General features: G+C 43.2%; 1 protein-coding gene, 1 non-coding gene and 1 pseudogene across 3 annotated transcripts; 1 reads left to right on the top strand and 2 right to left on the bottom strand.

Moving 5' to 3' along the window:
* Nucleotides 1-63,564: 63,564 nt before the first annotated feature.
* On the bottom strand, nt 63,565-140,820 carry LPAR3 (lysophosphatidic acid receptor 3). 2 transcript variants are annotated; one of them, XM_072754721.1, is made up of 3 exons: nt 140,652-140,820; nt 115,730-116,486; nt 63,565-65,352 (listed from the first exon to the last, which is right to left on the bottom strand). In XM_072754721.1, exons 2-3 carry the CDS (start codon nt 116,463-116,465, stop codon nt 65,027-65,029), a joined length of 1,062 nt encoding a protein of 353 aa, XP_072610822.1. In that variant the 5' UTR covers nt 116,466-116,486; nt 140,652-140,820; the 3' UTR covers nt 63,565-65,026. The 2 variants fall into 2 exon arrangements, with proteins under 2 accessions (XP_072610822.1, XP_025860586.2); XM_026004801.2 differs by lacking the exon at nt 140,652-140,820 and adding an exon at nt 121,458-122,409.
* LOC112924486 (mitochondrial carrier homolog 2-like) lies at nt 101,908-102,911 on the top strand (annotated as a pseudogene).
* LOC112924523 (U6 spliceosomal RNA) lies at nt 111,890-111,992 on the bottom strand. Its single transcript, XR_003235905.1, has one exon. It is a non-coding gene; the product is annotated as a U6 spliceosomal RNA (small nuclear RNA).
* Nucleotides 140,821-144,179: the final 3,359 nt, after the last annotated feature.

Below are 144,179 nucleotides of genomic sequence, written 5' to 3'. Positions count from 1 at the left end.
GCTTCAGCGATGCTCCCAGAGGAATCACAGCTCCATCTATTAACCTCCTCATGACCCCGCTCCCAGCAAACTTGTAACACCATAAACCAAATGGTTCTGTGAGGGCTCCCAATGAATGTTCAGGGCCTTGTGGCTGTCTAAGCATGCCTCTCAATTGTCAGGGTATTATTACGTTAACAGGAACATTGTAATTACTTTTACATTATTACAATACACAAAGTGGTTTAAGCAGTAAAAAGGCTTTGATGAATTAGTAGTTCTTTTGATTCTTGCAGCTTTGCGGCTCATGTTCAAAGATATCTTTTAAAAGTTTCAGATCTATGGAAAAACCGCCATAGACTTTACCCTGATTTTCTTTCTTTCTGACTCCAAACCCGTGTAAGATACTACTAAAATAGTAAGATACTACTTTCTAGACCCTCCACCCAGAATTCCCCCATCACCTCCAGCTCAACTCATTCAAAACTGAAGCCCATCACCTGGCACCCCCAGCTTGTTCCTCCTCCTGTATTTTGTCTGGGTGAGTGGCCCTTCCGCTCATCTGGCCATCTCAGCCCAGCACTCTGTTATCTTTAGCCTTCTCTGTCAGCCACTGCCACATTTTACAACCATATAACAACATCCATCACCACCATAACAATAATAATAGTGGTGGCCATTTCTGAGCACCTATATTGTATTTTAGGCACCACAAACGCATTATTGTGAGTCTTACGAATTCTGCAAATTTTATACTATTATCTTCACTTAATAGTCAAAGATCCTAGTATCTAGAGACAATATTTTAGCAAAGTCTACCCGCTTGTAGGTGGCAGCTGGGGTCAGGACTTGAACTCACATCTGATTCTAAAACATACATTTTCCACTGCCCAGAGCTGCATCCAGTAGATCGCCAATGGTTCTGCCAAAATTCCCTGTTAAATATGCCAAAAATCCACCTATCTCCATGTGCAGAGCTGTTCGCTGGGTTAGTTTACATGTTCCTTAGTTCTCACTGAACTGATAGCACAGGCTCCTCACTGATCTCTCACCTCCAGTCTTGCTGTATTCTCAACCAACTTCTCTAGCCGTGTACTGGTAAGTTGACTGGTCATAAATAAGTTCCTGCATGTTCACCCTGGACCTCCTAAATGAGCATCTCCAAGCCTGCACAATAGTCTTACTAACAAGCATCCCCCTCCCTCCAATGATTCCAATGATCAGCCAGTACAGCCAAAGAGATCTCTAAGAGGGAAGTCCCTTACTTACAACCTTCAGTGGCTCTTGGTCCCCCAAAGGATAAACTGAATACTCTGTAAACTGACATATATGGGCCCTTTATGACTTGGCTCCAACTTATCCTTTCTAATCAATCATGCTAGCCCATCAAAGTCACTTGGTAAACTGATGCACGATATGGGAGGCAGAATTATGGCCCCCCAGAGATGTGCACGCCCTAACCCCCAGAACTTGTGATTATGTTACCTAAGGGGATTTAGCAAATGTGACTGGAGTTATGGACCTTGAGGTGGGGAGATGGTCCTAGATTATTCAGGTAGGCTGAAGCTAACTGCTTGAGTCATTAAAACTAGAGAATCTTTCCCAGCTGTCGTCAGAGAGAGACATGATGATGAGAAAAGACGACACGTGAAGGACTTGAACTGTCATTTTGGCTTTGTAGATAAAGAGGCCATGAGCTAAGGAACATGGCGGTGACTAGAAGCTGCAAAAGGCAAAGAAACAGACCCTCCCCTAGAGCTTCCAGAAAGGAATGCAACACATTGATTTTATTAGCTCATTTTGGACTACTGACCTTAGGAATCATACACTAATAAATCTGTGTTGTTTTATGCTAAGTTCATGGTAATTTTAAAAAGCAGGAATAGAAACAAATGCACATAGTTTTCCAAAGGTGACCTGCTCATCTACACTTCTTACATCTCTCATTTCTGTTTCAGGTGCCCGGTCAGGTCCACTTGGGAAATTCCTACTCACCCTTCAAAACTGAGCTCAAATTGGCCAATTCAGACAGGCTCCTTCACCTCTAATAGCACCCAATGTTTTCATCAGTGCTAATGTCACCTTTTTATTTGTTTACTTATCTGCATGCCCCATTCTCCTTATGGCTGAGATCTGTCTTGCTGATTTTGTACTTGTAGCCTGGCATAGAGCCTGGTATTTAGTCGAAATTAGCTCAGAAAATATTTTCTGAGTAGTAACTATGGAGATATTGAAGAAACTGTATTATAATAGCACTTCACAAAAGCCATTTGCTGTTGAATTCTGTGAATCTTAATAGAATTTCAGGTTGAGTTGTTGTTTTTTTTAAGATTTTATTTATTTTTTCATGAGAGACACAGAGACATAGGCAGAGGGAGAAGCAGACATCCCACAGAGGGCCTGATGCAGGACTCGATTCTGATCCCGGGACTCCGGGATCACCACCAGAGCCAAAGGCAGACACTCAACTGCTGAGTGTCCCATGTGCCTTGAATTTCAGGATTTTAAATGTCAATGGTCATAATGATTCCAAGGGTGAGTCTCTTTAAGATCGGGAGTTTTTGTTTACCACTTGCATTACTTTCTTTTGAAATCCATTATTAAAATTTTCCTTATGTGGAAAGTATTTCTTTCTAATATTTTACTCTAGATCGAAAAGACAGAAGAAAAACATTACCTTGATTAAAAGCAACTTCTTTACCCCCATGTCATTATTAAAATTAACTGTGCACGTCTCCTCAGGAAACTGATTCTCACTGGTCCTCTTGTTCTGCAGCCATGCCCAGAAGTTAGGACCCTTGCCAAATTTCCTCCATAATGTGAGAAACCCTTTGGTAGCTAAGGCAGCCCTACAGGGACTCCAAGGAAGAAACCAGCCGCTCCCAGAAGGAATCCTGTGGTTTTGGTCCGCCATCCCTGACTTGACCCCACTTGTGTCCAAAGAAGCCCAGGGTCCTGTCCCCCACTCGCCTCAGGGCACAGGAGAGGAACCAGGACAGGGACTTACTCCCCTAACATAACCTGGAGAACTGTCATGATTTGTTTTCAGGAGTTGCTAGGTCCTCAACCCTGTCTGCAAATTAAAATCACCTGGAATGCTACTGGCAAATTCCTATGGAATTCTTATCGATTGGTGCGTGGAAGGATCTGGGAACTGGTGTTTTTCAAAGATCCCTGGGGTATTCTGATGTGCAGCCAGGGTCCTGGTTCACAGTAGGCTATAGTTTCCAAATTTTAGTTAGAATAAGAATTACAGGTGGTACGTGAGAGGCACACAGCATGGGCTCCCAGGATCTCACCCTGGAGCCCGCCTTGCTCCCAGATTCCCAGCTAGTAGATCTCAGGAGGAGTCCGGGAAGCTCCTGGGTTAACCTACAGCTCCAGCAAGTCTGAGGCAACCCCTGCAACCCACTCTGGGGGTGCAGGCACTCAGTACCCGCCATCTGGAAGTGTCTGGCATCCATTGCCCAGCTGCTGAGGCCAGGACATTGTCCTAACAGCAGAAACACTGGGAAGAGACACTTGGTGAGGGCCCCTCAAACAAAGGCCCCAGCTGTCTGCAAGCACCAATTTGTCGTAGCACGCTGACAATGTGAAGGGGGGAGGAAAAAGCATGACTGTACCCTGATGACCATATACAGAGCACAGCCCTCCTTTCCCACCATGGGATAAAAGCCCATCAGCCTTTAGGAAACACCCCATCCCCACCTCATCCCATTACACTGAATCCTGCTATGAAATATGAGCATCTTAAATTTCAATTGTAGATTTCAAAGACTTACATGAGAATCCACACTTGAATTCCCACCACACACTGCAAACACAGTTTTCGATTCATTCAGCTTTAGTTCGTCTGGTTTTTATTCACTCAGCTTAAATTTTGTTAACAAAAATGTTTTGACTTGGAGGCGCCTGGCTGGCTCAGTTGGTAGAAGTGTGGGACTCTAGATCTCGGAGTTGTGAGTTCAAGCCCCACGTTGGATGGAGAAATTACTTAACATCTTTTTAATTCTTGGGATCCCTGGGTGGCGCAGCAGTTTGGCGCCTGCCTTTGGCCCAGGGCAGCGATGCTGGAGACCCAGGATCGAGTCCCACGTTGGGCTCCCGGTGCATGGAGCCTGCTTCTCCCTCTGCCTGTGTCTCTGCCTCTCTCTCTCTCTGTGTGTGACTATCATAAAAAAATAAAAAAATCTTTTTAATTCTTTTTAAATTTTACTTATTTATTTATTCATGAAAGACAGAAAGAGAGAGAGAGAGAGAAGCAGGCTCCATGAGGGGAGCCTGATGAGGGACCTGATCCCAGGTCTCCAGATCACGCCCCAGACCAAAGGCAGCGCTAAACTGCTGAGCCACCCAGGCTGCCAGAGAAATTACTTAAAATCTTAAACAAATGTTTTGGCTTGACTGACACAGTACACCGGAAATGGGTGTTTGTCACAATCCTGGACCGCAATCCTGGCAGGCAGGTCGGCGCTGCTCAGGTACCCATGGTTTCATTTCAGAATACTTCCATAGGCAATCCTACTCATGAAGGACAAGCAAGTATTTCCTTATGTGAGGTAGGAGCGAGAACACAGCCTTCCCCACTGCCCTCACTCACTTTTCAAGGCTCTTGGATACCAGACAATCTAGAATGAGTCAGGTTGCCATATCTACTGAGACCAGAGGGCTTCCTACACCCTCCATGAATAGATCCACATGGAGACTTGAAGCATGGCACAAGAGTGGGTTATCTCTATGTCAACTGAATGTTCCTGAGAAGTTGGGGGATGGTGAGCAGTAATCAGGTGAGCCAGGGGTCCTCTATGATGAAGCCAAGTGGTGCTGGAGTTTGATAAGATCCAAGGGTTTGGACTAAACTATTCCCTGAATCTACTACAGAAAGTCTCAGGAATCTTGGAACCGAGGTGGCCTGGGCTGCTGGTGGAGGACATAGTCTTCAAGATGGGTTGGCAGGGCCTAACAGCTATGGCTTTTTCCATGCCTCCAGCCCTGACCTGACCCACAGTGAGAAGTTCTAACCTAATTCTTGTCGTCACTGTACCTACAGCTACATGACGTCACACTGTCCCCCTTCTGTAGGACAGGCTGCTAAACTGGGGCTGCAGTGTCTGAAAGTAAGTGCTGCTATATCTGGAATTAATGACATTTCTAGGAAATCTGAACATGTGAAGAAATGACTAAATGTTCATTAGAATCCACTTCACCAGCTTGTTAGCTGCTGTCACTGACAGCCAGCACTAATAGCAACAAGACAAATCTCTACCGTGTCCCTTTGGAATCTCACTGGCTGCAAGTTGTCTGCAATTTGTGGAAACAGTGTCAGAACTATAGGGAGAGGGAGGACTGGCCACATCTGCACACACTTGCCCGGGGTCACCTACATTCCACATGCTCTACTGTGTTTCACACAAGCTTATAATGTGTTTTGCTTAATTCTTGAGGCTGGCTCAGAGCTTAGATAAAGGAGGGGCAACCACTTTCAATCGGCCACCTGATGTGACCTGCCCTGCTGATACTGTGACGCCATGACTAAACTGCCTTCATTTGGTTAGGAAAGGATGTGTTTCGTTCTTTGTTCTCAACGTGTTATTCTCCACAGTCCCATCCTAAAAAGGAAAAGTGTGTCTTGGCAGCCTGGTGGCTCAGCGGTTTAGCGCTGCCTTCAGCCCCGGGGCATGATCCTGGAGACCCGGGATCCAGTCAGTCAGACTCCCTGCATGGAGCCTGCTTCTCCCTCTGCCTCTCGCTCTCTTGCTCTCTCACACTCTCTCTCTCTATCTCTCATGAATAAATAAAATATTTTTTTAAAAGTGTGTTTTGCCGAATTCCCAGTGCAAGTTGAGCTCCAAATGACAAGCTACCTTTTATTTGATTCTATCCACATGGAATTGTACTTCCATGGTTTCAAAATCTGCATTTCAAGACTTCTATGAGCCATTAATAAGGTAGAAGACGGAACCTGACTAAATCACAGGTTTGTAAACAATTATAACAAAACAGAGGTACTTTAAAAGGACCTATGGCTTTGTGAAGCTCTGGGCTGGCTCCTCGGCTCAAACATTTTGTGGTACTTTGACTTGTATTTGCCTACCTGATGAGGGACATTGCTCAGAGAGTTGACAGGAAGTTTCTTCTTCCAGTCCTGGGAAGATGTGTTGTGTGTACACACACAGGATGGAGAACTGAGAATATTTAGTGGGTAACTGAGCAGCGCTGACCTGCCTGCCAAAAAGGCATCTATTTTCAAAAAATATTTATGTTTCACACAAAAGTATTCAGATTCTACTAGGTTATGGCATGAATGTACACACCCTAGAGTAGGTCTAAATTTAAACTGGGAGCTCTCTCCTCAATCCTGTAAAGGTTGAAAGCAACATGTGAGTGGGGTACTGATACTGACAAGGAAGTCTATCCCCTGGAACCTCTAAGAAAATGGTCACCTAGCAGAGCTGCCACCATTCACACATGACATTTAATGGAAAAAAGATTTCACAAAAGGATACTTTCCTTACTATGCAATGTACCCTGGTAATTCTCACTTTGTTCTTTCCCATTAAAAAAAAAAAATTTGTTTTCAAGTAAACCTTACACTCAATGTGGGGCTCAAGCTCACAACCCCAAGATAAAGAGCCACATGTTCTACTGACTGAGCCAGCCCGGCACCCCTCAATCCCATTTTTGAAAATGCTGGTCACATCATATGTTGATTAGCATTATACTAACTACCTGACACACTAATGGACTGTGATCTACCGTTGGAAAGATGCTACAATAGAAAAAGTGTCCTCAAGCTAAAGACTCTAACAGAAAGCCATAAAGAGTGTTTAGGAGTTTGGGACTATTGTGGTCCAGAACATTCCCCCAGAATATACTCCTCAGTGGTGGCCTACAGCTTGTGGTCTGGGAAGCAGGGCTATCTAGATGCACTGGGATGGCAGCACCCTGGGCTCACAAAATGGGGAGGAGGGGAGGAGAAGGCCTTGCATTCTTTTCCTCTTAGGCACAGCCTGTTTAGGAACAAGCCGCCACGCCTAGCTCATAGTGGAGGCTCAGAGCTCTGTAGTCCAGAAGGAGAGCTCCCATCCTCGAGGTGAAACTCAAATGTTACTTTCGTGAAAGTTTTCCTCTTTTCCTCTTCTCAACACCTACTGCAGTTGCTCCACACCTTGTTTTGTGTTGCATAACACCTTATAAACTGTGGACCAGTTACGCTTTGGCTTTATGTCCTTTATTGACTGTAAGTAGCTTGAGGACTGTTACAATGTCTTACTCATGTCTGTATCCCTGACCCAGCACAGTGTCTTGTACATAATGGGTGCTCAACTGATGTTTGGTACATATCCAAGCAGGCCAGAGAAATGTTTTGTCTTATACCTGGAAGTGGAAACCGATCTATCTTCGAGAAAATGTCACTAAAATTCTGCAGTCTCACTTATCCAGCGTTGGCACTTCTTACCCTCTGTCTGTGCATCCATTCCTCCATCCGTCCATCCATCCACCCAACTTTGAGTCTACCGTATTCCTATGCTAATCATTGGTTACTAAGATGGGCGAGAGAGTCCCTGTCTCTAAAGTGTGTCTAGTTGCCTCACACCCAGTCTAGTGGGGCAGAAGACAAGGTAGAGAGTGATGACAACACAATATGAGAAGTGCTAGGAGGAGGGGTGGCTAAATTCAGTTTCCTGGCTTATCGAAATCCGCTCTCTTGCCATTTATTTTGTCTGCTTCTCTCCAACTTCCTAAGCTCTTCCTCACCAACAAAGATCTTAAGCTTTATATCCTATAGTTTATAATTATAAAAAAACAATAGCTGTGTAAAAAATGTGAAATTGTTCCACTACTGAATATGTTTTTCTCCAAGCGTTCATGGAGATCTAAAGTTAAGGTGATAAAATGGGAATTACCACACAGTGTGAACAGCAAACACTTTAAGTTGAATAACTTCACTTTACAGCTGAGGTCGTCCCATGATTACAAGTTTGGACATGCTCTGGCCCTACCTGCTTATCCTTCTCTACACTCCTCTTTTCCCTGCTGTGCTCCAGCCACGGTGACCTACCCTCCCTCTGCTTGGTACTCTCCCTCTGTCCCTTTCCGTGTGGGAGAGGGTGGAGCACAGCCTAAAATCTCAGCAGAAACGTCTTCCTGACCAGTCTGTTTAAAGGCAGTTGCCCACCATTATTTTCTCTGAGAAGCCTGATCTGACCACAGTGTGTAATTATTTCATTTGATTACTTGTCTCTCTCACTCTATGAGCTCTGCCGACTGTTCTGTTCACCAGTTTAGCTGAGAAACCCACATGGTACTGGCACCTGGTAGATACTTCATAGATATATATTTTTGAATACATGAATGTTAGGGCAGCTCACAGAAGGGCACCTGCTTGGGAAGGGAGGACGCCCTCCTCTAGCTGGGGAAAGGCCCTGAAGCACCCAGCAGTGGAACAACAGTGCCACCAAGCGAGGAGACGTCATTACTGGAGACATCTGTTCGTTTCCTGAAATCTGCATCAGAGGGCTGTTCCTGGCATTTAAAGGTGAATTGTAATCCACTAAGCTTGTTTCTTTATTTCCTTTAAAAAGAAAAAAAAGAAAGAAAGAAAAAAAAGACGAAACACGGAACTGTCCTCAAACATGTCCCACTTCACCCCCTGCACGGGGTGGGGCATTTGAAGGCTTGTGGAGACTAGCTAGGAGGACTTTGGGAGTTGCTATGGTAACTTTCCCCTTTTTTTGGCTAATCATTTGGAAACCTTACATTTTCAAATCTGCATGCTTTGAAAAGATCTGCTTGCATCCACTTTGTTTTTCAAGCTTTGCTTTGATTTACTGTATTTAATTTGCTTCACCTTCTAATTTGTTAAATGACATGTTATTAAAATTCCCCAAGGAGTCAGCAGAAATCTGCCCTGCTGAGAGACATAACTGCATTCTGGAAGCATCAGTGATTCACATCTGAGCACGGTTTGGAAAACCCATTAGGTTATCAGTGCTGAGATGTTGTGGGCAGAACCAGCACTGGCCAGGAAGCTGCAGCAGGCAGCTCAAGTTTGGGGGTGATCCTGGACAAGGCTGCTTCACCTCTTCATTCCCTATACCCAGCAGCGCCTCTGCTGCTGTGCCCTCTGCTATTGCTGGCCTCTGCGCGAGGAAAGTGACCCTGATTGCTCATTGCACCTGCTTGTTTTCTCTCATTAGTCACCCCGACAAGGCAGGAAAACAGAATGTTCCATGCTCAATTAGAATGACGCGAAAATGCATCCCCGAGGTCTGTCCATCACAGATATGAGACAAACATAAGCAACAGAACATGCCATTAGGCAGTAATGGCCAGAGCGGCGCCTCAGTCTCAGGACTGGGGGAAATGAGGCTGATTTACGGAGGCCACGCAGCACAGGATGGCATGTGAAGTGCTCAGTAAAGGAAATGGAGGCAAACAATAGCCACAAAAAGGCTCCTAGTATTGCCGGAGGTATAAGAGCCTCTAGGAGAAAGGCAAAGGTAAAAAAAAAAATATATATATATATATATATATATATATATATATATATATTTTTTTTTTTGCATTGTGAGAAAAATAAATCCCAGCACCCTCTTAAACATTATGAAACAGCTTTAGGGTCCATCTTGTCCTTCAAGTAAAAAGGGAGGCAATTTCTCTCTGCAAACACCAAAGTCCCAGTGTCCTTTCCGTCAAGTGGTGAATGTGCTTCTACTACCTTCCCATTTTATTTTTTAACATAATATGTGGTAGTCATTTTATCTGATTGCATGTTCCTTATAAAAAGCAAGAAATCAAATAACACAGAACTGTAAATGGAAAAAGTGAAGGCTCTCTCTACTTTTCCTCTTTCCACTCACCTCTCCATAGGGGGTTCCTCTTGGGTTAGTTTGTGAGTACTTTTCCATACGTATAAATGTGTCAGTACATGGGGATATTCTAGGTGTACAATTTGGCTTTAGGGACTCAATGATCCCCTGTGCCATTTCTGGAGCGCAGCTTTTCTTGTTGCTCTTACTGGGGTCCAGTCTGAGTCTCAGGCACAGGCCTCCTTCTTTGGGTGCTGCTTTGGTCCACCCCCTAGAATCTGGCTCTCCCAACGCCCTGTCACTTCATGCCAATCTCCCTGCACATCATGCTGGATCTGTGCATCCTGGACATGCTGTCTGGAGTTTAGTGCATGCCTTTCTGCTACCTTCCAGGTTTTTTTTGTTTGTTTGTTTTTTAAAAAAAAGCCCAGCTCTGTTACTGACCACTATGCTCCCCAGAATCACCTGGACAAAGTTCCCCTGCCTTCTTTATTTTCAGAGTCACAAGAATCTCACCGCAGCTTCCATGGTGTCTGCCTATCTTCCGGTGTGACACAAAATTCCAGCCATCTTCCCTAGGGTGTTTATATGGACCCTGCACCACCTGATCTCTCTTTCTGCCTTAACATCTTTCAACACTAGGGTTTCCCAGATTTGGATAAACAGAGTGCACATCCCTCCCGCACACTACTTAACCTGGTTAGCATTTTGCATAACAGTCACTTTGCTTAATAATAAAATGACAGGGGTGGGGGATGTATCTTCATTATAAAGCTTGTCCCAGTGGCTTCACAATCAAATCATTTTGCCATTTGCTGCTAAGTAGAATTGTGATCTCAGATGGCTTTTACACCTGCCTCCCCATCCCCCATGTACCCTTTGCAGCCTCCCCACCTTTTACCTATAATTCCTTTGACATTGATTGAGAAAGTATTCATTCAGGGCATAACCCTGTGATAGGCACTGTGAAGGATATGAAAAAGCCATGGGGCCAACTCTTTTAAAAAGGTGTTAATTGGATTTTTCCCATATAAAACCCCCCATAGCATTTTATTTCCTAACTCTGCTTTGCACAGTCAACTTCATTTGCCCACTTAATGCAATTTGCTTCTCATGATAAGATTCTATTAAGTGATTATTAAGACATTCTGAGTTACTTCAGCCAAGCACATCTATAATCATTACCTACCTCCTGGGGGTGATGCGGGGTATAATTAGTTAAAGCTCACAGTTACCTCCCAGAATCTGGAGCTGCAAACAGAGACCATGTCCACACAGACAAGCCTGGAGCCCTGAACGTAGTCTAGTAGCAGGACCAACACAGCCTGTTCACATTTGCATAAATCACATAGATCCAGGTTATGTGACAGTCAATGACTGATCTGTGGAAACAGCATACTAGATGTCAGCTATCTCTGTTACATCCCTAAGGCTTGATGTATTTTGGTTACTAAGATATTATAAATAAGTCCTAAAGTTACTACTAATAAAGCACTGGACCAGAATCTAAGGCTAAGATGTTAAGAAAGTCACTGCCCTTGAGGAATTCGTAATTAGTAAACGACACAAATGGTAATCAACACTTCTGGCAAACCTTCACATTTACTCAGAAGCCTAGCTGGTTTTCCAAGGGAGTAAGAGGCGAGGAAAGAGGGAGGAAGAGGAAGAATTTGCCTCTGAGTGGTTTAAATACATCACTGATGAAAGTACTTGAGTCAAATACCAAAGGCTCCAGGGCTCCTGGGGTCTGTTCTCTCTTGGCATCTAGGTTTTCAGTCCAGAAGATTATAAGTATTTAATTCTGATGTGTGTGTGTGTATGTGTGTGTGCGCGCGTGTGTGTGTGTGTGTGTGGACTGCTTCAGTAGGCAAGCAGACCACGATGGGAATGGACATGGGTGACATTCCTATAATAAGGGACCTGCTCTGAAAGCGGCAGCACGAATTCATGGAGCAATGCATCGCAGGGATGTTCTGTGTGAGGGCAAAGAGCTCCACAAACTCCAGCAGCTCCTCACTGTTTCTTTGCCTCACAGCACAACACAATCATTGATTTCTAGGATGACCTCAACACACTAAGCGAAGGTTACAATTTGGCTGCGCAGGAAGGGAATAAGCCACACAGGGGGATCTTCACCAAAACATGTTTCTAGAAACTTAAATCAGTTCTGAAAATGATTAAAACCAGTTTTTGAATTAATTCTTCTGTAATAAGATGCAGGAGGGCAAACTGGAGTTCGACATAAAGGAGTGTTCTCTCCAAATTTTTTAGCTGCCTTTAAAATGGATTTGGGGACTCGGAGAAGTGAGGAGCATCCTAGGGCTTAGAGGCTGAAGCTAAGTGGGGACCGCAGCTTACGGGAGGCTGCCATGCTGTCGGCGCACGTTGGCCTGCTGCACCTTTCATACAGCCTGACAGCTATAAATGGTTTTTCCATTTTAACATGTAATTTGTAAAAGGTCCAAAGGTCTGTTAGCTTGCCAGTGAGAACCGTTGCTAAATTTTGCTTCTTGACTTGACAAGCCGAAAATGCTTCCTAGCTGGTCCTCTACAGGCAAAGCGTGTGGACCCTGCCCTGCCCGGAGGGACTGACGCTTCCCCGGTGCTGAGGTGCTGGGATCTGTAGCATACCTGTTTTCTGAGGAGGCCTCAATACAAGCGGCCCATAGCAAAAGTCTCTCACTGTGGAGTAGAGGGTCTCTGCAGGAGACACAGACTGTTGCCAGGACCAACCATGGATCTGGTACCAAAGAATGTGTGTCAGGATATGCCAATACTCCATTTCCTCCTCCTGCTCTCCTCTTTCTGGCAACAGATACTTTCAGATTTTGTTTGTTGGCTGGGTAGAATAGCAACTCAACAAGCTCCAGAGCTCCTGAGGCAAACCTCAGGAAATCGGATGCATCAGAAATAACAGTAACGGATCCTAGACTTCCCCTGACCTCAGCACCAATGGGATATTCCCCAGGGCATCCCACATACAAGGGCTGAGGGTCCCTGGACCACCCTGAGGGGTTCCCCCAGGGAAGGATGGAGAAGCCAAAACCAGCGAACATGTTATTTTTACTCTAGAAGAGAAATACCCTTTAGAAAATGGAAGTGTTCAAATTCCTCTTATTTTTTTCCTTAAAAAAAAAAAAAAACTTAGAGACATGCCATCTCCACCTGCTCTGTCTTTGCTGAGGGATTAGCAGCCCTTGAAAGGCTCTGGTCTCCAAGCATGCTGGGGGCAAGAAGAAAAGGGCTCATCTTGTGACTATTGCAGGTGTGAGGTGGCAGCTTCAGTAAGTTGGTAAGATCCCTGGCTCCCAGGAGGAGGAGAAACAAAGGGGAAGAACACCTGACACAATCCAGCTAATCTTAGCTTAAGGTAAGAAATTCCACTGCTCACAGTTTACGCCAAGAAAACATCAGTCTTCAGGGGATTTTATCACCTCCAGGGACAAATACGTGTTTCAAGTCAGCTTTTAAAATGTGCCTGCATCTATGTACGTTCCTTAGCATCAGTGTGCCTAGACAATGGCAGGTCACTCGGGCCCTATAGCATGCAGTCTGTGACATTTAAAATCACACATCGTAAGTATTTTTAATTGCTTCAAGCAGCTGCACATGCGCACACGCATGCGTACACACACACTCACACACACACCCCAGCTCAGTGCTCTGTGATTTCGACCACTGCCACCTCCTCCTCTGCTGTATGTCAGATTACAGGGGCACAGATGCAAACTTTATTGTACAAAAAGGGCGACACTAATGTCACCAGCCCTGCATGGATTTTCCAGGTCTTTCATTTCAGAAGCCCTAAGTGCAAAAGAGTCATTGTTATGCCGCACTGAACTATACATTAATTTTGTGGCCCAAGTCACTCCTGGAAATACAGTTTTCACCCACTGTGGGTGGTTCCATTGTGACTATTTTCATAAGCATCTGCGAGAGAGGCTAGAAATACTAAAAGATCTTTGAGAGAAATTGTGGTCGGGAACCTACAAATAGCTTCACTCGAGTGTCTAAGCTTTCCTGGTCCCTGCTCCCCCTTCTCTTCTTTGTCTTCTTTTCTCTCTCACAATCTCACGCCCTCCCCCCACCCCACCCCGAGAATGGACTTGGACCATATATGTGATGAGAGGCAATCTGGATGAGCACATTTCCTCTGTCACAAAATCATGTCTTCTACCAAGCCACTCTCCTCCATTCCCCTCCTTCCTGAGGTCCTGCTTCCCGATTAGAATTCAGCTCAGAGGCAAGAGGTGGCACGCAGCAGATGGCTGCAGGCAGTACCTTCACGCGGCCTGGACGCCCACTCCTCAGCAGAAAGAGCCAGGGAGCACCATATGCTGGAGCTGCTAACATTGCCAGCAGAAGGGAAGCTTTGTTCTTTTGTTGGGTTTGTTTTGAAAGGGGAACATAAATAATACACACCCACTACTCCTTCCCCTGCGATCTGGGCAGAGCTTATTGGCAGTCCTTGCTGTGGCTGTGGCTCCGAGTGCCTAAATGGCTCCCTGAACACGGCTGGGCACAAGTGCTGGCCTTGACCACCAGATGGATTAAGTCTGATTAATTGCCAACAGTAAATAGTACTTCTATTGCTTTTCTTATATTTAATCGGTGAATCAGCTTTTTGCTGAGACAGTCATGTTCCCCTATAAAAACTAAGATCTTTGTTTTCACACAACCCAAAAAGCTTCTCACAAAGTCAGTTGGAACAATGGCCATCCCCACCACCTTGACCAATGTGTGTGTGGGGAGAGGGGAGAATGAGGTGTGAAGGCATGAGGGGGTGGGAAAGAGGGGAGGGCTGACATAAGAGGGTAGGGAGGGATGGAGGAAGGGGAGGTCTTGAATGACTGCTTTGGGGCTAAATTCTTGATAGCTTAAAATGTTTTGGAAATGAGGGGTTTGGGGGTTTTTCTGAAAATTTATTTTTTTTAGTAATCTCTATCCCCAATGTGGGGCTCAAACCCACAACCTGAGATCAAGAGTCAAATGCTCTTCCAACTGAGCCAGCCAGGTACCCCTGGAAATACGTTTTATATGTATTTATGTGTACTTGCATTTATGTGCATACATATACAAAAAGGATCTAAAATAGTCTAGCCAAGGTATTAAAAGTGTTTAATATGATTTATTGCTAGTCTCCATTTTATGTTTTTCTTGTGTTACTTTTGTTATTAGAAAAAACAATTAGCTTCACGTTGAAAAGGAAAGACAACATGTAATGTTAAACAAACCCAAACAATATCAACCACCATCATTAGAGTAACTACTATTTAAAAAGAAACTTCAAGTTGGTGCCATGTGTCAGACACTGTTCTGATTATCTTATATATATTACTTCATGTAATTCTCATGACCATGTTCTTAAGTAGGAACTATTGCTAACCCCTTTTATGGAAAGAAAACCCACCAATGCAAATTATTTATGTTCTAAAACAGCATGCATAATGCAAAGATAAACAAATGAACACAATGCACAATTTATAACACTTTCTTGACAGTAGCATGTAGCTGACAACTAGGCCCTGAAGGTACCAGCACCGTAATGAAGTCCACCTGAGTCATAGACAATGCCAGCCTCACTGGGTTTGAAAGGAATAAATGAGATATGGAAGCCAGTACAGTCCTGGCTCTGAGCTGGGACTTAATAAGTGGAAGTCAACCATCAGTCCCATCTTCCCTACCACAGATATGTCCTGGGTCCTTTGGGGTGAATGGGACATCTTAGGCCTGAGCTGCAGCATCTGGAAACAGGAAGAAACTCCATCAACAGTAACGACAAAGTGACCAGTCTGAGACCCAAGTCCAGGCCAGGCCCACGGTGGGTGTTTTATCATGGTTACCTCATTCTGGTGCTCTGTCTACTGCAGTGCTAATTTGTATTGACCCCATTGCCAATACAGTGACAGGAACCGGGATTTATGCAAACACTGTGAGACAAGACTGTCAAGTGCCTTCTGAAGCACAATCGCCCCCTAAAAATCATGTTCCATGCCACTGTAGTGTAAAATGGATTTTATTTGGGAAAAAAAATGTTTCTTTCAAAGTCAGTAATCTATATATGGTTGTCACCTCCATTAACAACTATTTGCAGAAAGTTCATGGATCATGTACTCAGTGAATAGGAGAGACAGCTCCAAGTTTTTATAGATGATAGAGAGGTCAGGAGACCAAGTTAATCCTGACTCTGCCACTCACCAACTGGGTCAAATAGGGCTTCAGTCCCTCCATCATACCACGGCAGAGGTGGCTGTGTATGGCTGCTTCTGGTTCTAACATTTTGTGAGCCTGAGCTAACAAAGCCTTGGAAACAAAGGGGCAGCAGAGCTTTCCCTGGAGGCAGGGGCGTGTAAGGAGTGTACACCCCATGGATTGATAAAGCCCAAGCTCTGGAATGCTGTCTGCATGTTATTCAGAATAGACTTCTTAGAAGGGATGAGTATGATGAACTGGGTATGGGGGAATGAAGGAAAGACAACATCTGTCCAGGTAGAAGGTGGTTAGAGAGAGGAGCTTGAGAACAGGCTTTCCTGCTTGTAAGAGAGTGAGATCTGCTCAACTGGGGCAGAATGTGCAGTATGGGTGTGTAACAAGAGGAATAGCCTACAGTGAATTAGTTCAACAAACATCTGTGGGGCATCTGCTGTAGGAGGGGAATAGGCTGGTACTGGGAGGACAGAGGGCTTCTCCCTGTCCCTGCCCTCAGGGAGATTCCAGTCTAGTGGGTGAGCCTAGAGTAGAACAGGTCACTAGAGGCCTCCAGACTTGTGGGAGAATGAGAGCAGGAGAGGCTCTCCCATGACTCAGGAAGAGGCATCTAGTATTAATATCATCAATCCAGAAATGAGCTGACCATAAGGCTTTGTACTGTCAGCAGAGAAGAAGGGAGCTGAAGGGATTACATCCTTTCCTTTAAGATATTTGATTCCCGGGATGCCTGGGTGGTTCAGTGGTTGAGCATCTGCCTTTGGCTCAGGGCGTGATCCTGAAGTCCCTGGATCAAGTCCCACATCAAGTTCTCCCTCAGCCTGTGTCTCTGCCTTTCTGTCTCTCATGAATAAATAAAATATTTTTAAAAAAAGATATTTGATTCCCTGATTTCCTTGTCTGGGTCCACCCTATACAACGCTTCCTGCATGCTTCCAGAAGAGTTACCTTTCTAAAACATAGGTAGCTTTGGGTGACTCTTCACAAACATCATCAGTTCTCCACTTGCTATAGCAAACTCCTAGTATGGCATTCAACACTCTTCCCAGAAGGACTTCAGCCAGTTTTCTTAGTCATAATCCTACCCTATTCTTATGTGACTTGGAATGTGCTAGGAGCATTTTTATCATCTTGGCTGTTCATGCTCTTGCCCGTTTCTTATGGTCTCTATAACCTCTTTCCCCTTAAAGGGAAAACTGAATTCTCTTTCCTGGGAGAGGGGACACCCCGGTGGCTCAGCGGTTGAGCATCTGCCTTCAGCTCTTTCCTGGGAGGATTTCCCCTTAGGAATTCGTTAGCTCCACAAAACATCCCTTATATTCCTTTTGTCCCAGTGCCCAGCACACTGCTCTAGACATGTAGGCATTCTACTGAGCTAAATCCTCAGACTCTAAAGGAATTTTGAATGAACTTCCTGGGACTAATCTGCAGACTAAAGTTTCATCTTGCATGGCAAACCTTGCCTCCTGACCCTGCAGAGAAGGATTTTGATGCAACATTTTGGTCTAGTAGGAAAAGTTTGGTGGTTGATTACTGATGTCTGCCACTGTCACAGGAAGGGAGTGTCAGCATGCATGCCATTTAAAAAAATTATTTCACTAGAAGCTTCCAAAAGGCACATACTTCTTATTCTTGTTAATATAACATAATCCTGGTAGTTTATAATTTTTTTGGTCAATATAATAGGTTCTTGGTTGTTATGAGCCAGCTTTTCAGCTGTTGCCCTTCCAACGGACTTTGTCTACATTTGGCCCATAGATTTGTGGAGGCTTCCACTTGCATAAAAGTTCAATTATCCATAGCTCTGGCTAAATAATGAGAAAAAGGATCTTAAAAACAAAGTGTAGCTGGATTAAATATCTTCCACTGGTATTTGGAATTATGAAGGCATTATTATTATTTGAAATCTTAGTTTTCAATGTTCTAGGCCTCAAATGCTGCTGGTTATCTGCATAGCTAATCCTGCCTAATGCTGTCTTCTACATTCAATTAATAATGTGTTCTGGATGCTTAACAATGAAGCACAGTCTGATTTTCATCTAGCAATTCAGAGAGCTAAATGCTCTTGCCATAAAGCAGGTATACTTCCCATCCTTATCTTACTGGGTGCCCACAGCAGGGGAATTTGTGCCAGAAGCTGGAGAAAAGTCCCCGGTCTTTGTTCAGACACTTTCTAATGAGGCATCTAACCTGAGCAATGTGGTGCCCTGTGATCACAGTCAACTCAGGTAAAACAAGGAAAACTTCAGAATTAAGGCTGAAAGCAGGTTTTATGCACCTTGGGTATTTTTCCCCTCACTTTCTCCACAGGCTCTGAAAGTGATTATATTCCCAAGCAGGGAACAATCACTGCAAAGGAATGCAATCCTTGTAAAGCCCAAGGGCACACAGCTTTCTCTAGCCACAAACAGGTCTCACAACACAGAGAGGCCACCTGGGATGTCTCCACTGCCAAGGGACAGGGGAGGGAACCAGAACACAACCAGGATGCTAACACACGCTGGAGGGGAGGCGGCTGCCATTTGAACTAATGCTTTTGAAAATCTACTGCTGGTGAGAAACAGGGAAGTGCTAATGGATGTAATGAACCAAGACTCCCAGGAAGCCAGAGTGAGAGAGAGCAAGCAGTCCCATCAGCTGAGTCCTTTAAAACTAGAGCAACAAAAACACTCTGGAAGAGAAACACACTGGGGCACTTCAGTGTGACCCTGGAAATGGGCAGGAGCCCCCAAATCAAGGGGCTAGTCATCAGCCCTTTAGCTCTAAAAGAAGTTATTTTGTGTATTTATAGCACAAAGACTCCAAACGGGAGTCTCCCACATGCTTTGGGAAAGGGTCTGGGATGTGGAGCAGAGTTTACAAATGTAGATGGCAGTGGAGGGGAGCACAGAGGGCACAGGGCAGCTGAGGCTGTGTCCTCACACAAACCCCCCACCCCCGCCCTGCCTATGTCCACTGCACTTTGACCATCCCATCCTTGTCTACAGGCATTCACCTGGCCCCCTGCTTCCACCTTTGCCCCTGTATTGGTTTCCTATGGCTGCTGCAACAAACTACACAAACCGAGTGGCTTAAGACAAAACACATTTGTTCTCTTACAGTTCTGGAGATCCGAAGTCCAAAACAGGTCTTATTTGGCTAAAATCAAGATGTCAGCAAGGCTGTGTCTCTAAGGGAGAATCCATTTCCATGTCTTGCAGCTCCTGGAAGCTGCTTCTGTTCCGTGACTCATGGCCCCTTCTTCCATCTTCAAAGACAGCAGTACAGCATCTTGAAATCTCTGAGCCTCCTTCCCTCCCCCGCCAGCTTTTTCCTTATAAGGACCCTGGAGATTATATTGAACCCACCTGAATAATCCAAGCTATCTCCCTATCTTTAAGTCCTTACCATAATCACATCACTGAGTCCTTTTGTCAGTTAAGGTAATATGGACACAGGTTCCCGGACTTGGGACTGGGTATGTCTGGGGGACCATTCTTCTGTCTACCACATTCCCCTCCAGTCTCACTTCAGCAGTCAGGACAGAACAAGCACCAGGGTGAGGGTGAGCCAGATGGGACTGGGGGATGGCATAGCTGGCCTTTACCAGTTGGACTGTGTGGTTAGCAGCTCTTTATGCCAGCACTTTTCCCACTGGTCCCATCTAGCTCACGTCCCCCCTGACTCCTGAGCTGCAGTTCCTGGAATGGCCTGGCACCTCTGCCACATTCTGAGTGGAGAATTCACAAGGAACTTGGACCCCCTGCCTATACCCTTGAGCCCAGACCTCCTGAGGCTCTTCTCTGTTAACATGCTTCAAGCTTGGCTCCTCACCTGGGGCTTGGCAGATATAGAGTTAATACATTCTTTTTCCCACCCACTCTCCCTTACCCACTTGCTAGAAGAAGCCCTTGAATCACCATGACACTGAAGGGGCATTTGAGTGCCGGCATACCTTGTTGGAAATTAAAATGCATTTTCCAATGAGAGCATTAAAAATCCTGGGGGGATGTCGCTAAAATTGTACGATGCTTAAGGTACACTACATACTAAACTAGTTTGCTGGGTGGCGGAGATCTGCCCTTCACCTTAAACTTCATTTCAGGGGCAAAACTTCTGCTGAATGGCAGACATTTATCAGCCCTCCCTGCCTGCCTGATGTTTTTCCAGCAGCTGCGCTGGATTTGCTGTGTCACTGCGCTGCCTGGTCCACACACATGCCTCCACCATAGCTCTGTTTGGTGGCTCCCTTCTCGGGGTTTTTATTATTTCAACAGTCACTTCTGTTCCATCACTATGCTGGTGAGACCCTGCACATGCCTCTCCCCTTATAGAAAGAATTTACAACATCCAACCTCCGTGGAAGGCTAACGGGAAGTAGGGAAATACAATTAGCGGGCAAAGTTGTTAAACTTGATGCAGTCTTGTAGAGCAGGTGAGGGAAATATCCAGTGGTGACTGAGTCTGGGCTCCAGAGGAGACCTTCCTGAATTTTAATCCCAATTCTGACACTTCCAACTGTGTGGCTTCCAACTGTTTCCAAGGATAAGCAAAAACTCCCCACGTCTCCGCTTCTTTGTCTGTACAAGGGAGATGATAGCACACGTCCGGCCCCATCTTCCTTGTCTGTCTCTCACCAGAAGCAGAGTATAATGGATTCGTGTTTTCTCATCCCTCTTTGTAGCTGGAGATGACACACTTCTCGCCAATGGGCTGAGAGTGGAAGTCTCTTGGGGAAATACTTTTCTCTATAATAAAAGATGGGAGAAGATTCCTCTTTCTCTTATTTTCCTCTTTCTGCTTTGGATGCTGTCATATGAGCACGTGATGTTTAGGGCTGCCATAACCACATCACCAGGGAAAGCCAGGAGAACAGAGAGATGCTCACCTGTCACCCTGGCACCACTGAGCTGCTCAGCTCCTCTGAAACTTCTCTCCTCTGCTGATGAAATGATTAAATGATTCTAAGATTTAGGACAGTGATAGCTGAGTATTAGGATTCTTGTGACTTAAGACATTCTGATACAAATGTCTGTCTCAGGAGAATCACTGCAAGGATTAACTGAAATAGTGCATGTCAAGTGCCTAGCACAAAGCTATCATTCCATAAATAGTAACCTATAATAATCAATACATGGGGCAAATAAGGATCTACAGTTATTTGCTTTTTAACTTCCTATTTTCAAGATTACTAACTCACCAGTTTATGCCTGTGCTGAGAAATAAAGCAAAGTTTCAAAGGCTCTCCCACATTTGTCCTGTGGCTTATATTCTTATTTGGGCTTCTGGAATAGATGTTCCTCAAGGACAGGGAATGTGTCTTATTCATCTGTAAGCTCCATGCCTGGCACATAGAATGCCCTAAGTGGATGTTCTTGGGCAGAAGGATGGATGGATGGATGGATGGATAGACAGACAGACAAATGGCAATGCCAGAGTCTTTGCAGAACACCCTCTTATCCATCATCAGGCCTGGTAGCCTTTTTGTCTGTATAACACCAAAACCTGAGCATCAGAATCAGACACTTATGGGAATCCGGCATTTTTAATTTTAAAACTCTAACCAATGATGTTTTACAGTCTAACCAGAGAGGTTTCTTTCTACCTGAGCTAAGAATACAATTGAGTATTCTCCTGGCCCAGCATGAGCCAACCTGTCTTTTGCTTTGATGGAACATCTAAATATGCCATAAGTCCCTTATATAATATGGCGCTTTTTTTTTTCCCAAGAGGGAAGAGATGACTTGTGCAGAAGAGTTTAAGAAATTTGCTTCCTGCAAAGAAGAAAATGATCATTTTTATTATACCCACAATACCCCCCCCAAAAAAACTGTTCATAATAATGGACTTCTGTTGGGGCTTCTAGCCAAGATTATCTGATGTCTGTGGCTGTAGTGATTGCCTCATTTGCTCAACAGATTGCTAAATTTGGGAATAGATGTTGAAGCAAGGATTGAGGAACAATGCAAGATACTCATACCATGCTTCTGATCATTAGCCCAGAAAATATCACATGTTCTCCAGGATAGCCTGAAATCCCTCATCTATGCAAATGGTTCAGGATATGTGTGCATGTGTGTATGTGTGCGTGTGTGTGTGCATGCACGCACACGTGGAAGCGTGCTTCTAGTCCATTATTACCTGCAAGCTTTCTTCCTTACGTGTTGAAATTCTGCAGATGAAGATTACCAAAGTGATTACATTCTCTTGCCATTACATTATGATAGCCAGCATCAATCACCAGTTTTACTCTAGCTCATGTCTTTCCAGTTAGGGATTTCTATTGGCTGCTAATAACAGACCAGAAATAATGTTTAATAAATGTGCTGTTTGGAGATAGGTGGTCTAGGCCTCGTTTGGGGGTTCTGCAGTGTCAGCAGGAACTAAAGCTCTTATATCTTTCTGTTTTAGCATGTCATTTCCACTCTGAGGCTGCCTTGTATTTCAAGATTGATCACAATGACTCTAGCCTTTCCTGATAAGCAGAAAGAAGCAAAGAAGAGAAAAAAGAGCACATTTCAATTTTTCCTCTTCAAGACATCTTCCTGGAAGTTCCACCTAATAGCATCCATTTATATTTTATTGGCCAGAAGTTAGTCATTTGGGTATAACTCTCTGCAAGGGAAGCTGGGAAATGTAGTCTTTTGGCTGGTATGTTGCCACCATGCCTACAACTTGAGCTCTTTACTAGGAAAGTAGGGGAGGATGTATGTAGAATAGAAACGGTTAAGTATATGCCTTACCCCATCTTTACTCTGCTTGTGCTCTTTCACTCCCAAGATCTACCTGAGTTCTCACCTTTGATCTGTTTTGGGTTTTGGTCATCCCTTAAATCAGTGTTTACTTTTTAATGTTTATTATCTATTCCCTGTGTAGATAGGCCACTTGTGGTGTTATTAGTGATGTATTTTAACCAGAACACACTGAGCTACTCCATCTAGCTGGTACTCTCGTTTTACACAGAAACCTATTGCTTCCAGGGTAACCTGCTATTATTGCCAACACCACCAAAGATACAGGTACAGAAAGAGGCAAACAACCAATTAATTGAGGCTTTACCATGTCCTGTTCGACCCTTCCAATTAATTGCCCTAAGAGGGAAGTGAAATTATTAATTTTCATTTTATAGATGAGGAAATCAAGGATCAGAGAGGTTAAGTAAGTTACACAAGATCACACAGCTGTGAGAATTTAAACACAGATCATCAATTTTTTCTTTCCTGCTGTATATTTAAGTAACTTCTGTACTGTCTCCCCAAAATGAAACTGGGCCCAAAGTAGAGCCCACAGATGTGAGGGCTCTGCCCCAGAACACTCCAACCCTAGCTTGGCTAAGGTCACTGGTTTCAGAGGCTGCTCGTGGCCCCTGACCAATCTGCACGATGGAAGCAGAAGGAGCAATGGAAAGATTGACTACTGGTCTGGTCCTCAACCTCAGTGCCAACTTCTTTGCCATAGTGGCACATGTAGAAAAAAATAATAATATTTGTACAGCACAGGGTAACAGAGGCTGATCCAGGCCCATTCCTACCAGAGGTTGAGGGGTCCATGTTTTGTCCGCCCCCCCCCCCCCCCCACAGGCCTTTTCTCATGCTGTTCTCTCTGCCAGGAGCATGAATATCCTTTTTCTGTTCCGGGCTCTAATCTAAGATCCACATAGCATTTAGTTGGCCTGACTCTCCAGTCTCCTCCTGTCTGTGACAGCTCCTCTAGTCTCTCATGACCTTGATATTTTGGGAAGGACCAGTCAGTTATTTTTGCAGAGTGTCTCTCAAATTGGGCTTGTTTGATATTTTCTTATTAGTTTGAGGTTACGCATTTTTATCAAGAATGCTTTAGAAGTGATGTGTCCTCAGTCAATCATATCAGGAGGTACATGATGCTGGTGTGTTGTCATTACTAGTGATGCTGATCACGATCCTTTGGTGATGGTGATGTTGGCTGGATTTCCCCACTGTATTTTTTTTTAAATTTTTATTTATTTATGATAGTCACAGAGAGAGAGAGAGAGATAGGCAGAGACACAGGCAGAGGGAGAAGCAGGCTCCATGCACCGGGAGCCCGACATGGGATTCGATCCCGGGTCTCCAGAACCGCGCCCTGGGCCAAAGGCAGGCGCCAAACCGCTGCGCCACCCAGGGATCCCAATTTCCCCACTGTAAAGTTATTGTTTTCCCTTTGTAATTGATAAGCATCTTGGCCTAGATACTTTGAGACTATTTAAATAATATATTTCCCTCCAAACTTCTGCACATAATCTCAGCATCCATCTGGGCATCTTGCCTGTGGTGTTTTGAGGTGATTTTATATGTCCCTCACTCCCTCACTTATTAGTTGTAATTCTTCTGCAAAGAAGATTTGTCCCTTCCCCATTTGTTTATTCAACTATTTATTTATATCTGTGTTGACTTATGGATAGTTATTTCATTCAATGAGTTATAACCCAATCCTATTATTAATTTATTTTGCTGCTCAAACTGTTCCAGCTCCGGCTATTGGAACCTCTTTCATGTTAACTCTTATGCCCTTCTGACATGCTATTGTCTGTTCGTGGGTACTTCCTTAATTTCTGGGACCACCAAAATGCTCCAGATTCATCCTGGGTTTTCTCTACTTCACTCCTACCATCAACTACTCTTACAAAGGAGCCCTGGATCCTTTTATTGGAGAATGGTTTTTAGAAAACAAGATCTGGATGCTAGGTGGCACTCTCTATCATTATAAGATAATTTAGAATCAAATTATGATTCCAATTTTAGAGATGAGAAGTATAGGGATGAGTAAGATTACATGATTCACAATGTTACACAAGACAGAAGTGACAGAGAAGTTCAAACCAGGGCAGATCCTGCATTCTGAGCCTCTCCACTAGTGCAAATGCCTAATTTATTATAAAGATGAATTACTATTTAGAAGAAAAAGTACAGATGTGCCAGATAAATGTGATTTCTGGTTGATGGAATGCATACAAAATAGATTTACATATAAAAACAAGCGTGGCATCCATTAAGTATTTTTGGATTGATCTTGCTGAATGAATCATCATGATCATCAAATTTTTCTTCATCTCTATAAAATATCTTATTGTTTTATGCTTTAATTATAATATGCTTTAATTCCTCTCTGGAACATGGTAGGGCATATGTAAAGTAATAAAGAACATAGAAAATACAATGGCAGCTTCACTTTTTGGATTCCCAGAGTCTTGGATGGAAACCTGATGGTGGGGTTTACCCCTGACCCCTCTTTGTCATTTTGCTTAGTAAGTCAGGAAACCAAGGCTTAGGAACAGTGACCTGAGTTTGGCAAGTGGTGAGCAAAATGAAGCTAGAATGGAGGTCTCCAGGCTGGTACCCACTTGCCTTTAACACTCATGGATCTAACCAGGGCAGGATGACAACATCCTCAGACAGTGAGCCTGAGTGGGCAGGACCAAAGAATTCTCTGTACCTTGTATCCAGGCTCTTGGGTCATCTGAGAGGCCTGTTCACACCACTCCACTCCCTTCCTGCTCCTCCTGTGTTGAATCCTAAATACTGAAACTGCTCCCTGCTTCAGTAATGGCTAAGAATCCAAGACAACATAAGTAGAGAACAGAAACATGGTGGTTGACTGAATGAGATTGATCCAGAGGTAGGGGATCTGATGTCTAATCGCAGATTTGCACTAACTGGTTGTTTACACCAAGCAAGATATTTTATCTCTCTGAGCTCCTCTTACCTGGCCTTAAAATTATAGGGTTGGATTAGATGACCTCTAAGGCACCATCCTGCTTTGAAATTCTCTGAAGCTATAAATTCCTTTCAGAATTTCCCTAAGTAGGCGCTAGGCCATCCGCGGTCTCATTGGTAGAACTCTTGCGCCATCTCGTGGTCAATCCAGAGGACTCTTTTTCCTCAAATGCCTTTTTACTCTCAGGCCTCGCCTCAATTGAAGCAAGAGAACAAAGCAGGTTCAACCCTTTGCAGGAGTGCGGCAAAGTGCCAGACCTGGGAGAAACCCATTTAATTCATGTCCTAGGAAGATATTTTGTGCAAACGCACTGCTTCCTATGGCAAAGGCTTCGGTGTGTGGTTACAAAGCCAGGCTCCTGATGTCAGGAACACCCAGTGAGGTGCCCTGATAAATGCAATCAGGAGGAGATGTGTTTGGGTTACTCCCCGTGTGATAATCTGTTACACGCTGGTCCTTATGCTTTCAGCTGCTCCCCAGTTAACACTCATTAAGCATGCATGTAGTGCTTCATCCTGAGCCCTAGCCCTGCAGTCAGAGCCCTCCTCCAGACAGCTGCAGCAGAAAGAGGAGGGAAGGAACCCTTGGGTCTCCTGCTGACCTGGAAAAATCCTTTGTTATTTAGTACACCCCTCTGGGTTTTCCCTTTTCCTGAGATTCTCATGGAAATAAGGATCGTTTCTGAAGCCTGCCTGACCCCAGTTGCATCACCAGAGTCATCCTTGGGCTGTGGTGCATTTATTCCACACATCCTGGCATTTGCCAAATGTTGCCATTAATCCCAGAATGACAGTCACTACCTGATTGCTCATTGCTCTTTTCATGCTAACTGCTGTTTAACTGGATGTTCCACATCTTTACTTATAGTGTCTATGTCCTGGTGAGGCAAGGACAGACAGCATTATTGGTGCCCATTGTACAGGCAAGAAAACCAAGGACCAAAATGGTTTATGTGACTCTCCCCAGATAGGCAAATAGGGAGTGGTGTTATAATAAAACGAAGAAGTTCTGACTCGTTCAATTATGCAGTGTTTGGAAATTTGTTTTTCCAAATTTTTATGGTCTCACCGAGGGGCCATGCAAGGAAATGCAGTCAGTGGATAGAGAGCACTGGGCTGGGAACCAGAAAAGCTGGGTTTTGACATGGCCACTGCCAGGCTGGGGGTGGGGGCTGGGGAAGTCATTTCCTCATCTGTATAATAAAGAGGGGCATTTCTGATTTGGGGTGTGCTTCAATATCTTTAACCCCGGGTCTATCTGAATAAAAAACAATTCACTGAAGTTATCTTTGCCTAGTAACTAAGTATCATTTACCTGGCCAGTCTAGATTGTTCAGGTAGGTTTATTGCTTTGTTGATTTTTAAGTTTCTTTTGTTTGTTTGTTGTTGTTTTTTTCCCCTAAGTGACCTGGCCTGTTCTTGGTACAGAATTCCATTCCCAGGTTATAAATTCCATCAGGGCAGTGATGGCAAATTGGTTTCATCTTGAGTGTCCTTCAAACCAGTGAACAATGGCTGTCAGGAGTTCTGTTAAGGTTTTTGAACCTATGTTCCTAGGTTCTGTGGGATGGTGATTGTAGTCATGTCTGCAGTGGTCATAGGCTGGGGAAATCTGGGGGGTGAGGGTGTTATCTATGATAGTAGTGAAGAATTTGAGAGGGGCAAGGCAAGCCATGCCATGCTCACAGGCACAGAGGCCGCTGGAAGCAGAGCTGGGATGGGAGTCCAGGCTTCCTCCCTTCAAGTTCAACTCTTCCCACTGAAGTCTCCCTCCTTATTGGTTGTCATGGCAATCAAGGGTTCAGAAGATGCTTTTTGATGATGATGCTGCTGCTGCTGATGATGTTGAGATTAACGGTGTTGTGGCAGCAGGCTCTCTGCCTGAGCAGTTGTGTATACTCCAGAGATTTATTCTTCCTTTCTGTAGGACAGAAGGCTTAACACTTGACAGGAGGTTGGCCATATGCCTTTTTAAAAATGCCCTAAAGCTTCGTGTGCTTTTAAAATATGTCTTTCTTCTCCTGGCCAGTCCCAAGAGAGACTCCTAAAAGACAGACCTTGCCCAAGTGACAGGTAGCAGCCAGAGAGGATCCCAGGCTGCAGGAAGGAGGACAGAGGGGTACTGTGGGCAGGGGAACAAAGGGGCCAGCCTTCTTGGCTTCACAGAGGGGCATCTGAATGAATAGTGATGGTTGTGGCCTTCCAAATAGCAAAGACATGGTCCCTGAGAGGCCAGTGGTGCAGGGGCTCCCCACCCAGATGGACCTGCTGTACTGTGAAGGAACATTCTGTATTCCTTGGCTGGCAGTGAGCGCGCAGCCTATCAGCCTCCCCTGACTGCACACCAAGAGCCCTGATGGCTTCCTCACGGGGCACCCTGGAGCTTCTGCCCCAAGCAGATGCCTGGGCTTTCAGTTCCCACAGAGCAGTCTTGCCTGCGGCACTCTATCCATCCTTCTCAGCTGGGAGGCAGCGAGGCAGCGCTGCAGTCCTGAGCTGTGCAGGGAGCCTCCCCACAGGGCCCAGGAGGGAGGATGATGCCTGGGTGGAAAAGGTGACCTGGCACTGGGCATGGGTGACTTGTGGGGCCCACCTAGGCCCCGGGGCCTGAATGCCTTTTTGTTTGAAAAGAAATCAATCTACCCTTTCAAAAAAGCATCCATGTTACCAAAATCCTAGGTAAAAACGGTGCAGCTGATACGCTGCTAGGGAGGAATTCCTCAAACTCTTTGGGCCATGAACCATCTCCAGGGAAGGCCTGAACCTGGCTCACAGTGTAGATGGGATTCCTCCCAACACACACACTTCTCTTTGCAGGCAGGCAATTCCACAGGGAGGAGTAACCAAATCTGAGTCTCAGAGCCATTAGAGAAGAGGCTCTGGATCCTGGCTTCAGGTTAGGAAAGGCCTGGTTTTTGGAGCATTATGCCTTGCACTCAGTGCCTCTGGGCCAGGCTTATTCTTCTCCTAGGATCCTCCTTAGTTCAAATGCAGAGCCTCTGATCTCACAAAGTAACAGCCTTCACAGGTCCTGAAGCTGACCGGACAAGTAGTCCCATACTAAAAGAAACTCAGTTGCTACTCAGGCTCCAAGGCACTCTGTCTTTCTTCTGCAAGACTATTCCTTTATTTGCCACCATTAGCATACATTCCTTAATCAAGGAAGCCCCAGGAGGCCACGAACCTGCAACACGGGGTGCACTTCTTTCCACACCAGGAGCATTGCCACAGGGTTAGCAGCTGGACATAATCTGGGTCTTGAGGGATTTTAAATCACTGTCAAAGGTGAACTTGCTATCAATGGGCTGAGACGCAGAACTAAGTTTCTGTCTCCAAGGATTCTATGGAGGACCATGCAGAAGAGGAACAAACAATCCATCATTCTGGCTCAACTGAATCCCAGCTACTTGAGCCATCCTTACCCTTGGGGTTGGATAAAGAGATTTCTGTAAGGATTCTGGATCTAAACTACCATGTCAGAGTTCTTTACACACCTGGCCTTCCATCATGCATTTGTCTGTATTTTACTGTAAGGCAGGGGCTATCCCTGTGCATATAAATACTCCCTGCCTCCTTCAGGGGGAAGGGTCCTCAGTCAAATAAGTGAACCACCTTTTATTGAGCACTATGTTCCAGGCACTGTGCCAGGCTCAGGGAACCCCGTGGGTCCTCAAGAAGATATTAGATGAAGGGCAGTATAGGTGGCAGGGGTGGTGGAAATCAGTATAATATGTTACAGGTGACATGTCAGAGGTAACAACTGGATTCAGTGGGGGTACAAAGTAGGAGCTGCTATTTCCTCTGTGGGAAGAAAAGCTTCCCCCCACCAGCAGTTGTTTGGGAATGAAAGTCATAATGTGTAGATCTTCCATACACTCTTCCATCTGCTTGCTAGGCTTCAGTCCTGGTGGTCACAGATGTCTGCCTACCCAGTCTAGTGGGGACCAGCATCTGAGGCATGAATTGGGCTCTTCAAGCTCCAGGGCTTAGGACAATATTTCCAGTATCCTCATTTTCCATGGTGGGAGCTATACTTGTCTATAGCTGTATTTGTCCATACATAAGAGAGTATAGTTGTCCAGAAAAAGCCCACTCTTCTGGCACAATTGCCCAGGAAATCCCAGATAGATGTTTTCTTCAATAAGAGCTATGTTTATTTAAGAAACACTCCAAGTTGGGGCTACAATAAATCAATAGAAGAAAAAGAAGCAGCAGCCCATCCACAGAGACCTGAACATCACCCAGGACATCCAGCTAGTTGTCCAGTGGGCCACAGACTTGTGATTTTCCACAAAACGGCTAAGGAAAAACACTTGTACTGCACATTTCTGGGCCCACCTCACATCATCATGATAATTTGGGTTTTACCTGCACCCAAATGCATGATTTGGGGTAATCTAGTTCATTTTAAAAAAAATTATTTATTTATTTTAGAGAAAGAGAGAGAACAGTGGGGAGGACAGAGGCAGAGGAAGAGAGAGTCTCAAGCAGACTCCACACTGAGTATGGAACCCAACAGAGGGCTTGATCCCACAACCCTAAGATCACAACCTGAGCCGAAATGATAAGTGGGACCCTTAACAACTACACCACCCAGGTGCCCGAGGTAATATAGTTCTTAATGACTGCATTCATTTACGTGCCCTATCCAGGAGTTATTTTATATAGTTACATTAGCATATATATTAACACGGAAAAGCAATGTCTACATCATAGACAACAATTCACAGATAAGGACCAAAGGCAACTTCTAGAATCTGCTAGTAAGGTCAAGCTAGAGTTCATGAAGCATGCTCTCCTTTTTGCTACTTGTTATTTTATCTAATTCTTTCCTCTAGCTTGATGCCTCTGCTCTATGCAGGCTTTGGGAAGCACACATCTGTTTATCATCAACAATCTCTGAAAGTGCCTTGAACTTTAGGAAAAACTCCATGCCCTTTTGAGGAGTCTCAAAAAATCAATCTCAATCTCCACTAGTAGTTCTGAGGTGCCTTATCACGTCCAATGCGCTCTCTACCTGGACCTTCATGGGAAACGCGAAACCTTGGAGAGGCAATGCCGGAATGTTTAATGCCCACTGACCCTCATTACTCCAGCCTTCCCCAGGGGGCAGCAGCAGTAAGGAGGCAGCTCTTTGTCCACGTGGCCCCCTTACCTCTCCCCACTAGGTGCCATCCCTGGGGCCCTCTCATCAGGAACACAGGTGGCTGCACCTCAGCAGCAACCAGGGAGAGCCAAGAGCATAACCCATTTTTGCTTTTACTTAGTGAAAATCATGATCTGAGCTGTGTACTGCAGTGAAAAAATAATTTGTGAGTTTAAAAGCAGTGAACTATCCATTGCCACAGGTTACTTTTAAGACATGCTTTTTTGTCCCTGAGGAAGTTGCACTCCCAGTCATGAATCCCCAGGGAGGGCATGGAGGAGGAGGAGGAGGAGGGGGAGGGGGAGGAGGAGGAGGAGGAGGAGGAGGAGGAGGAGGAGGAGGAGAAGCATATCAGGGAAGGGAGCTCCCCTGGCAGTCACTTCAGGCTATAATTTTCGGAGCAAAGAAAATGGCTGAGCTGGTTCCGATCCCCTGCAGCATGGCGCGGTGATTGCTTTACACTCCAGGGCTGCAGGGCTCACTAGAGCACAGCTCAGCACCTCAGTGGCTCAGGCCTTCTCAGGCACTCTGCAGGAGGCTTGTCCCAGATATACAGCTGCTCCTGCATCTGGTTTTAGGTTGCACCACAGTATGGAATCACAATCTATTCAGAAGAGATGTGTTCTACTCACCTGCCTTCATCACATACGTAAGTCTTGGTCCCCTCCACACGGCAGACCCTGCTCTAGGCACTGAAACTTCAGGAGTGAACCCAATACAGGTGCCATCATCATGGGGCTGGCGTTCTAATGGAAATAGACAGACAATAAACAAGTAAACATACGAATATATGATATGGCATGTGGGAGTGATCTGTGCCATGGAAAGCCTAAAGCAAGGAGGGAGGATACGAGCTGCTCTGAGTGTGGTGGCCAGGGAAGGTCTGCTGATGAGCTGCCCTCTGAACAGAGTCCCGAATGGAACATTTCAGGGGGAACAGCAGGAGCTCAGTAGAAGGAAGACTCTGGCAAAGAGCACTAAAAACTGATTTTATGAAACGCTTACTATGTCTGTAAGCAAGCACTTTGCATACCTAGCGTGCTGCCTGTGTGCATCGGCGCATCTAACCGTCACGACAGTCCTTTGCCACAGGTACAATTATTCTCCCATTTTATAGATGATGAAACAGAGGCTGAAGGATGAGCTACTCTGCCTCAGCTCAAATACTTAAGACATGGCAGAGCTGAGGCTTGAGCTTGGGTCTAGTCTCAATCTAAACGCGTCCCTAACCTCTTAAGATATCATGCCCCATGCTGCTGCGTTGGGGAGCACTCTCAGACCCTCGGGGCTTAGTGTGGAGGAAAGAACACTTTTGAGGCTGTGTGTTGCCTGGAAGATGCTTTGCTCATCATGTAAACTGCTTTCTTGTATGATTATTTTCTCTCCTACTTGGAAATACGGTCCAACCAAAGTTGTTTTTTGAGTGGCCTCCTGAGTCTTTGCTGCTTCTCTTTACAAGATAAATGTGGTTGCCACTAGGATGACGGTGGATACCACTCAGGTTACCCTTACTTCAGGGCTTGGTGGGGGTGCCAAAAAGCTGCACAGTTCTTTCAACAACCTGGCATGTGAGACTCATGTTTGTAAGGCTGCTTCATGAGCTCCCTTACGGTAGCCCTGGGATCCAAAGTGATTATAAATGGATAGCCATCTCGGTGAGTAGTTCATCCAGCAGAACGACATGGACACAGTTCAGTTTGGTAGAAAGAACAGCAATTTGGAATCAGTAGCTTTGCATTTTGCAGAGTCAGACCCCCCACCCCCACCCCCAGTCTGCATGATCCTGAGCAGATAAGTTAATCCTCCTGGAGCCTCAGAGTCCTCACCTACAAAATGGGAATAATCATGCCAACTTCTTTCCATCCTTTTCAGCTGTGACAAGAGTATATGCACAAGAGAATATGCTTTTTATAAAGAGCTCCTTCATCCCTCCCCAGAAGAGAAGAGGAAACACAGGAAGAGCCTGGGTACAGAGGTCAATTCTTGTCTCCTAGATGTGAGAAGTCTGGATGCTATAAAATTGCCCTGGAGTTTATCTATGCTCAAATGGTAGTTCTTTGTGTTGGCTCTTCTGTCTTGGGGAGGCAGGTCAAGGTCATTGAAGGATATCCCACCAGTCAGAAGTAGCACTGATAGCACCCTGAGTCAAGATGCATGGGAAACCATCTCAATATACACATTTTAGAATTAAGAAGCTCAAAATGACCCCCAAATACAAATATATCTATGGGTAGCTATGGATCTGATTAGTGGTTAAGATATGGATTTTGAGTCAATCTCTTTGAGTTCAGATCATGGCTCAGTCACTTACTAGCTATGTGACCTTAAGTGACTTAATTGCCATTTCTGTACCTTTAGTTTACCCTTTGTAAAAGTTGTACATGTAAAGATGAAAGCTGAAAAAGGTAAAATGGGAAATAGCAGCACCTACCCCAGGATTATTGTGAAATTTATTAAGCAAATGGCTACACACACACACACACACACACACACACAGAGTCCCTGACAAATTAAGCAACATTTAAATGTTGGCTATTAGTAGAAAGAAGGGACCAGGTTTAGGGGTGGTAAATGGGGAAATTCCAGGCCATGAGAAAGATGCTATCACTTAATTATCCGGGGAATGGCATGCCCTAGGAAAAGCGGTCCAAAATGTGCCAGAAAAGGCAGCTCCATGGCCAAAGATGTGTGGTGACTCTTGGTTGGGTGGGGATGAAAGCACAGAGAGGAGGAGGGATGTTAAGTATACGCTGCATTGTCGTTAATTAATTTCTCAAGGGCTGCAGTAATCAGGAGGCTCATTAATGTGTTTCAGGCTGCCTTTCATTTAGAGAACCAACGAGTAGTAAATGTAAATGCGGTGTGCTTAGAAACCTTAGAAATCATTCAGTGCTGTAGTAGGAGGGGGGAAACCCTGCTAATGTCTCTAAGGAAAAGGAAAAAAAAAACCCACAAGGGTTTCTTTAATCACATGAAAGAGGAGCAATTCTAACTCAACAGCAGCAGAGGCTCCCTGTGGCTTTTCAAAATATTATCATTTGGACCTGGTTGTCCCTCTGCTCTTGTACCATGTTTAAAGATGCCATGCTCTATCCATATTTATATTCTCTCCAACAGGGTGCCAAATCCTGACAGGCAGACCTAGGGGCCAGGGCTTGGCAGGGTCCTGGCAAAGGAGCTGTCCTGAGCTCATGGGGATGTGCAGCACAAAAAGTCCCTAAAGGCCCCACCTACTGGAGGCTTGGCTGCTGAATCACGCTGAGGGCACAGGTTGGTGGCTTCTCTAATTGTTCAAGGCCAACCTCAAGGCTACATGAGCCCCCTTCACTCTAATCTTGACCTCCCCTGAGGAGATTCTTGAAACTATGCCAATTCCTGCTCTGAGAAGTGAGCAAATTTCAGAGGATCCCTTTCATGGACCTGGACCTCTTCTTCCCTAGCTCTTCCCATTAAATAAATAAAGTACTTAGAACAATGCCCTGCTCATATTAAGCCCTCTCTAAGCCCTCTCTAAGTGTTTATTATTCTCACTGTGATTCTTATTAACTGCCGGCAGACAGTGGGCCACAGTTTTGGGGGGTTCTGTCCTTCCAGTGTTCCACACTGGGTTTCCTGACAATAATGGCAATACAGGTGGTCCAACTGGGACCAGTCAGCCATAGCACCTAAGATTATGACACAGACCTCCATCCTTCTTCTTTCTTCACCCTCATGTTTGATCCACTTAGGTCAGTGACACCTACTCTCATTTTTACTCTCCCCCACTATAGGGAAGGGGGCTGGGCCTAGATCTGCATACCCCCTTTCGAGTAGGTCATGCCTCCAAGGGGTCATGGAGGTTAGCCCACAGGAGGCAGAGGTTGACAAGTGATATGTGACAGACCACACTCTTCCCTGGGGAAAGCAAACATCCAAGTCATTTCCTACCCCCACCTCTCCCACGGAACTTTGAATATAAACCCTCAAATGGGACCCCAACCAACCTTTCGTCTGAAGTTCAGTTCAACATCTGTTGAGTACCTACTATGTGCCCAGTTTTATGCCAAGTGCTAGTGATACAAAATGAGTAAGACATGTCTCTACCCTTAGGGAACATAGAGTCTAGGGATTAGGTCACACCCAGAAACACAACTTCAATAAATGGAAGCACAGAGGAGGGCATGTAACTCAATCCTGGCTTCCTGGAGGATATGGGGCCTGATTTGAACTTTAAGGACAAGAGTGTGAAGCAAACAGGTGATGTGTTCAATTTTACAACTTATTTGCTCCTGACTGTACTACCCAAGAGGGAGCCTTTTGAGAACACTAACAAATCAAGCTATAAAGATCATATTTTTATACGCTTGTATTCCAAGGTATGTTTGAGCCATATTAGATCCAAGTTGCTTCTTTATTAAACTAATTTGACAATGGGGGACACCTGGGTGGGTCAGTCAGCTAAGCATCTGCCTTCAGTTCAGGTCATGGTCTCAGGGTCATGGGATGGGTCCCTGCATTACATTGGGCACCCTGCTTAGTGGGGAGTCTGCTTCTGCCTCTCCCTCTGGCCCTTCCCTCCTCTCGTGCTCTCTCTCTCTCTCTCTCACAGGCTCTCTCAAATCTTAACAAAACAAAACAAAACAAAACAAAAAACCCTAATTTGATAATGGATATCTAATCTTGATACTGGGTCTAAAATTTATAGGGTGAAATTATCAATCTCTACTTTAGTTCCTAATCTGTAAATACAGCTTTAAACTTCTCTCTGAAATGCTTTCTCTTCCATGAAGCTTTCTTATAAACAAGGGTTTGTTGCTACCTTCTGCCCTTAGCCCCCTACAATGCAATGTCACAATTGGGAACATGTCCCAGCACATTGGAGTACATAGTCATATTTGTACACTGATGGGTCTATATCACAATTATGGCCTACTGGATCAGCTTCTCAGATGCAACCTGCATCATGTTATAAGATAAAGAGGAATCTTAGTTCCAGGCTTTGACACAAATTGGTAAGGCTAAAGTTCAGTGTTTACTGTAACATCTAGGATTTTTTTTTTAAGATTTTATTTATTTATCCATGAAAGACATAGAGAGAGGCAGAGACACAGGCAGAGGGAGAAGCAGGATCCCTGTGGGAGCCTGATGTGGGACTTGATCCCAGGACCCTGAGATCATGACCTGAACCAAAGGCAGACGCTCCAGCCCCTGAACCACCCAGGTGCCCCCGTAACACCTAGTTTTAAACCTGAATCATGTTTCACTCTTAAAGATTTTTAATGATTTTTCTAAAAATGAAATAAAGTAATGAGTAAAGTGCTTACAAATGTTCTACCTATAGTAAACCCTCAGTAATGTCGCCTATGTTCATCATTACCAGAGGAAGTTCTGTTGAGGATTCAAGTCAGACCTCTGGAAGTGGACAGAAATTGATCTGAGAAATGAGTTTGGCATTTTCTTAATGGTCTCTCTGAACTCTCTTAAAGTTCTTTAATGTTTTGTGTTTATGTCTGCACCCCCTACTTAGACTAAAAGGAGTTTGAGGGCAGTGATTTTCTTAGATTTCTATTTTATTTCCCTCACGGCACTTAGCACCATTCCTTGCATACAGCAGATGTTTAGTAAATATATCTAGATGCACTGATTGGCTAGATGAATACAAGGCTGTATAAATGAATATTAAAGTGTTAATTACCACAATAGTTGGCATCATCTGTGCCGTAGTCCTTCTTTTTGCCACTGCTTTGCAGTTCAGAAAAATGAGTAGGAGGAGGGTCTTGGGTGGAGTAACACATCCAAAATACTATAGGCTATGTGGCTGACCAGTTCACATACCTCAGTGTATCACTATCTCTTCCTCACACTATACACTGTCCCTGCAAAACTGACCGTCTCTGACCTCCTGGCTCAAAGACACCAAACGTGGCACTGGGTTATTGCACTAAAGGTGCAAATGACTTCTTCAAAGTTCAGGAGAAATACTGGAGAGGTGGCCTGCTTCCTAGGTCACCGCAGCAAGCTGGGGCAAACTGGGTTGGCTCCATCCTCCCTTTCAAATAATAGGCCATTCAGTCTTAAGGAGAGAAATGAATCAGCAACCCCAGGGCCATTCGAGCGGCCCAACAGCTGCCAGCTGGACAGCCCATTTCAAACAACCAATTAGTATGAGCACCACAAGTTGATTTGAGCAAATCCAGGCAGCTCTCCATGCAAAAACTAGAAGGGCCCACATGTCTGTGTGGAAAATGAAGTTGTTTCACCTTCCCTGGCACTGTTCCACTCCAAGGAACAAGCTTTATTTCTCTCAAAACTTGGCTTCCCTTGACTTGCCAGATGAAAAATGATGTGAAGTTATTGAAATCATCTGCTAAGGGAAATGAATCCAAGCTCAGTGAAAGAGGGTTTGCTGCTTTTTCAAAGCACATCAGTCAGTCTGTCTTATAAGCAAAATAGAATGTTGCTACCAGGTAAGGACAGTAATTACTTCAATTAGCAATTGTATTCGATGTAGAAGATAATGAGGAATAAAGCTGCTGGACCCAGCCCAATGACTCATTATATATGTTTCTTTTTCCTGTTCTAAGGTAGCAAATGAACAGAGTGAATTCAGCTGTGGGATGACAGAGGCTTCCCCCAATGTGGACTGACTCCTAATTCATCATTTGCTGCCTGATGAAGAGGCAGCACAAGCCTGGAGAATACACAGATATGAGATGCCAAAGGTGTCTGGTCCACCTCTGATCTAATACTGCCTTTGTTGCACGGTGACCCTTGTGGACAATGGCAAACCATGAAGTGGTATGGTGGTTAGTGAAACGATAATTTGCTGATACTTTTAACTCTATTGCTGAAATGAAGTAATGAAATCTCAAGGATCTAGAGTAGTTTTATTCAACGTCATCTTAGACTATTCTTTTGACTTTAAATATATGCACTCCTGTAATGGGAGGAAGGAGAAGAGAGGGAGTGGGAGACAGAGTGACAGCAGGGCCACCTTGTTCTGGGAGGACTTTGACCAAACTGGGTTAATGTGGCAGAAAAGACTGAGGCAGCTGAGAGGCTTTCTGCAAATGTAGCACATTTGAAGTTTCTGCTTTGATTAATGCCTCTCTGTGTTATCTGAGAAGTCTATCATGAAAGCAAAAACTGACAGTACTTCAAGGGGTAATTGACAATTCCTTGATTAGAGTGAGACATTTAACACATATTTCTTAGTAACTGATAGATCAAACAGCCAAAAATATTCAGTAAAGTTATAAAGATTTTGAACAATATAATTAACAAGTTCGATGTAACGGACTTATATAGAACACTGCACTCAACCACTGGAGAATACACTTTCTTTCCCAGATCACATATTACATTTATGAAACTGATGATGAATTAGGACATAATATCAAATCTCAACAAATTTCAAAGAATCAGTATAAGATTGCATCACCATTAAGCTAGAAATCAGTAAAACTTATATCTTAAAAGTCTCTATACATTTAGAAATTTAAAAGCACAATTAAAATTCAGAGGCAGAAAACAGGTTGTGGGTGCCAGGGGCTAGGAGGAGAGAGGAACGGAATGGGACTACTTAATGGGTATGGGGTTTTCTCTAGGGGTAATGAAAATATGTTGGAACTAGACAGAGGTGGTAGTTACACAATATTGTGTGATAAATTGTACACTTTAATATGGTTAACTTTATATGAATTTCCACCTCAATAAAAAAAATGCTCATATCTCTGTGTTTAAATCCTAATCTATGGGAGGCCTGGGTGGCTCAGGGCATGATCCTGGAGTCCCAGGATAGAGTCCCACATCAGGTTCCCTGCATGGAACCTGCTTCTCCCTCTGCCTGTGTCTCTGCCTCTCTCTGTGTCTCTCATGAATAAATAAATAAAGTCTTAAAAAAAATTCTAACCTATGGATATATGGGTGTGTACAGTTTGTGAAACTTTTTCAGTCTAGTGTATTTTTCTTTATTGTATGTATATGTTTACATTTTCTATATTATGCTTCAAAAAAGAACTTCAAAATAAAAAACATCAACTAGAAGAAATCATAAAGTATGAAAAATAAGAACTGCATGACACTTCACTCAAAATTTACAGAATGTACTGAACTCATTCAGATCAAGGGAAATAAGCTGCAATAGAGAATGATGATTTGTCCAAAGTACACATAAAATAATTTATAGCTTTAAATATTTCTTTGGAACAGGGAGAAAAGTTTAAAATTAATAAGATGAACATCAAATGTAAGAAAGGAGAAACAAAATATTCCCAAAGAACGTAAAAAGGAAATAATACCCTTAAACAAAACAGAAACAAAAATGATGATCAACAAAGCCAAAGACTGGGTCTCTAAAGAGACTAATCCCTACAAAGATTGAATAAGGAAATAAAAAATATATACAGAGAGAAGGCACACATAATATTAGGAATAAAAAAGAATACACAAGAATCACAAATATAATAGAAACATAGAAAAATGCCAATAAGTTTCAAAATGTACATTTTAGATGGAAAAATTCCTAGAAAGATATATTTACCAAAACTGACCAAAAAAGAAATAGAAAGCTTGCAGAATCGGCAGTAAAAATCTTCCTATGAAAGAAATCCTAGGCTTTGAGAGTTGTTTTTTTTTTATATTTTATTTATTTTATTCATGAGAGACACACGGAAAGAGAAAGAGAGAGAGAGAGAGAGAGGCACAGACACAGGCAGAGGGAGAAAGAGGGAGCCTGACGTGGGACTGGATCCTGGGTTTCCAGATCAGGCCCTGGACTGAAGGTGGTGCTAAACTGCTGAGCCACCGGGGTGCCATACTTTGAGAGTTTTATTTGTGAGTTCTAGAAAACATTTCAATTTAGCCTCAGATTATAAACAGTATGTTAAATAAGAAGGATTCATAGAATGTAATCAAGAAAGTTACTACATTCTGTCTCCTACTGTCCCTTTAAATCGTCTCAGTGAAGGTAATCCTTCCTCTGCCATTGGATGAAAACTCAGGCTAGCCTTCTGACTTTTAAGGTTATTACTGAGTAACAGAAATGCCTATAATAACTTATAGACATAAACCCAGATTCAAATTAGTAACTTAAAATGTCCAGTACAATATGAGATAGGCTTTCAATTTAAAAGTTAAGACTTCTCTTCCCCCAGCTCAGGCTTGTGGCAGACTCACCACCTGTCTTGGGGGAAGGAAATGGAGTCAGCTTCTTCTCCTCTCTCCCCTTTTCAATCACACACATACCACCACCACCACCACCACCTCGTCTTAAGTCAGAGTTCAATCAAGAAACTGAAAATAAGGACACCTGGGTGGCTCAGTGGTTGAGCGTCTGCCTTTGGCTCAGGTCGTGATCCCAAGGTCCTGGGATCAAGTCCCACACTGGGTTCTCCACAGGGAGCCTGCTTCTCCTTCTGCCTATGTCTCTGCCTCTCTCTGTGTGTCTCTCATGAATAAATAAATAAAATCTAAAAAAAGAAAAAAGAAATTGAAAATATACCAGTGATTTGAGAAAAAATTAATGTAAAACATTAACTAAATTGAAGTTACTAACCAGGAGACTGATGAGACAAGAACATTCTAGCAGAAGCTACCATCCCCAGGGCTGAGGAAATAAAGATGTTAAAATTCTTGAAACTTCAAACCATAGACAAGGGACCCTACAGACCTGAAACTCTGGATCTTGAGGAGGAAGTGATGCTTGGCTGGTGCTGGTGTGTGTGAACTCAGAGGAAGGAGCTCATAAGGCTGGACCCAAACTCTGAAGAGGATGTAACCCTCTTTCAGGATGAAGGAGTGGATGTGATGAGACTGACCTTACAAGTCTTGTTGAAACTGTAAATTGGACTGGCTGCTGCTATGGAGGGAATTGCCCTTGATGGGGTGAAGAAGTTGTGCTAGGGTGATACTCAGAGGGACCAGGCAGGAAGGAAAGCAGGGAGGAACACACTGCTTCCACTCTTCCAGCCTCCTGGTCTCCCTCCAGCTCTTTGACTGTCAGAGCCCATCAGACACAGCTGGCGAAGCAGAAATGTGGTTTGCAGGATTGTGGCCCTAGCATCACAGAGAATAAAAGGGTGGACTTTTAATAAATGACACACCCTATTCACTCACTGCTTTTCTGATCTTCTCCAGCTTGGGGAGATTGAGAAGGAAGGGAATGGAAAGTTATTACTTAATTGGTACTATTATTAGAATGCTTTGCTCTCTCTGGAACTGCTGGGTATTTGAATCTGATTCTTTCTCTCTTGGAGGGCTTTCATGTGAACTTTGGAAAACCTATTTTACCCCATCATTGCTGATTTCCTTTGATCTAACTGAATATACTGTATTCTGGGAGTTGCTCATTAACCTCCATTTAATGCCCAAATAAGCAGCATCCAGCTTCCCCTGTAATGAAACCTGTTTACCTCTCCAACTGATCCAACACGATTTGAGACAATATAAGATGACCCTGTGCCAGCAACTTTGTATGCATCTGGCTGTATGTGAGCCAAAGAAACACACAGTTTCTTTGCCCAGGCAAATTTGGGGAATGCAGATTGACTCAAGCCAGGAGCACCTTTCTCTCACACAATCACCAAAGCAGCTAGCCTGCCCTGTTATTGCCTTTTATGTTTCAGGTGAGAGCCAGACACAAGTCCACTAGACTTGCCTAGTTGCAGAGGACTAAGGGGAAACTACTGAATCCCTCCTTAGCTGTCTCACTTCATAGCAGTAAAGTTTACCAAAGAAATCTTCTTGCAAAATTTCCATCACATTCCCTCTGTCAAGCCATTTACATGCTTGAAAGGATGAGGAGTTGTTAATGTCAAGGAACTAATTCCTAGATGTATCTTTAAAAGGCTATCTTGGCCTATCATCTCACTTTGGAAGTTTGTATCTTGAATCTTGGTGCTTCAGTCAAAACTTAACTGAACATCCTCTTGTACCAATCTTTTTTTTTTTTAAGATTTTAATTTTTTTTCATGAGATACACAGAGAGAGCGACAGATATACAGGTAGAGACATCAGCAGAGGGAATAGCAGGTTCCCCACAGGGAACTCAATTAATTAAGGACTTGATCCCAGGGCAGCCCAGGTGGCTCAGCAGTTTAGCACCTGCCTTTGGCCCAGGGTGTGATCCTGGAGACCTGGGATCAAGTCCCATGTTGAGCTCCCTGCATGGAGCCTACTTCTCCCTCTGCCTGTGTCTCTGCCTCTCTCTCTCTGTCTCTCTCATGAATAAATAAAATCTTTAAAAAAAAAAAGCACTCGATCCCAGGACCCTGAGATCACACCCTGACCGGAAGGCAGATGCTCAACCACTGAGCCACTCAAGGGTCCCCTCCTGTAGCAATCTTAAATTCTTCCAATTCATCTTATGAGATTAGTATAACACTGATCCTAAAATCAAACAAAACAGAACTAGAAAGGAAAATTGCAGGTTAAATTACCAATCTAGCAGAGTATAAAAAAATATCATACTAAGTTGGGTTTATCCTGGGAATGCAAAGTTGGGTTCACATTATAAAAATAATTTAATTCATTACATTAACAGATCAGATAAGGAAAACCACCTGATAATCTCAGTAAAAGCAGAAGAAACATTTGAGTAAAAGCAACCTAATTTGTGATAGAAATTCTTAAGATTATACTTAAGAAGGTAACTTTTTAACAAGATAAAAGCCAAAAACAAACACTTAAGGCAAATATTCTCCCCAGTAAAACTTACAACTCTTCCTTTTAAAATTAGGAACAAGTTAAGGATGCCCAATGTCAATATTATATTCAACATCATTCCAGTTTCATGAATAAAATGTAAAAAAGAAAAATTAAAGGTCTACAAATTGGAAAAGGACTAAAATAATCAGCATTAGCAGATTGATATGATTGCCCATAGGGAATATTCAAAAGAATCTATAGTCAAATTATTAGAATTGAGAAGATAATTTAGTAAAGTGGCTAACTATACAAAAATAATTGCATTTCCATACAATAGCCATAAAAACACAGTAACAGAATTTTTAAAGATACTATTATGGTGGACAGAAAACTATAATAAAATAAAATAAAGGCAAGACTTTATGGAGAAAAACTTTACTGCAAAACGTTAAAGAAGATATAAAGTAATAGATATACCATGTTCATAGGTAGAGAGACTCAATATGTCAACTCTCCCTCAAGTTCAATGTAATTAAAATCCATTTCTCAACATTTTATCACAGATCTTATTAATCTGATTCCAAAATTTGCACAGAAAAGCAAAAGCCCGTGAATAGCCAAGATACTCAGATATTCTTGAGGAGTAAGAACAAGGGGTGTGTGTAAGATGGGGGGGCCCTGCCAAACAGTGAGGTTGATAAATTTATTTAAATACGACAATGTGATATTGGGACAGGGATAGACAAACAGACCAAAGGAAAGAATGGTGAGCCCAGAAATGGACTCATAAATATATGATGATGACTGATCTACTGGCACACTAGAGCAGCTGGCAGAGGTAGAGGGGATGGCAGGAAATTAAGTGTTTAATAGTATGGGAACAAGAGTTTATCTATATTGGAAAAAAAATGATATTGGATTCCTCCCTCATGGCATATATAAAATAAAGTCCAGGTGAAATGAAGACTTAAATATGAAGAGAAAAACCTTAAAAATTCATGTGTCAATACAGAAAAATATTTCTAACTTTTGGTAAGGAAATATTTTCTAAAGAAGACCCAGAAAATGCAAACCATAAAGGGGAAGATTGATAAATGAAAAGCTTTTCAAAGAAGAGGAAACATGAATGGCCAATCATTATACAAAATGTAGTTTAATTTCATTAGTAATCAGGAAAAGCAAAATGGAATCACAATGAGAGATATTTTTACACCTACCAACTGGTACAAATATAAAGTCCAACAATTTTAAGCCATACTATGAGATCTCCTAAACACTTACAATGGGTGATACAATCACTTTGGGAAACACTTCTGACATGTCTAGTATAGCTGAGACAGCACATCTCCTATGACTCCCAGGAACATGCCTTAGAAGAACTTCTGCATATGAGCACCAGGTGATACATTTGAAGCAGCACTGTTTATAGTAACAAAAAACTGAACACAACTCAAAGGAGAATAGATGAATCAACTGTAGTGTATTCATAAAATGGTTGTAAGAGTAAAAATGAATCAACTACATAACTGAATTTCAGAAACAGTGTTGAGAGGAAAGGAATACATGATATATGATATTTTAATAAAACAAGCAAAAGTAACATTTTGCTTGGAAAACAAGCAAAGTAATATTTTGTTTAGGGATATATATATTAAACTATAAACTATAGCAAAGGTATGATAAAACCAAGGTTAAAAGCAATGGTTATCTGTCAGGGAAGGGCCATAGGGCTGTGATTGACAAGATAGTGTGAGATGAAACTAGGTGGGGTCAGGTAACTGTGAATTTAGATAATGAATACTGTTTTTAGTATAACTATACCCCAGATATCTCATGGAACATACTTATACTAAAAATTATTTATTATTTACCTGAAATTTAAAATTATCAGGGTGTGTTTTGTTGTTGTTGCTTGTTTTTGGCTAAATCTGACAATCCTACTCACAGGGAGATTCAGTGATATTTATAACATACTATTTCTTAGGTTGTGTACTAGGGTCATGCTTGCTCATTTTATTGTTTGGTTTTTTAAAAGCAGACACCAAAATTGAATACATGTCTGCCACTGATAATTCCACTTGGAGGATCCAAAGCTTTTGCTAAAGGATCAGCAATACCAAGACTGAAATGTCAGATGCTGGCCCTCCATGACCACCTGAGGATACACCAAATTTCTTGTGGCTGGCCTTTCTCCTTACTGCTTTCCATGTTCCTGTTAGGTATAATTTCACCTCCTCCTACAACTAGATAGGGCTTTCTGACTCAGTTAGGTAGAGTATCTCACCATCTTCCTTCCACAAAGTCTGTAAGTGTGGAGTGTTATGCAATGCATGACCCACTTTAAGCTCATGTTCCAAGCAATAAAAGATTTTTTAACCATCAAAGGGTCTTATTATCTCCCCAGTTCCTCAGACAAAACATCAGAAGAGAGATCACAAAGAACATCCAGATTAAAGAGGCTATTAGTTGCAAAATCACTTGCCTAGTCCCATGGGGAAAAGCTTACTGGAGGGAGAAGAACCTTCTACAGAATTTAACTGATGAAGACTCAATATATAAAGACTCTTCTAGAAGCAAGTACATAAGCAAAGCGTAAAGACCACAAAGAATACTAAGGACCCCCAAACAAGAGTAGAACATTCCAGCACAGCACAAATAGCAAGGAGGGGGGATGGTGCTCAAGACATACAGAAGAGGTTCCAACCAGATGTGACATTAATGAGCCCTAAGATCGTGAGCAGCTGTTCGGCTCACTAGTGTATTCCCAGTGCTTACACCAAAGACTGGCACGGAGTTGTCCTCCATAAATGTTTGTGGGTGGAATACATGAATGCATAATGAATGAAAGAAGTAGCAAGGGGAGTGTTAAAGATTATTATCAGATACGTAGAAAGGAGGAATTAAAAAAAAGTCATAGCAGAATCTGCTGATTCTCCTATATTTCTTGCCCGGGCAGACCTCAGAGATATTGCAGGTTTGGTTTCAGTCCACGGCAATAAAACAAATATTGCAATAAAGCAAGTCAGATAATTTTTTTGTTTTTCCAGTGCATACAAAAGTTATGTTTTACACTATACTATAGTCTACTAAATGTGCAATAGCATTATGTCTAAAACAAAAATGTGATGTCTTCATTAAAAAAATACTTTATTGCTAAAAAAGGATGCTAACCATCAACTGAGCTTTCAGTGAGTCATGATCACTGATCACAGACCACCATAATGAGGAAAGTAATAAAGAAAACATTTAAAATACTGTGAGATTCACCAAAATGTGACACTAAGACACAAAGGGAGCAAATACTGTTGGAAAAATAGTGCTGATAGACTTGCTCGACACAGGGTTGTCACAAACCATCATTCACTTTGTAAACAAAAAACCCCAAAGAATCTGTGACGTGCAATAAAGCGAAGTACAATAAAATGAGGTACACCTGTATACAGGTATGTAAGCTCTTTATTGCTCTCAATACAAAGGGCGGATTCATAAAACCTGAATAAAAGATCTCTGGTTGAAACCCACATATCTATTACAGTCAAGAACCTGGTATGCAGAGTAGTCAGAACCAAAAAAGTAGCTCTCAAAAAAATGCCACCTTAACTAGGTTTGTTCCTGCCTGGCTTTGCTCAGCCACCCTGACACCACGGTTTTATACATCTTTGGTTCCTTCTGGCTGACCCTGAGGCATGACAGCCAAACTTCTGCTACTTTTACTACTGCCATAAGGTACTGATATGCTGGCCTTCTCCATCAGTTCTTACATCTAACCACTCCTGCACTAAACATTTATAAAGCATGCACCAGGTGCTGTACAAAACCCTCAAGACTGAGAGGTAGTATTTAGTGCACATTACTAAGGCAGGCACCATGTTAAGAACATTGCTTAGATGATCTAACTTGCAGCCCTAAGTAGTAGGTACTATTATCCTCTTTTATAGATGAGGAAACTCAGAGGTAAGACATGGTCTATGGCTTCAAGAGGGAAGACAGACATTTACAATCCACCATTCTGAGGATTTTCCAAAATGCCATGGGAACACAGTGGGTATGGGACCTGAGATGCTATCTATTGCTGCATAACTGTATCATTACCCAGTTAGCAGTTTAAAACAACACATACTTATTTTCTCACACTGTGAAATCAGGGTCCAGGCATGGTGTAGCTGGATCCTCTGCTTCCAGGTCTCTCCTCTGAAAACTTCCAGCTCCTTGTGGGCTGTCAGGCTGAGGGCCTCAGTTTCTTGATGGCTGTCAGCTACTGGCTGCCCACAATTGTTGCCAGTGGCCCTCTCCGTGGGGAAGCTCATAACATGCAGCCTGCTTCTTCAAAGCCAGCAAAGGAGAGCCACTCCTAGCAAAAGGGATATTTTAGTCTTATGTAACCATCAGGAAAGGACATCCTACCACCTTTGCTGACATATGTTGGTTAAAATCAAGTCACAGGTCTGGCCATACTCAGGGCGGAAAAGATTACAGAGGGATGTGAATACAGGCAATAGGAAGCACAGGAACAGCTCTAGAGCCTGTACGCCTTCCGTTCTTCTTCATCAACTCAGGTTAACTGCCCCTCCTGTCTGCCTCCGGAGCTAGCACAGCTGCCACACACGGCTGTGCATTCATTCGACTGCAACCTGAAAGGCACCCTGCCCCACCTAGGGTTGTGCAGTGCACAGTTTGCATGATGATATACAGCAGCCCTGCCACTTCCATTCTAGTGTTTATAACACTGCATTATGATTATGTTTATATTTTTCCCTCTCTTCGCTATACCAAAGGCTCCTTGAAGTCAGAGACTAAAACTTTTATTTTTCTAACTACAGTACAATAAGTGCCAATAAAGGGTTTGTCAAGTAAATGGAAGAGAGATGGTGGCACAACTAGCTGACTTGGGGTAGCCAGGAAGAGGCATGGGGAAGACTTCGCAGAGAAGGCACATGTATGCTCTTTCTCATCGTGCAGCTAGAGCTGGACACTGAACTCCTTTAAAGAGACTTCAGGAACAACTTCCAGTGAGATATAATAATAAAAAAAATCTTGGTTTACTGTGCTCTGCTTTCCTGTTGAGTAATCTCCATGGAGATAAAAACAAAAACAGCCAGCTGATTCAACCCAGTAAAAACCAGTGTTCTTATTCTCATAATATGGTAGTGGGCGACAGCAAGTAGAATGTTTCCTTTTTTTTTTGGAACTGGCAAGTAGAGCCCAGAGCAGAGAAAGAGTGCTAAGCTTTCTGCAGTCCAAGTAAGGACAGCATCCAGCACTGGGGAACACCTCTCTGTAGGGCAACGCCAGCCACGTGCTCCTCTCTACCACTCTGCTTCCCCCACTGTCCCCTACAAGCCCCTAGAGCACCCTGAGAGCTTTGAAGTGAACAGAAGACGGAAGCGAACAGAACTAAAGACAGTCTTAAAATGGTTATACGTTTAAGATCATAATCCTCTCTCATTTTCTTCATTTAAAATAATTTGTTACTTTATGGTTTCCATGTTACAGGTCTTCAGTCATCTACTATAATTATTCTGACTACTGATAATAATAAAGTGAAGACCAACACCATGTATTATTCCAGGTCAGGAAAGCACTTGCACAGCGCTCTACCATTCAGATCTGACCGATGGCCCAACATGGAAGCAAATGGAAATTAGGGTCAGCAGCTGCACATAAGGAAACCAATGACACATGCAGCAATGAATGAGAATTTAAGTACTAAACCCCAAAATAGCTACCATTTCAAAATGATCATTCTATGGCTTTCTCTGTGGGGACAGAGTTGGTCCCTCAAATTAAACTAATAAAGAGGGCAGCCCCGGGTGCCCAAGGGTTTAGTGCTGCCTTCAGCCCAGGGCGTGATCCTGGAGACCCGGGATCGAGTCCCACATCGGGCTTCCTGCATGGAGCCTGCTTCTCCCTCTGCCTGGGTCTCTGCCTCTTTCTCTCTCTGTGTCTCTCATGAATAAATAAATAAAATCTTTTAAAAAACTAAACTAATAAAGAGAAAATCAAAAGCTTGCCTGAATGCCACACTCACTGCACTGTCTTGGGGAGGAGAGGCAGGGATGAGCGGAGCTGAGCTTTGATGGAACTCACATTATCTGTTCAGTCACTAGAGGCCTTTGGACCTGATGTTCCTCCGCGTGTCAAGGAACGCTTTGACTCAGAACAAAGGCACCCACCAGCGAAGTTCATGGCCTTCTGCTGTTACCACCAGAGCACAGATCACCTTCACACTGTCCGGACACTGATCACTCCTGCTGACTGCCTCCCCTGGCCCTGTTCCTGAAGGATGACATAGTTAGAAAGTTTCTTTTATGTTGCTTCTATTAAATGTGAGCTTTTTGGTGCCCTCGAGTGGTTCAGAGGCAATAAAAACTATTCAGAGGTTAACGTTGTTTTTAAAAATTAATATTCAATTTATTAAAGTTACAGATTAAAAAAACTAATTTTTCCTGAAGGTTTTAAGCTCGCATCAAATCTTACTGTTCTTTGTATATTATATACAGCCTGTCATATATTTTTAAACTACGTTAAAGGCATTTGAATAATATGTGATCCTATTTCTAAGCTAATACCTTCAAGCAATTTAAATTGCATTTATTTATAAACGCATTCTAGTTTTTGTATTACTTCAACCTTTTCATTGAACTAACACAACTTCCTGAGTACTCAAACAACAAAGAACACTAATAAGTTAAACTTATAAGGAGGGCTAACCTTAACTTATTTTAAATATTGCAATATTGTAGATATAAACAATAAAAGTATAACTTAAAAATCTAAGGCAATTATTCATACATTACAACTTGAAGCTTAAATTCTGTTCATTTTAATATTAGGTCAAGCGGTCTTAAACATTACAGGCACATGAAATACTAAATAAATGCTTCTCCCTCACACAAAATATTAATACAAAACAAGTTGACTTCCTTAAACACATCCGTACTAAAATCTAAGCACTGGGGGCAGCCTGGGTGGCTCAGTGGTTTAGCGCCTGCCTTCAGCCCAGGGTGTGATCCTGGAGACTGGGGATCGAGTCCCACCATGGAGCCTGCTTCTCCCTCTGCCTGTGTCTCTGCCTCTCTCTCTCTCTCTCATGAATAAATAAATAAAATCTTAAAAAAAAAAATCTAAGCACTGTACTGGTTCCCTAGGGCTGCTGTGACAAATTACCACAAACTGGGTGGCTTAAACAGCAGAAGTTGATTATCTCTCAGTCTGGAGACTGGAAGTCTGAAATCAAGGTGTCAGCACGCCCCTGCTCCCTTTGGAGACTTGAGTGGAGAATCCCTCCTTGCCCTTTCCAGTTTGGGTGGCTCCAGGCATTCCTTATCTTCCTTGGCTTGTGGAAGCCAAACCACTCCAAGCTCTGCTTCTGTCCTCACATTACCTTCTCTGTATGCCTCCTCTTCTGTCTCTCATAAGGACAACTGTCACTGGATTTAGGGACCATGGGGGAATGATCTTATTTTAAGATCTTTACTTTTATTGCATCTGCAAAGATCCTTTTTCCAAAGAAGGGAACATACACAGGTTCCAGGGATTTGGATGTGGACATATTTTTCAACCCACTCTACCCACAAAGGGGGCCTGAAATTCCAGTGAATCATGGTAACACTCAGAGGTGGGAGCTGAGTGCTTTTTTGGTAGCAACACTGCTGGGACATACTAGTTCTATTTATAGCAGCGCTATCAGTGCCTTTCAGAGGAGCTTCTCATAGTTACAGCTCTGAGTTCACATTCTGCTTTACTGGATTTCTTTTTGGGGAGGGGAAGTGGGTTATCTTTCTTTATTTAAATTCAATTAGCCAACATATAGTACCTTTGTTTCAGATGTAGAGTTCAAGAATTCATCCACTATGTATAACACCCAGCACTCATCACACATCAAGTGACCTCCTTAATGCCCATCATCCAGTACCCCATCCCCCTGCCCTCTCCAGCAATTCGCAGTTTGTTTCCTATAGTTAAACATCTCTATGGTTCTTTTCCCTCTCTGATGACTTCCCATTCCCTTTTCCTCCCTTCCCCTATGATCCCCTGTGGTTTCTCATATTCCATATAAGAATGAAACCGTATGATAATGGTCCTTCTCTGACTTATTTCATTCAGCATAGTGCATTCCAGTTCTATCCACATTGATGTAAATGGTATTTATCCTTTCTGATGGCTAAGCAATATCCCAGTGTGTGTGTGTGTGTGTGTGTGTGTGTGTGTATACAAACGTCTTTATCCATTCATCTGTCAATGGACATCTCAGCTTTTTCCACAGTTTGGCTATTTGGACATTACTGCTATAAACACTGAGGTGCAGGTGCCCCTTCAGATCAATACATTTGTATCTTTAGGATAAATACCCCTTCAGATCAATACATTTGTATCTTTAGGATAAATACACAGTAGTACAATTGCTGGGTCACAGAATAGCTCTATTTTTAACTTCTTGAGGAACCTCCATACTGTTTTCCAGAGTGGCTGCACCAGCTTGCATTCCCACTAACAGTGTACAGGGTTCCTCTTTCTCCTCATCCTCAGCAAAATTTGTTGTTTCCTGTCTTGTTAATTTTAGCCATTCTGACTGGTGTGAGATGGTATCTCATTTGTGGTTTTGATTTCCCTGATTCCAAGTGATGTGAGCATTTTTTCATGTATCCACTGGCCATTTGTATGTCTTCTTTGGAGAAGTGTCTATTTATGTCTTCTACCCATTTCTTGACTGGATTATTAGTTTTTTGGGTGTTGAGTTACAGATCTTCGATACTAGCCTTTTATCTGATACGTCATTTGCAAATACCTTCTCCCATTCTGTAGGTTGCCTTTTAGTTTTGTTGACTGTTTCCTTTGCTGTGAACAAGCTGTATATACTGTTGAAGTTCCAATAGTTCATTTTTGCTTTGTTTCCTTTGCCTTTGGAGATATGTTTAGCCAGAAGGTGCTGTTGCCAAGGTTGAAGTGGTTGCTGCCTGTGTTTTCCCCTAGGATTTTAATGGATTCCTCTCACATTTAGGTCTTTCATCCATTTTGAATTTATCTTTGTATATGGTGTAAGAAAATGGTCCAGTTTCATTTTTCTACACGTGGCTGTCCAACTTTCCCAACACCATTTGTTAAAGAGACTGTCCTTTTTCCATTGGATAGCCTTTCCTGCTTTGACAAAGATTAGTTGACCGGAGAGTTGAGGGTCCATTTCTGGTTATTGGATTTCTTTATGTCCTCACAGAATTCTGTACTAACTTCCTCCCACCTGGACTGTGCACTTTATTTGATTAGGTTTTACATGTATTGACTCTTAACATGTATAAATACATTGTATGGTTATTTCTAAACATGTTTGTACCTGACAGAATCCTGGATTCTTTTCACATCTTTCCAAACTATTAAAATCATCAACATCTAGGGATATTAGAACAGAATAACTGAATTTCTGTCTTTCTCTTATGGTTCTGCCCAGCAGAACAATTTCAAACAACTGGTTAGGGATTGTTAGGACTTTGAACAAACTGTTGAAAAATGAATCTCAAAAAATTCAATAGTAGGTCTTTATTTAAAGGAGGTGGTACTTTAGAGTGGTAAAGAAACTCTTCTGTATATAAACTTAAGGCTTAGGAAAACTCCTTAGACTTTTTGAGTCGGTATACCCGTTTATAAAACATTGGTAACATCATTCCAAGTTACTTCATTGGGTTGTAAGGACTAAAAGAGTTGGTGCACATAGAGTACTTTCCATAGCGCCCAGTTTTATAACAAGCACACAAAAAGTGTTAGTGATTTGAATACTAGAAGAGTGTTTCCATATTTCCTTAGGGACTATTTGAACACAAATTTGGTATAGATAGAAATATTCCCTAAAAGGAGGTTCGTTCCTTCCTGCGTATTTTATATTTATTTTTATTTAGGGAGCACCTACTATTTGCCACGCATTGTTCTAAGTGCTTGGGATGATGACTGAACAAAATAGGCATCAATCCGTTTCACGGAGCTTAAATTCTAGTTGAGGGAGCCTTATAGAAAGTGAAAAGTAGGGCAGCTTGGGTGGCTCAGGGGTTTAGCGCCGCCTTCAGTCCAGGGCCTGATCTCAGAGACCTGGGATAGAGTCCCACGTTGGGCTCCCTGCATGGATCCTGCTTCTCCCTCTGCCTGTGTCTCTGCCTCTCCCTCTCCCTCTCTGTCTCTCATGAATAAATAAAATAAATAAAATCTTTTAAAAAAAACAAAACAAACAACATCAAAAAGAAAGTGAAAAGTACTGTGGAAAGAATGGAGCAGAGCAAGAGAGCAGGACGGTGTCAGGAGCAGGGTAGGTTGAAATCTCGATAGGGTGGTCAGGATTTCGTGGGGAAGGAGGCACTGGAGTAAAGACCCGAGGAAAGTGAGGGAGCAAGCCATATGCAGATATATGGGAGACAGCACTGCAGGTGGAGGAAGCAACTGTGCAAAGGCCTTGAGGTGGGAGTACCTCTGACATGTTCAAGGACAAGCAAGACAACAGTGTAACAGGAGTGCTGTGAGACAAGGGGAGGGTAAAAGGGAAAAGGCAGAGAGATGACAGAACTAGATAATGAAGGTCACTGGCATCACTTTAATAAGATAGGAGGCCATCACAAGGCCAAGAGCGGAGGGTTGACAATTTGACCTGAATTTTAAAAGGATCACCCTGGCTACAGTGTGAATAGGCAGTAGGAGGGGAAGGGTAAAAGCAGGGAGACCAATCAGAGGGTACGTAGGAATCCAAACAAGAGACAAAAGTAGCTCATACCAGAACACAGTCCTGGAAGTGGTGAGAAGTGGTCAGATTTTGCTTTTATGCTGAAAAGCACTATTTGTAGATATATAGGATGTGGGAAGTAAGGAAAAAAGAAGTGAAGGAAGATGCTAAGATGTTTGACCTGAGCGACCTGAAGGACCGTATTACCATCAACTGAGATGGGTAGAGTAAGTTTGGGGTGAGAGGGAACAACTACTAGACATGGAAGGGGAATTGTCTACACGAGTTTAAAATTTGAAAGAGACAGAAAGGTCCTGGGTAGAGACGTACAGTTGAGAGTTGCCAGCATCTAGATTTGATGATACGACCAAGAAAGAAGGTAGAAGGAAAAGACAACTGGACCAGTGGCGGTCCCTGCCAGGATTAAGATGCCAGGGAGAAAAGTGAAACTAGCAAAAGAGACTGAGAAGGGACAATGAAGAGAATGTGCTGCCTTGGAGGCCAAGGAGCTGTGTCCTCCATGGTGCTAGCAACTGCATTTAACTTTGGGAATATCCTCTCTGTGATGACAGGGAGCCCCTTCGGGTTACACCTGTTGTAGCACCCTCTCCACCCTACCCCACCCCCCAGTTTCCTCTGCCTCTTCCTCTCTAGCTAAACATCTTTTGTCTTTCTGCACAGACTTTTCTATAAGGAAATCAGATAGATTTCAAGGATTAAAAAAATAAAAAAGGAAATAAAAAATCAAGAAATACACCTCAGGATAGCAACGATAATTTTTTTTTAAAGTATGCCTATAACTTATTCACATAATCTACATAAAATAGACAAATCACATGCAAATGCCCTTGCAGTCATTGGTTCTTAGGAAGATTTCTGTTGATCCCACAGCTATAGTGAATTTTAGACCATACCTTGCAAGCTGTACAAAGGCAATCCAAATGGCATTCTCAATAGCCATAAGTATGGTCACACATTTTGGACAGTGGGGGCAACTTCTGAGTATTAGTCCCTTTCTTGTCCCATGAATATGTACTGGAAGAACCTTAGTCACTAGAGTAAGCTGTTTTTGAACTCAGGGTTCATTTTATTTCCCCTGGCATTTTTCTCAATACCCAGCACACTGTCTGGCTCACAGTAAATACTCTATAAAAGTTTGCTCAGGGAATGAATGAATAATGCCTGCTACCACTGATGAATGACTTGAACCAAACAGGCTTTCTTGGTTGGAAACTTGAAACACAGACAAGGATAGCAATTATACTTAGAAGTTGGCTTTTTTGTTGAATTTACGGCATTTTAAAAAATTGGATCATTTATATTTCTTGCCCCGCCACCCCCTGTGCCATAACATAAAAAAACTCAAATTGTAGACATGCAGACTTTCTACCCCAGGGCAGGAAAGACACTTTCCACCTTGTTTGAACCACACATATTTATAAGAAGAATACTAGGCAGAAAGAGAGTGGACTCAGCTTTTTAATCAGCAGCACTGCTGAGGACAGATGCTATTCTATTTTTCATCTCTTTCTCTCTCTCTCTCTCTCTCTCTAGCTACCATTTCAGGAACTATGATTTTCCATATTCTTAAAGTGAAAAAAATCGCTGATGGAGGGCAAGCAAACCAATGTCATCACTGAATATACCACACAAGTGCATATGAGAAGCTGTATCACTGGCCAAAAGGGGCATAAAACAGAGTTAGTCTGCAAACCAATCAAAAGGATCATTTCCTTGAGCAGCCGCCTTATTAGATGCATAATCAACAGTCTACCTAGGGCCTCTTTCCATGGGAAGAATCGAGGAGATAAAGATTCATTTTGTCAGCGTGTTCTAGTTTTTCATGTGATTCTTTGCTGTCTCCAGAACTTTTTTTTTCAGCACTCAAACAGACAGCTATAAAATTGATTGGCTTGAAAGCCAAATAAAATAAAACACAGTAGCCTACTTTATCATTTACTACTAGCTATTTATTATGAGCAGTGCTGTGTTGGGATATCGACCCTGAGATTAAAGCTAGAGAAATATAGATTCTGAGATTCTGTGGACACATAAACCTCCCCAGCCATGGTGACAGATGATAATGAGATTATACTCAGAGGCCATCTTTTATCTCAATGGAGCCCAACAGCTATCATTTTTTAAAAATAATGAATTGTACAAACAATGCAGGGAACATTTGCCCAGCAGTCCTGCAATGCAGCTTCCACGAGCCCCAAGTACACTGGCAGGCTGCCCAGCTGTCCAGCCACTGAAGACGGACACTCCCCCAATTCATTTATTTGCTGGTCAGTGGAATCATTTGTTCTCTTATTCACTTCAACCTGGCCACAGGAGGCGTCCTCCTCCCTGGATATTCCTTGTATTCACCACGTTCTTTCTTGCCCTCCTGGCCTTTTTTTCTGGAGTCTTCCTCCAGCTGAGAAAGCCCTCTTACATGTCCAAAGTCAAAACCCATTTCCTCCTTGAACACACGGCTTTAGTTTCACATCTTTCACAAAACCTTCAGCAAAAACTTTAGAGCAAATTGGTCCAGATTCAGACCCTACTTACTAGCAGCGTTGCTGAGGGCAACTCACATCGCCTGTCTGTGCTCCAGGTTATTTACTATGGAGCAGAGGTTAAAAATCCTTATCTCCAGGTCCTTCCCTAATTCCTCTCATGCAAGATTAAGCACGTGAGGTGCACCGCACTTCTCACCAGAGTATGCACTCACTCCGCCCTCTTGGGCTCCCTTTCTCAGTTCAATTTTTAGCCCACGCTTCGGTAATTAAACAGACCCTGAATTTTTCACAGCAGGATGTCCCTGGATCTTAGGCTCTTCTGCGAACCTTCCCTTCACCTTCTTGCTTTAATCCGTGGTTCTGAAAGCCTGGCTGAGAGTGGCAATCACTTCAGATACCGCCCTGGTTGAGCCCAAGCCCCAGAGGTTCTGATTTAATTGGCTGGGACGGAGCCCGGACGTGGCCTGACAGGGAATTCAGGTCTCTGTCTGCACCATGACTGCAGCCAAGCAGCTAGACAGGCGGAAGGGAAGCATGAACTGTCTGAATGGTCTTGGATCGGTGCCCGCGAGCCTCGCTAGGCGGGCCTGGGTGTGGCAGTCCGACTGAGGTCCCGGTCCTCTCGCCCTCGCGCTCTCCTGGACGCGACTTCTCACTTCCTCTTCCCCCTTCAGCCCCTCAACTCCTCTCCCCTTATCACCACCCTCTGCTAACGGTCAGGTCCGCAGGCCTCACCGATAAGACAGGAGGAGCGCCCGGGCACACCGCCGCAGCACATCTGCCGACGCCCCGGGCCTGCCCCGCCCGGTCTCCTCTCGCTGTGCTCGGGAAATGTCCCCGTTGCTGCGAAAGACAAGAGTGTCCACTCAGACCCTGGAGCTCTTCCTTCCAGCAATCACCACAACTCTCCTGAATCATCATATTCCCTCTTTACTGGATCATTCCCACCAGTAACCACATGCTGTAATAATTCCCGTGTAAAAATAAGCAACCTCCCCCCCCCCCCCCCCCCCCCGTTACTGCACATGCCCCTCCGGCTACAGGTCCCTTTTCAGGAAAGAAAACAAGGTAAAACTAACTAGTCCTCGCTGGCCTCCAGTCCCTTCCTCCCGGCGCCGCTCGGGCTTCCTGCGGGCAGCTTCACGCCGCGGCTGCGCTGCTCCAGCGGGCTCGAGACGCCCTCACCGTCACCGTCACCGTCACCGGCGCACGCTCAGGCCCCCGGCGGCACCGCAAGCCCCCAGGCGTCAGGCCTCCGCCTTCGCTCCCCGGCCACCGGCTCCGGTCTAACCCCGCGGCTTCACGCGCCCTTCAGGCCCTGTGTGTGACCCCGACACCGCTCGGCCCAGCCAGCCCCTCCCTGACATCTCCACCTGGCTCTGTCCCTGCAACGTCAAAGGTCACACTGCCGCTGAATTCCGGGACCCCCCCCCCCCCCCGAAATCTTGGGCTCCTACCAAGGTCTCCATCTCCGCGAGAAGTTCTACTGTTGGAGGCTGTTGGTAGCTGTGCTCCTCGGGCCCAACACCCCGTTCAAGGCTCCGCGGGGTGGCAGCCGGCGGGCGGCCCTGGGCGCTGGCTGTCGCCGCCTGAGGCTCTGTCCTGGCCCCCGTGGGGGGGAGGGGCGGCTCCCAGGTCCGCAGGGCCCCCGGCTCGCCCCGGCTGGCCGCCCACGTCGGTGTGGGAAAGTGAAAGCCGCCGCTCTGGGGCCCCACGGCGCGTGCGCGTGCTATGGCCTCTGACCCTTGACCTGCGGCCCCTCGGCCCTCCGGAGGCCCGGATGTCCCGCCCCTGGGGCCCAAGCTGCCAGCACCACTTTCGACGTTCAACCAAGATATTGGTAAAAAATAAAAATTAAAAAAAAAAAAGGAGAGAGAGAGAGAGAGAGAGAGAAAGGAATAGAGAAAGAAAAAGAGAGAAATAAAGAGAAGAAAAGAGAAAGAAAAAGAAAGAGAGAAAGAGAAGGAAATAAGGAAAGAGAAGAAAAAAGAGAAAAAGAAAGAAAAAAAGAAAGAGAAAGAAAATGAAAGAAAGGAAAAGAAAGAGAAAAAGAAAAAGATTGAAAAAGGAGAAAGAAAAAGAAAGAAGAAAAAGGAAGAAAAGAAAGAGAAGGAAATAAGGAAAGAGACGAAAAAGAAAGAAAGAGAAAAGGAGAAAGAGAAAGAAAGAAAGAAGAGAGAAAGAAAATGAAAGAAAGGTAAAGAAAGAGAAAGGAAAAGAAAGAAAGAAAAAAAGAGAAAGAAAGAGAAAAAGAGAAAAAAGAGAAAGAAAAATAAAGAGAAGAAAAGAAAGAGAAAGAAAGAAGAAAAGAAAGAGAAGAAAAGAAAGAAGGAGAAAAAGAAAGAAACAGAAAGAAAGAGAAAGAAGAAAAAGAAAGAGAAGGAAAGAAGACAGAGAAACAAGAAAAAGAAAGAGAAGGAAAAGGAAAAAGAAAGGAAAAGAAAGAGAAAGAAAAAGGAAAAGAAAGAGAAAAAGAAAGAGAAGAAAAGAAAGAGAGTAAGAAAGAAAAAAGGAATTCTCCATTTGTACGTTTGTAGTAGTCCAAGCCCAAGCCTTAGAAGTCTCTTTAGGACACAACTCTCGCTACCACGTCCAATGCATCAGCAAATCCTCCATCTCACGCGTCTTTCAATACCACTAGCTGAACCACAGCCATAATTAAAATTTGCTGAACAGCGTTCCATCCGTAACAATAAACACACACACAGAGCGCCCCAGCACTGTGTTAAATGCCTGACATAACTTATTTATTGTCCATAACAAGCCTGTGCTGGGTGGAATTGCCCAAAGAGGACCTGGCCCAAAGTCCCATAGCTAGTGAGTGAAAAAGCTGAGATACCTAGGCAATAGGATTCCAAGTCCAGGTGCTGGACTACAATGCTTTACATTGATCGCGGCGCTTGGGTAATTGCATTGTGTAGAAGTTTCCAGTGCTATACATGTTGTTTTGACCACCTTTGTGTACAAAGCCTTTTCCTCATTTAGAACCATTCTCAGAAGTTGAATTGCTCAAAAGAGCATAAACATTCTTAATCCCTAAAGTGGCTAACCTATTATCAATTAACATTGGCTTTTTGAAATCTGAAGTCATATGCAGTTACTAAGGGCTGTTTTCTGAGTAGAGAAGAAAATCTAAAGTTGAACGTTAGCTAAGTTTGACCCTTGATTTAATCACCGTGTATCTTACATATTCGTTCAATCTTGTGGTCTTCAGTTTCCCTATTTGTAAATTCAAGATAATCCCTACATTACAACTTCCTCACAGAGATGCTTTTATCAGGCTCCAATTTCTGTAAAAAGAAGAAATTTTAGTGTTTTTTCTCCCCAGCAAACTAGAAACTCTGAAACTTAGATCTATGACTGTTCTACTCCAGAAAGGGGTTGATCTGTTGCATCTTTTAGACCATGAAACACTGAATTCTGACTTTTAAATGGCTTTGCAAATCTGAATTTTAAACCGACCTTGGCTCACTTCTTATTGTTTCAAGATCCTCTTCTACGCACTATCTGGACCTGAAGGAAAGATTGAATGGCACTATATTTGTCATGATTGTATATCAACTGTGACACACATATTTTATTTCTCATGTTCTAATCTTAACTTTGATATCATAGGTTTGGATAATGAATAGCCAATAATAAGCTTTTATGTCCTTTTTTTTTTTTTTTTTTTTTGTCTTATTCCCACTCAGTCTTTGGAAGATCCATATGCTAAAATTTGGAACCTGTAAATTATATGTACCAACACTTTATTTTTTACAAAATTTTCACCCCTTATTCCAGAACTAACTGTATATTCTACCCTCAGACAAAAAAAAACTAAAAGACAGGTATTTCAGAAAGGGGAAATTCTCAGAAGCCAAGAAGTCCTTTCTCCTTTCATTTTCCTTTCTCCATGTGCTGAATTGGCTATTTGCAGTCGGTTGTATTGCTGATCTTTTCTATCTCTCCTGAATCTGAAAGGTTGGAAGCCTGGGAACCATATTTCTCAGAATACGAAGCCAGCAAATATCCCAGTCTAGAGTCTGGCAGTGCCAGACAACTATGAGAGATGAGGAAGGCAGAGGGAAGCCGGGGCCGTATTCTTCCTCTAGCAACAGATCTGAGATTTTGTTGTGGCCTCTGGGTGTCCTGTCACAAATGGTCTGCCTCAGGAGGCAGTTTCCAAAAGTTCCTGACCAGTGTGGCAATATATACCAGAAAGTTAGCTGCAAACCTGAGAGCCAATTATGGGCTCTCCTTCTTTACCTTTGCTCCTCTAGCCTTTCCAACTGTTTTATAAGTGCCTAATTGCCTATTTTAAACACCTTCCTGCTTTGAGTACCCAGAATGGTTTCTGTTTTCCTAACTGAAGCCTGGGTTGATGTGTCCCATCTCCCAGTTTATATAAACCCACAGTCAGGCATTCACCTGAAAGAAACACAAGTCTGATTTAGATTACCAGTAACAGATCACTAACCCATAAATTGTAAACGGATTTTAACCAAAAAGTAGCCCCTTTACGTGATTTCTTTTTCTACTACTAGGTCTTGGGGAATTCTATATCAAGAATTACACCACAGAGGCCAGATCTAAAAAACATAATACCAGTATCACCAATTTTCAAAGTGATACCTTGAGGATGACTACATCCATGCATGCCCCTCCTTAATATTTTCAAATATTTTATTTGTTCCTTAGCACCTAGGGAATGTTCAAAGTTTTGGTTAAATGTAAAAATAAGTGTGGGGTTTCTATTTGCCTTGGAGTAAACAGCAGTTCACACACTGCACATTTAAGTTCACGTTAGCACACATAAACAGGTCATCAAGTCTCCCCCTCTCTCAGGGGGAGAGGCAGAGAGAGAATCTTAAGCTGACTCCCCACTGAGCGGGGAGCTGGATGTGGGGATTGATCCCAGCACCCCAAGATCAAAACCTGACTTGATATCAAGAGTCAGACGCTTAACTAACTGGGCCACCCAGGCACCCCTCATAGATTTTAGATGGTCTTTCTAGTGTACACTAAAGCTTGAGAACCATTTTTTTTTAATTTTATTTGAGAGAGAGAGAGAGAGTGAGGGAGCCCATGCATGAGCTTGGGGGGAGGGGCAGAGGGAGAGGGAAAAGCAGGCTCCCCGCTGAGCAGGGAGCCTGATGCAGGGCTCAATCCCAGGATCCTGCTGAGATCATGACCTGAGCTGAAGGCAGATGCTTAACCAACTGAACCACCCAGGCTCCCCAACCTTCAGAACCATTGTAAAAAGTGAAAACAGAGCTCTTTCTCTTTGAAATCCCTACAAAAGGAGTGTAATCCAGAGAATCCAAAGACTTAGGGTTCTTTCCAGGATTCCTATGTGGGAGGTGGATGTATAGAATCACAGAATTTTGGGAGCCCTACATTTAGTAGGCCAGTGATCGTATCTAGGGTTTTATTGACAATTTAAGGCAGAATAGAAATTGGAACCCAGGTATTCTGAATTTCAATCTGTTTTAAGATGGATGTCACGTACATTTGTGTGTGGTGAACTGAACAACTCTAGTATGCCAATCATACTGTGGACATGCATATACATTAGTATAGTTTTCTGATACATAGTAGTAAAATTCTAACAAAATTAACGTATCAGATGATTTTCCAATAGATGCAAGCTGATTATTTTGAGGAAAGGAGAGTATTTTCTAATGTCCACAAAGATAAAACCTGGGCTTGCGACAGGTGGCCTCCCCCCTTTCACTTTTTCAATATAACCTTGTGACTGATATGGAATGTGCAGGCTCTAAACTCAGTAACAAATACAACACAGATGGTTTATGGAAATTAGAATTGTTCAAACTTGAAGTTGCTGATACAGAAAAAATTTATGAAGTTTTGCTGTACAAAACTGCAACTCTCTAAAAAGCTGGCAAGATTTGCACATTCCAAGATTGGCTGACCCAGTGAATTGCAAACCGTGTTCATGGATTGGCATGCAAAGGTACTGCATTGTATCCATAGCACAATGTGACTCACATTCTTACTGATGTCCACTGGAATCTTCACATGTGATTTTGGTAACCATTTTACTATCATTTGCACTAGAAACCTTTAGTTCACAAATTATATATGATAAAACACTCTGAACTCCTAATCATTGCCATTAATAGTTTGCCATCTGTTAATTTGGGAGAAAGCACACTCTAAAAAGTACTGGAGAGAATGCTGTAAAAATACAGCATTAGGACCCCGAAAAACCCCAACCCCCAGAATCTCCCACCCTGACATTATTCCTCTGTGAAAACTAGTCTTAAATCATGAGTATTTTCAATTAAGTGACGTGTTCAAGAGAGTCTCACTCACAAAATGCAGCTTCCCTTACTTTAAAAATCTGTCGTGTTTTTTAAGTGATTCTAACCCCATGCCTATGCCTGAAAGACAATGTATAAAACTGGAAGGAGCCCTAGGGGTTTCCAATTTAATATCACAGTTAGCAGTCCACCAAGGGAATATAATTCTGAGGTAAGTATCCCAGAGGTCAGATCTGTGTTTGCAAGTTTTGGATTCTTTTTGGTGCACAGTGAGATGGATCATGATGTAGAACAAGACTTTGGTTGTTTTTACTCTCGGTTCTAATAGGGCTAAGTCACCTTCACGGGTGTCTTCACAGGCTTACCTTCATTATGGCTATCCAATCAATTAAAAGCATTCTTCTCCCCCATCACAAATGATTAAAGGATTAATGGGCTCATAACACAAAACACTCTTAACCTCATGAAATTACTGACCTGGGACATGGCACGCCCTGTCGTACGTGGGGTGGCGCCAGCAGATGAACAGAGCTATACCACCTGTTCCCACGTCTCCCCCATGGCCCACCATCTAATATTGATGCTGCTGACTTCACCCAGTCCTGGACCCTGGGCCTTCTTCTGACCATGGGCTGTGCAGATGCTCAGCATGTCTGGGGGAACAGGGGCAGCGAAATTTCTAAATTTTGATTATCGGTATGTACAAAAAGCATCAAAGGCTGATTGTGAGGGTAATCAGAGCTCTGTTAGAGGCTTACATTTATTTTCTGATTTAGTACTGTTTGTATTTGGAGTTCCACAGTGGGGGCCATGATCATTTCAGGGCTCAGTGCTTGTAAAGATCACATGATGGGCCCAAGTCTACCACTCACTTAAAAAAAAAAAATTCAACAGCGTATTTCCAAAAAATTCTTTCCTTCCAAGCAGGCAGCTTTCACAAAGAAGCAGACTCTGTCACCAGCACAGATATATGAGAACACCTCGGGCGGTGCCACAAATCCAAGAAAATTAAATCTTGTTTGGCTTGGGAGTAGCCCATGCCTTGAGTCAAGGGTTGGTCTGAAAAGGTCTAGATCGAATTTTTAGAACCATCACCTCAATGACTTGAAGGTAAGTTTGAGGTCCTAGGATTTGAGGGAAAATATTCTTTCTTCATTTTTTCTCCAACTAAGAGATGGGTTTGCCATGCTCCGGGCAAGTCCTGTGACCCCTGCCACTTGTCACTTCCAAATATACACAACTTCTCTACTCTTACACCATCTCTGAGATATGTGTGCACACATAAAAACAAAAGCTATATATTTCCATCACAAATTTCCACACTTGGATCCCCTCCAGACACTATTCTGAATACAAAATTCTGCTGCAGGGTACTAAAAATGGTTCTTTCCTCAAAATAAAACCTTTAAAGATCCCTTAGTAGCTATTCAGGGACTGGAATTCAATTTCAATCCTCCACCCTTTGGCCAGCTGTAGATTCAAAATGCTTACATAAAACATTGAAAGTATGGACTTCATGGCAAATCTGATTTTTCTTCTGCAATAGAAATGTGTGTTATACTTACCACAGACTATATTTTTACTTAGAAAATACACAAAGCAATAATGCACTCAACAAGAGGGAACAAATTATTTTATTTTATTTTATCAGGAACTTTGACATAAGCTTCAGATAGACCCACTTACTACATGGAGTTTGTGAAATCTACACCTTCAAATCGTAATACTCTCTATTTTAGGCCATTCCATCTAAAAAGCATGACTTCTCAAATCCTTTTATTCCAAGTAGTTCTTGCACATAAATGTTACATCACAATAGCAAAAAAATGTAAACTTCTTTTGCAAACTACATAAATACTATAATAACTGCCTTGAAGTTATTCTTATTTTAAAATCAGAATATATTCTAAATGCTTTACATAAAAACTTTGGTCAGTAGCCTATGTGTATGAAACTTTTTTTTTACTGACTTGCCTTTCATGTTTACTTAGGTCTTTGACAGAGATGATTTTTAAATAGGACTCAGATCAAAATTCATTCCATATGGAAGACAAGTACCGGAAATATGTCGATAACTCTGGGCAAAATATGAAATGTGAAAATTATTCCACATACTAAGTCTGACAAGCCACCAGTGATATGGAGGTAAGTGAAAATAAGGACTCAAGTCAAGCTCATATGTGATCCTATATGAAAGGAATTCAGCCCACTTATCAATATACCTTCTACTCTGTTCTGTGTCTGTTTGCAAATGAGTCACCTCTTTTTCTTTTCTTTTAGAGCATGACAGGTCATTTCTACAGCTATAGTCCTAGACTGAAAGTCTAGGTGGCCAGTGAATTTACTTCACCATCACTGTCCTTGAGGTCTTTAAATACAAATTAGAAATGTATAAACATACAGGAGTGTATACACACCCATGCACACTTAAGACGACCACTTCAAGGCCTTTTTGTGTGTGTGTGTGCTGCTTCAAGAGAAGTTTCTAACATGTACCTGTTTTTGTTATTAATTTAAGTAAATCTTCTTGCTCAGAATGTTCTTTCAGTTAAAAACCAAGTCGAATCTGGAGTCCTTACTGATTTGCTATTCTGAGATTCCTATGGAACAACTAGCTACTGGCCATGGTTTCTTTGAGGAAACAAATATCATAGCTGAAGCATTTTCAAAATTTTAAATGCATGCAGAAAGAACTACATAGGCTTTCCAAGCAGCTATATCAAGTGGCTCAAGTAACATTATTATTTATCTTGGCCTAAGGCCTTTTATCAACATCCTTTTAAAACACAAAGAGAATGGCTACAAGATGGTGACAGGGCCCAGAATGGTCCTCCAAGCAGTTCCAAGGACATCACTGAGGATTCCACTGTGCTGTCTCTCTCTTTCGTGCATTTTCTCCAAATGCACTGTGTCCCCTCTTTACTGCTCATGCTTTGAAATTATGTAAAATAATTTTTAAAAATCTACCAGTGATTCATTTAGACCTGAAATAACACTGTAGGTGGGTGTAGTTAGAGACAGGTAGCCATTCTTAATAGCTCCTCTCCCAGAGGAGGCCCTGGTAGGCACACCCACAGTTTAGGAACTGCTCTTGTTGCAGACTGTGCCTTGGCTGATACTGTCTTCCTTATACTGGCTGCCTGTGTCGCTCCGGCTGAGGATGGTGGAGGTGATGCGGGAGGGGCGTCTCTCTGAGTTCTCCTGAGAGAAGCAGCAGATCATCTTCTTCATGGTGCTGTACATGTCCTCATCTTTGTAGGAGTAGATGATGGGGTTCATGACTGAGTTCAGCAGTGCCAGCAGCAGGAACCACCTTTTCACATGCTGCACACCACACTGCGTGCAGTTCAGGCCGTCAAGCAGCAGAACGACCAGGCCTGGGGTCCAGCACACGACGAAGGCCCCTGCGGGGAGAGAAAAGGAAGCGGGCTGCTCAGTTAGGTTTCCTCTTGCCCTGCTTTCAGTCAGTGGCAACAATGACCTTGGGGATTTGTTTTTTGTTTTGTTTTGTTTTTTGAGGATTTGTTTTGACAACTGCAAAGCCCACTTCCATCCATCCTCTGAGCACTTGAGTCCTGGGCTCGTTAGGGGTGAACAGCTGGCCACCTCCTTGACTGTTCTCTGTGTTCTATTTCAGCTCCTTACCTGCTTTTCCAGGGCTCGTAATTAGGGGCTCACATTTACCTCATGTTTACTAAGCACTCCACATCCCTCATCTCTGTCAGCTCTCTAATCCACACTGGGAGGCTCCTGCAGTCATCACCCATGCTTGGCAGTTGAGAAAACCAAGGGCAAATTCCAGGAGTGCGTGTGGGAAGGCCTCACACCATCAACCCTACACTCCGCTGTGCTACAACTCAGATGTTCTAAATGTTTTGCTGACAATAAGACCCATGGCATCTATAGCATTCTCCTGGTCTCTTAGCTAAGTCACCTGCTCACAAATTTCACTCTATAAATCCATGTTGATGCTGAGGAAGCCCTGTATTCTTTTTGACATGTTTATAGGCCATCTGCTTGATTCTCTGCTCTTGATTTTTTGTTCCTGTTGGTTGTTGTCAGAAATAAATCTTTCTGTTTAATGATGAGATAGAGATGTGCTTGTAGCAGGTCTATTTATTTAGCACAATTTTAGCACCAACTGCACATGAAGGGTAGTCTCTTCTGAGTCACCAGACATCTGATCATGCCTAGCTTACCACTAAAGCTTTCTGACACATTTTTCCTAAAATATGAGACATAGGTTCAATATTCCCCTATTCTATCACTATCACCTTGGATAAGTGATAGCTCACATTTATACAATGCTTACTATGAGCCAGGCACTAGTGTAAATGCTTTCCTTTACTAACTCATAGAACCACACTAAGAAGTAGGCATCCCCAGAAAAAGGGGGCACAAGAAAGTGAGGTAACTTGTTCACCATCGAACAGCTGGTAAGAAACATCTAATTTGGAGTGTTGGCAGTCTTTCTCCAGAGGCTGTGCTCTTGGCCACGATATAGGTACCTGTCTCTATAATGTGATATGGTTTCTTTCCCCCAAAGTTCTTATCATTTCTAAGCAACCTTGCTTATCCATTCCATAAACATTCATCATGAGCTTACGACGTACCAGGAATGCACTAGACAGTAAATGAGGCGAACTATGCACTCCAAGAGCTAAGTGCTAGTGGGGAGATAGAATAAACAAGCAAGTCTATAAGTCACATCACCAACTAGTTATTCTTATTGGTTAGAATTAGTCCTGGACAGTATTCCTCTTGTCCCTTCACCTTTATTCTGAGAGATATAATAGTAAGTCAAATCAAGAATTATAAAAAGGCCATGTGAGGCTGTAAAATGCCATGAGCCTCAGGGTCAGACAGGTGTGCCCAGCTCCTCACTTTGAGCTACACAAATGAGGCAAATCACTGCATTTCTCTGAACTCCCATTTCCTTGTTTTATTACTATTACTTTTTTAGGTTTTATTTATTCATTGGAGAGGGACAGAGAGAAAAAGAGAGAGCATGAACATGAGTGGGGAGAGGGGCAGAAAGAGAGGGACAAGCAGACTCCCCACTGAGTAGGGATCCTGACACAGGGTTCCATCCCAGGACCCTGAGATCATGATCTGAGCCAAAGCTCAACTGACTGAGCCACTCAAGCACCACCCTCATTTCTCACTTATGAAATAAAGATAACAATCCTGACTCTGGATGGTTGTGAGGGGTCAGAAGTAATGAAAGTGATGCCATTCCTTGAGTTGGGTTCACTAATTAGTGGTTATCATGAGATGTTCTGTCAAAGACATCGGTCAAAATTAGATGTTTAGGAGTTATCAGGAGGGTTTAATTCTCTATTTCATAATTACAGCTCATCAATGGTTCCCTTTTCACCCCTTTCTGTATTATTTTTGGTCCAGCTGGCCTATATGAATAAAGAACTTGGAGATAAGAGGTCAGAGATTGGGTCCTAACCTACACTTACTGCACAACTCTGGCAGACCCATGTCATCTGTCTGGGGTTCGGCTTCCTAAACTATAAATTGAGGACTTTAGGAAAGTTCTGCGTTTTTCCAATTTGGGGCTAGGACACCTTAGTGTGTATGCAGTCAATTTAATGGGTTTGGACAAGTCTGGGGATTTTTAAATGCAAGAATGGAATGGAATAGCTCAGAGTATATTGCATAGACCAAAGGAAGTTTTGTTTCATGCAATTTTTGTTTCAGTTTTATACACTATGTTTATGTGTGTATTGGTTATGAAGTAAACTATTATTTCTTACTGTTGGGCTTTGCCAAAAGTTTGGAAAACACTAGTTTAGATAAACTTGAAGGCCCCATCTGGGTCCAGTGGTCTATATTTCCCTTAACAGTAACACTTTTGTTCTCTGCTCTTCCCGAGGGAGGGTTACTATGTTGTCAAGAGGCAAGAAGTTAAACAAGCCAGACATCAAAAGCTGTTGCTGCCAATTTTGATGCGAAGACTCCTTTCTGTGTGAAATTGCATGATTCCAAAGAAATCCCGGTGGGAGAGTTTCAACGTCCTTGTGTTAATGAGGAAAATATCGATTAACTTTATACTTTGTTAAATATGCATGTCAAAATTTAATAGAGTATATAACTTCCAAATTAATGGAAGGGGAAGAATGGAACTAAAGGAAAGGAAAACAAGATCTCAATATAAAAAAAAGGAGTTTGGGGGGAGAGTCAAACATAGGAAAGTAGAACAAATAAAGAACAAAAGAAGATACTGGAAATGAATCTAAATGCACTGAAAATCAAGCCCAATGTTAATGTGGTATCATTTTTTAAAAACAGGTGAATCTAAACAATTTGATGTCTAACATTACATCCATACGTGGTAAAACCATAAGGAAAAGCAAGACTATTAACATGAAATTTATGATAGTCATTTCTCCAGGAGAAAGGGTCACTGGGGCAGGGCCATATAGGTGATGCTGAAGATATTAGAGATGTTCTATTATGTTGGGTGGCAGCTACACAGGAATTTTTAATGTTTTTTTAAATTATTTTAAGTGTTATTCTTTTTTTATTTTTTAAGATTTTATTTATTTATTTATTCATTCATTCATTTATTTATTTTTTACATTTTTTTAATTGGAGTTCAATTTGCCAACATATAGCATAACACCCAGTGCTCATCCCATCAAGTGCCCCCCTCAGTGCCCGTCACCCAGTCACCCCCACCCCCCACCCACCTCCCTTTCCACCACCCCTTGTTCGTTTCCCAGAGTTAGGAGTCTCTCATGTTCTGTGTTATTCTTTATACCATACGCATGTCTTATATAATTTTCTCTGAATGATGTATCTCACACATACACATGTCAAAAAAGGATAAAACTGCCACTATGCTTTCCTAAAAACTTTTTTAAATCAATTTTTTTTTTCAAATCATAAAAGTATTTTTTCCCCACCCAGCACAAAACTGTTTTATATTAGTCAGGGGATCCAAACACTCTAAATAAAGTCTCCAAACTGAAATTCATGTATGCTTGTCACAATGAAATTCATGTATATTTCCCCTTTGCACTGAACTACATAATTCATTCAGTCAACACTTGACAAACTTCTCATTGAGCAATGATTATATGCCAGACACCATTCTAAGAATTTTATATGAATTAACCATTTAATTTTCATGGCAATCCTACTAGTATTATTATGAACACTACCTCATAAAAATACTGATGCAACTCTCTTTTTAAACCTGAGGAAGGTGAAACACAGAGAAGGTAATATGCTCAAAGCCACAGAGCCAGGATTTGAACCCAGATTTGATACCCTGGATTTGATACCCTGGCACCAGAGTCTGTGTTCCTGTCCACATGTGAGGCTATTCAGCAATGGACACAGAATCTTACCAAAGTGAGTGATGGGGGAGGGAGAAGGGTACTTTTGGTCCTTAAATTCCCATTTATGGTCTGTCACATACCATGAAGCTGTGTGTATATAACAATTAAGTCATTCTTTGGTTTGTTAGCATAAAGATTTTATGTCAGGAAGGGAAGGGGGAAGAGGGAAGGAAAGGGAAGAAATTAGGAAGAGGGAAGGGGAGGGGAAAGGAGAAGGGGGGAAGGAAGGGAAGAAGAAAAGAAAGAAGGGAAGGGAGGAAAGAAAGGAGAAAGAATTCCAACAAAAATATATGCTAGTATTAGGAGTAAGAAGAAACAAAAATCTGCTGACCTTTTCTTTATACTGTTTCCAAGAACAACAGAAGGCAAGTCTTCTTTCACAAAGCAGCCCAGACACCCTGCACTGCCAGAGAGCCCGGCCTCGGGCATGCTGTCTCAGGTGCTGGCTGCACACCGGGCAGCAACCCTGGTAAATACCCCACTTCCTGACTCCTCCACCTGGCAGTCAGCCTCTCCCACCCAACACATCTCAGCACAGATATGAGGTTTATCTAATACTTCATTCTTCGGGGGTTTTACTGTATGTGGGCAGCTAGAGATGAGGCCCCCAAAACAATTTAAAAGGAGAAGAACATGTCAGGAATGGTCTTGGCCTGGGGAATCTGTAATCTTGGAGAAATTCTTTGAGATTGCAGGGGATGCCATAAACAAACAGGCAACTGGCCTAGTTCTTAAAAAGGGGGCAGATGATAGATCCTGGGAAATATATATGAGTCAGTCCCCTACCACGTTCCAAAGGTTTTGGAGGAAAATACCTAATGTAAATATTTTTTGAGTATTTAGATTCCATGTTCAGACCATGCCAGCTGGGAATAAGCAGAGTTTTCAAACAGAGGTCATGACAAGTCCTAATCACTTTTTTAAAAAAAAAATCAGGCATTCATAAATACAAGTGGATCTAAGGTGTCTATTTGGCAACCAGTAGAAAAAATCAAGTATGTTCCCCTTGGAGAAGAAAAGGCTTAGGAAAGACATGATGTGCTAACTACCTCAAAAGCCTGAAAGATCATCATGTAGAAAGAGGATGCGCAGACTTGTCCTGGGCCATTCTAGAAGGTTAGTCTAAAACAGCAGAAAAAGTACAAAAAGAAAAAATTTGGATGTAAGAGTTCTTCCTAAGTAAATGAAGCTATTTGGGAGGGGAACTGGTTGTTGAGTGGGCAGAGAGCCTCCCATCAGCAGAACACTTCCTTTGCCTGGATCTTCCTGAGATATACAAAAGGAAGGCATTTTTCCTAAATGAGATACAGGGTTAAGTGGTTTCTAAACTCTTTTCCAAGTAGAAAATTGCTACGTTCTACAAAATTATGAATTTCGACTCTCAATAAGATTCAAGCAAATTTGACTTGTTTTCCGGACACAATTATCAGACAGTATGACTAAAAACTGATGGAGATGAATACTCTGAGCTAGCTGTTCCCAAACCTGGCTGGTCATCTGAATTACCAGGGGCACTTTTGTAATAATGCAGATCCCCAGGGCGCCTGGGTGGCTCAGTCAATCATCTCTGCCTTGAGCCAACGTCATGATCTCAGGGTTGGGATGGAGCCCCACCTCAGGCTCCCCACTCAGTAGGGGAGAGGCCTGCTTCTCTCTCTCCCTTCCCCCTGCTTGTGCGCACGCACTCACTTTCATTCTCTCTCATAAATAAACAAAATTTAAAAAATAATAATGCAAATCCCCTGATCTCACATCAGACCCAGTAGTTAAAACCTCTGGTAAGGCGTGCACGTCCTCCTCTGGCCTTTGTTGGCTTTCTGGTTTGCCCTGCCAGGAATGCCTTCCTGTCTCCTAATCTAAGGTCTACTTTTCTTTCTAAGCTTAGCTCAAATTCTGCTTCCTCTACTGGACCTCTCCCATCATCCAACCCACAGCAATCACTCCTTCCTCTCAACTCCCAGGGCACTCTCCACCTATAACATCATGTGCCCCCAAGCACATTACCTGCTTAATTCACTCTCACATCTGCCAAGAGCTCTGGGCCAGGTAGCGTGTTTGGGGCTTTAGATGCACTGATCATTTAAAACTCACAGCCCTGTGAGGTTGCCCCTCTTACAATAATCCCAATCTTACACAGAGCGATTTGAAGTTTAGAAGTTTAGGTCAAGAATTTGTCTTGGGCCCAGAAGCCAACTAGTAGAAGAGTCATAATTTGAACCCAGACCTGACTCCTCCATCAAACTCTTGAGCACCAGGCTAAACTGGAGATAGTTTTTAATACCTATATCCTCTCTCTCAGGCCTGTTATAAGCTCCCTAAGCATGTGGGCTGTACCTCATAACCAGTCTGTATCCTCAGAATGAAGTATGGATAGCATGATAGCCCCACACACCATAGCAGAGATGAGGCAGTTGAAGGTACGTGAGATTTAATAAGAGGCCTCACAGGGCCAGGTACCGCACTAGTTGCAGCATCTGCTCTTGTGAACAGCATCTGGTCCTGCCCCTCAGGCGCTGACAGGCACAGAACGTGGGTACAATGTGTCATGATTCTGACTGTCATCAAGGAAAGTCTCAGGTGAAGTTTAAATTTTAAACAAAGTCTCAGGTGAAGCTAAGTGTTGATGGTTAAGACCAGCCATGCAGAGGTGAGAAACAACATGATACATGTGGGGAATTCCAAATAGTTCAGGATGGTTTTAACCTAGAGAGGTGACTGAAGAAGTATAGTGAAGTCTGAGAGATGACATGGGCCAGACCCATGTTGCCTATTCATTATCACTTTTGTACCATACCCCCCACCCTCATACACACACACACACACACACACACACACACACACACACACAGGCATCTCTGAGCAAGGGTCCTGTGGGCAGCACTCAGGAGTCTGAATTTATTATAAAGATCAGACCCCATAAGCCTTTGCCCTCAGGTGTCCATTCTATTTAATGAATTAACTTCTCTCCCAAGCATCTAGAATGGTATGAGTCATACAGCATTCTTGAGAAGATTAAGAAATATTTCTTATGTTCCATGGTTCATGAGAGAATCCCATTGAGAAAGGCTAGATCAGAGGTTTTTCAGACTCAATTGCAAGTCATTAGTGAGCTGTGAAATCAATTTAGTGGGTGGCAACCAGCAATTTTCTAAAAGATGAAATAGAACAGAACAGAAAACATCAGAGTGCATCAAGTATAGTAAGAGAATGTTTCATGAAACTTGTTTCAGTTACACACAAAAATGTGGGTGTGCACTGGGCCATGATATAGAATGTACATCATTTCTTATTGTGGGTCCTGATTTTAAAAGAAAAAAGCATAAGCCATGTCTATAGATGAGTGGTTTTTCAAATCAGGTTTTTAAAAAGTAGAGAAACACTTCTCAAAGGAAATCTCTTGTTAAAGTTCAAAATCCAAGCTTCTCTGACTAAAAAAAGAGATGGAGAGCAGGGAATGAGGAGAAGTTGAGTAAAGCCCTTCGCTGCAGAATCCATGCTACTCTACACTACAACGCCCACTCCACATGTGTGGGCTCCCTGGGGAGCCCCACTGACCGCTGTTTAAAATTGCTATGGACTCTTTCTCTCATGAATAAATAAAATAAAATCTTTAAAATTTTTTTTAAAAAACTGCTATGGAATGGTAGCTTTTTGAAGGTTTTTAATGGGGCATGGATAAGTCTTTTCCTTAAAATTCTTTTTTTTATTTAAATTCAACTTAGTTAACCTATACTATATTATTAGTTTCAGGGGTAGAATTTAGTGATTCATCAGTTGCATGTAACACCCAGTGCTTATCACATCGTGTGCCCTCCTTAATGCCCATCACCCAGTTACCCTATCTATCCTCCACCCCCCTCCCCTCCAGCAACCCTCAGTTGGTTTCCTATAGTTAAGAGTCTCCTATGGTTTGCCTCCCTGTTTTCATCTTAGTTTCTTTTTCCCTCCCTTCTCCATCTTCATCTGTTTTGTTTCTTAGATTACACACATATGAGTGAAGTCATATGGTACTTGTCTTCCTCTGCTTGACTTGTTTTGCTAATACACTAGTTCCATCCACGTCATTGCAAATGGCAAGATTTCATTCTTTTTGATACCTGAGTAATGTTCCATGTATGTTTGTGTGTGTGTGTGTGTGTGTGTGTGTGTGTGTATACACACACACCCTCTTTATCCATTCCTCTGTTGATGGACATCTGGGCTCTTTCCATAGTTTGGCTATTGTGGACATTGCTGCTATAAATGGAGTGCAGGTGTCCCTTTGAATCACTATATTTGTATCCTTTGGATAAATACCTAGTAATGCAATTTCTAGGTCATAGGGCAGCTCTACTTTTAGCTTCTTGAGGAACCTCCATACTGTTTTCCAGAGTGCTTGCACTAGTCTGCATTCCCAGTGTACAAGGGTTCCCCTTACTCTGCATCCTCACGAATCTCCGTTGTTTCCTGAGTTGTTACTTTCAGCCATTCTGACCAGTGTGAGGTGATATCTCATTGTAGTTTTGATTTGTATTTCCCTAATGCTAAGTGATGTTGGGCATTTTTTCATGTGTCTGTTAGCTATTTCTATGTCTTCTTTGGAGAAATGTCTGTTCATGTCTTCTGCCCATTTCTTGACTGGATTTTGTGTTTTTTGGGTGTTGAGTTTGATAAGGCTTTATAGATTTTGGATACTATCCCTTTATCTGCTATGTCATTTGCAAATATCTCTCCCCAGGAATATGACAGGGATGTCTCCTCTTACCAATATTGTTCAACATAGTACTGGAAATCCTAGCCTCAGCAATCAGACAAAAGAAATAAAAGGCATCTAAATTGGCAAAGAAGTCACATTTTCACTCTTTGCAGATGACATGATACTTGATATAGAAAACCCAAAAGATTCCACCAGGGCATCTGGGTGGCTTAGTTGGTTAAGCGTCTGCCTTCGGCTGCCTTCATGATCTTTGAGTCCTGAGATCAAGCCCCATATTAGGCTCCCTGTTCAGTGGGTAGTCTCCTTCGCTCTCTGCTTCCCCCCACCCCCCGCTTGTGCGCGCACTCTCTCTCTCTCTCTCTCTCTCAAACAAATTTAAAAAAGAAGATTCCACCAAAAAGTTGTTAGAACTGATACAGGAATTCAGCAAAGTGGCAGGATAAAAAACCAATGCACAGAAGTCAGCTGCATTTCCATACACTAACAATGAAGCAGAAGAAAGAGAAATCAAGGAATAGATCCCATTTACAATTATACCAAAACCCATAAGATATCTAGGAATAAACCTAATCGAAGAATAAACCTAACCTAAAGGATGTGTACTCTGAAAACTAAAGAACACTTGTAAGTATTGTATTTTAGAGCAAAATTTTCAGTGCTCAGAACAGACTAGAGGTAAGTGGAGCTCGAAGTCTCCTCCACCTGCATCAGAACCAGTGGGGGTGGGTAGTCAGGAGCTCTTTAAAATTCAGGTTTCTAGGCCCCACCTAGATCTACCAAGTGAGAAACTGATGAAAGTAAAATCTAAGCATCTCCGGGGTAAGCTAGCTCCCTGGGGAATGCTTTAGTATAGCAAAGCATGAAAACCACTGGCCTAGGTAGGGAGACTCAACTGAGGACAGGCCAAAATTCAGGTGAGAATGATAAGGGTGAAAAGAGCAGTGGTGGTAGAGATGGACAGAAACAGATGGTAAAGAGGAAGAGACTGAAGGACTTGATAGGAACTGGCTGTGGCAACTGAGGGAGAGGAAAGAATCCAGGGTGAGTTGCATGTGGTTCTGATAACCAAGCAGAGAGGCAGCAGAAGGAACAGGTTTAGAAGGAGAGTGTTTGGTTTTCACCATTCGATAAGGAGAGTACCTATGGTTCCTCAAGCCAGAGACGTGTAGAAGGCAGCCGGCACTCTGAGAGCTCCAAATTGAAATGCTGACTTGGGAGTTACCAGCAGTAGGTGGGCACTTTGGCCATATGTCGTCCTTCCATTAATAAATATTTACTCAGCAATCACATACCATGTGCCAGCTCCTAAGAGTGGATATTTTCATGATAATTACATTTGGATAACAAATCTCATTTCCTTCTATTGCCAAGTGACAGGTCAGTTACATTGACAAGAAGCAATTAGGTTTTATTTTAATGAGGCACTATGTTCTTTCAGTACCTGTTTAAGAGACTCACTAATTGTCCAATTAGACTACAAATGAGCTTTTCCTCTGGTAATTAAATAAACTAGTTTCAGTGCTATACTCAAAAACCAGTACCATGAGTTCAATGTTAATTTTTAAAGCATAGTGAATCATATACTAGAATATGCAATTACAGTGCTGAAATGATATTTAATGACTCCAATTTAAGGTAATCAGAAATATCAAATTAAGGAATGTCTAACGTTTTGGAAGATAGAATTACAAATGAAAATATTGGTGACAAGTTAAATAAAAGATCTTTTCAAGTCTCTAATCAATATTATGTTAGACAGTCTATAACAGCCCTCTTCTCTTATTTGGAAGTTTTCGAAATATCTCAAAAATCCCCTGGCTAATACTTCATCTCCACAATATATAGGAAACTAGAAAGAACACCGATCCATCTGGAAGAAGGGCCTCTCACTGGAATGTAATTAAGATAGTTAAGCATTCTTTAGGTTTTGGTGACAGGATATGCAAAAGATGAAGACTTCAAGGTATGTGACACCCATTCTTCAGGACTCATATTTTTTTTTTATTCCACTAGTCAGACTTGTACCCATATTTTCATCTGTTTAAAAATTCACACATGCAATTAAAAAAAATCCTGACATGCGAGTGGCACATAAATAAAACATCTATAACAATAAAAGCAATCACTCACACAGAATAGTCACACTTTGGCACATGGACTACTCATTTCATCAAACAGGAGGATATATTTTAAATATGTTCACTCTGTTATTCCTTGTTTTTTGTCCAGGAAAAAGTGGCAGGGCACAGGCAATAATGCTAACCTAGTAAGCCACAGGGCTGTCTGATTTACTAAAATAGAAAATTACAACTCTACATAAAAATCAGGTTGTGAACCTCATCTGAGGAAAGCTCTCTTATCTGAAAAGAAATTTTAAAAGTAAAATTTAAAATTAAAAAGTTATTCTTGATCAGCAACGTTATATTGTGCAAGTCACATACTAACAGAATATTTAAATGGCAATCCTCTCATGATAGCAAAGAATTTGTTCAATAATTGCAAAATAACACTTTCAGATGTGGTTTGCATTTAAATTCGTATTTGTTTACCCACAGTGCTTCAGAAATCCAATAATTCAGAAAATAGATTGTCACATATGTGAAAGGAATGAAAACATATACTTTTAGGAAACCTGACTTATTTTTACTACAGAAAGCAAGAAAACACTGAGACACTTCAAATAGAAGATGAGCAGTTAAGCATTCCACAAATGATTCATTTAACACTATTGTCACGACTGTTGGGTCTTTTGACTCTAACAACTGGTTTTAGGCACTTGTTTTAAATTTGTGGCCGGCTTTGGAATTGAAAATCTCAGTGCCAAGGGGTTATGAGATAAAATATAAAGGAGTGGCACAGCAGCTAGAACCACAGCCCAAGACCTAATTCTAGTGTTTAACTCTGAGCAACAGCTGGAAATCATAAGCTGAATAAGTAAGGGAACACCATCTCCACCTCCAGATTCCTCTTTGAGCATAATATGTATGGACCAATAATACCTCAGTACCTCACTAACTATTACACCAAGGGCTCTTCAGCATCTAAGAAAAGGTGTGAGGTCAGCTGCATGTATTGGCAGAGTAACAGCTCTTTGCTTGGTATAATTTTAAAGATGGACAGATTCCAACTAGTCTGCCCAAGGATCTGAAATTCTTGCTGGAGTCACTTCCTTTGGATTAGGAAGGTCTCTGTTGCACCCTACCTAAAAATGTAAACATATTAAGCCATAGGCATATAATATTTTATAACATAAACTGTCACTGGCACAGAGCAGGGTTCTGAGAAGATATTAAAGGGATATCTTTTTTTTTAAAGATTCTATTTATTTATTCATGAGAGAGAGAGAGAGAGAGAGAGAGGCAGAGGCAGAAGCAGGCTCCATGCAGGGAGCCCGACGTGGGACTCGATCCCGGGACCGCAGGATCACGCCCTGAGCCAAAGGCAAATGCTCAACCACTGAGCCACCCAGGCGTCCCTAAAGGGGTATCTTTGATGAGGTTGAAAATTTTCAAAAGGGCTGCATAATATGGGACACTGCACGGGAAAGTTGATTTGAATAGAATACAAGATTCTGGACACTCAGATGGCACAAAACACCATTCTGAGCTCAGAGGAAGGGAACAGAAATTGACCTATAGAAAGCTGGACCTGGAGGAGCAAGAGCATGTTATAGCTTAGGAACTACAATGTCTTCACACAAGAGCTATCACCTCCCATCCCATGCCCCTGGGCACCATTATTTATCCACCACACCACCTGTAGCTGGATCCACATTCACCTCAAATCCTTCACAGCACAGCTCCAAACATCCTCTAGCAATCAGATGGAATTTGCCCTTGAGGTGAAACCCACCTAACCATCCCTGTTCTGGTGAACAGAGCATAGGCTGGAGATCAAGCAGACACCGAGGGGACCATGGGCAAATCCATTCACCTTCTTGGGCCTCCCACGATTTTCTAAACTATGGGATGAGCATGATGATACTGACCTGACAGGAATTTTGTAAGAATTTAGTAAGATAATACATGGAATGTCCAACACAGAAAACCCTCAGAAAATGTTAGTTCTGACTGCCCAGATAGGGTTATTTCCCCTGCTGTGCCTCCTAAGGCAATTCATAAACACATCCTATAGGATGCTTCAGTTGTTGTTGTGTATCTGCATGTGCATGTACACACACACACACACACACACACACACAATTTATTACATGTGGTCCCAATTCTGCATGCATTTGGCTACCCTGCCAGGCTGACATCCTTAGGAAGACCTCTTTTGTATCTTATTCAACTTGGGTTACCCAGTGCTTAGCCAAGCACCATAAACATAGTAGGTACTTAATAAAAGCTTGTTAAATGAAAGGATATCAATTCGAATCCAGACCCACGAGTACGCTTTTTAAAAGGTCATTATGGTTCTCCGCTGCCAATTTCTTCATCTGTCCATTAATGAGATTGGACCAGAATGATCTGCAAGGTTCCCTTTAGCTCTCACATTTGATGATTCTGGGTTTCACTCAGAGCTTCCTTCAGTCATGGCCAATGAATAGTCCAAGTAACTTAGGAGAAAGGCAAACATGGATGCTCTCTATGGTGCCAAGTGTGAGAGAGAATTCTGTAGTAAATCTAAGATGCACGTTATGTGATTCTAGCAGAAACTGCTATCTGAGTGGGGACACCCAGAATGCTCTCAGATACCAATGTGTATTCAGTTAATACACAGTGAGCTTTTGTTAAGTATCACACACTATGCTAATGACTAGGAATAGCAAGTCAAAGGAGACAGAGGAGTAAATGACCACCACTGCAGGGTATGCATGAGATACCTGTTAGGGCATACTGCCTAATGGTATTCACAAGAGTTGAACTTACCATTCTCTAAGTGTGACCATGGATTGAGTTTTTAAAAGCATACAAATGTAGGGGCACCTGGGTGGCTCAGTTGGTTGAACATCTGACCCTTGGTTTCAGCTCAGGTCGTGATCTCCCCATGGTGAGGCTGAGCCCTGGGGATGGGCTCTGTGCTCAGTGGGGAGTCTGCTTTAGATTCTCCCCTTCTCCCTCTGCCCCTCCTCCCGCTACAAATGTTAGGAATACCTTATGGCAGTATTGGTATTATTACATTGTTTTCAATATAAAAAATATTTTTGATATATTAAAAACAATATTGTTAAAACATTGAAATAACTGAAAATAGATATAAACAATAACAGTACTGAAAACAATATTGATGTAGAAGATGCTTATAATATATTGTTGAATTTACGTAAAACATAGGTTATAAGGGATCCCTGGGTGGCACAGTGGTTTGGCGCCTGCCTTTGGCCCAGGGTGCCATCCTGGAGACCCGGGATCGAATCCCACGTCGGGCTCCGGGTGCATGGAGCCTGCTTCTCCCTCTGCCTGTGTCTCTGCCTCTCTGTGCGTGTGTGTGTGACTATCATAAATAAATAAAAAATTTAAAAAAAAATAGGTTATAAGACACTATAAATATAGTATTAATCCATTCTGATTAAAAAGAACAAGTTAAGAGGCACCTTGATCGGTCAGTCAGTTGAGCATCTGACTTGATCTTGGCTCAGGTCATGATCTCAGGGTCATAAAATTGAGCCCTACATCAGGCTCCAAGCTAAGAGAGGAGACTGCTTGAGATTCTCTTTCTCCCTCTGCCCATTCCCTTGCTTGCACTTATGCTCTCTCTTTCAAAATATTTTTTTAAAAAAGAACAAGATGCATTGTGCATGTACATGTGTGTGCTTAGAAAAGACCACAAAATATACAGTATTATCCAAATACCCCAGCAAATATAATCTCTAGGCAGCATAAGCCAGGTGCTATTTCTTCTTCCCTACCTCTCTCATTATTGTCTTTCGTTTTTTGCTAGGAGCATACCTTTTTTTTTTTTTTTTTTTTTTTTTTACATATATAATAAGCTCTCACTAAAGCTAGCTTTGTTTCTATTTTGGGAACAAATATATTTGCACGCACTAGATTTCTACTGCAAGAAATGCAATAAGACTGAGTTTATGCAGTTGAGAAATAAGAAGGTCAAGACTGCCTCTCCCAACAAATTTTTTAATGGGTGTTTTACTCCAAGTTACCCACCGATAGTTTACTAAATAGGTAAATGCATAGTAAGAGTATGAGAAAATCATTAAATGGTAAAACCATGTTATAACCCTTGAAGTAGAACCAATAAAAATCAATTGTGTAAAATGTGAGGTTTGTTGTTGCAATGTTAATTAAAAAACATCTTCTATTAGTTGTACATTAATCACAAGGTAAAGAAAGGAAGATATACTATACACTGAGACAAAAGGTCACAAATGATCACTTCCCCCTCCAAGAGCACACATCATCCAACAAAAACTTATTAAGCCCCAAGAGGAGCCAATGATAGCACAGGTTACCCAGGACACAAGATAAACAAGATGGACATGATCTCTTTCCCAGTTCTTGACTTCATCAGCTCCTCACATTGTAGTACCCTTTGGAGAGGCCTTCCTTTGTGCCACATAAAGTAGTACACAGCCCAATCATTCCCTAAAATATCATTCTGCTTGATTTTCTCGTCACTCTCTGCACTTATCTTGTTGATTAGTTAGCTGGTTGACTGACTGACTTACTAATTGCCTATCATCCCGGTTGGAAAGTAAATATGAAGGGGGGGGGGGGTCTTTGCCCATTTTATTTACCTACAAACACTTCTATGTAAATGGTACTTTCTAGTTCCCTTCTGGAGGTTCTGATTCTAGGGAGTCTGGAATGGGGGCCCAAGGATCCGAATGTTCAAAAAATACTCCAAAGGATTCTCATGCTCAGGGCAAATGTGCAAAGTGCTAGCTTTTATACAAACCCAGGTTTTAACTCTCATCCACAGTTCAGAAGTCTGATGACCATATCTGTTTCCATCCCGCTGACAAAATGGTTTCTTGGGGATCCTTCTATTGGAAAGGAAAAGTCTTCAATTCTAATATACTCTGTAGACTCGTGGGAAATATAATTTGGTAATACTGAATGGCCTAGGTCTATAGGAGCTTATGAAAAACCATTATTGGTCAGGCTTATACTCAAGAAAAAAACTCTTGGTGAAGTACAACCTAACTACTTAAACTCACTAAGGGATCCGCTATGCCATCAGAAAAAGAAAAAGCAGTATTCGGAAACATACTCCTAGTTTGCAATAGCCAAATTTGCAAAGTTTGATAGAAGGGAAAGGAATATGAGGAAATGGGTAGCTTACGTATATAGCAAAGTAAGCCTGGAGGACATAAATAGAATATGTGCAAAATGGGACAGGGTGGCTTGGTGGTTGAGCGTCTACCTTCAGCTCAGGGCATGGTCCTGAGATTGAGTCCTGTATCGGGCCCCCCTTAGGGAACCTGCTTCTCTCTCAGCCTGTGTCTCTGTTTCTCTGTGCCTCTCATGAATAAATAAAATCTTAAAATAAAAGAATATGTGTAAAAGATAATGATGGAAGGAAAGATGGACACTGCGAGACATACTTGAAGATGCTATTAAGGTATCCTGTGAGAACCTGGAAACGGGAGGAAAAAAGCTTGCTCTTTCAGTTAAGCCCTAAGCCACTTAAAGAGATACAATGGTCCTTGGGTCTGTAGTACCTTCACTGAAATCTGACTGAAGGTGATAACATCTCAGAAGAAAGAATGTCACTGGAGCCCAGGATCTCTAGATGTACCATAGGAAACTCCCAGAAGAAAAGTTCTTGGCCAGTGTGTCCATTCTTATGGCTGGGCAGTCTCTAATGTTCTGATTCTGCAGAAAGGCAACTTCTGATTGCAACTGAACTTGCCAGGTATTGACTATCTTAACCCCTTGGTAATTAACGGAGAGAGCAGGCCAAAGGGAATAAGGGAAGGAAGCAAATCAGTAGTGACACCTATGCTTTATTCACATTTTGCCTCTGTCACCTTTACTGCCTGGTGACCTCCTTTGCCTTTATTCTTTCAAGTCCAGCTCATTTGTCACTGTTCTTCACAGCTTTTCCCAGATGCTGCCCCCAGGCTGAATCAGATGTTCCCCAGTCCACATTTCTGTGGCACTCTCCTAATGCTTACTGTCAAATCAGACACTGTGAGTGGCTTGTCCCTCTACGGCCAGCTAGGCTGAGAGCACCTGAAGGGTAAAAATGCTGCCACAGTCCCCTTGGATTCCCAACTAGCTGGGACTGGGTGCTTGGTAGGTGCTCAATTTTCAAGAAAGCAGGCAAGGAAAGCTAGAATGTCACAGACAGGAAACACAAGAGAAAATGAAATATTCTCTCTTGTGAGTTTTCACCCGAATGGCTCATCCTCATATACTGGTTTCAGATAGAACATTTCTCAGGCAGTCGGACCTGATCCCCTTTCTGTGCCATCAAGGAAAGCGCGAAGTGCTGCAGGAGACCCACCTTATGAATTTACTCAATAGCCTGTTCTCAAACTGTGCAAGCTGCTTGGCTGAAATTCAAAATACCCGTTGTCATGAGCATAACTGATATTTGAGTCACTCAAAAAAAGCCCATTTCGCCTCTAGTCGTTGATTACTTTATAGGCAATTCTAGGCCAACTGTGAGTTGATTTGCAATGATGTTTTATTGATTCATTCTAGACCAGTTATATCCTTTTTACCCTTGCTAATGTGTGAAATAATTTTCCAACAGTCTCCACCCAAACTGTGAGCCTCGCCCTGCCTAAGGCCCCACCAATTCCTACAAAGGGCGTTAGAGGTACATCTCTGTTTCTTCTGGCTATTTCTTCAAAGCCCCCTCTGTCCTTTCCCAGAATTCCAATGCCTCTTACACCTCTGTATTTGAAAATAAACTACATTAAACCTTAAAACACACAGTTGCTTACTCTAGTTACCCTGTAAAATGCAGGTACATGTACATATGCATATACATGCACACTTTATATATACTTACTTTCTATTACATATAAATATTTAACTCAGAGTTGATAAAGCATTGGTAAAAATTTCCTTTAGAGAAAGACTGAACATTCCAGGCCCTCGAGTAGGAACACCTTCTCTTTTAAGACATTGTTTCTACAGAAAATAAGATTGAACTTCGTTTATATCACTTTATCCTGGAAAGCAAGCAGCAAACTTAAATGTGAGGACTGTCTGTGCTAACAGTGCAATATTACCTAACCAACCAACACATTCCCCTATGAGCAAGATGATCCTGGTTCCAATCTGAGCCGCTAATCATAAATATGCTTCCTTCCCACCGAAGAACTCCTATACAAAATGCTAATGTGTTTTTTCCTTTCTTGTATCTTCCAGCAATCATTAACACATTTATTAATCTCAGCAATAAGTGTTGGACAAATAAGATGCAGTTCCTGACCTTAAAGTGTTTGCTCTCTAGTAGGACAGAAAGGGCACGCACACAAAAATAAATCACCGTTAAGGCAGTAAATGACACATAACAAATGAATGGAAAGGGGGAATAATACAGGAACTCAGAGAAGAAATCTCCACATGTTGGGGTGACTGAAGACCTGATGGAGAGAACAGGGTTTGAGGGAGATCATGAAGGAAATGCAGGAATTACTAGAGAGGAAGAACACTCTCAACTTGTCCCCCAAGCCACCAGCTAGATGCCTAACATATGAATATACCCAACACCTCTGAGATCAGGTGCTGTAATAAGAGAGCTGAAACAACTCGCAGTGCACATCTCACCCAGTGGAACTGTAAATCATGTTATCACAGGTACCTAGGAAGCCAAAGACTCCTCTTCTGAATTGGAATGGTTTATTATAATCTAGAACAGAAGAGTCTGCGTCTCGTCCTTGTAGTCCATGTTTTTCCACATTTGGGTTCATCAAACTCACATAAACCACATTACATCATTGTTTGAAAGAATCCTCTGTTTAAAAAGTTACTTTTACTATCCTACTAATCAAATGAGATTAGTAAGTCAGAATGTGTAAACAACAAATAATTTGTAAATTGTTTCTTTTAAGATTTTATTTATTTGAGAGAGAGAGAGAGCAGAGAGAGCGAGCATGAAAGGTGGGGAGAGGCAGAGGGTAAGGGAGAGGCAGACTCCCCACTGAGCAGGGAGCCCCACGTGGGGCTTGATCCCAGGACCCTGGGATCATGACCTGAGATGAAGGCAGACATTTGACTGACTGAGCCACCCAGGTTCCCCTAATTTATAAATTGTAATCAGTGAAGAAGAAACTTATCTAAATCATATAAATACAGATGCTAAAAAAGGTCATTCAAAGTTTAAAGGTCTCCTTGAATCAGAGCATCTCTTTACAAACCAATCAAACACCCTAAATCCATTAAAGGGCAAATAAAGAAGTCTGGGATACTGTCTCACTTAAACTGTGGAACTAAAGACATCGTGATAGTCACATAACAAAAAGCTCATCTTCTCACCCCTTTAGCCATCCCCAGGAAAACATTAAATGCTTCTTCCCCTTTCAGCATACACCTTTTTTACTTTCCTGAAACAAATGTGTCTATTATTGTGTACAATGACTACTTGGTATTTTTACCTGATGACATACATATGCTGAAGGATTTACTAGTTAGGTAAACTTGGACGATTTACTTAAACTCTTAAGCCTCACTGCCTCATCTGTAAAGCAGAGGCAATAAAATCCCCCTCATGGAATTGGTGAGGCCCAAGTGAAAGAATGGATGAACACAAGGCGTTTCATTGCAGCATTTAGCACAGGGTCATTGACATGATCATAACGTCATGTCTCTCATTGCTCCAGGAAAGATTTTTTGTGATCTCATATTTGGAAAATCTACAATGGCATTGGTGAGAGGGGCAATATGGCATTGTGCTTTCACAGCTTGGCCTCTAGAGCCAGACTGCTGGGTTCAAATCCAAGACCTGACACTTGCTTTTAGGTACCCTTGGGCACTTTCTATGAAACCACTTTAACCTACTTTAGCTCCCTTACCTGTAACATGGAGGCAATAAGAATACCCTCCACCTGGGGTTGCTGTACGGGCCAAATGACTGATTATTCGTAAAGTATATAGATCAGTGCTTGGCATGGAGTAAGACTTCATATGTTAGCCATTCCTGTGCTGACCATGCTCTCCAGGTTGAAAGATGGTCAGAATCAAACTTAAGAGTCTCAAAAAGGGGGGAAAAATCCTAAGGTACCAGGGTTACATAAGATGTAGGAATGTTCTATTGTTCCCTGAGTAATCAGAGGATTTTAAAATTAAGTCTTTTAGAACAGAGCTGTACAAAAGGGGGAACCAAGTGAAAAAGACAAATGGCAGAGGTAGCTGGCTGAGCTCTATCTCCTCCACATTTTTCTACTAGAGCACCAGCAACATTGCAAATATTTGTTTTCATTCTCATGCCCATGTTCTCTACTAGACCAGGTATACCTCAAGGACTAGCTCTACAATCAGCCAATTTACTTTTCTATCCCTAGTTCTTAGCATAGTGCCTGATATAAAGCAGGCACTTAATATTTATTAATGAGTGGATGATCAGATAAGTGAACATAAGAATGATCTAAAGATACATATAGATATTTGCCCAAGTTTAAGAAGACCTTTTTCTCTTTTAAATTTTTTTACTTGAGCATAGTTGTCACAAAATACTACATTTGTTTCATGTGTACAATAGTCATTCTAAAATCAAAGACAAGAAGCAGCAAGTGCTGGTGAGGGTGTGTAGAAAAGGAACCCTCCTGCACTGCTGGTGGGAAAGTAAATCGGTGCAGCCACTGTGGAAAACAGTAAGGAGGTTCCTTAAGAAGGCTTTTTAATACTAACAGAGCCAAATTTGACTGTTGGGATCACTTGGAGGGAGCCAAGAGCATGGAAGAAGATAAATGAACAGGAGTAGCACTCCTATAACCTGGAACCTCAATTTCACAGTTTCTAGTTTTTATTGTATGGAGCTTTTATTATGAATCATCTTGTCTGCTTGCCAAATCTAATTAGCCCATCCTGAGCTAATAGATTGCACAGGGCCTTTGGCAAGATGGTTTTGTTTTCTGCAAATGATACACACCCATGCAATTAAAGTAGTTAATGCTTGTGCCTACTTCAAATGAGATCGAGTTATCTTCCCGTACTCATGAAAAAATCTGATCACTAGGTAAATCCAATAAAATTTTTTTGTGGAGTCACAGACTTGCAAGGATTCTTAAAGTTTGCCTATCTATCCTATGCAGTGAAAGAATCCCTAAGCAACACCAGACATCACCTAATACCTGTGTAACACTTCCAATAAGAGGGAGCTCTCCTCACTGCACTAGGCAGCCAGCTCTACTAGAGATAGCCTGAATTTTTATAAAATTCTTCCGATAGTGAGTTCAAATATCCTTTTTGTAACTTTTACTCTTTTTTTTAATTTTTAAAAATTTTTTTGTAATTTTTACCCTTGACCCTAGTTTTAACTTCCAAACCCTCCGAAATATAATTTATTTTCCAGGTAACAATTCTTAAAATGTTTTTAAGATAACTGTTATGTTGCCTTTCTTCTTCTTCTTCTTCTTCTTCTTCTTCTTCTTCTTCTTCTTCTTCCTCTTCCTCTTCCTCTTCTTCCTCTTCTTCTTCTTCTTTTCCTCTTTTTTCCTCCTCCTCCTCCTCCTTCTTCTTTTTTTAGTGACACTTCCCCAGTTCCTTCATCTGTCCTGGATCCTTTGAAACCCCAGATGCTGACTACACTGACAATATTCCTTTCGAAATGTGATGTCCAGAACCAGCCTTGTGGTGTCTCCATGGACTTAACCTGTATCCAGGGAAAACAGGAAAATTTCTTCTCTAACTGGATCTTTCATGTTCGATTAGTAGGCCTATGATCACATTTCCCTTTGGGCAGCCACACAGCATGACATCCTCTACACAACAGCACTGCTGGTCAGTAAGACCCTTGGGTCTTTTTCTTTTTTGTCCAAACATGCACTGTTTTTAAAGGAGGTCTGCCTCACTTTTGTGGTTGCAATGTGTACATTGGTGTGTTTTATTTAAATCTAATGACCAGATCTATTCTTATAAAATGCTCTTCCTGTTTTCTTTGGTGTATCATTCTACTCTGTTGACAGCTGTTTAAATCTAGAATCTCTTCCCTAACATATTAGCTATTCTTTCCTCTTTCTGCCATGTATGCAAGCAATGTTCTTCACATCTTCTCTAAGTCATTGTTATTTTGCTGGTGAAATATAGACCATATATTTAGTGCAAGAGTATAGTGCAAGAATCTTGGCAGTCCTTGAAGTTCTTGCCAGGCTGATATCAATCCTGTCTTTAATCACCAGGCTTCAGATGTAATTGCTCTTACTGGTGAATCACTTGACTGTTCTATCACCCTGCCCACAGTTCTTGATAACCAGAATATTATGTCCAATTATCAAATGTCTTCTTGACAGCCACATACATTCCATCCACAGCATTCTCTTTATCTATTCACCTGGCAACCTTATCACAAAATGTAAATTGGGTTAATTTGTTATTTATGTGGTATCTTCTGAACATTGCTTTTTTTAAACTTAAAAATCCATTCTGCAATTTGCTGGCCATATGATTCTTCATCAAACATAAAAATAGTTAAGCAATATAAATTCATGACTTATTTTCTGACTTTATACAAAATTGCTCATATTTATAAAATATTTTTAAAAATCTCCAACTATGATCCGAAAATGAAATTTAAAGTTCTGATGTTCACAACTGCTGTATTTTTTTTCACATAACCATTGTGTCCTGGGAAAGAATAATAACATATCATTTTCAATCACCATAATAGCTTACATGGTACTTTAGGAAATTAGGACAAACTCTTAATACTACATGTCTCAAAATTAGCCACTTCTGTGCTTTCTAATGGTTTCATTTTATAGATGAAAAAACTGAGACACAGATAGGTTAAGTAAATCTTATTAGCAAACAATACAATTAAGACTGATGTAGCCTGCAAATTAAAATATCTATACTCTGAAGAAAAAGGTAATTCCATCACTGAAAGAAAAACACTTCCTTTATCCATCATTAAATTTAAAAACTCACTTTTTACAGCCCTTCAGTTATTTAAAGACAGAAGATGCCCCTAGGCTGATTCCATATAGTCAACACCTGTGCTCCCTGCAGGTTCTGAGTTAGTTTGGAGCCAGTAAAGAGAATCTGGGGTCCTTTCCCATTCTAGAAAAAAACCAAGGTGACATTAATTCTAATGGAGTCAACAGAAGGTATATGCAATGCCAGACTCAGGCAGGAGTTTCTCATCATAAAATATGGAAATATGGTACATTAGTAAAGTCTTTATTATATATATATTACACACACACACACACACACCTCATATCAGTGTATTGCCACAGAATACACTGTGAAAAGTAAGGCTGAAATGCTACCGATGGTAAGGAGACGTGGAGACAGGAGGGCAGTGAGGCTTTACATACCACCTCTTTGCTGGGCTACAGTAAAATCAAAGGGTAGAAACTTACATTCTTATTTGTACAAGAACTAGATAGAGTGAAAGAATATTATTTAGAGCTACAGGAAAAATGATTCAGAAGTGGTATCCTTACAATATACAGAATTTGGTCCTATCATGTCTACTTGTGAAATACTATGCTGGGATGGATGCACTGGATGGCCACTAAGGTCCCAGCTTGTATAATATGATGGATTTTTAGAAATCTCCCTTGATCACCAGAGCTCTGAAAATCACAGGTCTAGCACATATTGGGGCATAAAGAGCACCAGGCCAACTCATGGAGAAACAAGTTGCTACTCACCAGGGCGGACCCTGGAGGCTAGAGGACAAGGTAGGGATGCTTGGAGCAAAAGGTGTTTGAAGATGGGGATCACTATTGCCAGCAGACCTATGCCAACATTCTGGTTATCAGCCTCTCTGCATGAATGCTAAGAAATCTGTGTTTGACCCAGTATTGATGCTGGTCCACCAGGAATTCCTTCATAGATCATCTTCTTTCACTGTAAACTCTACCATCTTTCATGGTCCCATTCTCAATGATTCCAGAATCTGCATTCTTATATATAGGTTATATGCTCTGAGTTACAGGTAGCAGGATCACTTTCCTCTCAATTGTCCAGGCCAGAAATGTGGGTGTCATCTTTGATTTCCCCCTCTCATGGAACACATGGCAAAAGTCACCAAGTATTGCTGCTTCTATATCATTAATGTCACTCTCATCCATTCATTTATTTCCAACCATCCTATCTGTCCCTTACATCAAATCACCATCAACTCTAGCTTGGATTAATTTAACAGCCTTCCTGCCTCCAGTCTTTACTCTCTCTAATTCATTCTCCAAAATGTGGTCAGCAATCTGTATATAAAGGAATTCTGCTAAAGTTGTCTCCCTGCTTGAAGTCTTCAGGACAAGCCCAAAGTCCACAGCCTGACAGACCGCTCCTTCAGGACCTCACCTTGATTTGACCCGCCAGCCTCCTTGCTCCTCTGACCCATTATTCTGTACTCTGTTAATTGCAGCACCCTGAGCTGGCATGCCATCCTTTATTTCTGGGTCTTTGTCCTTGCAGCTTCTTTGGCCTTCAACATGCTTTACAGATCCTCAACCCAGTTCTTCACATAACTCCACAGCTTCCAGTGCTTGGCTTAATAAAAATCGCAGCTGACACTCAACATGAGGGGCTCTCTTCTAACCATTTTTATGCATTAAGTTATTTAATCCTCACATCAACTCTTTGAGGTAAGTATTATCATGTTCTCCTTTTAGAGACCAGCTGGCATTATCTCTCAAAGCTGGGTTATGTGCTTCCAAGTGCTCCCAGAGCCCCCTGTGTTTATTGTAAGACTTACTATTATATATTTTCCCAATTTTCTGCACTGTAGACTACAGGTCCTAAAGGAAAAAGACAAGTCTGGTTTTTAGTGGTCTCCTAGATGAAGCTTAATAAATGTCTGCTGAACTAACGGATGACAATTATATGGTATACAGGTAGAACCAACTGGTTGCATCCAAATCTCAGCTCTTCCAATTACTGTGTGACCTTGAGAAAATTATTTAACCCTTTTGCCTAGAATGGGAATAATAACACATGCTTCATATGAGAGTTAAATAAGTTAATATCTGTAGAGTGCTTCGATGAGTTTCTGGCATACATAATGATTATACAAAGTGTTTGCCATTATTAGCATTCATGTTAATGAAAGAACAAAAACTACCTGTGAAATGGAATATCATTAGCCCAATTTTATAGGAGCTAAGATCAAGTGACGATCCTCAAATATATATTGGTTCTAAAATTAAATATCATCATCCAAGGATTTGTTACAATACACCCAATACATAGCTGAAGGATTCCTTACAAAATATCCCATCAGGAGACTTTTAAGAAACAGTGACCATGATGACAGATGAGTGAGTAGGCTCCTTACTAACGCCCAAGAGGAAATGATCCAGAAGTTTCAGAGCACACCGCTTACTCGTATAAAAGGTGTACAGCTACATGTAAGGGCCAAATTTAGAAGACAGTTACAAGGAAATGTTTCCTAAGACTAACAGGACCATTTCAGATTTGTGGGAATGTTTAGGACTCAAGCAGCTCTGTTTTATAGAGAGAATTTCCTGCACGAAATACTTACTGACAGTGAAAAAAACTTGCATCCTCAGACCTTGACAGGGGATTTAGTTGTGTGCTCTTAAAAGCAAAGCAGATGTCTTTTCAAAATAAAAAAAAAAAAAATCTGTCTAAGAAAAGATATAACCAAAGGAGTAAACACTGTGACAGGGTTTTGTAGAGTTAATTAAGCACATTAGGAACATTGTCTTTGCTCAGAGGGTACTGAAATGAAGACCCCATTGCTGGAAACAGTGGCTAGTTGTCACGGAAGGAGCTAACAGAGAACAGTTTTATTCAGAGCTGACCCTTTCTTTGGCCCTCAAGTCCCTAACCCATTTAAATGCTCACAGGAATTTCCTCCTGAACAAACAGCAACCAGAACTTTTACTCCAACCTTATCCTTTGGTTCTCACAGTAATCCATCCTTTGGCAAATGATTGACAATGAAAATAATAAAGTATTCATTGAGGTTCATATCTTTTCTTTCTAAATCACATGTCAAAAATGAATTCCTGAAACTCCATTTCCCACTTCGGTGATAGAGATTAAACCTTACTTAAAAAACAGCAAAATCATGAGAATTTTTATTTGCCTGAGAGGTTTGCAAGAACCACCAAAGGCACCTCATGACAAATAATGTTTTACTCATTAATTTTTCAAATTTCGAGACAAGATCTCATTATGACTAAAAATCTGAGAAGCCCTGGATTTTGCTGAAGAGGAATTTGTACTTTAGAGGAAAAGTAAAATGGATGAAGCCACCATGAGATTCTAGAAAATTCTCAATGGCTCTGTCATTCTCCAAGCTTATACCTCTACACTTTGATGTCATTTGGTGTGCATGGCTTTATGTTTTGGGGTTAAAACAGATGCCAACAAGTCAAGATTCCCTCTTTTCTGGTGACTGCTTCTAGCTACACATCCCTCTCTATCTATCTCTGTCTCTCAGTATTTAAGTATCACATTCCTTGTCTCTAACTCTGTCTCTGTCTGTTTCTCTTTGTCTGTCTCTCTGTCATAAACAGGTATCTCCAGCTACATTGCTATACAGGTGAAGCTCCTGGAATGTCTGATTCCACTCCTGACCACAGTTAGTTCCTTTAAAGCATCAGATCCACAATGGACCAATTACAATTCCCTTCCAAGACTGCAGCTTCTGGTCAGATGTGAATGGTCTAAGGGTTGGCATGGGATTCTCGGCTAGGCCAGCTGAATCCCTTCCCAGAAAATGTATAAATGCAAGAAAGACACAAACCTTGGTGTATATACTGAGGAACTACTGGCTGCCATGTTTTGTACAATATAAACAGAAGTAGCAGGGGGGAAATGGGGAAGAAAAGCAGTTTTCAGAGGGAGCTAAGAATAAAATAAGCACAAAGGAGAAACTATGATAAAAAAATGAATATACTTTCCTGGATAGCACAGGGCTTTCCAGCCTCTGGTTCCAGGCTGTATCTTAGGTGTGGTGATCTACACACCCTTGGGTTCTATGACACTTTTGTTCTTTTTCACTTAAGTGACAAGAGTTGGTTCCTGTTTTTATAATCAAAAGGATAGTTAATACAGGACTAGAACTCCAAAGTTAGGTATAGGGCCTCCAACTAAAATACAGAGTTTCTTCCAGATAGGTCATAGCCACCACTAACAGATCAATCTTTTGCTGTAATTTTAGAGTCTTGGACAAAAGAAGTTCAGTCCATGGTCAAAAGCCAAAAAGTTCCCAGAGAGTTTAAAAAAAGGAAAAATAAAATCCATAATGTATGGGCTACACAAGTGCTTTTAATGATGTAAGTGAATTAGTGGAAATCATCTTCCTTACATTTCCTTTAGCTTTATAACTTAGAGCTTTGAAGAGATATATTAAAGAAATACACTGAAGTAGATTAGTTTTCATTTTGATAAAATGAAAGTATTTGTGCAGATTATAAACCTCATCAGTCTGTTTATTAAAAATTGTCTTTAAAAAAAATGATCTGTTAAAGTACTTATGAGTCAGCACATTTTTTCTTTATGTAGGTAAATGAGGGTAGATTCGGGAGTTTCTTTTAGAAGCAGAAGATAATAATAACAGCCCTATGTTTGAATTTCAAGTTCAATATCGCATTTGGCATGGATTTCAAAGTCTTCCAGGGGTGTTGTTTTGTTCACAAGGAGGTTTTTCTTGTTTGAGCCCTCTTGCATAAGACTCTTGGAGGAGAGCAAAGAAAAAAAGATTCACTACATGTTGAGACATGAAGAAATTAGTGTACAGGAAACTTAGTAAAGCACCAAGAAGCAGTGCTTCAGCCTCTGTAAGCTGAACAGCAAGGCAATTTCATCCTCTCTGTGAAAGATGAGGTCAAAAAAAGGGGACGAAGGAAAGGAAACTCCCATCTTGGTCTTTATGCTGCAGAAACCACAGCAAGCCTGATGGGTGAGAGGGCTGAGCCCAACGTTCAATGCCTCTAGAGGAAGCTCCAGCCTGCAGAAAATTCTTTCTCCAACCTCACATTTAAAACTGCCCTCTTTCTTTCATCATGTCCTCTGTCCCCCTGCACGCAGCTATTCCTCAACACTCTGGCCTCTGCTCTCAGCTGACACTGGGGTGTCTGAGTTGGGAGGGAAGGTGGAGGGTGATCCATCCTCAGACACAGGAGTAACTTCCGAGGGCCTGGTGAGCAGAAGCTTCTCTCTGTGACTACCTTCCAACAAACTTCGTTTTAAATGATGACTTTCCCCTCCAGTTGTGTTAAAACACATTTAATAGCAAAGAGTTCTTAGGAAGTAAGAAGAAGGACCCAATCATGAGTGTGTAGGCCTAACCTTCTCACACTAGAGGTGCAGTGGGCCTGGTACACATTTTTATCAGGTTCATAGAGGTGGTCTTCACGCTAGGGAGAAAGACTGTGTACAGCTCCGTGTCTGCTGGCCATTGGCAGAACACTTCAAAGGCTTTCAGGGGTTAAATTCTAGTCAACACTAAAGGCATCACCCTCTAAAGAGATATAAGGCATTTCACCAGTTCATTCATTTGAACATGGCCTTCTACAAAGAGAGTTGTATCCTCTTATAGCAGATCAAGTCAGTGAGGCTTTGAGGCCACAGAATCTGCCAAATCGCTCCTCTCTCAGGGCTTCTGCTCTTCCCATTGCCAGACCTGCCCACATGGAACTGTCCCGTCATTACTGAGCTCAGCCCTCATTGTACTGGGTTTCTACGCAGTTGGCAAGTCAGCAGAGAAACTTCTAGGACCACCCAGCCAAAAGTACCCTACCCTTCCCCTATCTCTGCCCTGCCACTTTATCCCTTCCCCTGCTTTATTTTTCATCAGAGATTTTAACTTTACTTGACATTATATTCTAATTTATCTGTTTATAGTTCAACCACATGAGAATGTAAGCTCATGAAGGCAGGCACTTCATCCTGTTCATCACTCAATTCCCAAAACCTAAACAGGGCCTGGCCCATAACAACCCTCAGTAAACACTATTTGAATGAATGAATAGGAATGGAAGCCAAATATCTAAATATCTAGCTTAACATATGCTCATGCCCCTGTCAGCTTTCATTTACTCCTCTGTGCTTGCTGTGCTTGGTTTGCTGACAAGACTTGATAGATGGGAGAGCTCCACCCTTTCAAATGTCTTATGCTAAAGCACAAATGCTTCATTTAAGGGTATGTGAGTTATAAAAACCTGGTGTTGACAGAAAGCAATGGAGAAACACTGCACTGTTTGCAAGAGTGTGGACTATGTAGAGGATGACTTAGAAATATCTGACAAAATTTTAAACGGGCATTCTCTTGACTAATTCTCAAACAAGGTAGTCCACAAAAGTAGTTCACAAATGCTCAGATGTACCTTTAAAGGATGCTCATTGCAGCATTCTTTGTGAGGGTAAAAAATCAGAACAGCCCACAAAATATCAATAATTTGGTGTGGCATGCTGTGTAATCTTATATACTCGCTGAAGAGAGTTAGATATGTTGGTACTGATGTGAAAAGAATCCACGATATATTTATTGTCAAGTGAGAAAAGCAAGCTGTGAACTATTATAAATATTACAGGGCATTTCTATACAAAAATCATTATTATGTGTGTGTGAGGAGTGCACGCACACACACATACTTTTATTATTTGCAGGGAATGGGTCTACAAGATGACACATCAAACTGTTAACAGTGGTTCTGACCTTTCTAGAGAGAGGGTGACTTCCACTTTCTAAATCATAAATTTCTATAATGTGTAGAATTTGGCAACCAGCAAGGACTACATTCATAATAACAAAATAATAAAGGCTTTAAACATATTTAAATTCTGGAGCCAAGGCACTCTAATATTTATAAAACTATTTACACTCTGAGCTCTAGTCTCGATGTCCAGATTAACAAGTTTTGTCACCTCTCTAGGCTTTATTTATTCCTGAGCCATAAAATGAGGCTAGGAATTTCTGTCCTGTCTGCTGCTTGGGGTTATTGGGTGGCTAAATCAAACTCACAGGGTGAGTTCTAAAAACATTTTGAAATTACTAAGTCGATTCAAGAAGCCATTGTGTATATTATTGTTGAAGCTTCTTGTTAGCAGTGTATTTCATTTACTCCTAAGAATATACTCTGGAACAGATTTGTGTTAGGACTTTCCTTTTTAAAGATTTTATTTATTTATTCATGAGAGAGACACAGTGAGAGGCAGAGACATAGGGAGAGGGAGAAGCAGGATCCATGTAGGGAGCCCAATTCAGGACTTGAACCCAGGACCCCAGGATCACCACCTGAGAAGCTCAACCGCTGAACCACCCAGGTGCCCCTGTGTTAAGATTTTTACAGGTGAGGAAACAGGTGGAAAGAAATGAAATTTCTCCCTCAGATCGTAGAATTAGAACCCAAGGCCAACTATAACATTCATGCCATCCCAGGTATTACCCAGAGAGAAGGCAAAGGACAAGGCCCTGCAAAGCATGGTCCCTCCCAGATCCAAGGGGCTGGGCCCTCCTCAGGAGCAGGATCAGATACCCTTAGAGCCATAAAATGAAATAAAACTGCAGTGAAAAAGCGGCATGCTTCTTATCCTTCAAATGTGTTGATCCAAGGCCAATTAATCCCTTTAATTATGCTCAAATAAATGCTTTTATGCACCCCCGACCGTAGTAGTTTTGGAAAACCTCTTCAGAATAAATAGTCAAGATTTTTAAAGAAAAGAAGAGAAAACGTAGGCTTTGCTAAAACAAACATGCCTTTACTTGGAGGAAAAATGAAACTTTTAGAAAAAAGCAGGAGCAGTAATTCTACCCCACAGTGGAAAAGGACACTTCCTCCACTGGGAAGTCTCTAAAGGGTGGCTTGTTATGGCAAAGCTACCGTTATATACAAACAAGAGGGCAGGACGACATGTCCTACAAGTCCCACACAGCCGCGATCCTAAAGGTTGTTACTCTTGCCAAGGCTTCAAATAAGAGGGTTCATTTGTAAATAAGGTGGGTGCGCTCCAAATCCCTAGGCCTTAGGCAAGCAAATTTTAGCTCAACATCACAAAGTTCTGTCAATCCCCCAGCCCAGGCATGGGTCTAGCAATAAAATAAACAAATTCAAGACAGTAAGTTTATTGATCAACAAAGAGCATCAAAAAGCATCATCCCTGGATACATGTTCCTGTTTTACAAAAAAGGGGGGGTTGCATTATAAAGATGTTTCAACTATGTAACTACTGATTACATTGCTCCCAGGTATTATTTTTTTAAAATAATAATAATTATTATTCTCTCTTCCTTGGGAGGACATCCAGAGGTGTTTCACAACAGTAAAAGACTGTCTTCTCGAAGACCTCTTGGCTTACTGCTTGAGTCCTGCTATGTGCACTGCACTGAGCAAATAAAGACAAATGAGATGCAGCAGTCCCTGCCCCAAAGAGGGTCACCTAACACAGAGAATTAAGGTTAGAAAAGCTTTCTTTGAAAGTTCCAGTTCTATCAGAGAATCTCAAAACACAATGTGAGTCCCATGCAATTTTTATTTCCAAGATATGACTGCAACAGCTTTCTGTGCCCAGTTCCACCCCTGATACTGACGACGTGCTGCGCTAACTTGTCAACTTGGTCCCCAGGTTAATGCTAGAAGTCCTGCCTGCCCTCTCGGTCCTTTATAGCTACTTCTCTGTCTCAGACCCTCCCTCCCTCCTCCCCTTCCTCCCCCGTCCTTTCTTCTTCCCTTCCTTCCTCTTTCTTTCTTCCTTCCTTCTTCCCTTCCTTTTTTCCTTCCTTCCCTCCTTCCTTCCTCTCTTCCTTTTCTTTCTTCCTTCTTCCCTTCCTTCCCTCCCTTCTTTCCTTTTTTCCTTCCTTCCTTCCTTCCTTCTCTTCTCCTTCCTTCCCTCTCTTCCTTTTCTTCTTTCCTTCTTCCCTTCCTTCCCTCCTTCCTTCCCTCCTCCTTCCCTCCCCCTCCTTCCTTCCTTCTTTCCTTCCTTCCTTCCTTCCTTCCTTCCTTCTTTTCCTTCCTTCCATGCCTTTCTCACATGAAGTGTTCTCTAAAACATTTCTGGGCACCATTTCATTTCATGCTTCCTCGGGAGTGCAATAATATTGGAAGCACAGTTTGCAGGTCATTGTGAGAGGTCAGCAAGAAGTCCCCTGGTGTTAATAGCTTGAGTAATATTGTTTTCTCCTTCAGACCACACCATTAAATTGTTTTCATTACCCACAAAGGGATTGTTTGTGTCAGAACAAATGAGATTTGATACAAATGCAAACTGGCTAATTTCAACCTAACAAAATAGTTTACTCCTAGTAACTAAAAGAACAAGGCAGGGACAAAAATTTGTTAAATTTCTTGATGGTGTACAGGCAGGAGATTAGACATGTATTAAATAGATGAGTTCCCTCAAAGCAAATTATGCAGCTCCTGTGTGCTACCTGGAACTTTTGAGGGACTATAGTTTATTCTCCTAGATATTTGGAGTTAGGGGATATATTCCAAACTTATTGAAAAGATGATATTTTATGTTCTCTGAGAATATCAGAGATTCTGCTCTGGGTCTATTTTATTGAACTTCTGTTTATAAACCTTTTTTTTTTTTTTTTTTTTTTGCTCTTTCCGTCATCCAAATGTAAAGCTCTGAAGCTGGGTTCATCCTTTTGCTGCTCCCCTCATGCCTCCCCTTCCTGAGGTATCTGTCTTTTTAATGTCTTTTAAATCTATTTTTCCTGTCTTCTCACTACCATCATAGTAACTCTTGCCTGTGAAGCATTTCTGCATGGGACCCAGGTGGTTTCTTCCAGACATGCAGGTCAGGGCTTTCCACTCAAGTAGAAACTGGTCTGTGTGTGCAGGAGGGGAGGGAGAGCTTGCACATGGGTTGCAAACATTGCTCGGGTGATCCTGATACAATGCCTCACACCACCTCCCCAAACTTCATTTCTATAATAAATTGTCTGGGCCCTCTTTCAGCAGCCCCCACAACCAAGCCCTGGGAGGCAGCCCACCTCTGGGCAGGAGAAATCTGAGGAGGCCCCAGCCTCAGTCTGACCATATCCCTGGTCTCTGCTTTACACTCTAGTCCCACTAATTATGTCTCCATGGTAACCTGACTGGTATTCCAGGTCTGCTGGGACTGGGCCTCTCCCTGACTCCTGCAGCCCTCCAGACGATGCAGCCACCCAACCAGATCCCTGGTTGGGCTCAGGTCAATGACCGGCTCCCCATTACCTGCGGTCGAGTTCCCTTCACTTCCAACTACTGATTTTGAGGTGGCTTCCTGCACCTGGTTGTTGGGGGAAGTGGCATTGTTGCCCTTGGCTCTCCTGCCTGGATCCTGGCCCTTCCCTGGTAGCTCCTGGAACTATTCCAAGGTAGTGCTAACCATGCTGTCATCTAGGATCCACCACTTTACCCTGATCTGATTTGCCTCCCTCAGGACTGCCTTAAAAAGCAGGCACAGGGGATCCCTGGGTGGTGCAGCAGTTTAGCGCCTGCCTTTGGCCCAGGGCGCGATCCTGGAGACCCGGAATCGAATCCCACGTCGGGCTCCCGGTGCATGGAGCCTGCTTCTCCTTCTGCCTGTGTCTCTGCCTCTCTCTCTCTCTCTCTCTCTCTCTCTCTCTCTGTGTGTGTGTGTGTGTGTGTGTGTGTGTGTGTGTGTGACTATCATAAATAAATAAATTAATTAAAAAAAGCAGGCACAGGCCTCTGTGAGCCTGCTCAGAACCAGCCAGCTCCTTGCTCCACCACATCAACCAACAGCCCCGGCCCCAGCCTCGTGGCGGCCCCGGCCTTTCACCGGCCACACAGCTTGGACAGTGGCAACTCGAAGGAGACAAATGCCTTCCATCCAAATGTGGCAGCTCCCACTTGCATTACTTTCTGTCGTCACCTTGTGACCCTTTCCTGGTCTGGAGGTGTTGGAGAAGCTCTACCCAGGGGCCAAGGGACCAGTGGGCCACTTGTCCCTTCAGGTCTCCAGGCATCTATGCCAAGTGAATGCCCAGAGAGCTCTCTAGAAAACTCATCAGGAGGATCCCAGGGATGCCAGAGACCATCCTCTCCAATGGAGACATAAGTGTGTGAGCTTTGCATCCAACCTTTCCCATTCACTGGATAAAGGGTTATCTCAGCCTACTGCCTCCTCATTGATAACTACAGAACATGCATGAATATACTCCGGTATGTTTTCAATGGACCTTAAGAGAATAAGGCCTCTCTTACTGAACCTCATCAGATCCTAGTATACTCTCTTTTCTATTGCCCAAGGCTTCCCTGGCTCATGAGCCCCATGCACCCTGGCTCAGCTGTGCTCTCTGAACATCTAGTGCCTGGTCATAACCAGTCTCTGAAGGATCCACGATGGTTGCTCTCACCTGAGACCCTGAAGCCTCTTAAGGTCCCCAGGTCCCCAGAGGCTAGCCTGTGGTGCTTCAGAGGGACTGAAGAGCCAAGTCCCAGAGAACTTCTCAAACCAGAGAGCCCCACCTTTCTGTGTGAATCCTGAAGGCCATAGCCCCTCTACCCCACAAACACTGAGACTCCTCAGGCTGAGCCCAACTACCTAGTGAACTCTCCTCCTATGTTATCTCCCCTTCCTAAACTTAAAGGAATTCAAGAAAGCCCTCTACTTAAGAACTTCCAGGCTGCCTCTGCAGGACCCCCAGGCTAGCCCTGTCCCCCCCCACCCCCCACCCCCCCACCGACCACCCTGCCATGAGAGAAGTCCAAAATTCAATGGCTGGTCCTTGGCACTGTCTCTCTCTGACCATATCCGGAGAGACTTCCCCAGTCAGAAGGGTCTACATTATCCCTTATTAAACAGAGGCCAGCAAAGAAGTATCAGGAAGCCTAAAGATTCTCTAGGCTAAGCTGCCTTAAAGCAAAGGAACAATATTTTCCTTCCGAATTAGAGTAAATGGAGGACAGTCCAGTAATACCCCATAAATTAGCACTAACCTCTTGTAGGACCACTTCTATGTCCTTCTGATGGTCCATTCCATGCCACTGCAGAGATGGAGTTTTAGCTTCCAAGCTACAAGGATTCATTTAGAGCCAATAATTCTGCTATGCAACCTCAGCAACTTCAGGAGGGCCCCAGCCACAGTGGGCAGCACTGACCTCCACTCAGAGGGCTTCACAAGATTGCTCTGTGTCCCTGGAGTGATAGCGGGACATCCAAGTGGCCGTGAGGATCCAGGAGCTTTGCTACAGGTTTTCCAATCTAAGTAAACTCAGTATAACTCCTCCTGAGCCAAGAGCCTTCAACAGAACATCAGGCCTAACTACAAGGAATCCCAGGACCCAAGAGCTTGGAACACATCCCAGGAAGGATAACACTGATGTTCCCAGGAGGAATTGTTCATGTCACACACAAAAAGTACTGACCTTTCATATGAGGCCGATTTGTGGTATTCTCTAGGTGAGCCCAGTCATGAGGGGGACTGTTCTGGATACAGTACTTACAAGTCTTGTCTTGGGGACCCAGCTAGGAAGACTGAGAACAGAGAGAGGACAGGAACAGATAGGTCTTTGCCTCCCTGGTGAGTCTAGTTCTGAAAGCCCAGTCATGCATGAGCTGTATGTGGGAGCTCCTGGGATCATCTCAGTCACACAGGCCCCATGTACCCCTGTCAGTGCTCGAGGCTGGTAAGAAGCCTCACTCTAGAAATAGGCATCAGCTCTGAAGAAGACAGGATGCTTCTAAGAAAGTGCTTCTCACAATTGAAGAGAAGGCTCATGAGACAACACACATGGCTGGCCCTTGTAATCATGGAAGAGGATAAATTCAATGAGACCTGAGTCTCCGCAAGTGGTCCTGGGATAGTTAGGGCTGGGAGGTTATACTCAGCAGCCACGGCCAGTCTCGTGGGCAGGTGGCCTGCACAGTCACATGGAGCCTGAGCTCACCAGGGTCCTGAGCTCCATTTCAAGATCTACTGTCACTATCTTGAAATCCTCAGTAAGTTTACCTTTGAACTTACTGTTTGTAAGTGAAATCTGATGGGACAGCAGAGCATGAGTGTGAGCGAAGATGTCCAGAAGAAAGGAGTTTTAGATCATAGTGCCTTTAGCAGCACTTTTTTTCCTGCCTTCTTTTAAGGGGCCTATGAATTGTGCAGCCAATCCTGTCAGCAGACCTGATATAACAGCTTCCCAAGTAACCAGCTAACCCTGGAAGGAGGGAATTAAAAACATAATAACCGTGTATTCTCTGGCATTATCTCCACCTCTAATCCCATTTCTGCCAAAGAAATCTCCTTTTATACCTTAAGAGTCACTCACTTAAGGTTTACATGGTACCCGCTTCAAACTCCCCCAGCTCAAAAAGACCATTGGTAAGAGCTAGACATTAGGGGCCTACATTCCAGAAAGCAGATCATGTCATGATATCACAGGGTAAGAAGGATGCCAAGGGGCAGTAGGACCATCCCTATGATCATGACCAAGACAAGGACAGAGGCTGGGGCAGCTGCTCAGTTCCTGTCTCAGGCCCCATTTGGTTAATATGTTTGTTAGCTCATTACATAAACAATAAAGGTTTGTTGAGTAACTGCTGTGTGCCAGGTACTACAGAGATAAAGTAGGACAGACACAGTCCTGTCCTTGATAAGCTCAGTCTAGTAAGAGATACAGGCACTTAGCAAATAAATAATAGAATGGGCCAAGTGCTTTTATACACATCAATAGTATGCTACAGAAGCCCTGGATAATTAACTTTGGAAGAGTCAGAGTATCACAGAGAAAGATCTTAAAAGATAGATAGGGAGCTTGTCACACTAAGAATACCCAAGAAGGGCACCTGGCTGGCTCGGCTGATAGAGCACACTACTCTTGATCCCAGGATCATGGGTTTGAGCTCCATGTTGAGTGTAGAGATTACTTTAAAAAATATTTTTTAAAAGGAGGTGCCATCATGGCAGACGCAGCCAGTCAGGTGCTCCTGGGCTCTGGCCTCACCATCCTGTCCCAGCCACTCATGTACGTGAAGGTGCTCATCCAGGTGGGATACGAGCCTCTTCCTCCAACAACAGGACGAAATATTTTTGGGTGGCAAGTATGTCAGCTTCCTGGCCTGTTTTGTTATGCTCAGCACATTGCGAGCATCGATGGGAAGCATGGGTTGTTCATAGGCTTAACTCCAAGACTGTGTACAGATGTCCTTGGAACTGTGGTCCATGGTAAAAGTTTTATAGCATTACCAGCAATGTGACAAGGTCGAGGATTTAGGCTCTGGAAATGTACAGAAAGAAGTCACATCTTCCTTTGACCAAGTTATCAAGGAGACAACTCAGAAATGATGGCCCATTCTGCTGCTACCCTCATCATACATCCCTTCCACGTGATCACACAGAGATCTATGGTACAATCCATTGGCAGAGAATCCAAGTACTGTGGACCTTATGACTCCATAGTAACCATCTATAGCAAAGAGGGCATCCTAGGATTTTTTGCGGGTCTTATTCCTCACCTCCTAGGTGACATCATTTCTTTGTGACTCTGTAACTCACTGGCCTACCTCGTCAATACCTATGCACTGGACAGTGGGGTTTCTACCATGAGTGAGATGAAGAATTATTCCCAAACTGTCACAGGATTTTTTGCCAGTATGTTGACCTATCCCTTTATGTTTGTCTCTAATCTTATGGCTGCCAACAACTGGGGGCTGGCTGGTGGATCCCCTCCTTACTCCCCAATATATACTTCTTGGATAGATTGCTGGTACATGCTACAAAAAGAGGGAAATATGAGCCGAGGAAATAGTTTGTTTTTCCGGAAGGTTCCCTCTGGGAAGACTTATTGTTGTGACCTGAGAATGTTAATTTGAAGATGTGCGGCAGGGACAGTGACATTTCTATAGTCCCAGATGCAAAGAATTATGGGAGAGAATGTTGATTTCTATACAGTGTGGCGCGCTTTTTTTAAATAATCATTTAATCTTGGGAAAATGAAAAATAATAAAATAAAAAATAAAAAATATTTTTAAAAGATTAAAAAAAACCTACCAGGTGGTCTATCTCTACCACTCATATTAAAACAAAAACAAAAACAAAAAATGATTACCCAAGAGGAGCTTCAAGCAGACCCTGCACACCTGCAGAATGGTGAAAAGCTTAGCACAGCAGAAGCCCGGGCTGTGTGGGAGGAGGGATGTTTAGAGAAGAAAGTTGGGACCAGAATTGTGCAAGCGGCCTCATAATTCCTGCTCAGTAATTTGGGCTTTATCTAGAATGAATTAAGGGCCAAGAAAAGATTAGACAGCATTCATTGTGTTTTTTAGGATGGTGCTCCGATGGTGGTATGTAGGAAGGCCTGCAGCAGGAAAAGCTGGGAGGAGGGAATCCAGAAATGACAATAAGCAACGGAATGATGAGGTTTAGTCCAAGGGGATGTGGTAAGATCTGAGACACCACTCAAGTACATATGGTGACTAACTGGGTATAGTTGGTGAGCAAGATGGCCATACCAAGTGTTCCAGGTCGGAAGACAAGGCAGATGGGACCTCTGCTGTAGACATGGCAATACGACCCACGGAGCAGGTTCAGAGGAGAAGATAAAGCTTGTCATGCCTGCAGGGCATCCGGGTGTGTGTACCCAACCCATAGCTGGAGAGATTTGGATCTCATGAGAGAGGCTGAAGATGGAGACATGACTTTGAGCAGCATTCACAGAGGGGCATCGGTCCATGCCACAGGAGGATGGTCATCTTTAGAGAACCTGGGCAGGCCACAGGGGATGGGAACAAAGGGCATTTCAGGGATGTCAAGAGACAGAAGAAGGAACTGAAGGGGGAAGAAATCATCAAAGGATGGCATGAAGCAGGCAGCTGTGCAACAGGGAGCTCAAGTCCGATCACTAGAAATGGCGGGAAGGAGGGCAATGGTGGCTTCATCAACACCAACTTAATGGGGCAGAGCTAGCTTACCATGGCTTGGGGGATTAAGAAAAGAGGATAAGAGATGGAAGAAGAGAGACAGAAAAGGAGTGAGAACGGGGACAGAAGGCCATGGGCTATATTTTTTAATGGTCAAATACACAGCGGAGTAAGAATAATGAGACTAGGCCCTTGGGGAGGCTGGAAATCACGGGCTATCAGAGAAAGCTAGAAAAAGATGGAGGCCTTTGCAGATTGGCTAAGAAGGTGGAGGGAGGGCTAATGGGGGCATCACGTCATACAATTTCTATCTTCGTGGTTAGAAGAAAGAAAGGAAGGAGGGGTCAGCTGGGAGTTGAGAAAGGGCAAAGCTCAAAAGGCTTTAAGAAATCTTAGTCTCCAGGATGAATTTCTATCCCTGAATCTTAGTTTCCGGGATGGAGCTCTGTTTCCTGTTTCCAAATTTCCCTGCCCTTGGCCTTCTGGCTTCTTCGATCTCTCCCTCTTACCAGATCTCTGCAAGCTCATGCTCCACTGGCCTGCTGGGCTTCCCTGGCTGCTCCTCCTGGCCCATGTAGACTTGGTCTCTGCTGACAGCTGTACCCTCCTGCTCTGGAAGGGGCCAGCTCTGCCTTCTCTGTGGCATGTGAGTAGCTCATGCCACCCACTGAGCCTTGGGTCAATTCCAGCAATCTCTTAAATTATCTCCCCTTCTTCACCTGTTCTCTTTCTAAAATTCTGCATTTAGCAACTCTCACCTTCCTCCCAACCCATCAATGCCCTCAAGACCACACACAGTCCCTCCGTTGCCAGATGAAGCAGTTTAGCGTGGCCATAGACCTATTTAATTCAACCTATAGAGTTTTTTTTAACAAAAGTTCAATCTGTCCAGGCAGCCACAGGTGCCACCCCTCTGTATTGCCTTATAAGGCCAAACCCAACCCAGGCATCAATGTCATCTGCCCGGCCTCTGTAGACATTTGACAATGAAATCCATACCATCTTAGGATTCAAGTCCTTCCATTCTCTGACTCCTATATGCCTCTAAAACCAAACTGTCATTATTATGCAACACCCTTATTCCAGAAATTGGGCTACTCTGTCCCCCTTCCTATTCCTGGCCCCTGTATGGTCTCCCTGGATATACGTGAGCCTGTCTTCCATCCTGCCATTCCTATCTGCAAAGCTTTGCCTTCTCTTCTCTACCTGTCATATTGAGATCTGGCTCATATCCTGCCTCTTCAAGGAAGCCTCCAAAGACCATCCAAACCCAAAGCGTTTTGTTTTTTGTTTTGTTTTGTTTTGTTTTGCCTGGACCCCCTCACTTGGCTCTTATGTATATTTATTTGTTCCTTCAGTTATCCTATTAGGTTTTTTTTTTTGTAACTTTCTTATTTTCTCAGATCAGCCTATAAATAGGGTTCCCTTTAAGTCTTATGTACAAAAAGCCAACAGAGCAGATCTGCCTCTGCGTGATCTATTTCGTACATGACCCAACCATCGACTCATAAACCTTGGTCATCTCCTGACAACCATAAAACTTTAGAGCAAACACAGATTTGTAGTGCTTTTAGGGCAGAGGCCACGTCTTACAGTAGTACACTGCCTAAAACCCAATAGGTACCCAATAAATGTTTATCGTGAGAAAATGTAAAAACCAGAAATCTCTTCCTGTTCAGAAAACCAAAAGGATAAAACAGGCCCTGTGTTGAGCCGTGAACTCTCTGACTTGATGAAAACAAACAACTCTTAGTATACGTCACAGTCACTTAGCCATCCAAGGAGAGGTATATTTCGCCAAGGCAAGGAGGGAGACCCGACGGAAAGAGCAGGAACTAGGAAGCCCAGAGCTCTGGCCATAATACCAGCAATGATTTACTAGTGAACTTGGACAAACTTCTCAACAGATACTGATTCATCAAGGTATTCTTCAAGGTAACAGGATCTTTCCTTCTCACCCTCTGCTGTTATGCCAACAATACGGCATGAGGGGCAATTGTCAGAGCAGGGTGAAGGGTTGCTCACCTGTGGTGTCCCCCCACCAACACTTCTGGTTCACCTGCCCTCTATCCCAGCTTCTACGTTGATGCCTAGGCCTGACAGGCCCTGATTCCAGAAAACACCTTTACTCCTAATTCCTATCCAACCCATCTGCTTTAGCTACACACTGAATGCAGCAGCCCCCAGGTGAAATTATAAAAACACAAACCATGTTGGCATAGATTTGATAAAATTCTACCATGGGTCAGCACATACCATGCTATTCCAGGTGTGAGCCCACTGGTGTGACCTGCATAACCAACAATGGCCACATACCCCTTTGGCAGAAATCGAGGCCTTAAGAGAAGGCATTACTGACTTCTGGAAGTTTAAACCTTCTAGGAGGCTGGCTGGGTACAGGCATGAGCACTGGACGTAGCTGGTTAATGCAACGTCTCCGTGAAGCAAAATAAGCCAGACAGAAAGACAAACACGTATGGTATCACTTACATGTGGAATCATAAAGGAAAAAAGGAAAAATAAAGCCAATTTCATAGAAACAGAGAATATAATGGCGGTTGCCAGGGAGAAGAGGGAATGGGGAGACATAGGTCAAAGAGAACAAACAGTTATAAGAATTTTTAAGTTCTGAGGATCTAATGTACAGTGTGATGATCATAGTTTATAAAACAGTATTGCATACTTGAAAGTTACTGAGAATAGATCTGAAGCATTCGTACTGCAAGAATGAAATAGAGAAGGAAAGCAAAGGAAGTAAAAGGAGAGAAAGAAAGAGGGAAAGAGAGAGAGAAAGAAAGGATCTAAGGACATGGATATATAAATTTTCTCAATCTTGGTAATTATTCCACATTTATATATATAACGTCATCATGTCAGATACTTTAAACATACCCAGCTACATTTGTCAATTATTCTTCAATAAAGTTGGAGGAAAACAGAGAGCTAGAACTTGAGCCGTGTTTCTGTACCTCACACTTGGGAAATATTCAGTAATTGTTTGTTCCAGCAGAAGAGGAAGGTTTCAGGTTTCAAAAAAAAAAAAAAAAAAAAAGCCAGAAAAACAGTTCTGAAGGAGGAAGTGTGATAGGGGAATAAAAGAATTGAGTCGTAGTTAGTGTAACAGAACTGGAACTGAAGGGGTATGTGGAAGGAATGGAAGAAAGAAGGCAGGGCAGGGATTATACTAGAAATGCGAACAAGGATTTGGAAAAAGGCCTTCTGAGCTGAGTGCAGAGGGAGGCATCCAAGACAGCGAAGCGGGGGGGGGGGGGCGGGGGGGGGCTGGGGGGGGGCTGAGAACCAAGAGCCAGATAGACTGGCTGGTAGACAAGTGCTGGTAGACAAGCACCCACACAGGCAGAGGCAGGGGCAGAGGCAGAGGGAACACACAGACTCCCAGACACTTGTGTGTGGACAGGGTGTGACATTAGGCAGCGGGGTCTTCTCCGTCCCCACGTCCCCCCTTGGGACAAAGAGGGGGTACAGACAGTATCACCATACGGTGGAAACCACGAGAGCCAGGGAGCACTCCCAGTTCACCTGGACACGTGCCTCTCTCCCCAAAGACACCTGTTGCGACGCCATGAAGCACGTGGCTCCGCGACAAAGGTGCTCCTTGACTGGCTGGTCTTCAAACAGAAGCCTGAACAGCCCCCGGACTCAGTGCATAAGTACTGGTGCCTGGATGGCTTGCCTCTGAAAAGAATTAGTCATTCTCCGCCTGATAGGACTGCACAGCGACAAGAGAGCCCCTACGTGCCAACAATCTGATCATTTCAGCATTTCTTAAGGCAAAGCTTTAACTTTTTTTTTTAAGCAGAGATCTGATAACTCAGGCATGCAAAGCAGTGAACACTGGAAGCAGGTTTCTGCCATGGAGAAGCCACTACAAGGGTTCTGAAGCTGCAAACAAATCTGGATAATTTCCTGGGATTCTGTTAGCATTTCTCAACTCCTGGTTTCTGTGTGTGTGCTTGTGTGTGTGCTTGTGTGTTTGTGTGTGTGTGTGCATGTACACATTTTTTTAATGGAACAAGGGAATTTCATTGATTAAATCCATAAATCCTATCAAAAGGCCTAGGTTCTGGTCTCAGCTGTTTTTGGACAGAGAGCAAACTTCCTAACCCTGGTTTAGGTGGTAACAGTATTTGACTAACAAGGCATCCTGATAGGATTCATTAGCAAGGCGGGACAGTTTCTTAGGAGGAATGCTTTCTAGATTACACCTAAGATGTCGGTGCTGTGTTACAGGATTCTTATTAAGCTACCACTTAATGGTCAGGGTCTCACTTATAATGTTTTATTCATAAATGTTGCAAAAGTGAAATGAATTATTAATGCAAAGATCATCTGTCAGACACAGGAATCATTAACAGCATCTTGTGGTTGGGGTTGGCGTTTACAGGCACTAGTAATGCAAACTGGGAGCCTTTCAGTTCCATGGTGGTCACATGTTCAGGTTGGCCTAGGTCTCCAGGAACTGAGCTGGTGCCCTTTGGCAGCATTTAGTTCACTGCCAGGCAGCCCACCCAGGCAACTTCCTCCTGACTGTCTGGCCACATAACAAAATCTGCCACCATGAGGGCATCAACAGTAGGCCTCTGGCCTCCCCCTCCACACTACCTGTGACATCACTGGAAATAATGGGGCACTCTGCTTAAATGCAGGGCCATGCTCTCCAGAGTCAAACCAAAGCCTACGAAGAGTAGCCAATATTTACTTAGCACATACTATGTGCCAAGTGCTACGCTAGGCACTTGTATGTGCATTATCTTATTGCATCCTCAAAACCTTGCCATGCCAGAGGTACTGATATTACCCTCATGTGTAAGAAACTAACTCACAGAGTGTTGAGTTAATTGCTTAGGGTCACATAGCTTGGAAGTGGCAAAGCCAGGATTTAAATCTGTTCCCTCCTGATTCCAAAGCCCCTGATCTTGCCAACTACATCTTGCATAAAGTTTCACAAGTGTGCAGCTGTCATTCCCCAAGAGATGTGTTGTCATAATTGTCACTACCATATGGCAAAATCTTTAGAACAAATCAAGAGTGAACTAAATGCTGAGAGTTCAAGTGGCCTTGCAGAAATAACTAGAAATCAAGGCAATTGCAAGTTATAAACCTCATTAGTAGGGTCAATGTTGTTCTATCCCTATCACTTATGTGAAGCTGCTCGTTAACCTTGAAGAGTGGGGTCTTGGAGCCAATCTGCCTGGATTCAAATCTCAGTACTGCTACTAATCATAGACAAGGCACTGAACCTCTCTGGGCCTCAGTTTCCTCAACTGGCAATAATAACAGAACCTCCCTCGAAGAGCTAACATGAAGATTCAAAGAACATGCTAAGTGCTCAGAACCATGTGTAGCACACAGTGAATGTTAACTGTTATTATTTTTGCTAATATAGATCTCTGGGCAAGATGCTTAAGTCCACCCAAATTTCCTTATCTACAAAACAGATCTGTGTAGCATTGTTATGAAGGGTAAGTAAAATGAAATTCCCAAAGCATGTAACACGTAGATTTCCTACTGGTAGGCGCTCAAAAAATGGTGATTTGACCTCCTCTTCCCAAGACTGCACTACCACTCACTCTTCTAAGACCTCGGTTTCCCATATTATTACAACACGGGAGACACATCCATTCCTCGATCACCATCCACCTCACAGGCATGTCACAGCCAGATCCTGCCAAAGGCCAAGCTGGATATGAGGAAACCCGGTTTTTACTTTCATTCCAGCTTTTGAAAAGCCACTTAACTTCCCCAAACCTCAATGTCCTCATTCATTCACTCATTCTATTATAATCTCAACAAATATGTTCCAGACAGCATGCTACATGTTAGATATGCAAAGACAGACAAACAAGGCCCAATCTCTGACTCTCAAGCATGCACACTCTAGTTTAAAATGAAGGCATGTACAATTAAGTGGATTGATTGAAGTATGAACAAAATAGAGAAGTGGCCGAAAAGACATAGTAAGCAGATTTACCCAGGTAGGGCAAGCAAAGATTCAGGGGAGACAGGCCCTTGAGTTAGTTCTTACAAGATGAATGGGAGTTTCCCAGACAGAACAAGGGGCATTCCACCATTTGCAAGACTTAGAGATGTCAAACACAAAACCATAAATAACTATAGCTGAGTGTAGGGCACATCTAAGGGAGCGGCAGGAAAACAGAATATCTTTCCCACTTATCTTGCCAGATTTCCCAAGATGGGATGAGAACATGTATTAAAACACTGAACAAGACATAGTGTTGCAGAAGCATCATGTACGCTTATTATTAGTACTCTGGCAAGGCTCAGGATGGACTTAATTTTCACCCATTTCCTTCCAGTGTGAGAACTCCCAGCACTGTTTCTTTACAACCACTTTGCCTCTTTCCTCTCTCTCCTGAGAGAAAGCAAAGAGGATTTAACACTAACCTAAGTGCAGAGGTGGGAGGGAGAAATGACAAGAGAAACATCCAGTTCGTTTCAATTCCCACAAGCCTTTTAAAGGTCCCTTAACCATAATGTTTCTCATATTTTAAAAGATTTCAGTCATCACCGGCCAGAAAAGAAACTTTGACCCTAAGACCATGGCTTTTCAAATATACTTGACCACAAGGCTGTTAAGAAATACATTTTATATATTACAATCCTGTACACACACAGAAGGTGTTAGTTACAATCTCCTAATTGATTTCATTACTTGCCCGTGGGTCATAACCTGAGGTTTGAAAACCACCCCCTAAGAGATGAGAAAGTTTATGGAAGATTTTTCATGAAAGACTTCAAGAATATGGTTCATGAATCCTCTCGGCCTTTTCTTTTGCCTTTCAAGACATTGCAAAGTAGGAGAAAATCCAGCCCATTTCCCAGGAAACAGAACATCACTGTGTGCAGAGTTGACATGGTCTATTGTCTGCCACTAAATGAAAAGCTTTTCCACGAGGGGCTTCTTGTGCACTCGTTTGGTTGCTAAGGCTGATTAGGCTTGTTAACAAGCAGGGTTTCAAAATACAGGACTCTCTCTTAGGCAGGGCCTTGGTGCCTTATAGAAAGCAGCATCATATGTCCCCAATGTCTTTTCCATGAGAACACTCAAAAACGCAACTTCTTCCATGTAAAGAGCTCATCACACATCATGACTCAGAAATGAGCAAGCATTCTGCCGCAAGGCTGCTAAAATGGGAACACAATGCCTAGATGCCTTTCCACTCACAGACAGATTTAAGATTCACACCACCACCATCACCACTACCACCTCCCTCAACAAGGAAAATAATCTGCTCCCTGTTCAGCTCTGTATGTTTCATGTGCAACCAAAATACTAAAGCTGGAAAGAACCATAAAGGTCTCCCCCTCTCCTGCCAAAGAGGATGACCAACTAAACTTTCCTGGCTCATGACTGAGGTTTTTTTTTTTTTTAATTTAAATTCAATTAATTAACATGTAATGTATCATTTGTCTCAGAGGTAGAGGTCAGTGATTCATCAATCTTATATAACACTCAGTGCTCATTCCATCATGTCCACCCCCTTAATGTCCACCCCCTAGTTACCCCATCCTCTCACCCCCGCCCTCCCCCCAGCAACCCTCAGTTTGTTTCCTATGATTAAGAGTCTCTGGGCAGCCCGGGTGGCTCAGCAGTTTAGTGCCGCCTTCGGCCCGGGGCGTGATCCTAGAGACCTGAGATCAAGTCCCACATCGGGCTCCCTGCATGGAGCCTGCTTCTCCCTCTGCCTGTGTCTCTGCCTCTCTCTCTCTCTCCTCTCTGTGTGTTCTCATGAATAAATAAATAAAATATTTTTTTAAAAAAGTATCTTATGGTTTGTCTCCCTCTCTGATTTCATCTTGCTTTTCCCTCTCTTCCCCTATGATCCTCTGTTTTGTTTCTTAAACTCCACATATGAGTGAGATCATATGATAATTCTTTCTCTGATTGACTTATTTTACTTAGCATACTACCCTCTAGTTTCATCCATGTCATTGCAAATGACAACATTTCTTTCTTTTTTTTTTTTTTTTTGATGGCTGAAAAAATATGGAACACTTCACAAATTTGCGTGTCATCCTTGCACAGAGGCCATACTAACCTTCTCTGTACCATTCCAATTTGAGTATATGTGCTGCTGGTGCAAGCTACTTTCTGTTGTATCACAATATGCATCTGCAAGGGCCTTCCTTGTGGTACTACTCAATTGTAGATGGTTCTTCTGTCACTTCTATTTTGCCATTTCTCTTACTTAAAATATCTTTCCCTCTTGTGCATTCAAATCTCACCCATCCTTCCAGATCACATCACAAGTCCTCCTAGAAGCTATCCCCAAACTCCACCTGTCCATCTCATCTTTCTTCTCTGAAATAATACTCAGCTCAATGAATTCATGCAACTCTTTGCTTTAGACCCTATTTAAGAGACAGTCAATACATTATTTATTGGCTGAAATTTTAATCTTAAATTAACCTTTCCTACAACATATATATCAATGGCAGAAAACCATTTAATCTTAATTTTAATCTTAAATTAACTTTTCCTACAACATATATATCAATGGCAGAAAACCACTTAATCATTTAAAGCAGAAAGCTTTAAAGCCATTGACTAGACTGTATTCCTGAATTCCTAAAGCTTTCTGCTTTAAATGACTAAATCAGGTAATCATTACAGAAATAAGTATTAAGTATTAATTTGCACATACGTAGAACCAGTAACTACAGTGATGGTAGGGCCAGCACTTTCAAGTTTTCAAAGATACTATCACTTGGGAAACACTTGTGTTAGGCAGCTGAATTCTTACATGCATCACACTGAGCAACTGATGGGCTTCTTCCCTAAGGAGATACGATGGTACATCTTTTCATGGAAAAAGATTCTGTGCTTTGATACACAGTTGACACACTGAACTCTGTGTTGACTTTGGTTACTTATTGTCATCATAGGATCACTGGATTTTATGACTCAAATGATGACATTTAACCAGGAGAAGATGAGCTAATAATGTGCTTCAGATCATTCTTGTAGGAAACGATAGATTTGGGGCTAAAACCATATCTTCTATAATCCAAAGAAATCAGGTTCTGGAAGTCTAAAAGCCTCATACCACCCAGCTCTTCAGTTTCATTTCCTCTGTCCTCAGACTTCTCACTTTCCACCAAATCCCTCTGTCTCACCACTTAGGAAGTCCGCCAGGTCCTCGCCATCAAGCTGTCTTCCCGCCATTAACCAGTTCCTCCACATTGTTGCATCTCAGCACCACAACTTCTCTTATCCTACTTAGTAATTCCGTTTTTTACCCCCTTATCCAATCACATCTGCCCAAACCACATTGCTCCTGTATTTTACCCTTCTGTAACCATTCCAGACAAAGTTACATTCAAAGCTAAAGCTAGTGACCATGACAATCCTGCAGAGTCCTGTTCTCCCCACCTAGGGTTACAGAAGCCTTTTCTATCTCACCTTGCATATAATATATAATATGCTGCAAAGAAAAAGTTTTCTCTTTAATCAGGCAGGTAGTTTCTCAAGACACACAGCCAAACAATGATACTTACAATTCAAGAAGGGAAAATAGCAAATCCATTGACAATACCAATAAATATGAATTTGAATGTTGTTCTTCACCAAAAACATCAACATCCTGTTTAGTTTGAGTAGAAAATTGAGAAATGTGACCCCTGCATCCTTTTCTTACTCTCAGCCTGTATTCTTGTCAAGGGGCTAAATGAAGACTGACGTCATCACAGCAGAAGATGGGACAAAGAGGAAACTAGTAAACAGTCCAAGTAAGTCAAAACTAACTGTGGAATGTCGTATAAAACACGTGGGTTCTGAAGGCCAACTGCACAGTGAGTGTTGGTGCCACTATTCATCCATCACTGAGCAGCCCTGGGCATACTGTTTTGCTCACTTTCTTCATCTGGTAAATGAGGGTAAAGGCAGCACCCACATCACAAAACTGGCATGAAGATTGAGTAGATCAATATCTATAAAATGCTTAGAACAATGCTTGACACCTAGTAAGTACTATATAAATATTTGTCAACTAAAACAAATCCTCAGTTTGAAATCATTTTAACAATCACGCTATGGGTCTGCTGACTTCCACATCTTACTAGCAATTCCAGGACCTGGAGATAACATGATGGCTCCCATGCCACACCACATATTCCCTGCATCTTCTAATATGACTTGCTACCCAAGAACTCCTCCACATTGGGATGTGACAGGAACGTATCTGGGACTTCTCTCAATAACAGTCCCCACTACTGTAGCAGCTACCACTGCACATGGTAAGAAACGGCCTCTCTAACTTAGAAGACAAGGCCTGTGAACCCACACAGCACCAATTCCACCTGTAACTGAGGCTGGAATTGGGGGAATGCCTCCCAGAGAGGAAACAAAACAAAGGGAAAACTTTTTGCACCAAATACATCTTCTGGGGACAGGGACTGCAGGGCAAAGCAAAAGTCCTCAGAGGTTTTCACACTTGCTGTCCTAAGGCCTCTCATCCCTTTCTTCATTTTGTTCTGATCAGGCTCTTGGCTATACCAAATTTGATCTCCTCAAAGTCATCCAAAAACTACTAGTTTGCTAAGTTAAGCCCAGTAAGACCTCATTTAACTCCACCTCCCAAGTGTGTTAACATTGCTGATACTCTCTTTCCTTGATGGCTCTCTTTTCATAGCTTCTAGGCCACCATATTCTCCCGCATTTTCTGGCTCTTTTGCTGGTTGTTCCTTGCCTTCCTACCTTCCTCACACTGCAGTGCCCCAAGGCTTATTCTTTGGTTGTCTTCTCTACATTCAGCAACCACATTCACCTCACCATAGTGAGCTTATCTAGTCTTGAGGTTTAAAAAACCATTTCTTCCCCCACTGACTCTCAGTGATTCTCCAGTCTAGACTGTATTCCTGAATTCCTGATTCAATCACTCACTCAGATGTCTAACACAATTGTAAACTTAGTTTGTCCACATCCAAACTCCTGATCTTCCCCACAAACCTCTCCCGCCTCCCCATCTGGGTGAATAACCCTGACCACCTTCCCTCCTCCTCTCACCTTGCTTCATACATTACCCGTCAGCAAATCCTATCACCCTGACCTTTAAAAAATATCCAGGATTCAACCATACCATACTACCTGCCAACTGCCCTCTGGGCCCAGTCACAATCACCACTCTGAGGACTGAAATATCCTCTTCAGCAATTTTCTTGCCTTTGCCCTTACCCCTCACAAAACGGCAGCCAGAGAGATACCATTAAAATGCAGGTCCAATCATGTTTACTCCCTCGTTCAAAACCTTCTCATGGTTTCTTCTCTCACTTGGAAAAAGCCAAAGTCCTTGTGACAACTACACAGCCCAACATGATCTGAGTGGCCCCTGTACCTCCCATCACCCCTCTGACCTCCCATCTTCCCACTCTCCCCACTCATTCTATTCCAGCCACACTGGCCTCCTTGCTATTCCAGGCTCCTAGGCTTATTGCATCTCCTGCCTGGTGCCCTTCCCCAGGCACACATGGCTTGCTTCCTCACCACCTTCACATCTGCTCAAAAAGTCATCTTCTAGCTGAAGCTAGAATCACAGACTAGACCTGCTTAGCCTCCTCATCTTCCTTCCCTGCTTTATTTTTCCCCCTGAGACTCCTCAGCATCTTATTTTATAAATGTTATATTAAAAAGTATTATACAATTATTTAGAATACTTCTGTTGTCTTCCCCCAGTAGGTATGAGCTCCAAGCAGGTTGGGGATTTATGACTGCTCTTGTTCACTACGGCATTCCTACAGCCTAGTGAGCACCTTGCGTACTCTAGGCCCTTGATAAATATTTGCTGAATAAATGGGAAGAATGACTCACTTGGTTCCTCCTTACCTAAGACAGTCATCACCGTCTTCATTAGCTTCATGGGTGCCCTCCGGCGGCTGATGGACCCACTTGTATGTGGAGACAAAACATTGGTTTTCCTCTTGACATACATGTAGATCCGCAGGTACACCACAACCATGATGAAGAAGGCCACAAGGTTGGACACAGTCCAGAAAATGAGGTAACTCCTGCTGTAAATGGGGGCCAGGGAAGAACAGGCAGAGATGTCACAGAGGCAGTTCCAGCCCAGCGTGGGGACTGCCCCCATAAAGATGGCAATGGCCCAGACAAACAAAATGAGCAGCGTCACCCTCTTCTTCGTCAGGTTGCTGTGGACCCGCATCCTCATGATTGACACGTGCCTCTCCACGGCAATAACCAACAGGTTGGTCAGAGAGGCAGTCAGGCTGGTGTCCAGGAGCCCCTGGCGGAGAAACCAGCGGTTGACAGTCAAAGTTTTTGAAACGGGGCCAGTGTTAAACATCAGGAACACATAGGCAATTCCAGCAAAGAAATCCGCAGCAGCTAGGTTAGCCAACAGGTAGTAGAAGGGGAAATGAAACTTTCTGTTTTTGATCACTGCTGCGATGACTAGAGAATTCGAAAAAAAAATGAACAGGCAGAAAAATGATCCAACGCACAGAACGATCACCAGCTTCGTTCCTGTCCACTCATCGGCAGTGTCTGTGTTGCTCCTATTATAAAAAAAGTCCATCCGCTTATCATAGTAACACTCATTCATTGTGGAGAAGAACTGAACATCCTAGAAAGAGATTTAAAGAAGAAACAAACATCACTCTTTGCAAATCCAATAACTTAAACCAACCCCCAATTGCCACTGCTAAGGCTCTGTTCTGGCCAACTCCTGTTAATCCTTCAGAACCCGGGGTAAACATCCCCTGCTTTCGATTCTAGCCCCTGACCCCTTATCACAGCATTTATCTTGCCTCAATAATTGCCTGTTTCCCAGGCTAGGCGCAAGCACAGGGAGGGAGGGTCGATGACTCTTTTGTTCACCATTATAATCCCAAGGCCCATCTGCCCTGGCTGCTTCATGATGGTATCTGTTGAATGGCTGGCTGGCTGACTGAATGATCATGGATCAGCATGGATCAAATATTTTGAGCCCTTCAATATCCATTCTGCATCAGTAATAACTACAGCACAGCACATTAATGCTTTCTCCTGGTGGCTTCCAGCTCATTCCTTATTTATGGGTTTTGTTCATTAGGCAGGGGCAAGTTGGTAATGACGGGCACATTCTCCTCGAGATAATGAGTGTTGAGTTACTCTTCACATGACCAAATGGATTCCCCAAAAGATCAATTTTCTATCACCTCTGATTCCACGCCTCATCCTCTTTCTGCCATCTTTTGGTTTCAAGCTATATGACAACGCTCACTTATTTAGTATGTGATGCAGGGCTGAAGACCTTGTTCTCAATACTCCTCCATACTTTTTTGGTTCACTTTTTCCTTATTGCCCTAATCCAAATTGTATCACTGGTGAATCTGCTTCCTGGATTTTCCAACACAATCACTTTAAGTCAGGTTCCTTCCCTGGGCCTTCAATATGGCAGGTGGTAGAAGAACAGGGCTCTGTGGACGAGACTGAGCTCTGGAGTCTGGGCAGACATCCAAACATACCTGCCAAGTGAGAACAAGTCCTTGGGACACATGTCTAAAAGGAGACCCCAAACCGGGGTATCAGGCAGACAGAGAAGGCACTCATCTCAGGACAAGATCTCTTGGACATCAAAACTAAGGGATTCTGGCCAAGGAAGGGATGGGAGGGGCTCTAAGGATGCCTCTCCATCTGTGCTTGGTGGAAAGACCACGTGTTCTGCCTTGGAGGGTCTGGCCACAGCTATGAAGGGTCCAGTCAAAGGAGACTGGAGCCAAAAGCCAGGAAATTTAGAGGGAGAATGACCATGGGCTCCTTTTCAGGGAATGAGGCTGCAATTGATTCACTTGGGAACCAGAGATCCAGTAGGGCCAGGTGCTGAGCAGTCCACTGTTTGGAATGAAGTGGCTCTAACCGGGAAAGCTTAATAGAAATCCCCAGCTTTTAAGGTTCTCATAAATTCTGCAGTCTAAAACCATACCCAGAATCAGGATAAACAGATCAAATATCGATTAAAGTAGCACAAAATACAAATGTATCTTAGACAACTTTTTTATTATTTTAATGGTGTGATGATACTTTTAAATGAATTAGATAATAACTCTCAGCCATAGCAAATGGAAGAAGGTAAAATATAATTTTATAAGCTTACAATAAACAAACCAGGAGTGGTCTCAAGAGACAAATGGCTCTAGTGCCTTTCAATTACAAGGGAGGGACTCAATTTTAATGACAAAACAAAAATTACTCTCTTTGGCAGACGTTCACCAATGTTTAACTGCCAATAGCAGACAAATCCACGTAACAGGCCAATAGATCTATGCTATATCATGGTCATTTTCCCAAATTAAAAATATAGATATTTAATTTTAATAGCTTCATAATGTTCCAGTATACGATCATAACATGTTTTACTTAACTAATCCCTAAATGTTGGATATTTTAGTTGCCTCCAATATTTAGCTTCTATAAGCAAGGGCTTTGTTCTTGTGCACTTATCTTTACATACTTGGCCAATTATTTGCTTAGAATTAATCCACAGATTTCAAGTTACTGAAGTAAAGAATATGAATTTATTTAAAGATTTCTGATATATATTGTCAAACGGCCCTTAAGACAGGTCATATTTCTAAGCCCACCGCCAGCCTAAAAATTTGAATAGAAGACACTAACCTAATGAAATTCAATTTAAATAAACAAGGAGAACATTTAGCTTTCAATAGGGTTGAAAGTATATAGAAATTCAAGACAAACAATCCAACAGCCACATGAAAAATTTTCAGTGCAATTATTATGTATCCTTTCATTAATAAATACTTCAAGTATTTTATTTTGCTATCTACTCTGGATAGCTAAGAGAAACATATTTCTAATTTATGTTATCCTTGACTAACTCATCAGCAGTATCAATTAATATGTCAGAAAGACGTTGAAATTAAGATACTACCAAAAAACCTTTAAATTTTTCTGATTTCCTTTTGAAGGGTTTGTAACATTTTTGTTTTGTTCATAAATTTGGTGGAATTTGTAATTGTATGATACCCTAAAACCTCAATGACTTTTACTAGAAAAATCTTCCCCTCATCAAAATCCAACTCTCCCCCATCAAAATTCAAATGGCACATTCTTAGACATATTTTAACCAAAAAATCATCCTGAGACTGAGAAGTAGTTCTGTCTTTCAAAGTTGAGAAACCACAGAAAAAACATAAGCAACCAGAACACCCACCAAGCAGCTCCCTATCTCAAAGCCTCAAATCCCGCTTTTGGGAGAAATGGACAATGAGAACAAATGGGGAACCTGTGAAAAAGATCCCACAGGATGGAATATTGTACAACCAATGAAAATCATATTTAACATGAAGTTGTGGTAATATGAGAAAAAGCACATGCCATTATTTTAATTATAAATCACTATATATGTATGTATCCATATACATAAATATATACATGCACATATTTCTTGAGTACCTTTTAAAATATAGAAAAAAAGGGAAAAAATCTTAAAGTGTAAATACTTAATTAAAGATGGTGGAATTGGGGATCATTTAAAAAATTCTTTCCAGTTTTTTCTCTGTTCCACATTTTCTGTAATAAATAAATAAACAGACTTTAAATGCTAGTTTAAAATTCTCTCTTAGGAACGCACATTCTACTTAATATATTCCACTTCTTTGACAAATACAGCTCCAAAAAATCAAAATTAATGTTCAAAGGAAAAGCCTCAAGGATTCACTATGTTCATTATTACTATTCTCACCAGCACAGCACATTTTAGAGTTTTTCAGTGATAATGACAATAAAATGGTTTTCTACTTAAAATTTCATCTAACTGTAAACCTTACACACTGACAACCATAATCAAATCAGGACGTCACTTTACCCAACTTTCCTGTGAAACATTTCCTAACGCAATCACCCCAAGGCTTCAAAAATGAATAACTGGCAGTTTTGTGAATTAGTACTTCTGATTTTTTTCTTTCCCTGCCATATGCTGCCAAGCTTGCTGACACTCTCCAGTACTAATGACAGGTCACCATATTTTCTTAGCTGGAAATTACCAAAATTTTAGTGAGCTTAAAACGAACAATCAATGTATCGTCTTTTAACTCTCTCAAACTTGAAAATATGATTCTGTGATCCCAACCTAAACATCTCCTCCACAGAGATACCTTCTCCAACCAATCCAAAGTAACTACAGAAACCTGTTTATCTTCGCCAGAGCACCTATCATTTGTTATGTGTTTTGTTTTTATGCATATTCCATCCCCCATCACTAGACTGTTCTGCTCCAGTATGGCAGGGACCTTGCTTCTTAAGATCATGTCCATAGCATCAGCATCTGTGGAAAAAATGAATGAATCTCCATCCTATCCTACTTCTTCACCCGCTAAAATGAGAAGTTCACTTGAACATCTTGGCGGACTTACACATCACCAAGAATGTCAGTAAGAGAACTGCTTGACTTAATTGTGCTTTTGGGTTAGTTACTTAATACCTCTACTTCACTATTACTATCCTTAAGTGCTAGTATTTGAGTGATTACTTTGTGCCTGGTGGCTCATCTCTTTTAATCCTCCCAACAGTGATGTAAATACTATTATATCAACTTTGCAGATGAGGAAACTGAAGTGCCCTTCCTGAAGATCATACAACTAGTAAGAGAAGACCCTGGATTCTGTTCTGGAAGCTGTGCTCCCAGGCCCCCATGCTTATGCACAACATTATGCTTTCTCTCCATGGGCAAACAAAACACCAGACGGACCAAGAACTACAGTCATATTTATAATAACTAGAGAATTACCAGAACAGAATGATCTAATCAAAACACATTCAAAGACTGTCTTGCAGTATACAAAAATTGGACCTTTATAAGTAGCCTTTAGGATTTCTTTCTTTTTAAGATTTGAGAGAGAGGGAGCGTGTGCACACACCCACCCACAAGAAGGCGAGGACTAGTGGGAGAAGGAGAGACAGAATCTCAAGCAGGTTCCCCACTGAGCAGGGAGCTAGACACAGAGCCTTATCTCATGACCCTGAGATCATGACCTGAGCCAAAACCAAGAATCTGACACTCAACCGAGGAAGCCACCCAGGTGCCCCTAGGGTTTCTTTGTTTTGTTTTAATAGCCCCGAGAAGGACAGAAGAGGCAATTTTCTGAAAATATGTTTTCAAATTTCATGGTGAGTAGGCCCAGAATATGGTCAATTTCAAGATTAATGTTGCTAAACTAATTCTGCCAAAAGCCAAGCAGATTTTTTTCTATTCTTTTTCCTTTCTTTTCTTCTTCTTCTTTTTTTTTTTTTTTTTTTTTTTTATACCAAAGGTTTAGAGGATTTGGCTAGTTGTGACCCAAAAACAAAAGATGTTAAACTCTGGAGCTATTACCACAACTTCAAACTTGAGTAATTTAAGACTTCATAAAATGATGGTTTAGAAAGTCTATATGTGGAATCCAAATGAAAACTTCATGAGCAAAGCTTTCATTTGGACTCTCCTAAACTTGATTCTCTGAAAAAATGTTCAGCCAGCCCATAATGTGGAAACAATTATGAAAATTAAGACATTTGAAAACCACTCAAGCAGCTTTTATTTCTAGCTACATCTCACCCGATATGGCGCTGCTGGCCTTTTAGCTGGCTTTCAATAATGCTCCCTTCTGCCTCCTAAGATGAAACGAGGTACATCATGGATGAGGTCAGTGGGTGCTGTGCATATTTTCTTCTCCCAGGGCCTGCAAATGTAGAACAGTTCTCTCCTCTCTGGAAACCCCAGCCAGGTGGGAGTCAGAGGTTAGGTCAGTTGGTGTGCCAACAGCCAGAAAAGAGACCATTCCTGCATAAGCAATCATATCTGCTCACTGTATTCTTTTCAATAATTCATGTTAATGGAAAAATCAGGATAGCATGGGAGATTTCAATCCACATATGATCCCTGAGCTTCATTTTAGTCATTACTTTGAAAAGTCTTTAGACTTGCTATGCTCTCTGCTCAGAAGCCTCTTCGCCCAGATGTCCACAGGCTCACTTCCCCACTTCATTCCTGCTCAAATGTCACTGCATCAGAGATCCTTCCTCTGCCATTCTGTAAAAGAGCACCTCACACCCCCTGCTGCACTTCCACCCCCTGTCCTGCTGGCTTTTTCTTTGCAGCATTTCTCACTCCCTGAAACTACTTATCGGGGTTATGGTCTGTTCCCATGCGTTAGGAAGTCAGGGACCTTGTGCTGTTATGGTGCATCCCCAGTACGCTGAACAATGCCCAGCACATAGTAGGCAGTCTGCAAGGGCTGGTTAAATGTAGAACTATATGAAGTCCTTGTGCACACATGCCTACATGCCCTTAACTGTTTACTCAAACTGAGCATTATTACTTTCTTCTCCAGCATACTCTCTAATTTGGATCTCACAACTCTCTCATTTCCCTCCACAGACCTGGCTCCAAGCCCTGCTGGCTGAGAGGTGTGAGGAGTGGAGTTTACCACCCTTGCACAGGGTGGTCTGAAGGGCAGTCCCATAGAAGAGACCTCTCCCTTGTGTGACACTATGACTCCTCTTTAAATATAACTTCAAAAGAGAAGGGGACCCAGTGGCCAAAGCTAGAACAATTTGAGTAACAAAATAAAACAGCAATGGACTATATACCAATGTATAAAATAAACATCCTTAATGCATACTGATGTAAGTAAATGATGGAGCAAAATAACAAAAAGAGAAAGAAGAGAGAAATTTCCCATTCAGAAGAATTCCAAATAAATTATATAGACATTCTACTCAAAAAGAGGGGAACATAATTTCTCCCAGAGAGCAGTATGGAAAGGGAAAGGGGGCCTGGTAAGGAGGGTCACATCTCAAATGGAGAAACTTGACAAATGACTTTAGTGAGGTGACCAAGGTCAACAACAACAGTGGTATAAGTCATGTTGCCAATCTGTAATCTTGATGTATGTTAAGAATGGCACTCTACTCTGTGATCTTCCTTCCCCAAACCCACAACCACAGTCTCATCATGAGAAAAACCTCAGACAATTCCCTTTTGGGTGACATTCTGCAAAATTCCTGACCAGGACTCCTCAAAAAACCGTCAAGGTCAAGAAAAACGAAGAGAGTCTGAGAAACTGTCAGCTAAGAGGAACCTACAGAGACACAACATCTAAATATAATATGTATCCTGGATCCTAAAACAGAAAAGGGGCATCGGGTAAAAACAAGGAAAATCTGAAGAAAATGCATACTTTAGCTAATAATACTGTATCCATATCAGTTCACAAATTATAACAAATGTACCACACTGATGAAGATGTAAATAATAGGGGAAACTGCAAGCGGGAGTATGTGTAACGTGGAAACTCTATACTATCTGCTCGATGTTTCTGTAAATATAAAACCACTCTATAAATAAATACATACTAAAATAGATTTTAGAAAGAGAGGAGAGGATGTTACCAACTTCACTATACTTCAGTAATTTAAAGATAAATGAAGCTCACATGTTTCCTAAACGGTTGCTATACTGTTAGGATAAAACACACAGAGAAGAGGCCATTTGTTTGAGGTTTAATTTAAATGGATATTGTCTACGAGTGCTGGAAGCCTCTGTTACCATTGGGTAAAGCTAATGTGTTTACTTAGGGGTGCCTGTTAAGTGTACAAATCTGATACCCTATCTTCGTACCCTAGATCACTTCTCTCAGGAAAGCTAAACTTAGCTCTGCTAAAGTTCTGCCACTCTCTCAAGAAGGAATGGTTAAAAAAAAAAAAAAAAAAAAAAAAAAGGAGGGAATGGTAAAGTCGGGCATACAGAGTTGTTTTTTCTTTTCTTTCTTTCCTTCCTTCCTTCCATTTCTTTATTTAAGAGAGACACAGAGAGAGAGGCAGAGGCCCAGGCAGAGGGAGAAGCAGAGGGAGAAGCAGAGTCCCCGTGGCCCTGAGCCAAAGGCCTATGCTCAACTGCTGAGCCACCCAGGTGCCCCTGTACGAAGTTGTTCTGATGGAGATCCTGGAGATCCTCAGGCTCCACTCAGCAACAAGGTTTCCACAAGGCACAGCCAGTGCTTCTACTGGTAGGCCAGTTCCCAGGCAGCGGCCACCCAGAGGAGGGGCCTGCACACGGGGTGCACTTGGGAGATGACAAACATCCGTGCCTCCAGTGCTACTCAGCCGGGAGGTGGTGACCCGCGGGGGAGGACAGGCAGCTGGAGCTTCGCAGGATGCACAGGTCACAGGGCCACTGCCCGTGGATGAGCCCGTTAGGTCGGGAGGCCCGCCTGCCCTGTGTCAGCTGGCTCAGCCCTCAGCCGCAGCCTTCTCTGTCCCCTCGGAGTGGGCGGGCTGGTGAGGGGCCGCGGGATATACACACTGCTCCTACCCTACGACTTGTTTAATAAACAACTGCAAGCAAATGCATTGTTCCCCAGATGTCACTGGTGACCGAAGCCTTGTCTTAAACCTCTTGGTTAAACAGGAAAGCAAACTGGAAAGCATACAGAACCAAACCAAGGAGACACAGGTTTTATATGGTCAGTCCATTCCCTGGCTTAACCTATCCACATATAATGTAAATATTTGTGTTTGCTTCATCTGTTATGCAATTTTCATCTCATCTAATTCACGAGGCTAAAAAGATGACAGATACACTTTGTCCTTTGCCCCTCTCAAAAGTAAAGCTGCTAATCACTAATGCTTAAAATTAATGTCTACACGTCCAATAACTACAGATGTTTTGTTATAGAGCATAAACGTTAGACCATTATGTCACCATAGGCTTTGCTGTATTGAAGGAGGCAAGTGCCAAAATTTAAAGTGTGGACATTTACGACTGAGAAAGATATTCTTCTTGTACGAAGAACTTTACCACTGTGAAAATGTATTTTGAGAAACCTCAAAGTTCCTGTTTACAGTAAATACTTTCCACAAGAAGAAAATTACGTTTCTTTAGATGTAAAATCTACAGACAGACAAAATTTCAGTCCAAACCATTTGTCTTAACCTAACCATAGTACTCTATTCCCTTGCTTGTTCCATTTCATGACCCTGTCCCAGCCCTAAATAGCATATTCAAGAGTCTTCTTGCTCTACATGGCTTGTTCCAAATCTTCTCCCACCGTTACCAGCGATGGGTTCAATAGTGACCTGCAGTGACCCCTCCATGCTTCTGGAGACCACAGCAGCCCAGGTTAGTGCCTGACTAAATCCTAAAATTCTGCAGAGAAAGGAAAATCGTATTTCCAAAGCGTGTGGCTATAACAGAAAAGGGTTGTTTTAATCAAGGCTTCAGGGGTTCTAAAGGAGAGCACTGCTACCACTAAACCAACGAGTCCCAGGGTCTCCTGCAGGAGTTCTAGGCCTTCGTCAGGAAGCAGCACTCATCACTAAAGTGGGGAGGCTCACCGCCCCCCCCCAACCCTGCCTACCCTCTGCCCTCTCCTACCCCTGCACCTGCCTGGCCGTGAAAGAGCAATGTCTGTGCAAAGGTGGCCGGTCATGGAAATGTATATATAAGGCATCTGAGTGCTGTGCCTGACTCATCCACCCGCCCCTCCTGCTCCCCTCTCCATCCTTCTTCTTTGCTCCCTACCCTGCAAGACCGCATCAGGGGGCTTTCCTGCCAGTGGGAGGGACAGCAAGAGATGGTGCGGAGGCAAGGCTGAGACACTGACTGGTCTGGCTCCCTCCCCGCTGGCTTGCTGTGGACTGGCCCGACTAGCTCCTGTCAGCCAGCCTCTCCACACAGGCAGCCTCACCTCCTCCCTCCCCTCGGCTTTCAGGTTGAGGGGTGTTAACTACCCCTTGCTACTTCCAGTTCTTGGCTGATGCTGCGCCATTTCTTGTTGGCTTCCATGAACTCTGCCCCCTGCCCCCCTTCCAAGGTACCCTCCCCCCCTGCTCCAATTACCAGTTTAACCGTATCATCTGTTTCTCGTGGGACACTGATAATACACATCATTTCAAGTACACTGTAATACAACAGAAAATGTTATTTTCAAGGTTTTAACGTTATGGATTTCCTTAAATCTTTTAGTGACATCTAGTACACTTTAACATTTCTTGGTTGTGGGGGCACCTGGGTGGCCCAGTGGTTGAGCATCTGCCTTTGGCTCAGGGCGTGATCCCAGGGTCCTGGGATCGAGTTCCACATTGGGCTCCCTGCATGGAGCCTGCTTCTCCCTCTGCCTATGTCTCTGCCTCTCTCTGTGTATCTCTCATGAATAAATAAATAAAACCTTTCTAAAAAATTTCTTGGTTGTGAATATAATAACTTCCAGAGAAGGAATAAATCATATTCCTGAGGCCATGGACCAGTATCATAATTCTGTTGCTGCCCTCAGCGTCCCTTTACCTGTACCAGAACCCTACTAAATTCCTCTACATATAGTAAGTGATTTAATAAATGAGTTATCTATACCCATGGTGATAGGGGTTATATAAAATACAGGGGATAGCACTGGATTCCAACAGATCCTTGCATATTAGAGTCTATGTCACTGATATCCTTCAGCGTAATCCAGGATTGGTCCCAAATTGATCTGTGTTGCTGGTCTTAGACACCATGGAAATACATGACATGGATTTAAGGGTTAAGTTGGGCCTAAGGTTAGCCATGTTTGAAACCAGGGGTTACAGCGAAGGAATTAATAGTCTTTTCCGTATACTGCCTGTGAGGAGGGCAGGGGGAGGGTAATGACAAACTGAGCCGAGGGGGCACCGCAGCCTGATGTGAACCAAAAGCAAGGCAGACATACTACAAGGGCTACACGTTGCTGGGCACCGTTGATCCATCCTTCAGTGGCATGTACAGTGGTGGGGCCAGCTGTGGGGAATCCTGCATCAGTGCTGTTCTCCCAGAAGCTCTGTAGCCTGCAGCCTCCCTGGAGATGCTGCAATGGCAGATGATCTTTGGACTCTGGGGACACGAGCCTGACATAGTCCCCGAATAAGCAAAGAAGCTTGGGGGCTCAAAGCATGGGGTGGGGGTGTCTCAGGAATACACTTGTCCCTATACCAATAATAGCTTCACCTTATCCTAGCCTTCCTCACCTCTGCTCTTCCACCTGCTACCTCCAATACGAATACAAACAAGCTTGGGGGAGATCAGAGGCAATCCTTGACTCTGGAACTTAGACAAATCGATACAACTGGAACTTTCCTACAAGTATACACTGATTTTGCTGAACTGACTTTTGGTTCACTGAATTCAGACTCTATTTTAGTCACTGTTGGGGAGAGCTCCCTGGAGGTCGGAGGTCACACTGTAGGAGTGTCCTCTACCCCAGGGTCAGCCTTTCCCACCAGACTGTGAGCTTCTCAAGGGCTAGCACAGTTTCTTACATTTGTGCCCCTGATGCCCAAAGAGTTAGATACACAAAAAATATTTGGCTCATGTGTTGGTCAGTTTCAGCCAGCCAGTGGGAAGCAGAGGAGATGGAGACTTGATCACATTATGCTGAATAAGGCTTGGGTGATACAGGAGTAAAAAGAAAGTGTAGGCTGTCCTCTCAAGAAATTTGGCTGAGAAACACTAGGCACCTCTTCTATGGCATTCGACATGCTTTATTGCATATTTATCTTGACATCACTTCCAAACCTATTGTGAGCAGAGCTGGTGTCCTGTCTCCCTGCTTTTTGAGGCACAAACAAGTCCTTGCTTGTAACCAGCACAAAATTAAAATGTGTTCCATTTTATCAAGTAATTCCCAAATCCTCTGTTTCCAATCCTCTTTTCCTTCGGTTCACTGTGGAGGTTGACAAAGAGTTATTTCCTTCCTGAAACTCCCCACCTAAGCCCTTGGGCCTCTCTTCTTTCCTGGTGTTTCCCCATCATCCTCAATATCTCTGCAGATACACATTCCTAGACTTGTTCTCAGCCTCCTCTTCTCCTCCCTTTAAACTTTCTCCCACCAGAACTACTATTGCTTAAATTATTACCTCTATGTGATGACTCCTGAATAGCTATCCCAAGCCCATGCCTCTCACAACCCCTCTCTCTCATGCTAAGCTCCCACACTGCCTTCAAGATAAATAAGAAGAAAGTCACACTAAAGATAGCACATGTAGGGATCCCTGGGTGGCGCAGCAGTTTGGTGCCTGCCTTTGGCCCAGGGCGCAATCCTGGAGACCCGGGATCGAATCCCACGTCGGGCTCCCGGTGCATGGAGCCTGCTTCTCCCTCCGCCTGTGTCTCTGCCTCTCTCTCTCTCTCTCTCTGTGACTATCATAAATAAATAAAAAATTAAAAAAAAAAAAGATAGCACATGTAGTTTGGAACTCTCAACTTCCCTCATTTCAGCTCTTGGAGATAATAAGACCACAATAAAAAATAAAATTACAAGTTTGAACACCAGATTTTTAATGTAGGGAGCTAGAAATGATGGTTGGGTCTCAGGCCTCACTCCTTGTTTGTAGAACGGCATTCAAAAGTTGCCAGAGCGGTTTGGAATGGGACAGGCTTTTGTCCCAATCATGCTGGCCTGGACCTCGTGTTCTCTCTCCTCTGGGTGTTTTGCTCAGGCTCAGGGTAGACTAGTAGAGACCCTTTCCCCGATGTGCCGCTGGGTCCTGACTACTGTTGGTGTTCCGGGGTCTTAAGCCACTCCTGCTCCAGCATGCTGGATATGCCCTTTCGGATTCTAACTCAGCTCCAAACCCAGTAGATGCTTGCTGGGCTTTCCAGAGAGAATGGTTCTCCGCCTCTTCCCCAGGGAACTCCCCCTCATTAACCTTACCAGCAGCAGGCCTCTGACCCTCAGGTTGCAAAGAAAGACTGGCAGGACCTTGGACTCCATTTCCTAAGAAGTCCTGTTCTACCTGGTATGACACTGAACTCATTCTGCTAACTCATTTGCCCTTAGCTTTATACCGTCCTGCAACTTATGATTATTTTTTTTATATCTATATTTAGCTTCATGTTCTATGGCGCAGACTCCTAATTGTTTCCCACTTGTAACAAACTCCATTCCCCAGCCTCCTTGCAGCTAGGCGGGCCACATGACTAAGCTTCTGCAACCGAATGTGAACATAAATGAAGCATGCTACTTCCAGGTTAGTCCTAAAACGTGTGGTGTGTGCTCCTCCCTGCTCTTTCCCTTTCTTGCAAGTTAGAATACAGATGGGAGGCCTGTGATTCAGCATTAAGCATTCAGACCAGGGCGGAGCCCTAGAGAAGCATGATTCAACACCTTCCATGGACAAATTTCTGTCAATGGGGAGGTAGGTACAGAAACTGCAAATAAACACTTAGAGCTGTTTAGAGCACTCTGATGCTGCTGTCAACGACAAAGTGCACGACCAGTGGAGTATAAACCACAGCTACTGGTCTTTGCAATACTGGAAATAAAGAAAACCCATCTCTAAACAGAGTCTGAGGAGCACTGCCCTAGTGGATGGCAGAAAAACAAGACAAAAGGGACCCTTAGAACGCAAACCACTCACCTCGGTGCTGTCCACAAGACAGAAAAATAAACGGCTACCTTCTTCAAGCAAGTGTGTTTTGAGAACTCTGCCCAAGAAGCCTGCAGTTGTAGGTGAAGGTGCTAGAATCAAACACAATGTGAACATGCACTGGCTGCCCCTTCCTTGCAGCTTTGAGCAAAGCATTACAAGAAAGAGATGAGCTCAGGCAAGAAGCGTCCGTAAGCTTGGAAGCCAAGGTGTAGAGGGGCAGATGGCATCCAGAAACTGGGAGACAGATTAGAAATGTTAACTTCTCTGTGACCCCAAAGAGCAGAGGGTGGTGTGGCCACCCTCAGACTTTCCTGAAGGCCTCCCAAGAAGATGCTGCACTGAAGCAAAGGAAGACAGGCCTCTAGTAGAGCAGAGCCAAGGTGCGCCTTCCTGCTCACATCCATGCCTTAGGGGACCTGGCAGCAGAGATCAATGAAAAGGGAAGACAGAGGTGGGCTGAGCACAGAAGTCGGGAGGTCAGGCAAGCTTCAGAACGTGGTCCCCCACAAAACGTGGACATGGTAACTGCTGGGTGGAACTGACTAGAAGCAAACAGACCGGGAGGCCTAGGAACTCCTTAAGGTATCAAGTTGCTGTGGAAGCTACAGCTGGGCCTGGAAAGTCCCTGTTCCCTCTCCCGCAGGAGCACACCCTCTCCCACACCCATTTCAGATATGGCCACAGAGGGTGGCGGATGGGGAGACCTTCACAGGAACCAAAGTCAAGGTCAGGGTGCTGGTGAGGTGCCTCCCGGGAAGGAGAAGCGGGGCCAGCCGCAGAATTACTCCCCTACCAGGGCAGAGAGGTTTCAGTTCCTGCCCAGCACGGCTTCATGATCGTTATTTTTATGCACCCGTGCAGCTGCAGGTCTCCTGTCCTGCTGAATGGGAGTTTGTTTTATTTCAATGCAGTTCTCTCATTTCTACTCCTCCATCACGGAGCAGATGCTGGCCAGTCCGCATGAAGCAAGGAAGGAACGCTTCAGCACTGGCATGTAACACAGAGGTCACAGAGCAAAAGGCTACACCTGTGGAGTCTGGTAACCGCAACCCTGTCAAGGAACGCATGGGAGGCCACGACACAGGAGGGGCAGGGTCACCAGTGCCAGGGACCAGAGAGGCTCTGGCATCGGCTGGACGTAAGTCAGATGTAAGCTGGTCACACTCAGCAACGACTCTGACCTGGCGCACTGCTGACCCAGCTGGAGCCTTTGCCTCTCTCTACACATAAGGCACCATAGCTACAACAGCTGTATGGGACTGTCCAAGGGTTAAAGCAGAGCAATGTTTACAGGGTGAGGAGCAAGATGCTTAGCCCAGAGAAACTAATAAATGGTACACAGTACTTCCCAAGGAAGCTGGGGAACTCAAAATTTCTAAACAATCAATGGAATATACAACTGGCATTCTGGAAGTTTAACTGTTCATGCTCTGACACCTCAATTTAACAAGGACTGATGATATAGTCATCCTATACCTACCCTAGAAGAACTACAGTACAGGAACGAATCTCCCCCTGCCCGAGGATGGGCCCAGTGCCACATGACTAAGCTTAAGGCACTGCCACTTCCTTCTGCTGCCGCTTGACACAAAGCAGGGAGGCAGCAGTGGAGCAGGGGGTGTAGGAGGGAAAGCAGAGGCTACACGGCACAGTAGAAGAACACAGACTTCAGGTCTGGGTTCAAATACTAGGAGATAGGCAGGTGAGCCAAATGGTTAAAGAGCGTGGCTCCCACAGCAAACATCAGACCCTGCAGTTAGAAAATGAGTTTTTCCTCTAGGATCAGGGACAAGTCAATGATGCCCACTCTGGCCACTTCTATTCAACATAGTACTGCAAGTCCCAGCCAGGGTAATTAGGCAAGGCAAAGATATAAATGGCATCCACATGGGAAAGAAGGATGCGTCCGTTCATAGGTGACATGATCTTATATAGAGAAAACCCTAAAGGTTGCACAAAAAAACCCTAATAAATGAATTCAGTAAAGTTGCAGGACACAAAATTAACGTACAAAAATCAGTTGCGTGTCCACACACTAATGATGAACGATTTAAAAAGGAAATTAAAAACACAATCCCATTTACAATAGCATCAAAGTAGAGTAAAAAATACTGAGAAACAAGCTTAACCAAAGAGGCAAAAGACTTGCACACTGAGAACTATAGCATATCAATGAAAGAAACTAAAGGAGATGCAAGTAAATGAAAAGACACGCTATGTTAGTGCATAAAAAGACTCAATATTGTCAAAACAGCCATACTAGTCAAAGTGATTTAAAGATTCAGAGCTATCGGGGATCCCCAGATGGCTCAGCGGTTTAGCTCCTGCCTTTGGCCCAGGGCATGGTCCTGGAGTCCCAGGATCGAGTCCCATGTCAGGATCCCTGCCTGGAGCCTGCTTCTCTCTCTCTCTCTGTCACTCATGAATATATATATATAAAATCTTAAAAAAAAAAAAAAAAGATTCAGAGCTATCCCCCCGTCAAAATCTCCATGGCACTTTTTTTAAAAAATCCTAAGATGCATATAGAACACAAAGGATTCCAAAGAGGAGAAAGAATGACAAATTTGGAGGCTACATACTTCCTGATTTCAAGACATATGACAAAGCTACAGTAATTAAAACAGTATGGTACTGGCAAAAGGACAGACATAGGGACCAACAGAATAGAGAACCCAGAAATAAATCCACTTGTAGACGGTCAGCTGATCTTCAGCAAGGTTGCCAAGAATGCACAGTGGGGAAAGGACGTCTCTTCCACAAATGCTGTTGGTGAAACTGGACATGCACATGCAAAGGAGCACGGCCTCGAGCTACATGGCCTGAGTCGAGGCCTTGCTTACGAGCAAGTTATTCAACCTCTGTGTGCCTTAATTGCCTCATCTACAAAATAAGAATAATAATACTATCTTCTCCCTAAGACTACTGGAAGATTTAAATCTGACATTCCTTTTCAGTTTTTATCAATAGGGTCTTGGGAAAGTTACTTTCCCTCTTTGAGCTTTAATTTCCTCTGCTGTAAAAGGGAGACAAGCTCTAACTTGTTGGGTTACTGGGTAATTAGGACAAAATAAATGAAATAGCCAATGTAGAGACTTCAGCCTGCTTCCAAGTTCAGAGGAGTCGAAAGACTCCAGTCAACTTCAAGGCAAGCGTGTTCCCAATAGGCCGAAAAGGGGAATCTCAATAGAGGTTTGGGGCGGGGGCGGGGGGGGGGGGGGGGGGGAAGACCAGAAGAAGAAACCCCTCCCTCAGACTGGGTGGGTCACCAGCATAACAACCTCTAGGCTAAGGCTTTCTCTCCTCTACCACCCTGTCCGGAGTTTCTCATCACCACTGACAACATTTAGATGAGTATGTGTAAGAGGAGCTTAGCTAGCTGGGTTGAAGCATTCTAAGTACATTACCATGCTTACTCTAGGCCGCTCTGTCTGGATCTTAGATTAATCCATCTAAACACATTCATTGACATACCACTGAACAGTGTTCAAAGTGAGTTCCCATCTCTTTTCCCATTTGATCACATGGCGAGACAGGCAAATAGAGCATTCTCCACGTTACAGAGAAGTAAACTAAAACTGGGACAGCCTGCTTCACTCTCACCAGGGCTCAGCCTTCCGGCCCAGGGCTCTTGGGCCACACCGACCACGGGAACCCTTTTTCCGTACTTAATTCTATGCCCCATGAGAAATGAAATACGCAGATTTATTCTCCATAATGACATTAATGCCTTTTCCAAACATTTACTGATTCCCGAAGAAATATAATAGGATTATGGTAAATGCCAATAAAACTTGTATCTCTACTTAGAAGTTTTGACAAAAGTTTATGGGAATAAGTCCATATAATCCAATGAAAGCGACAGAATAAAACTCTAAATACCCAACAGAAAGTATCAATGATTACTCCGTTTGCCTGCTTCAGAGAAAGTCCAGAAGAGCAAGCAGTCAGGTTTATCTCTAACGCAATGAACAATAAACTTAATAAACAAAACTTAATAAACAAAACTTAATAAACAAAATAAATAAAAACTTAATAAACTTAATAAACAAATAAACAAATGAACTTAAGAACCCACCTTCTCCTAAAGCATCTTGCTCTCCCCATCAACAGAACAGTCTACCTGTTGAGCTAGACCACAGAATTCAATTATCTGACTTAAAAGAAAAGACTGGAAATTAACTCAGCAAGACTAATAATGCCTGAGCCTTGCTGCCATTTCTTTTCTTTTCCTTCTCGGATAGTCATGGAATTCCCATACATGAAAAGTTACGAATACAAAAAGGATGAGTTCCGCTGGTCCTGTCATGGTGAATGCTACCCCTCCACGGATTCCTCTCATCCCTGTCCAGTTAACATTTCCTCGGTTTCATTAAATGCAGGAGAAAGAGATGTGCAAACATGTATAAAGATGTAAAATGCCCTCAGGAAGTTTGTAATCTAGAGTCGTGGGTGCTCAACCAGGGCTAATCCTCCATACACCCCTGCCCCAGGACATCTCACAATATCTGGAGACGTGTGTTGGACACAGCTGGGGGCGCTACTGGCATCTGGTGGGTAGAGGCCAGGGATGCTGCTACACATGCTACAAGGCACAGGACAGCCCCCACCACACAGAATTCTGCAGCCCCCAAATGTTAGTGGTACCCAGGCTGAGAAACCCTGATCTAAAGGGTAAGATGAGAACTAGAAGCAGTCTTAGTGCTGCGAGGTGAATATGGTGTGAGCTATAAGAGAGACAAAAGTGAAATGCTATGAGGTTGATGTTTAAACAGTTGACTGGACCTCAGTGTTGGCAAGGATACAGTGAAAACGGCATCCACAGACCACACCTTGAGGATGTACAGTGAAACAACCTGGGGGAGAGCCATGTGGCAAGATGTATCAAAAGCTTTAAGAACATATATACACTATTTTCATCTTGGCTTTCTTTCCATTCCCACCTTCCCTTCTCTTCCTTTGCCTTCTCTTTCTTCCCTCCCCAGAACTGAGGGGTCAGCTTGTAAGTGAGAAAAAGGTATGATGAGAGGCAGTTTGGGGGAGGTGCACTGAGGCATGGACTGTGGTCGGGGTGCCAGTGAGGTTGGTGAGCAAAGGGAGCATCACGTTAGAAGGCACATGATGTCAAACTGTCCCACCACTGGAATATTGGCTTTGAGCATCTGGCTATGTTGGTGTCTACCACATTTCCTCACCTCAAATTCACTATTTTTCCCTTTGAAATTTGTTGGTGGCTGTGGGGAAGCACTCTGAGGTTATGTTGATAGTCTGTTCTACAGAGAGGCATGGGTGAGCAGGCCTGATAGATGAGGACAAGAAGCAGTGTGGAGAGAGCCAGAGGAGGCAGGATGGCCTTTGTGGTTAGGAGATGGGCTACCATGAGTAAAACAGTGTAAAAATAAGTAAAATATTAAGTAAAAATATTAAAGGTAATGGGCTACAATCTTCCTACTGCCAGGAAAGATATGTACAAAGACAATCCTGGGTGTTGGATTAGAGTTGGAGCTATTTGTTTTGAATTCATGATTTTATGAGACATAGGCTAATATAGAAAAATTTATGACAACTACGTGTGTATACATACACACGTACATATACATACATTGCCTACCTCTGTGCCCTGAGGGGTCTAAAGCAATGACACTCCAGAAACAATGAGAACATCAACCTTCCATATCTTTGTGATACTATCCTTTACCAAAAGGGGCACTGACTAGGTCAGGGAAAGTACAACGTAAGCCTGGAATATCTTGTGGTGCCAGAAACTTTTCAAATGCTTAGTGTGGGAAGCCTAAGTGACTTAGAGGCTGAGTGTCTGGCTTCAGCTCAGGACGTGATCTTAGGATCTGGGATGGAGTCCCATATTGGGCTCCTTTCAGGAAGCCTCCTTCTCCCTCTGCCTGTGTCTTTACCTGTGTGTGTGTGTGTGTGTGTGTGTGTGTGTGTGTGTCTCATGAATAAATAAATAAAATCTTTTTTAAAAATGCTCAATGAATAACAGGATATCAAAAGGACACAGGAACCAGTTTAGAGGGACTTCCACTGGCCAAATGAGGTCAATTTGAGCATCAAAATAAATAATGACAGTAACAGATTTCAACATTTTGGATACAAAGGGAATCCATGAATACTACCTAATATAAATGAATAAACACAGAAGGGAGAACAAAAGTTCTTCCTTATAGTATAATGCCAATGAACAAACACAGAAGGAGGGCTGGAAATAAAAAATCACCATGTGGCAACCTTCATAGAGGTGGCTGATTCAGGCAGAAGTCATCGATGAATGGCACAGGTGGTAGGTGGAGGTTTAATGAGGAACAGGCTGTTAACCTCAGGGTGCTTCCCCACAACCACCAACAAATTTCAAAGGGAAAAATGGTGAATCTGAGGTGAGGAGATTTGGCAGCCACCACCATAACCAGGTGCTCAAGGCCAATATTCCAGTGGTGGGACAGTTTCATATCGTGTACTTTCTAACTCGATGCACCAAGACGAGCTGAGTACCACCGAGGACACATGACCTGCATCTGATACTGAAGAAACATCTGCTAGACCCTGGTGGATAATCAGCCTACAGAGTGTGTAAGACCTGTACAGCTGTAAGGATCTCGGGAACAGAGTAAGTCTGAGCAACTATTCCAGAAAAGACAGGACAAATTGATGTAACATGGAAAAGCAAGACAAGAAATATCGGGGGGGTGGGGTGACTGATGAAATATGAATGGGTTCTGTAGACTGGATGGCAGAGAGTAGTACCAATGTCAATTCCCTGATTTGGTGATACGACGGGTACTTGTATGTCAACATAACTGAGTGAAGAGATGCACAGAGAGCTGGTAAAATATCTGGGTGTGTCCCCAAGGGCGTTTCTGGAAAAGATTAGCATTTGAACTGATAAACTCTGTAAAGAAGATAACCCTGACCAATGACTGGGTGTCATCTTCCACAGAGAGCCTGAAGAGAACAAAGAAGTGAAAGGTCAAGTTTGTGCTGTTGCTTGAACATACATCCTCTTCTGTCCTTGGACAACAGTGCTTCCAGTTCTCGGGTTCTTCACACTCTCACTGAATTACATGACCAGCTTTCCTGCTTCTCCGGCTTACAGATGGCCCATGATGGGACTTCTCAGCCTCCATGACCCTATGAGCCAATTCCAATAATACACTCACGTATATCTATATATATCCTGTTGGTTCTGTTTCTTTGGAGAACCCTGACTCATCCAAAGGCCATGGGGGTATAGAAAAAGATTATACTTATTTTCAGTTTAGTTCAGGGGAAGGGCCCCCATTCAAAGGACGAACCTATTAAAAATCAACCAGGGCAGGAGGCAAAATGAGTCAGTGGGTTCTCTACCTCAACTCTTGTTTTGGTCTTCAACAACTAGCTTTGCCAAGAGCTTAACTTTGGATTTCTCTAGCTCCTTGGGGAGTGAATGCCTCTGACTTGACTCCACTGCCCACCTTGGACTTCTATGGTCCGAGTCTATCTGTAGGCAGCTCTGGAATTTCTGTAGAGGAGGGGCTTTGGGGCAGCCTATCTGTAAAGGGAGACCAGGGAAACCTTAAGGCTTCATTTACAAAGCAAGCCCACTGCTTTTGTTTAGACTGCATGTTCGTTTGGAGGGACAAACCGGTGACACTTATGGAGGGGCTAAAGTACCCTCCAACCCAGAGCTGCCACCTGCCAAGCCATCCCTGATGATACCACAGAATCTGCACAGGGCTAAGTTAGGGCCAAGGCTAGCAGCCCCTCAGCCTAATGTCCCAGAGAATAATCAAGACACCGGACTGTTGATGAGTAATGGGGGGGGGGGGGGCGCTGCCTAACACCCTTAGGAAGGAGCGGAGCAGGCTGTACTGGACACGCTGTTTTCCAGAGTGACACCCAGTCTGGCCCAGCCTAAGGCGTATGAATGATTCACATCTGAGGTAGGGAGGCAAGATCCATGGGAGCTGGGTGATGTCAGGGGTCACAGGCAAGGGAGGAATTCAAGGCAAGAGGCACAGAGGACGGGATGACAGGGGTCAGGTACTAGAGGCAGGGGCAGCAGATGCAGAGGGAAGAGGAAAAAGGAGAAAGACCTCAGCCTGGGGGGGCGGGGTCAAAGAGGGGCAGGTGCAACCGGGAAATCTGAACCTTCCACTCATTGGGCACCACTCTTCCAGCTCAGCAGGCAGGGCCGGCAGAGAGCAAGCAAGCATCATTCAGACTCAATTAAATAATTAGCTTAATTGTCTGCAGCATGGAAATGCAAGGAGCTGGACTCGTGCTTTGCAGAGTGAACCTTAAAGACCCAAGTTAGCAAGAAGGCATAGGCCAGTGAGGACGGCATCAGGCACCCCAATTCAACGTCCAGCAATTGCATTACCGTGCTCTTCTGACTCACTGGCTGGCTGGCCTAACCGGCTATGCTTTTGTCCACTAAGAACTGAGATGAGCCAAAAAAAAAAAAAAAAAAAAAAAACGAACTGAGATGAGCAGACAGGACAGGTGATTCTAAGAGGGAATTACAGTTCCTTCGGAACTTTGTCCTGTGCCATGGAATCACGTATCAGGAAGTCATCTCAGTCCTGAAACTTGTATTCCTCATGTATTCCTCATAGAGCAGTTTCTCACCCTCTGGCAGGATTTCCTCCATGAAGTCCCCTTCAATGAGAGGGCAGGAGAGGGGGTGCAAAGGGACCGCAGTAGTGTGCACGTAGCACATGCAACACTCAGACCTTATCACCTCCAGGTGGCCTGCCTGGGGTGTCCCCCACCTGTAGGCCCTGTCTCAGTAATTCACATGTTTATGCAGTCCTCACTGGGTGCCAAGCTCTTTCACACAGACTGACTTAACAGCACCCACCAGCACAAGCACGGAGGCAGGAAAGGGATTATCATCCCTGTTATTTAAATGGCAAAACTGATTCAAGGACAACAAGCGATTTACCTTGTCATAAGACCTCACAAAAGTGGGGCAGGGACTGGAACCCAGACCCCTGTACTCCAACTGCCTAACTCAGTCCTGTCAAAGCCCAAACTCTCAGGGCTTCTGTGCCCCTCACCTCCACATCTCCCATCCATGGCAGGACTGAGTTCCAGGGGACTCCTCCCCATCCACACAGAATCCAGGATGAGGAACAATGGATCAGCAAGGCCAAAGAGGAGGAGGCTCAGTCCCTGCAGAAGGAATGATGGAGGGAAGAGCAGGAAGGGGGAGGACCAGCAAGGAAAGTAGGTGGAACACCTCTAGGTCACCGACAGCATGGGAATCTACACTTGCACTCTCACCTGACCAATGTACATTTGCACCCATGTTTACAGAAATACCAACATTTTAATGTTTATCTTGGAGAAAAGGATGGCAACCAGGTAAGGAGTACTTCCTGTGTATCAGAGACTCTGCTAAGTGCTTTGTCTTCTAGAATCTTCATTTTTACAGGCAAGGAAATTAAGGCTTAGAGAAGTGAAGCAAGTATCCAAGGTCACAAAGCCTGGCCTGGAACAAAGGCTGGTCTGACCGTAAAGCCCTGCTCTTTCCCTTACACCACATTAATAACGCCCTGGGCCCAGGCTCTGCCATTTTGAAGCTTGCAATCAGACTTAACCACTCTGTTGGGTATAATCACAGGCCAGAAAAGCGTTCTGAGCTAATGTATACTCCAAGGAGAACGGCTAATAGGTAATTTGAGTTATAGTAATTCCCACTCGAGTTACACTGATTCCCCTGCCCCAGCCCAAAGAAATAAGAGGTTGGACTTAAGTCATGGTGCATTTCTGCCCCTCATCAAAAAGATGGAGAACTTGGGGGAGAAGCAGCCAGCTTAGAAAAGAAGATGTGTCATCTATAGTTAAATCAAAGCTATAAAGTTTGGAATGCTAAAGATAAAAAAAAAAAAAAGATAAGAAAAAGATGCCCAAATGACCTACTTTCCTAGTCCTATGGTAGTGACAATCAATTAAGTCATGTCTAGATGGTGAAATGTCCAGATCTAACATATCCTCGTACACACTACTGGGTCCATACAGTCTCAAGGCACAAGAGACAACTCTGGAAGCTTATCTCAAGTACATAAACCTCAAAAAAAAAAAAAAAAGTACATAAACCTCACCGGCAGGATTTGTTTTCTGGCCTTTCCAGAATGGTCCAGTTTGTTTAGACAAGCATGATGTTAACAGAGCCAAGGTTGTGTGTTTCTGACTGTATGACTTCTAGTTGGAAAGGAGGAAAAATCCATTGGCTGGATTCAAGACCACACAAAATTGGATCCAAAGTCTCAGGGGGAGCTGGGTTAGCAACTCCTGACAGTTCCCGGGAAAACGGAACAACTCTCTTTAGCAACAGAAAAGTCAATGCATTAATGCAGTGCATGGACTCCTAGCGCCTGGTAAAGAAGGGACCTTCTGTGTGTAACTGCCACGTACTTTTATACTCCGACTTATTTAAAAAACAAAAACAAGGGATCCCTGGGTGGCGCAGCGGTTTGGCGCCTGCCTTTGGCCCAGGGCGTGATCCTGGAGACCCGGGATCGAATCCCACGTCGGGCTCCCGGTGCATGGAGCCTGCTTCTCCCTCTGCCTGTGTCTCTGCCTCTCTCTCTCTCTCTCTCTCTGTGACTATCATAAGTAAATAAAAATTAAAAAAACAAAAAACAAGTAGGAACCGTGAGAAGCTTCGCGGCCTTCAAGACCAGGCAACAAGTCAGCAAGGGAGCGAGGAGGGAGAAATGCGTTGCACGAACCGTGACAAATGATGGGAACCCATTTCGTGGAAGTTACTCAGTTAAAAATTGCTCTTGAGGGTCGTTTTAATGATTACCCCAATAAGACCAAATTGTTTCCAATATTCACAGCCACTACTCGAATTACAAGTTGAGAAACCTCCAAGCAACTTCAGGTAGTCGCAACTCGCCGAGGGCGAGCGATGAAGTGACGCTGCCCCGGGGCACAGCGCGTCCGCCCGCGGGGACCTCCGCTCCCTCGCAAAGCGCCCCCCTTCCCTCCCTCCAGTGTTACCAGTTGGTTCATAATAACTATTTCTGGAACCTTCATGCCTTGCAGACTTGGAGCTTTCCCCTGACACACCGTCGCGCCGGGTGTCCTGCCCGCGCTCCACGGGGGCATCGCGGTTCAGCCCCGACGGCCGGAGGCCGAGCGCGAGCAGCACCTGTGCCGAGGCCCCGCCCCGCCGCAGCCCGGCGGCCTTGCACCCCCAGAACCAGGAGCGGCGCGCCAGATGCGCCCCCGGGAGAGTCCCGTCCCAGGGGCCAGGACGCCAGGAGACCCTGCAGAGCCGCGCGCCGGCCCGGCCGAGGTGCGCCCCCCCCACCCCCCGCGCGCCCCGGGCCCCCTCCCCGCGCGCGGCGCCCGCACTCACCGCTGCCGCTCGCCCGCCGCCGAGCCCGGGAGCGCGGCCCCTGCGGCTGCCGCATGCCCTCGGGGCCGAGCGCGACCAGGCGACCGGGGTCGGGCTCCGGCCGGGCGCGGGCAGCCGCGGAGGACGAGGCGGGCGGTCCTCTGGGCGGCCTCTGCGCCGCGCCCGCAGCCCCGGGAAAGTTTGGCGGCGCGAGGGGTGGCCCCGCCCCGCCCCGCCCCGGCGCCCGAGCGTTCCCACGCGGGAGCGCCCCCCGCCGGCGAGCGCCGAGCGGAGGCTGGTCCCCGGGAGCCGGTCCCCGGGAGCGCCCGCCCGCCCGCCCGCGGGTAGGAGCCCACCTGGGAGCGCGGGAGCACAGCGCGGAGCCGCTCTCCTCGCCCCCCCAACCCCCGCCCGCTCCCCTGGGAGACGTTCGTCTGCAGCGGCCGCGGGTTCGTGCACCCGGCTCCCCGCCAGGCCACATGCCTGCTCTAAAACTTGCACCCCAGAGCCACCCCGGGGTGCACGCAGCCCCCGGAGGCCCAGATGTTCACGACTTTCCTGGCCTGGAGCCTTTCCTGGGCACCTTTCTGTTGCAACAGGAAATAAAATGAAATAAAAAGAAAACACTTAAGAGTTCTCGAAAGAGGCTTCTTAAGCTCCTGGGGGTAAATAGTCCTGGATACTTTGTTTTTCAAAGCTGAGGTATAAAGCCTCCCCGGACCCACCTTTGGTAAAGAAAGATGCAAAGTAAAACAATGTCCTCAAGACTGTGTCCTCTCGGAGCTCTGCAAGGCAAAATGAAGTCACAGGTGTGCTGCAAGTTGGACCTTCCCGGTGATCTCAGGGAGGGGGAGAGGGGGAGGTGAGGGGGGGCCTTCCTACTCACGCTTCAAAACCTCGGGAAACACGGGGAGCCCGTGCCCAGATGCCTCCCTGTAGCCCTTGGCCATTCATTCGGTCCTTGTTCATTCAACGTTGATGCTGGGACCTCCTGTGTGTCAACCAGGACCCATATCCCAGGACACAGCCTGTATGGTAACCCGCCCCCTACCATCCAAGAAATCCTGCTTGCTCTGAAGATGGTAGCGTGATAACGGTTGATTCCTCGTGGCATGGACCTCATCCCAGAGGGCATGACATCCTGCTACACCTCAAACTCCCACAGGCTCTGGCTAAACTGTGACTGACACGTGCCAATTACTGTTGCTTCACCTGGGTGTTCAGAAAATTCCTGTGGTGTCTTACAGATGAATGGTATAGGGAGGGCTACAGCTTGCAAAGCTAGTGCTAAAGAAAGATCATGTTTACTGGAACAAGGAAAAACGTGGCAGATGATATATGAGAACGAGGTCAGGGGAGTGAACTCCCAACAGCCCAGTGCTGAAAGGGCGACCTGGAATTCCCAGCACCGGCCCTTAGCAAATGCTAACCTGCCGTGGTGCGTTGAGTAAGTTTTTGTAACTGTGAACTGGCAACTGTAGATACCAGTTAAAGCCTTATTTTGCTGGAAATTCTTTCCAGGTTCCAAACAACTTATTAGCAAAGGCACTGGGGAAACATATTGTGTCGTAACTTGGGAACTTCCTGAACTTGAGTGTTGCAAAAGAGAACAGGGATTCCTTAAAGCCCGACGTGATTACCTTTAATGCATGAGTCCTAAGCAAAGGAGAACGGAGAAGGGGATACGGTGAGCTGGACTGCAAAAGGAGACACCTTCTAGCCAGATGCTCTTTTAACAAATACGGGTCCGAGCTGAGGTGAAGGCAAGAAAGTGAGCCAGAAAAGAAATGCAGAGGGAAAGAGGCAGGGAGGACATCCAGCTTACAGACCTATGGGCAGGAACAGGACAAAAGGGGACAGGAGGCAATGGACAAGTCAAATAGAAAGATGTGGCCCCAAATTCTCATTTTTGGAAGGAAGCTTCCAATGGGATTATCCACCAGAACCTTGTTTAAGTCCTTGTAAAGTCTGTGATGTCTCACTTCTCTACCAAAACGTCTTAATTAGTAAAACTAAAGTGAACAACAAAAGTGACCAACACCAAGGCCGGGGGTGTACTTTGCCTTAAAGATCACTAGATGGAAAGTCATTCTGAACTTTTTCAACAGAATCCGCTGATCAGCTTCCTATGTTCTGAGTGTTGTTTTGTGTTCCAGAAGATACAGAAATATGTAACATTGTTTCTAGAAAGGGACATTCCAGGAGGCTTGATGGAGAGGAATTGTAATTGCTGGAAGAGCAATTAGATCCTTGGAGAACATGTGTCCACCAGCGTCTACTGGGCAGGGAATAAATGCTGCAAAATAAATATGTAAACAAAACTAAAACGCAGCCTGCCACCTTCTATAGTGGGAAGCAATCCAGGACTTAGGCAAGACTGCTCGCTCTCAGGATTTAAGGAAAGAGGCCCATGTTCCTCTACCCCCTACTTGTTTCGGACCTCTGATCACATGCACAGGAATGCACAGACCCGTTCGTTGTTTGCAACTTCGGGAAATTCATTCTCAGGAACACATTTTTGTCACATTTTAATATCTCTCAACTGAGGTGTGTTTTACCATCACTGTCAGCCAGGCAGCACTTGTGATTTAATTGCCACCAGCTGTGTGTATGCATCATATTTTGAAGACTGGATGTCAGCTGTTGGAAGAAGTCCCAGAGCAGAGAGTGGGGCACGTTTTTAAAATACGCTGCATCCAAATGCTTCTGATGCATTCAGGCCAAGGACCACACAGAGTCAAAAAGTGACTCCAAAGAATGAGGAAGTTGAGGAATGAATACATTAGCCAGGATTTTTGCTTCTTCTTTCTGGATATACAAGAATAGAATGTAAGCTAATTGTATTTTGAAAAAACTCCAGACAACTCTTTCAATAATTATAAAATAAAAGGTATAAGAAAAGCACTGGTAAGGTGATAAGAAAGCACTGTGTATAATTGGCAGAATTTTCCCTCTTAGTATCACATAAAATAATGGTGTACATTATAATTTATGAGACCTTGGGTATGATGGACTACAATACACCAAGAACCCATACCATTTGTTCATATCGTTTGACCGAGCAACTTCATATCCAGAAAGTTATCCTAAAGAGACCAATGGAGGCACACAAAGATTTTAATACAAATATAAACAGTTCAGTATTATTTATACAACTAAAATGTTAAAAGCAGCCTAAAGGTCTAAACTGAAAGACCAGTAAGAAGTTGATCAAATGAATTACCATACATCCGTAGGCTGAATGTTATCCAGCCTTAATAATTATGTTCTCAAAGAATATATAATGACATAGGAACATACTCATCATTTCATATTAAATTTTTTCAATGTGTCTATTTTATTTGAATCTTATTTTTTTTTTTTATTATTTTTTTTTTATTTAAGCAAAATTTGGATAACATGAAGTGAAGCATTTTGAAGTGGATAAATAATTCAGTGGCATTTAGTATATTCATACTGTTATGCAACCACTATGTCTATGTAGTCCCCAAACATGCCTGTCACCCCAAAAAGAAACCCCATACCCATTATATTTCATATTAAATTTTC

This window comes from Vulpes vulpes, chromosome 3 (assembly GCF_048418805.1).
Source record: "Vulpes vulpes isolate BD-2025 chromosome 3, VulVul3, whole genome shotgun sequence".
NCBI classification, from domain to species: Eukaryota; Metazoa; Chordata; class Mammalia; order Carnivora; family Canidae; genus Vulpes; species Vulpes vulpes.
This window is presented reverse-complemented; position numbering and strand designations above follow the sequence as displayed.

Bases quoted from the DNA above. Each gene is read 5' to 3' on its own strand.
- LPAR3 (XM_072754721.1), bottom strand. From the start codon at position 116,465: ATGAATGAGTGTTACTATGATAAGCGGATGGACTTTTTTTATAATAGG. The intron at 65,353-115,729 runs GTAAGGAGGAAC...CTCTCCCCGCAG, and splicing joins GACGGTGATGACTGTCTTAG to GGGCCTTCGTCGTGTGCTGG.